General features: G+C 41.3%; 1 protein-coding gene across 1 annotated transcript; it reads left to right on the forward strand.

The window, feature by feature from the left end:
- Nucleotides 1-1,996: 1,996 nt before the first annotated feature.
- LOC124606964 lies at nucleotides 1,997-78,208 on the forward strand. Its single transcript, XM_047139105.1, has 9 exons — nucleotides 1,997-2,378; nucleotides 2,478-2,712; nucleotides 13,110-13,340; nucleotides 40,194-40,288; nucleotides 40,372-40,441; nucleotides 40,588-40,749; nucleotides 50,240-51,580; nucleotides 74,324-74,550; nucleotides 76,838-78,208. The coding sequence occupies exons 1-9, from the start codon at nucleotides 2,371-2,373 to the stop codon at nucleotides 77,004-77,006; spliced, it is 2,538 nt and encodes an 845-aa protein (XP_046995061.1). The 5' UTR covers nucleotides 1,997-2,370; the 3' UTR covers nucleotides 77,007-78,208.
- The last annotated feature ends 65,971 nt before the right edge of the window (nucleotides 78,209-144,179 follow it).

A 144,179-nucleotide genomic window follows, 5' to 3' on the forward strand; every position in this document is an offset into this window, starting at 1 on the left:
GGCGTTCGATACAGTTCCCCACAGTCGTTTAATGAACAAAGTAAGAGCATATGGACTATCAGACCAAATGTGTGATTGGATTGAAGAGTTCCTAGATAACAGAACGCAGCATGTTATTCTCAATGGAGAGAAGTCTTCCGAAGTAAGAGTGACTTCAGGTATGCTGCAGGGGAGTGTCGTAGGACCGTTGCTATTCACAATATACATAAATGACCTTGTGGATGACATTGGAAGTTCACTGAGGCTTTTTGCGGATGATGCTGTGGTATATCGAGAGGTTGTAACAATGGAAAATTGTACTGAAATGCAGGAGGATCTGCAGTAAATTGACGCATGGTGCAGGCAATGGCAATTGAACCTCAATGTAAACAAGTGTAATGTGCTGCGAATACATAGAAAGAAAGATTCTTTATCATTTAGCTACAATATAGCAGGTCAGCAACTGGAAGCAGTTAATTCCATAAATTATCTGGGAGTACGCATTAGGAGTGATTTAAAATGGAATGATCATATAAAGTTGATGGTCGGTAAAGCATGTGCCAGAGTGAGATTCATTGTAAGAATCCTAAGGAAATGTAATCCGAAAACAAAGGAAGTAGGTTACAGTACACTTGTTCGCCCACTGCTTGAATACTGCTCAGCAGTGTGGGATCCGCACCAGGTAGGGTTGATAGAAGAGGTAGAGAAGATCTAATGGAGAGCAGCGCGCTTCGTTACAGGATCATTTAGTAATCGCGAAAGCATTACGGAGATGATAGATAAACTCCAGTGGAAGACTCTGCAAGAGAGAAGCTCAGTAGCTCGGTACGGGCTTTTGTTGAAGTTTCGAGAACATACCTTCACCCAGGAGTCAAGCAGTATATTGCTCCCTCCTACTTATATCTCGCGAAGAGACCATGAGGATAAAATCAGAGAGATTAGAGCCCACACAGAGGCATACCGACAATCCTTATTTCCACGAACAATACGAGACTGCAATAGAAGGAGAACCGATAGAGGTACTCAAGGTACCCTCCGCCACACACCGTCAGGTGGCTTGCGGAGTATGGATGTAGATAGATCGATGCATGTTGAATGGCCTTTGGAAAATATCTGCTATTTTGGAATATTTGTCAACTGCATTTTAGGTGTAGTTGACAAAATTAAAAGTAGCAGTCTCGTTGACTGGTTGGCTCGGGGAAGGGGACCAAAAAACGAGGTCATCGTTCCCATCGGATTGGGGAAGAAAGTCGACCATGCCCTTTCAAAGGGAAAATCAGAATGATTCCGGCATTTGCCTGAAGCGATTTAGGGAAATCGCAGAAACCCTGAATCAGGATGGCCCGACACGGGTTTGAACCGTTGTCCACCCAAACGCGAGTCCAATGTCCTAACCACTACCCCACATCGCTCGGTAGTCTCTGTGGAACACTGCTCTCTAAACACATCCTGGCTTTTAATATATTATTCTGATTGAAAAATTTTTTTAGCCAAGCTCAAAAGAGATGTATAATAATTTTTAGAAAGCCAGGTAGCAATGCTATAGGTCTATAAAATTTAACATGTAAATCAAAATGTTACCAACAACATAGGAAAGTCTTGTGGCAGAAAATAATAAATGTATACACAAAGTGAATGGCAATTCACTTATGAAAGAATGGAAATGAAGTTACTGGTAACGATTTGTCGGATGTTCCTAGATTCGTCCCCTAAAGGTAGGTTCGTTGATAAACGAACATGCGAAAAATTTGCTCCAATATGCAGTAGAGAAAGTCTAAAGATTATGTAACAATGTAGTCCATGGAACAGGTGTTGCAAATTAAATTCTTGCGTAGTCAAATATTTCTTGAAAAAAACCCCAAAGCATCTATGTGACAACTATTATAATGAAACAGGTTAAGTAATACTTCAGCAGGCTATTCACTGGACAACAAATACGAAATTGGAGGGAATTTAAGATAATTTACGCACATCTCTGACGCAATGAACAAAGATTATATTTAATAGTCGGAGTTTGTGACAGCTAGTGCTAGAAAGCTTGATCATGCGTGTTTTGATGAATTTGAGCACTGTCAAGTTTGGAAATACACACCCTTTTCGGGATGACTTGGCTACTGCCATGTAATTTCTGGAATGCATGAACACCTGCATGCAGTCATCCAGTAGAAAAAAGAAAGAAGAAAATATGGGCTGAATAATTGACCGCTTACATAACACAATGTGTTCCAAAAGCTGTGCGCAACGCACCCGCCCCGAGCACAGCAAAACAGTTTGGAACTGAAGTTTTAGCCAGTGTAAAGAAATATACTCTGTAAGCCGTAGGAACGAGTGCCGGACATTTACGAGCCAGTGTCACCCACTAGATCACATGAAAGAGTTGTAACTTTAAAAATGGCTAAGTAAGAACCAGATGTGTAAATACAGTTACAGAATGGGACTCGGTCTATGTGTTTCAATATTTTATTGGTACTCATTTTACGTGATTTATTTATTTTCAGGGAATTGTTTATTATGTTTGTGTATGACACACAGAAGTGTCAGAAGGAGGAGGATGATCCACAAGAAGCTGTTGTTTATTTTCATCCTGCCTGGGTAACTGAGCAGCAGAAAATGGTATTGTGTGGGCAGCTTATGGGGGCAACACAGTTCTTCAGGTCGTCTTTTAGCTGTCCCAATATCTTGTGTCTGAACAGTGGGAAATTCCTCGTATGGCAGTGTGGAAGATTTATCCTTGTGAGTTTATATTGTTATCAATTGTTTATTATATGAATAATTATAAAATCACAATTAGACACTGTCCATCATTAAACCAGTCTTTCAATGAGACAACCTGTTCAGGGGCATTTGCTGTGTCATGGAGTGTGTATTTTTAATGTTTCAGTATTAAATGCAACATGATATTATGTTTGTATGACATTTGAATTCTACTAAATGTCTAAGATGCCGCTTTCTCAGTCCATGTATAAGATAGTACCATCTAAAAATATTTTAATGTGATTAGAGAGCTGTGAGCTACAATATACTGAAATATGAAATTAATTGAATACAGAAGTATAGCTGTTGGGCAAAGTGGTGGGAAGCTTTGGGTCGGTGGTTCAGAACTTTAAAACTGCGCTAATTTGTGTAAGAGATTGCTTACATAACAAATCTGTAACATCATCTGGACTCTTGTTGTAAAGTGCGGGATTGGTTTTGAATTGGGGTAATGTGGAATTACGTAATGAGGGGAAGTATAATTGACTGTAGGTGAACATTTGAGGAAGTGACACTGGAATGATGATAAATCTGATTTAGCAGACATCTGAACCATGGCACTGCAAGAAAAACCTTACAAAAGTCAAAGAATTTATTTTAGGAAAAAATCTGGTAATATGCCATACCGCATATCCCTATGAACTATTACTTTATAGATCTGTAAATAAGATTATACTAATTAATCACAGAGAGGCACGATGAGAGCAGTAACTCATATCGTAGACTGTGTGTGTTTTAAATCCTTTCCCATCAATATTTCAGTGATCTCCCAAGTATAAATGAAGGTGGTTATTTCATTTATATTAATTTTCATCTGAAAGCTAAATATAATTCATGACTAGATTCTGTACAAGATCATATTTTCAATTGAATAATCTTCCACAAAGATGCCTGTCTGAAGCACTGAGCATTGTTTCAACACAGGCTGTGTGAGTAGTGAAATTAAGCTTTTCATTTTAAGCAACCCACAGCAGACCTGTATCATATTGGTAAGTACACCTATTACTGCTTGATAAGCATATAGGAGGGACATTGTTAGTGTTCTTACAAATGTAATGGCTTACGTGATGGAAGCTGTGAGATTTACCAATAATGTAAAGAAGTTCTCCATGAAATACTATCCCACACATCTCTGCTGATCATGTTTTCCAAGTTTCATTGCTAAATAATTTTTGTCATTTTATAGTATGTACAACTTTCTTTGTTTTTGATCTATGTTCAACAGATACAGGCCTAGTACTCTTTCTTTGTGGTTAATATGACCTGCAGAGCTAGTCATCTTAAACAATGGGAAATTCATTGTTCTGTACTTTCTGCAACAGCTCAGTTAACACGTGTAATATCTTAGAGTGTTTCATATGAAGATAAATGAAATCAGGAAAACGCTAGTCACAACGTATTGTGTGATTTTTGTAGTGACATGAAAACTGAACATTTGTAGATACTTCCTCGTGCCTGATGATGAAGTGCAGCTCCTCTGTCACAATATATTCTGAAATTTTGCTATAATTATTTCCTGCTTATTTCATTAGACCCATGTCTCACTCTCTTGCTACCCCACCCCCTCCCCCCTGCTCCCAATGCCCCCTCCCATCTCCCCTGCCCAACACAAAACACACACTTTTATGTTGTCAGTTGAGGTATCTACATCTACATGGATACTCTGCAAATCACATTTAAGTGCCTGGCAGAGGGTTCATTGAACCACATACACAATTCTCTATTATTCCAATCCCGGATAGCGCGTGGAAACAATGAACACATACATCTTTCCGTACGAGCTCTGATTTCCCTTATTTTATCATGGTGATCATTCCTTCTGATGTATGTCGGTGTCAACAAAATATTTTCGCATTGGGAGGAGAAAGTTGGTGATTTGAATTTTGTGAGAAGACTCCGTCAACAAAAAATGCCTTTTTTAAAATGATTTCCAGCCCAAATCCTGTATCATTTCTGTGACACTCTCTCCCATATTTCGTGCTAATACAAAACGTGCTCCCTTTCTTTGAACTTTTTCAATGTACTCTTCAGTCCTATCTGGTAAGGATCTCACACCGCGCAGCAGTATTCTAAAAGAGGATGGGCAAGCGTAGTGTAGGCAGTCTCCTTAGTAGGTCTGTTACATTTTCTAAGTGTCCTGCCAATAAAACGCAGCCTTTGGTTACCCTTCCCCACAACATTTTCTGTGTGTTCTTTCCAATTTAAGTTGTTCGTAATTGTAATTCCTAGGTAAAAGTGACAAAGTGGTTAAGACTCTGGACTCAGTCAGTAGGAATGGGGTTTAAATAGCCAACAGTTCCTTCTGATTTACGTTTTCCTAGTTTCTTGTGCTGATCAGGGCCATACTGAGGCCATGGTGAGATAGGCCCCTGCCAAGGGCACACTCATGGAGTGTGGAGTGGGTGCAAAACCTGACCAGTTAAAAACAAGAAAAAAAATTGTGCTTTAAAAATTAACCAGGTAAGCACCAAAGTTCTCATCCCCTTGTGTTCCTACACTCGTGCTCATAAATTAAGGATAATTGCAGAATGTGGTGCTACACAATGTGACACTACACAAAACTGGTGCTAATAGCATACGCACATAGGGAACACATACGACACAGATCTGTAAGTCCACAGTATTGGTGGTAAGATGAGAAAACCGTCCCGAAACACATGTGCTACAAAACACCACTGTTTCCTGCACATGTACCTTGACATCAATATGGGATATGATCACCACGCACACGTACACAGGCCGCACAATGGGTTGGCATATTCTGGATCAGGTGGTCAAGCAGCTGCTGGGGTATAACCTCCCATTCTTGCACCAGTGCCTGTCAGAGCTCCTGAAGTGCCGTGGGGGTTTGAAGACATGCAGCGATATGTCGACCAAGAGGTAATTTTATTTATTTATTTATTGTTCCGTGGGACCAAATTAAGGAGAAGTCTCCATGTTCATGGAACCAGCCGATACATGAAATTATAACACGATAGTAGAAACAGATAAAATGAAATATAAAAAAACATATTCAGGCGACAAGTCGTAAGTTTAAATAAAGAAAATCAACAATGTAACACTGGAATTTGCTTAATTTTTTAGCTCTTCCAGGAGCTCCTCGACAGAATAGAAGCAGTGAGCCATGAGGAAACTCTTCAGTTTAGACTTAAAAGAGTTTGGGCTACTGCTAAGATTTTTGAGTTCTTGTGGTAGCTTATTGAAAATGGATACAGCAGAACTTTCTGCACAAGAGTCAAGGAAGTGCATTCCACATGCAGATTGGATTTCTGCATAGTATTAACTGAGTGAAAGCTGCTAATGACAGTGGCACATAAAGTGCCCTCTGCCACACACCATTAGGTGGCTTGCGGAGTATAAATGTAGATGTAGATGCAAGAGCATCCCAGACGTGCTCGATGGGGCTTAGGTCTGGAGAACAGGTAGGCCACTCCAGTCACCTGATATCTTCTGTTTCAAGGTACTCCTTCGCGATGGCAGCTCGGTGGGGCTGTGCGTTATCATCCATTAGTAGGAAGGTGGGACCCACTGTACCCCTGAAAAGGTGGACATACTGGTGAAAAATGATGTCCTGATACACCTAACCTGTTACAGTTCCTCTGTCAAAGACATGCAGGGGTTATGTGCACCAATCATGATCCCACCCCACACCATCAAACCACGACCTCCATACAGGTTCCTTTCAAGGACATTAAGGGGTTGGTATCTGGTTCCTGGTTCATGCCAGATGAAAACCCAGCGAGAATCACTGTTCAGACTATACCTAGATTCGTCCGTGAACATAACCTGGGACCACTGTTCCAATGACCATGTACTGTGTTTTTGACACCAGGCTTTATGGGCTGTCCTGTGACCAGGGGTCAGTGGAATGCGCCTTGCAGGTCTCCGGGTGAGTAAACCATGTCTGTTCAGTTGTCTGTAGACTGTGTATCTGGAAACAACGGTTTCAGTGGCTGCGGTAAGGTCCCGAGCAACGCTACCTCCAGTACTCCGTGGCCTTCTGCGGGCACTGATGGTGAGATTTCAAACTTCTTGTGGTGTTGTACACTGTGGACGTCCCGTACTGTAGCGCCTGGACACGTTTCCTGTCTGCCGGAATCGTTGCCATAATCTTGAGGTCACACTTTGTGGCACACGGAGGGCCCGTGCTACGACCTGCTGTGTTTGAACAGCCTCCAGTCGCCCTAGTATTCTACCCCTCATTATGTTATCAATATGTGTTCTTTGAGCCATTTTCAACACACTCTCACCATTAGCGCGTCTGAAAATGTCTGCACACTTACTCGCTGCACCATACTCTGACATGCACCAACACACCTCTGTGTATGTGGACTGCTGCCAGCACCACCGTGCGACGACCGCAGGTCAAATACACCACATGGTCATACCCTGAGGTGAATTAAACCCGCGCCCAACAGAGTGATGTTTCGTGTATCAGCATTATCCTTAATTTATGAGCATGGGTGTATCTTCTGCTTGTGAGAAGAACCCTTTCCCGTGACCCCGGATTGTAGAGAGACTTTGCTGTCACACTGCCATTTCATCCAAATAGTGTCATAAAGAAATGACTGCTACCGAATAGGTGTCATGTGGGTTGTGTGTCATCAGTGTGCTTGATTTATACTGATGCCGCCTACACTGCTAGCTCTTGTTTAACACTAGAATTTTTGCTCCTTCTTTGCTCCAGTAATGTAGGACCTCAAAGGTTGGCCAGCAGGTGCTGAAGCAAACTTGTTGTTTAACAGTCTAAGGCTTCTGACTTTTCCCTTTCTCTGCCAGCTGACGGCTAGAGTGAAACAACTGAAGCTAGACGGCTTCAACATATTTGACAGAATAGTAAATAAAATGGGAAACAGATCTCACATATAACACACTATTTGATCTCACTTTTAATTTCCTGACGTGGTCATCTTAAATGATAGCTCTGTATCTAATTTTGAAATACGTGCTGCAACGCTGGCGCCAAATATAACAGAAATATTTATTCAGCTGAGCTAGTTAATGAAACAGTGGCTTTCAGACTCCAGTAGAAGAGCTGATGATGAGCACTGCCACGGCTTCTCATTTGGTTACTTTGAAGTTTATTTTTATTTTATTTTTTTTAATTTGTGGGTTGTGATTGCTTTTTCAGAGGGTGAAAAAGTTTTGATGTTGTTTATGCCAGTTCCAGTGACTGCAGCATTTTGTCAGTGCAGTTTTAGCAAATCAAAGATGATAAAAAAAATGCTATGTAAGGCCGTGTACAGGTGTAGCAGACTGTCAGATTCAGCTGTCTTGTTGGTCGAGTACGGCACTGCTTCTAAATTTGATTTCAGTGAAATAATCAATGAGTTTGCTTTGCTCAAAGCTAGGAAATGGAAAGTAAAATTATAATAAAAAACACAATTTTTGGAATGGGATGTGTTCTCAACATTCAGTTGTAGCCCATTTTCTTTAACAATGGATTAATGATTTACGAACTGTTAATAATTAATGAGAAGCATATAAAATTTGTTCTTTATTATATATCATACTAGAATGAATGTGGAGTAGCTGCTATAAACTGTAAGACATAGATTTTGTTTTAGTCTTAGTTTTTTGGAAAGTTTGCAATATGTAATTTATTTACTATAATGTTACATTTAATTTATTGTGTGCAATGTTTTTCATCTATGTAGGTCATTTGGTAACAGTTTTCAAAAACACTTCATTTTTATTAAACTGACCTTGCAGATGACAAAATTTCCTAGATCTTGGTATGTGTCTGCTGCTGGTATTCTTTCAACAAGGTGTGATTAATTTCCTCTTCCATGTGTAACAAGTCTTAGCAAGTGTTCCAGTCTTAATATTGACAGGATTTCTAAAATCTTTTCTTCCTTTCTTATCTTTATCTGCAGTGTCATTCCAAGTTGAGATTTGTGACATGACATATGTAGCCCAATAAATATTCTAATAAACTGAACCATCTAATCTCCGGGAATACTGGGTCATTCCAAAACAAATTGTATTAATGCATTCCTCCTCCTCCTCCTCCTCCTCATCATCATCATCATCATCATCATCATCATCATCATCATCTTATTCTTCCTGTTATCCATCCTTTCCTCAATTCATATGTTGCCTGAAAAATATTTGATTTCATCATTTGGCGTTTTGTTTTTCAGTTCTATTTTCTTGAAGAGTAACTGCCTCACAAGGAGAACATGTTAATTATAGGTCATTTTTCTAACTACAGATGTTCAGCCCCAAAATATTTGCTGTTCCAAAACATATTGTATTTAAGGACAAATCTTGGAATATTTTGTATACGGTATAGGCACTATGAAATCACTGCAATGCATCTGAACTCTTTTTAAATCAAAGAATCCACTATGTGTCAAGTATACGTTTAATTCATTTAGCTGCTACATTACTCAATTTTCCTGGCATAATTTAGGCCTGTAAATTGTCCTCTTCTGGCTTACAGTAGGCTTTATGTACAGTGATACAAATGACTGGATGTTTGTATTATAGTCTGTATACATAAGTTGTTCTTGCCCATATTTCTTATCATAAGATATCCTGCATGTGGTATGTTTTATGGGAGTGAATCAGTGTCTGTGTATGTGCGGTTGGATATGGGTGTGTGTGCGAGTGTATACCTGTCCTTTTTTCCCCCTAAGGTAAGTCTTTCCGCTCCCAGGATTGGAATGACTCCTTACCCTCTCCCTTAAAACCCACATTCTTTCGTCTTTCCCTCTCCTTCCCTCTTTCCTGATGAAGCAACCATTGGTTGCGAAAGCTTGGATTTTGTGTGTATGTTTGTGTTTGTTTGTGTGTCTATCGACCTGCCAGCGCTTTCGTTTGGTAAGTCACATCATCTTTGTTTATATATATATTACACAAATCAGTTGGTTTTACTGAGAAATTCATCAATGGAGTAGAAGGAGTTGGCCACCAATAAATCCTTTAGGCTTCTCTTAAGCTGAATTTCATTGGTTGTTAAGCTTTTTATGGCTGCTGGCAAGTTATTGAAAATGTGTGTTCCTGAATAATGCACACCTTTTTGTACAAGACTAAGTGACTTTAAATCCTTGTGAAGATTATTCTTATTTCTAGTATTGATTCCATGAATTGAGCTGTTGGTTTGAAAAAGTGATATATTTTTAATGACAAATTTCATTAAGGAATAAATATATTGGGAAGCAGTAGTTAGTATCCCTAGTTCCCTAAAGTCTTCTGCAGGATGTTCTTGAGTTCACACCACATATAACTCTTACTGCACGTTTTTGTGCCCGGAAAACTTTAGCTTGGCTTGATGAATTACCCCAAAAAATAATCCCATATGATATTATGGAATGAAAGTAAGCATAGTATGCCAGCTTTTTCATTATTATATCCCCTATGTCTGACAAAATTCGCATTGCAAACCGCGATTTGTTAAGATGCTTCAGCAGTTCTGTGGTGTGCTCCTCCCAGTTGAATTTATTATCAAGCTGTAATCCCAAGAATTTAACACTGTCCACTTCTTCTATCTTCTTGTCATCGTATGTTAGACATATACTCATGGGACAGCCCTTACAAGTTCTGAACTGCATGTAGTGTGTTTTTTCAAAGTTTAGTGACAAAGAATTGGCTAGGAACCAGTGATTAATGTCCACAAATATTTTATTAGCTGATCTTTCTAAGACTACGCTTGATTTGCTATTTATTGCAATGTTTGTATCATCGGCAAACAAAATGAACTTGGCATCTGGTAATGTTACTGATGAAAGGTCATTGATATACGCAAGAAAAAGTAAGGGCCCCAAAATGGAACCTTGTGGGACCCCACATGTAATTAGTTCCCAGTTGGATGGTGCCTGATAGCTTGATACATGTCTCTTTCCTAATAACACCCTTTGTTTCCTGCCAGAGATATAAAGTTTGAACCATTTTGCAGCATTTCCTGTTACACTATAATACTCTAATTTACTTAAAAGGATATTGTGATTTACACAGTCAAATGCCTTTGACAGATCACAAAATATACCAGTTGCCTGCATTTTTTTGTCTAATGAATTAGGCACATTTTCACTGTAAGTGTAGATAGCCTTCTCAATATCAGAACCTTTTAGAAATCCAAACTGTGACTTTGACAGTATGTTATTTGAGATAAGATGGTTATAAAGCCGACTGTACATTACTTTTTCGAAAATTTTTGAGAATGCTGGCAACAGTAAAATTGGACGGAAATTTGATGCTATTTCTTTATCTCCCTTCTTAACTTCAGCATATTTCAGCCATTCAGGAAATATTCCACTGATAAATGACTGGTTACACAGATAGCTTAATATGTTACTTAGCTCAGAATCACATTCTTTAATTAACTTTGTTGATATTTCATCATACCCACTAGATGTTTTTGATTTTAAAGATTTTATGATGGACATTATTTCTGTTGGGGGTAGTGAGGGTCAAATTCATACTATGGAAGTTGATTGAAATTGCTGGTCTGAGGTATTCCATAGCAGCATCTACCGAACCTGACAACCCCATGTTTTTGGTGACAGTTATAAAATGTTTATTAAAAAGTTCTGCAACACTATACACATCTGTCACCAATGTATCATTTACTCTTAATGCTATTTGTTCCTCTTCATGTCTGGTTCTACCGGTCTCCTCATTCACTGTATCCCATATTGTCTTTATTTTGTTATCTGATATGACTATCTTTTTCTTGTAATATATTTGCTTTGACATCCATATTACAGTCTTTAATATTTTGCAGTATTTCTTGTAATGTGCTATAGCATCAACATCGGAACTGTTTCGGATTGACAGATACAGTTTTCTTTTTGTTTTACAAGATACCCCTATTCCTCGAGTAATCCATGGCTTTTTCTGTAGACTTTGCCCTAACCTTTGTAAGTTTTGGGGGGAAACAGTGTTCGAATAAGGTAAGCACTTTATTAGCAAAAGTGTTATATTTTTCATTCATGCCATGAACACTGTAAACATCAGTCCAGTGAATGTCTCTGAAGAGTATCCTAAAATAATCAATTTTTGGCTTATTGATTACCCTCTTGAGCTCAGATTTAACAGATTTTATATCCTGTTCAGTATTAACATTTAACAGATGGAACTGCATGTCATGGTCTGAGAGGCCATTGACTATTGGTTTTGTTATATAATTTTGTTCATTGGACTTTTCTATAAAGATATTATCAATGGCTGTTTGTGAGCAAGTGGCTACCCTAGTGGGGAACTTTACAGTGGGAATTAAGTTGAATGATAGTGTTACTAACACAGATAAGTTCTTATTGGGAGAGTCTTTAAGGAAATCTACATTGAAATCACCAGCAACCACTATTTCTTTGTTTTTGGTTGTTAAATGGGCCAGTACAGCTTCAAGGTGGTTTACAAACAGACTAAAGTTACCTGCAGGTGCTCGATATACACTTAATATTATCAAGGATTTTTTGTGAAATTCTAATTCTGTTGCACATGCTTCCATATGCTGTTCTAGGCAAAATTTATGAATGTCTATGTTCTTAAATTTATGACAGTTCCTAATGAATGTGGCAACTCCTCCTTTCTCCATTTCTGATCTACAAAAGTGAGATGCTAACCTAAAGGCATTTTGTTCAAAGCTCGTGCCCACAAGCAGTGCCTGTAGTGTTACTTTCAGGCTAGTGGTGTTCAAATTGCCGCTTGAGATTTGGTACAACATCTTTAGGTATTAAGTCTGTAGTCTTAGGTCAGATGGAGTGCTTGACACAGCACGCCACAGTAACTGTCCAAGATCACAGGAGGGTTTAAATGATGACGACAATGGACAATAATCATAAAGTACACGCACAGTGTTCAGAACAGCCACAGCTAGAAGAAAACACTACAGTCGCATCTTTTGGTTGGCATGTACTACAAACTCAGCGCCTGACACGGCACCTGTCACGGTGCGAGACACAGGCACAGCACCTAGCACGACATAGGCATAAATACCGGACTCGTTCCATTCTGGAATCAGTATCAGACAGCACCTGAAGAAGACTACAAGTCACACAGTTGAAATATCATGCAAGAAAGATGCGAATGACCGGCAGAAACCTGATTGTTCAGTATGGGAGTTCTAATGTCTGTCTCAATATGGCTTGGAAAAAGCTACTTGAATGACTTGACTACTGTCCACAATGATCACATTATACATAATTAACTGATGATTGAATAAAATTGTACTAATTCTGGAAGACATTTATTTTGCATATTAACAGTCTGTACTTTCCTTCATAAGCAACACAATAACTGATACATTTCCCTTCGCAAGAAAAAATCTTCGAGAAGTTAATTGAATTTTAATATATTTGTGTAATAATTTTGAAGAAATTCTGCTAGCCCATAATTTATTGTGTATTTCATATTTCAATTATTTTTAACAGACAGTGGGCACGGACCAGAACATTGATGAATGGATACTTAAATACAGATCTAAAGTACTACTTGATCTTCTTCGATTTTATCATAATGATTTTGAGACCATACATTCATCTGCTGGCCCAGATGGAAGCAAATTTGCAGAGAAATTGCAGCAGATTTTTGAAATATATGTGCCTATAGTGCAGCATTCTGGCAATATTTTTGCAAACATGCCATCCGTTCGTCTGCCAAAGGTTTGTACTAATGAGTTATAAGAATACTGGAAATTGTTAAAACATATCAGAAGAGATCAATATTGTATTTTTATTTTTAGAGTAGGTATAGTCTTTATATTAACAAAGTGCAATAATGCAGGGTGGGCCAAAAGTGACTACCCATTGTAACACATTGAAAACATTTAGTCAGTCTTGTTTGTTACTGATAATTATAGATACAGACACCAGATGGTACTCTTATTAAACCAGACATTCCTGACATTGTTGATTCTAACCTGTTCTGATGATTTCTAATGAAGACAGAGTTTTTGCTTTAAAAATGTGATAGCATGGTGCTTACAATGTAATAATAAATGAGTGGAATAATAATTCGACACTATTCCATCTGGAAGGAAGGGTGCCTACAATTTATGGAAACATTTTGAGCAACGTGCAAATGCAGCCGATTGCTACGGGTCAGGTAGGCTATTAATAAGTGATGAAACTAAGCTTAAAGTTCTAAAAGTGCTTATCCAGAGCCATAAGAAGTAGGTTATTTATCAACTTTTGCGTAGAGAATTTTACAGAATGTCAGATTCAAATATTAAACTTTCTGGCCTCTGCTGCCAGAGACCGTGGTTTTGTGTGTGTGTGTGTGTGTGTGTGTGTGTGTGTGTGTGTGTGTGTGTGTGTGTAATGCCTCTTTGGTCAAAGGCTTACTTGTTTGACAGTCTATTTTGTTATGCCCATCTCCACTAAATGGTGAGTAGCAGCTATCCTTTTCAATATTATTGTCAAATTCAAACTACATAACTTGTTCAAACATGGGATATTGGAATACAGTCCTATTCCTAAGCATCAGTTTTGTGAAACGATATTAAATGAATTCAGAGAAGATGATAATGAGTCATTTTCTAAGGTAATTTGGAGTGATGAGACAACTTTCAAATTATCAGGCCATTTCAATACATACAGCTTTACCTATTGGTATAAAGAGAACCATATAATTGTTTTTGAGAGCCAGTTGAATCCATGTGGTGTTACATTAGGGATGGTATCTCTTGTCCTGGGCTAATTAGGATGTGGTTGTTTGATGGAACAGTAACTGAAGAACTATCTGGAAGTGTTGGCAACCTATGTCATTCCAGGACTACAAATAAACTACAGTAACTTCAATTCACCTCAATTTCAACGTGATGGTGCCCCACCGTGTTATGCAATAGTTATTGCAAAACTGTGTTGACAAGGTGTTTGGTGGGAAAGTTATTGAGCAGCAAGGCCAATAGAAATGCTGCCTAGATCACCAATGGATTTCTACTTTTGGGGTTATGTTAAAGATAAAGTGTACACTACAAAATCAAAGTGAAGGACTTGAAAGAAGCTTTTGAAGATACTGAATTTAATAAACAACTTTATAAAAAAGTATGCCTAAGCATTCTACACCTACAGCTATACTCTACAAACCACGGTAATGTGCATTGCAGAGGGTACGTCCCATTGTACTACATGCTGGGTTTTCTTCCCACTCCATTCATATACGGAGTGCAAGGAGAATGATTGCTTGAATAGCTCTGTGCCTGCTGTAATTATTCCAATCTTATCCCCATGATCCCTAGAGGCATGTGGTATATTCCTAGAGTCATCATTCAAAGACAGGTCTTGGAACTTTGTTAGTAGACTTTCTCGGGATAGTTTACGTCTATCTGAAAGAGTCCGCCAGTTCAGTTTCTTCATTATCTCTGTGAGACTCCCCATGGATCAAACAAACCTGTGAGCACTCCCACTGCCCTTCTCACTGGTTACACCAATGATTTGTAAGCCACCTTTTCACTTGTGGTGTCGAGGTCTAGAATAGACCCACAGCCTTTCCTTGACTGTCGTAAGAGGCGACTAATAGGAGTCTTTTTATTTGGTCACATTCTTACCTTGATATTTTGATTATTCTTTGGACTTCTGAAGGTTTTCCCTCTTTTTGCTTTTTTAATGCTTTTCCCTCACCTTTTTTTACTTTTTAAATTCTGGTCCCCATTTTGGGTTTGACAACCCCTTTCCAAATTTTACAGAAGACTGGGCCATTTGGAAACAATACCTTAGAGGTGCATTAACTCTCCACAGTGTGGTGTTATCTTTTGCAGCCACCAATCAAGTGGATCTACTCTGCACCCAAAATCCAGCACAGGAGCCAGTCTGTCTTGGTGGGGGTGTTATGTACCCACTCAGTGGTAGCCCCGTGACTATGCAGGGATTTGACTGCTGACACCTGAGCTGTAACCTCCCCATGTTGGCCAAGGAGTAGGTGCCTATCAACTTTGGGGTATTGACAAACTGGGCTATGTCTACTGTGACGGGTGACCTTTGCCTTGGCGGGATGGCATCCACAGGTGAGCCTCTGATGGGAGTGAGTCACATCAGGGCGGATGATTTGCAATGAATCTTAACATTGGCTGTGTCAACACAGCTGCCTCAACAGTCAGGAACAGTGATTTTGCTGCAGAAGTTTATAATCATATGGCATTTCCATCTTTAACCGTGCCTCAAGACGAGAGCCAGATAAGGAGTGATGGAAGTCGACAGTTTGCTGAGTTCTTGGTTTATTCCTGAACTTATGGTGGATCCTTTGCTCTACAACAAAGCCACTGTTTTTCATTGAGAATATTGAAGATCGCTTTGGGGAGGTTGCAGCAATAGAAAAGATGAGAAATGGATCTGTGCTGACCAAACATCGCATGCCAAATGATCACGGGCATTTCAGATCTGTGTAAAGATAGGAGATATACCAGTCACAATTTTTCCTCAAAACAATCTCAGTAGAATTCAAGATGTTATCTTCCATCGGGACCTAATGCTACAAACTGATGAAGAGCTGCATACTGATCTGGCGCAGTGTGGAGTCCATTTTGTTCGCTGCTTCCACAAGGGACCTAAAAATACTAATGGACTCTGGAGCTATCAGCCTGGCCTTTGACGGCAACATTTTGCCAGAGAAAGTTAAGGTCATGGTTTATAGGTGTGATGTCACGTCTTATTTTCCTCCTCCGAAGAGATGTTTCAGATGCCAGAGGTTAGGACACATGCCATCCCACTGTTCTAATGAGGCTATCCTCCGGGCATATAGATGGGCATCCCATGAGGGCAGCTGTTGTGACCAACCCCCTCAGTGTGTCAACTGCAGCCTCCTCATTTACCACAATGCTCATTGTTTAAGAGGGAGAAGCAAATTCAGGAGAATAAAACCCATGACCACCTGTCTTGTCAAGATGCAAAGAATAAGTTTGAAAGACTTTACCTGACTGATAAGGTATCAAATTTTGTGACTGTTGTGTCACAGTCTGTACCTCACGTAATGACGAGGTCTTGCACGACACCTCCTGGCCCTGGTCACATTCCAGGGCCTGCCCCACAGTTGGGGGAGAGAATGTCTGATCTCACACCCCATACCCCTGCACCCCTGCACCCCTGCAATACTGGTGGTTGACACACTATCGGTGTGGCCAGAGATGCCTAGTCAGGGCAAGGACATCTGTCAAGGTCCCCTCTCTTGAGACAAGGACTAGCAGCCACTGACTGTGGGCCAGTGAAAAGTATGGTCCTCTTCACTCCTAGAAATTGAAGTCTCACATGGATAAGAAGGACAAGCAGAAAGATAAACTGCTTTCTAAGATTTCAGATGTTCCGCTCCCCACCCCTGTGAAGGTCAAATGTGCATCTTGACAAGATATTACACAACCAGGTGAACTGCAGCCTTGTAGCAAAGTATTCACACCCACCTTTTCCATTCACCACTTTCTCAGACCTGACTCCAGTGCTCCGTCAATGGAACTATAATGGCTGCTATCACCATCTGACCAAACTCCGCCATTTACTGGTTACTTACTCTGTAATTTGCATAGTACTTCAGGAAACACTGTTTACAGCAACACATCTTCCTGCTCTGAAAAACTAAAAATCCTACTGTACCAATCGCTTAAAGTTGAGAAAACATTGAGTGGCGCTTGTACCCTCATATGCCCTGATATTTTCTCTGAGTAGGTGCCCCTTACCACAGAGCTAGAGGCTGTGGTCATTAATGTCTGTCAGTTCGGATGAAATCTGTAATGTCTATTTATCCCCAGATGGACATTTCCATTATCACGAACTGTTAGAGTGAGTGGAACAGCTACCTTTCCCTTCCTGTTTCTGGGGATTTTAATGCTCATAATACTCTGTAGGGCGGTGATACTACATCTCTCAGAGGCTGGGTACCTCCTTTCAGACCTGGACAACTGCCTACTCAATGCTGGAAGTACAATACATTTCAGTGCAGCCCACGGAAAATAGTCAACTATTTAACTCACAGCTTGCAGCCTGAGTATCTTACCCCTGATTCAGTGGTGTGTCCACCATAATATGTGTGACAGCGACCATTTTCCTTTCATTTTCTCTCTCTCCACTCACAGACATCTGGAATGTGCTCCACGTTGGCTGCTTCAGAAAGCTGACTGGCAGGCTATCTGTTCTACAGCCACTTTTTTGCAGCCAGTCATGTGATGGATATCAACAAAGTGGTACTACTGCAGCTAAGATACCCTACTCCTCTGGCTCATTCTGATGACCACCAGTGCCATGGTGATCTGAAGATATAGCTATAAGGGAATGCCGCAGGGCACTTCATTGGCACAAGTGCCAACCTGGCACTTCAGTGGTACAAGCGCAAACCCTGTATGGATAAATTAATAGGATTCAAGGGACTCCAGGTGAAAGCATAGTTTTTAATAAAGAAAATGAAGCAGGAGTGTTGGGAGCAGTATGTGTCACCTATGCAATCACCCACCCCATCACCTTGCCAGTGGTAACATCTGCACTGATCCCGTGTCAGTGGTAACATCTGCACTGATCCCGTGGTACTTGCCAAATGTTTTGCAGCACACATCACTGAAGTGTATGAAGGGGAGTTGCACAGTGCTTTGGCAGAGTGTTGAGATGTGTGCCCTGGAGCTGACAAAATCCACAACCAAATGCTGAACCATCTTCATACCAACAGCAGGAAACATATCCTTGGGCTTTATCATCATATTTGACTGGAAGGAGAATTTCCTCTTAACTGCAGGAAGTTTTATTATTCCTGTCCTGAAACTGGGAAAGGACCTACATATTTTAACTACTAGCCAATGTCTCTGACAAATGGACTGTGTAAGCTACTTCAACGTATAGTCAGCCACCGTCTTTGTTGGCGCCTTGTAGCTGGAGGGCATATATCATGATTCCAAAGTGGCTTTCGGGCTTTCCAGTCCACCACAGATCATTGAGTTCATCTGGAATCTGCAGTGCGCAATGCTTTTCTGCACTGCCAACATCTGTTTGCTGTGTTTTTTGACCTGCAGAAGGCATATGATACCACCTGGTGACATCACATACTAGCTACACTGCATAAGTGGGGTTTCTGGGGCAGTTTACCCATTTTTATCCAGAATTCCCTATCTCTGACATTTTCGGCTCCAGATAGGTTCAACTGTCAGCAGCCAATATATAAAGGAACTGGAGTCGCTCAGGGATCAGTTCTGAGTGTAATGCTCTTTGTTATCATCAATGTATCATAAATTCAGTGGCCCCCACAGTCTCTCCGCCACTGTACATGGATGATCTTTGCCTGTACTATTCCTCTGCATCATTGTGCACTGCTGAGTGCCAGCTTTAGGGGGCTGTCTGGAGAGTCAATGAGTGGTTGCTGAAATGCGACTGTCAATTTTCCCATGGAGAATCATGAGTCATGCATTTTTTTCTACTCCAGACTGTTCACCCACACCCAGAAATTTATCTTGGTGTCCAGTTACTTGAAATCATTAACACTCTTCAATTCTTAAGTATTTTATTTGACCAGAAGCTAACTTCGCTGCCGCATGTCTGCTGGCTCAAGGCTTCTTGCATGAAGAAGCTGAATGCTCTCTGTTTTCTTAGTCACTCCTCATGGGGTATGGACCACATAAGAGGGGGGACCCAAAAGTAACCGGAATTGTAACGCTGCACATCGTGTACTTGTAGTAGCAGGTTGCGCCGCCAGAGGGTTGTAGTAGGAGCTCTGCTGAGTCATTCTGCCACGCAGCGTCACCCAACAGTGAGAAGTGTGGTTTCTTTGGCAGTTCTTTGAGTGTGTGTACAGTACAGATGTGGCACAAGGAAATGGCTAGTTCTTACGAACAATGTGCTGCAGTGAAGTTTTGTTTCTTGCTCGGCAAGAACACAGCAGAAACTGTTGCGATGATTCAGACAGCCTACAAAGACCATGCTCTTAGTAAAGCGCAAGTGTACGAATGGTTTTCTTGGTTTAAAAAGGGAGAAATGGTGGTTAAAGATCAGCCCTGTTCCGGTCGACCTTCAACTGCTCAAAGCGAAGACAACGTCGACAAAAACCGTGATCTTATCAGTGAAGATCAACGCAGGACAATCGACCAACTCGAGAACTTGTCTGGTTGTCCTGGAGCTCAATTCAGCGCATCTTGACCATCGATTTGGGGATGCGAAGAGTGGCAGCAAAATTCGTGCCGAAGTTTCGTACCGGAGATCAAAAGGATCATCGTGTTCAAGCCTGTTTCAAAATGAAGGACGTGTTCAAAGATGATCCACATTTTTTCAACAAAATCATTACAGGTGATGAGTCATGGTGCTCTGGGTACGATCCAGAAAGTAAACAGTCATCACAATGGAAGTCACCTGACTCACCTCGAGCAAAACAAGCTCGACAAGTGAAATCGAATGTGAAAACGATGTTGATCTGTTTTTTTGACATCAAAGGGATCATACACTTTGAATTTGTCCCTGAAAACCAGACAGTAAACCAACAATTCTATTTGGAGGTTATGAAACAGCTTCGCGTAAGTTTGGCGTGAAAACGTCCGGCTTTGTGGGATTCTGGTGTGTGGTTCCTGCATCACAACAATGCTCCTGCACACACGGCTCTCAGCGTTTGCCAGTTTTTGGCCTCAACAAACACAACTACCTTGACCCAAGCGCCATTTTCGCTGGATTTAGCACCCTCGGACTTCTTCCTATTCCCGAGGATGAAAAGAGACTTGAGAGGGAAGCGTTTTGCGGATGTGGAAGACGTAAAATGCAATGTCATGAAAGTGCTAGCAGGTATCAAAGAGGACGAATTTAAAAGGTGCTTCGAACACTGGAATGAACATTTGGACAAGTGTATTAATGCTAATGGAGAGTACTTCGAAGGAGATTAAGGTTGTATTTGAAAACAATAAAGTATATGCTTTCTAGAAAGAAGTAGCCTGCTGGACCCTGTTCACCACACTGGCATGCACTTGGCAATGGGGTCCTTCTGTACAAGCCCTGCTGACAGCCTCCTGGCGGAAGCCGGTGTCCCGCCACTACTGTTAGACGACAGCAGCTTCTGGCAAGTTACGCAATCTCTTTCAGTTACCTACTCCCCATGTCATTCAACACTGTTCTGTATGCAAATAATAATAATAATAATAATAATAATGTAAGCAATTGCATTTCATATCCCTACAATGTGTTGCACCCAGGTATTTTCATGAGTTGGCCAATTCCGACAGTGACTCACTGATATTGTAGTAATAAGTCACCTGATGTAATTTATCAATAGTGATGAAAAACACTTTGAGAAGGAATGTTATAAATAATCCTGTAGCTGTAGTAAAGTGTTCAATTATAGACTTCATTAAAGTGTTCAGTTACTTCCAAATTCCAATTTTTTGTTTTGTTATCAATTAGGTTGTTACGGGTAGTGACTTTTGGACCACCCTGCTTTTTAGTTTTTTTTTGGTCGGAATGAAGAAGGACATTTATTGAAAGCTCTCTGGATGAATGAATAAATTATAAAACTGTTGTTTGTGTGTCTGTGTGTTGCTCAGTGCCGTAGGTGTACTATGAGTGGTTATCGTCACATTTTCCATTGTTTGTATTTTGTATTCCATCTTGGACTTTCTAGTATTGTAGAGATAAAGACAACAGCAAGATTTTTTTGTCACTGGAACCAGTATAATAATGGGTAATTGTAGGTGGAAAATTAGCATGCATTCAAGGGACGGGTCAGTGATAAGATGAAGTGCTTAGTCATGGGGAAACACACAAAAAGTAGAAAAAAAAGAAGTGACTATATGCTAAACTATTAGGATCTTCTTCAGAGCTTGAAGGCTGTATTTTAGTAGACACTTAGATTTTTGTTTTAGAATAGATGTGTCATCCCCTGATCTGTTAAAGTTTCATGGTTTAATAGTCAGTTCATAGATGGCTGCATATTGGTTACTTCAACGGCAATGTAAAGTAGTTGGCTTTATTTAATTTATTAGCTAATGACTCATAAATAGTAAAAGAAAATGCATTTCAAAACATATCATATTGATTCTACACCCTGTGTGACATGTCACTAAGTAGTGTATCAACCAAAAGGAAAAGTGAAACAGTTTCACTATTTGAAACCCAAGAAAATTAATTATTTGTAACTGATTTATATTCATCTCACTGGGCCCAACTTTTTTGAGAATAAATACAACACAAACATGGGCTTCCTAACCATTGCAGTACCCCTTCCTTATCTGTGCTGTATTTCGGCACACTATTACTTTTCTCTGACGTAGTATGTAGAAGGAATTCCTTGTTGACAACCTGGCATTTTTATGCAACTGGTTGTGGTTGGGCTGCTTTGATTTTGCAGACCTTTTTCCCTCATTAATTTTGATTAACTCACATTTTCCTCCTGCTTCAGGATTTGGCCACCATTCTTTCAAAATTTTACAATTGTGTCTGCCATACGTGGAAGGTTGCCAAGAATGGTGGATATACCTCCCACCGAGTAATTGACTCATAATCACCTTTTGTGTATGTGGATAGAGTTAGGTCCCTGAAACCTAACACGGCAGCCAGTCGATTGTGTGAAGTTTCCTAGGAGCTGCACGTTCTTTGTCGCCTGACAGTGCAAGAAATGCTCTGTTTGTGACAGAGTTGAAAACTCCCTGTGTGTGCTAAGGAGGATGTACTTGTCAGTTTCTGGGGCATTGGGATTCTGGGCAACAGTTACTGTGCAGGACAGCCATTGCTATAGTGGGGTGGCTCCTACGGGGAGAGCCATTGGTCAGAGCAGGTGGCAGAGTAACAGATGATTCACAGTGAGGAAGATCAAATTTTCTCATGCTGATGGCTGCAAGACCCCAGCAGTCTCACTGGAGAGAATATATTGTTTCAATGTAGAAAGATACACTATGTGATCATAAGTAACCAGACACACCCAAAAACATGTGTTTTTTTATTAGGTGCATTGTGCTGCCACGTACTGCCAGGCAGTGACCTCAGTAGTCATTAGATATCATGAGAGAGCAGAATGGGGTGCGCCGCGGAACTCATGGACTTTGAACATGGTCAGGTGATTGGGTGTCACTTTTGTCATGCATCTGTATGCAAGATTTCCACACTCCTAAACATCCCGAGGTCCACTGTTTCCCATGTGATAGTGATGTGGAAACGTGAAGGGACACATACAGCACAAAAGCATACAGGTGACCTCCTCTGTTGACTGACAGAGACTGCCGACAGTTGAAGAGGGTCATAATGCGCAGTAGCCAGACATCTATCCAGACCATCACATAGGAATTCCGGACTACGTCAGGATCTACTGCAAGTAGTATCACAGTTAGGGGGGAAGTGAGAAAACTTTACTTCATGGTCGAGTGGCTGCTCATAAGCCACACATCATGCCAGTAAATGCCAAATGGCACATCACTTGGTGTAAGGAGCGTAAACATTGGATGATTGAACAGTGGAAAAATGTTGTGTGGAGTGACAAATCACAGTACACAATGTGGTGATCCAATGTCAGGGTGTGGGTATGGCGAATGCCCGGTGAATGTCATCTGCCAGAGTGTGTAGTGCCAACAGTAAAATTCGTAGGTGGTGGTATTATGGTGTGGTTGTGTTTTTCATGGAGGGGGCTTGCATCCCTTGTTGTTTTGTGTGGCACTATCACAGCACCGGTGTACATTGGTGTTTTGAGCACCTTCTTGCTTCCCACTGTTGAAGAGGAATTTGGGTAGGGCAATTACATCTTTCAATATGTTCGAGCACCTGTTCATAATGCATGGCCTGTGGTGGTGTGGTTACACAACAATAACATCAGTGTAATGGACTGGCCTGTACAGAATCCTAACCTGAATCCTATAGAACACCTTTGGGATGTTTTGGAACGCTGGCTTCGTGCCAGTCCTCACCAACTGACATCGATACCTCTCCTCAGTGCAGCAGTCCATGAAGAATGGGCTGCCATTCCCCAAGAAACCTTCCAGCACCTGACTGAACAGATGCCTGCAAGAGTGGAAGATGTCATCAAGGATAAGGATGGATCAACACCATATTGAATTACGGATTTACCAATGGAGGGCCCCCCAAACTTGTAAGTCATTTTCAGCCAGGTGTCTGGATACTTTTGATCACATAGTGTATGATCCCAAATCTTTCCCTTCTCTGGTCTTGTTATACGAGGATAGCAGATTCAAAAAGAATTTAGAGAAAGCTCCTCTCAGTATCTGGACTGTGCTCAAACTGAAGATATATTTTTTGGACCACAAGATCATTTTTTTCTTTCCATATTGAATGAAATTCTGGGGAAGGAGTATCTATTAACAAAATGTGAAGCAGCTCCGTCCTGATAAATATTGTAACCATACTCAGTGACAGTTCTGTGAGAAGTGTGGTGAGATTCCCATCATCATCATCATCATCACTCATGAGAAGAGCCTCAATATAGTCCAGGAGCTTGTTGTTCATTGTGACTGCGCCTAGCAGACATATGAAGAACTGTGTACAAACTTGGAACAGCTGTGTCTCCGTTGTGTCTACCATAGACAACGGGCACCAAAAGATAACAGTATACTCACTTGTACATATATTTTGGTTGTCAAAGGGGACATATTACCAGAAAAGGTAAAGTTAATGGTTTAATGTTGCAATGAAAAGCCATACCTTCTTCCCCACATGCTATTTTAAATTATTTGTATTTTGGGCAAAAGTTGTCACACTGCACAAATGTCCTCCATCTGTGGAAACTGTGGACAGATGGTGCATGATGATACTTTGTGCAACCAATTCTCAATATATATCAACCGCCGAGGACAATATTCCCCTCAGTCTTTTAATTGTCTTGTTTCGGAGCAGGAATGAAGATACCAGAGTAAAAACTGTTGACTGTGTTTCATGTTTTGAAATGAGGAAAAACTGTGAATGCTTACACCCAACTGAAATGACAGTAAACTGTGCAAATACGATGACTAAGTCCTAGTTATACTGAGGGTGATCACATCTACATTTCTGCCAGTGTTGGGCCCTGATGGCTGTGTGAATATGTCTGAGCGAGGTGGCGCAGTGGTTAGAACACTGGACTCGCATTTGGGAGGAATGCGGTTCAAACCCATGTCTAGCCATCCTGATTTAGGTTTTCCATGTAATCCCTAAATCTCTTCAGGCAAATGCCGGGATGGCTCCTTTGAAAGGGCACATCTGACTTCCTTCGCCCATTCTTCCCTAATCCAATGTGAGCGATGACCTCGCTGTTTGATTGCTTTGCCTGAATCAATCAACCAACCAACCTCATGAGTGTGGCAATATGCTCTCTCTTCCCACTATATCTGTATCAGGGCCCTGAATTCCTGTTGGAAAATTGTCTCACACAAATAGCACACCCAAGCAGAGTGTTACCTTCCTCTACCAAACCATTCAGTGCTACTCCACAAGGGAATGTTGATGATGTACTATGGGATACAACTACCACTAGACTAACAGCAGCAGACATAACAATGTCCCTTTTCTCAGGAAAGCCTCATCAGAAACCAGTCTGATGCTGGACACAGAAAATTTCCTAGGCAATCATACATCATTGGCTGACACTCCCCACCGACATAATTATCATCTGTCATTGGGAATCTTATTGGTTTAAAGGGCCCTGTCCTTGGGCACACAATGCAGTAAAACTCTAGAAAACGCTCTGTATGGAAATAAGATGTCACTATCATAGGTGTCTATGCTTCTTTTTTCCAGGTGTGGGCCAAGCTGTGTTGTATATATGGCTACCAGCTAGCAATCAGTGTTCCTGTTATCCTTTTAGACGGGCAGTTTTCATACTGACCTTCCTGTTGTATTGGAACTCTTGGTGGAAACTTCATTCAATAATCTGTGTTTGTCAACTACTCCTCCACCCTCCAGCTGCATGAAAGATGGATCAAGGATTACACTACACTACATCTGGAACCATATAATGTTCCTTTCACTGAATGGAAACTCCTTAGCAATCCTATCCTTGGCCATGACATGGTCCCAGGACCTAACAGAATCTACAATCAAATATTGCAACACCTATCTGTGGTTTACTGACATCATGTTCTTGTGATCTCTTATCGTTTCTGGAGTGAGGGTGAGTTCCCAGCCCAGTAAATCATGATTGTCCCACTCTTGAAACTGGGTAAAACCTCATCTGAGATGGAGCGCTTTGGACTTATCAGCCTCACAATTATTCTATGGAAATCGGTCAAATGAATAGTGAACTGACAGCTGTGTTGGTTTCTTGAGCCGAAGGTTCTTTTGTCCAACTCCTAGTGTTAATTTCGTGATGGTCATCAACATCTCATTTCTATCTTCTTTAACTTTAGAAGGCTTGTGACACCTCTTGGACTTACCACATGTTTACTTCACTGTGTGAATGGCGTTTCAGAACTCACCATCTGAGTTTTATCCACGATTTTCCATTTTTTCAGTTGTTTCACATTCAATTCTAGCATCCTTCATACACAAGAGAAAGGAGCTATGGGGCTTATGGTCTCACTGTTCCTATACGCTGACTTTTGTATTTACTGCAGTTGTTCAGTCACGACTGTTGCTGAACACCAGCTACAAGCTGCCATAATGAAACTTCAGCTGTGGGCTCTCACCCATGACTTCTAGTATTCGATTGGCAAAATGTGTGTTACACCCTGTGCACCATTCTGGGGTCAGACTTCCAGTTGGCCTTTTAGACAGACTCCTGGGATTACTCCTCTACATATAAGGCACTGCAAGTTGTTACTGAATTAAGCAATACATGTTTGCAATTGTCCTGAACACCTGAATCACCATATCCTTTTCCCCAGCAGTGGCATTCTTTGCCTAGAAAGACAACCCAGGTTTGCTGCTGCAGCAGCAGTTCATATGGAATGCAGAATGAAATTTTCACTCTCCATCAGAGTGTGCGCTGATATGAAACTTCCTGGTAGATTAAAACTGTGTCCTGGACTGAGAATCGAACTTGAGACCTTTACCTTTCACAGTAAGTGTTCTACCAACTGAGCTACCCAAGAACAACTCACGACCCGTCTTCACAGCTTTGGAAGGTAGGAGATGAGGTACTGGCAGAATTGAAGCTGTGAGGATGGGTCATGAGTCATGCTTGGATAACTCAGTTGATAGAGCACTTGCCCGCGAAAGGCAAAGGTCCCAAGTTTAAGTCTTGGTCTGGCACACAGTTTTAATCTGCCAGGAAGCTTCATGTAGAATCTCTTTGCTCTGACTTCCACTTTCCTCTGTTGAGCTTGATGTTTCTTCCACTCAGATCTTGACATATTTCTTGCTCCGAAAGACACCTATACCGCTACAAACAATCTACAAGCAATGGAAGATTCCCCTATTGTAAAGGAAGTTTTCCTTCACTCTTCCCAAAGGGAACATCTGTTTTGTCATATTTGTATTGGCTACATCTATGTGATTCATGGTCAGATCTACAGATGGGAGGACCCACTCCAGTTGGCTGCAAACACTGAAGATTGGCCACTACTTGCTTCTGCTGTTTGTCTGAGTGGTGGTTCTGGTATTAGTTTTTACCTGAGAGAGTTTTCTATTTATCCACACCTGATGCTTGTCATTGTGGTTTCACAACATCTTTTTACCATTCTGTGACATGTGTGTGCACACTCACATATTCGTGCGCCCCCTCCCTCCCCCCTGCACCCCCCCCCCCCTCCCACACACACACGGTGCACTTCCAGCACCTCACTGCAATTTATTACCTATTTATGATAAAGTAGAGATTTTGTTCTGTATGAGATAATTTTGAATTTTAGTGAAAGTTAAGTTCACAAAGTAGAGGCAGTTTAGCTTTGGCAAACATAGCCAAGATTGTCTTGATATCAGCTCCATGCTGAGATGAGGTTTTTGCATACTAAAAGTTGAAGTTAACAGTTGCTATTTACTCTCGCAAGTGCCATAAGTGACATTTGTTTTGGTGCATGGTATTTGAAAGAGATATTAAGTGCAAATAACACATTTGAAGTGATAACTGTTTTGAAGTGAAACTGGTCACCACTAGCTTGGAGGTATCGTCACCCTCTCACATTGCTTATTGCAAGCTAGTGCTCTTGTTAATCGGTCTGTCATGCTTTGTCAGCTGAGCTGAGAGAGCAACACAATGCCTTTAGCTCCACATCAAGTGTTGCCAGCTGCCCAGCTGTCACTGGCAACTGCTGGTGACTCAGTCGACACTGTTGTGGAACATGTCAGCAGTGCTCCATTGTGGTGTATCTTACAAAAAGCTGTTTTGCAGGTGTTCTCAATAGTGAAATCTGTATGATATCCTGATTCAAACTCGCAGCTTGTACTGTAACATCTCAGAGCTTCACTGTTAAATTAGGGGTTGGCTGTCGCACGGCATTAGTAGTTGATGGAAGCTCCCATCACCTCACCTCTGTATATTGTTTGAGATGTGGATGTCCAGCTTTCTACCCTGTAGGGTTCCATACTTGCTCTGTAACTCAGACACTGGGGTAAATTACATGGGCTTTGCTGGCAGCAGCCACCGTTAGTCCAAATAGCATAACTGTAATATCAGAGATGATAAGAAACAAGACACCACCCCCAGGGGGCTCGCCACTCTTTGGTGGGTTTGTGCTTGGCTACCCTGCGCCCCAGCCTTAGCAGGATCTTTTCCCTTCCGTACTGCATGTCTATCCTCTTGCTATCCCTTTTCCCCACCCTTGGGGTGTTAATGGTTAATAGGAATGTTCTGCATTGTCCGTCGCTGACATAAGAACAGTCTCACCACTGTTTTTCATTCCATTTTGCTTTCTTTGTTTTCCTCCTCCTCTTGTTCCTCCGCTTCGGCGTTTGAGGTTCCTCTTTTTTTTTTTTCTTCCTCCCTGTGCACTACTGACGGCCGGCCCATGAGTCTGATGCGTAACAGATGACTGGGTAACATGTAATTCCGAGCCCTGGGCTGAAAGATAGGGTTTGCACATACCCCCGGTACAGGCCAGACCCAGGGCTGGATGATTGCCAGAGCTGCTACCTTCCCAAATTGCCAGTTGGTCCCTCTGTCAGGTGTTCAGCGAAGTGTGACCTAAGGTGTGAACAATCACCTAAGGTGGGTGTGCCCCCTTGTGAAGGGAGCCCTCAGTTGGCAGGAGTGCATGATTGGAGACACTGGCAATCATGGGGGATTTTCTCACATTGAGCCAATCATCTTCACAATCAGCGTCTACGAAATGTAAACTGAATGAGGCTAACGATTCTAAGACCCTTCCAGCTGCGCCACGGTTCCTCATGGTTGCTTGTACTGAAGGCAGTCAATCCTTTGCAGTGGTAAAATCTGTTTATTATTCAGAAAGGTGTTGATGCAGTTTCCAGCCCTGTGAAATCCTGCTCTCGTTTATGGAATGGCACTTTGCTTTTGGAGACTATTTCTGATTCTCAAGCACAACAACTGCGTATCCCATCACTTCTCTACAGCTATCCTCTTCGTGTCGAGGCCCATAGAACTCTGAATTCTTCCTGTGGTGTTGTTTACACTAGGCTGCTTGAAGGTCTCATCGAGGCCGAAATCCAATCATACCTCTCTGATTACGGTGCCATTGCGTCCGTCGGGTGATGAGAAAGGTAGATTCCTCCTTAGTACCTCACTTTTGATAGAGTAGTGCTTCCCTCCAAGATCAAAGCCGGCTATGAAATTATCACAGTCTGACCTTATATTCCAAACCCGATGCACTGCTACAAGTGTCATCGTTTCAACCACACAAGTATGTCTTGTCAGCACCCACCCGAATGTGTAACCTGTGGTAGGGATGCGCACAAGGGCGATTTACCGCCTCCTCCTCCCCACTGTATCAACTGGAACGGTGGCCATGCCACCTCCTCTCAGGATTGTCCCTTGCATCTTGATGAGCGGGTTGTCCAGGAGATCTGGGTAAAGGAAAAAGTGCCTTACCCAGTCACTCGCAAGTTACTGTCTAGTTGCAAACACCACATTCTCTCATCTGGCACTTATAGTTCTGTTCTTACTACCTCTCGCTCCATGAAGAACATGGCCATCCAAGCATGCAACCTCAAATTCAGCTCTAAAGTTGTGAAATTGCCCAGTGTCGAGGTAGCATCACCATCCCCTCATCCAGCTGAGCAACAAGCCATCAAACTTTCACCTCAAGGGCGAAGCCACCAGCTACACAACCAGTAGGCTGAAAAGGAGAGTAGTACTCCCGTGAAGACTTCCTACGTCCCTCGAGCCAACCGAGTCTTCTTCTGCTAAATGGAAAGGCTTGAAGAAGTTCAACAAAGACAAGATCCTCTTTGACAGTGTTGCCATGTGATACCTTAGTCTGGCCGGCCTCCGTGTCGCTGGTGTGCACCATCAACTGTTTTTCTGTGTTGGACTCCACAGACACAGCCCAAACCAGCCAATGCTTCTGTGGACCTCGTGGAGGAGGATCCTGCTTTTGTGCCCTGTAGCAGCAAGTTTTTGCAGGCTGCCACTTGGCAGCCGCCGAGGTATTATCCTTTCATTTCTTCCCCATCATGACTCTCCTCCAATGAAACATTTGCAGCCTTTGGTCCCACAAAGAGGATTTACGACTGCTTTTAGCATCACAAAGTCCCTTGTATTCTGCCTTCAGAAAACAAAATTGTGTCCTCATGAATGCTTTGAGCTTTCACATTTATTCCCAGTTAATTTGGCCTTCCCCCTGAGGTCGGCATTCCTCCTCATGGGGGCATCATGCTGGTCATATGGGATGACATTCATAATCACCCCACCTCCGTGACTACCAATCTTCAAGCTGTTACAGTTCACCTTTTCCTCCCCCACCTGACTTTTTCCTTCTGTGCCATTTATGTCCCACTGTCATTCAGTGTCACCAGGGCAGACTTCTCTCAGCTTATTGGGCAGCTGTCTCCCCCATTTTTGCTACTCGGTGACTTTAATGTGCATAATCCCCTTTGGGGTTCTCCCAGGACCTGTCAGAGAGGTGCCCTCTTGGCTGACCTTTTTAACCAACTTAACCTCTTCTGCCTTAATACTGGAGCACCCACTTTCTGTTCTGACTCCTCGCACATCTATTCACTTTTGGACCTATCCTTCTGCACTGCCCAGTTTGCCCATCGTCTTGAGTGGTCCGTTCTTCCTGACACCTACTCAAGTGACCATTTCCTATGTGCTGTCCGTTTTCTGAATCCTACCCCACCTGCATGCACACCCAAATGACAGCTTACTAAGGCTGACTGGCAGCTTTACTCCTCCCTGGTGACATTCGAAGAACAATATTTCTCCAGTTGTGATGGCCAGGTGGAATATCTCACAAACATTATCCTTACTGCTGCAGTGTGTTCCATTCCTCGCACTTCCTCTTTAGTGTGCCGTGTCCCAGGCCCTTGGTAGACTGAGGCATGCCACAATGCAATTCAGGCGTGGAGGCAGGCGCTCTGCATATTTAACTGTCATCCTATGATGGAAAACTGCATTCATTATAAACAGACGTGTGCAAAGTGTCGTCGCGTTCTTCGGCATAGCAAAAAACCTAGCTGGATTTCGTTCACTAGTTCTTTTAACAGTTCCACCCCTCCCGCTGTTGTGTGGGCCAACCTCCAACAGCTGTCCAGGACCGAGATCTATTTGTCAATTTCTGGTCTGACAGTAGTAGATGATGTCATCGTGGATCCTATTACTATCTCCAACAGCTTGGACCGCTATTTTGTGGAAATTTCGAGCTTTTCCCACTATCACCGTGCCTTCTTCCAGCAGAAACATGCAGAGTAGTCTCAGGTGATACCCTTCTCTTCTCAGAATCGTGAGTGCTACAATGCCGCCTTTACTATGAGGGAGCTAAATCATGCTCTCAATCCATAGCGATCCTCCACCGCAGGGCCAGACGCTTTCCACATTCAGATGTTGCAACATCTTTCTCTTGCGGGCAAGCACTTTCTGTTAATACGTACAACTGCATCTGGGCAGTGGACACGTTTCCCGTACGTTGGCATGAAGTTGCCGTCATACCCATACCTAAGCCTAAAAAGGACAAAAACCTTCTTTCTTGCTACTGCCCCATCTATATCACCAGCTATGTTTGCAAGGTGATGGAACTTATGATTCATGCCTGGCTGGTGTGGTGGCTTGAGTCTTGCAATTTACTAATGACTGCACAGTGTGGCTTTCAAGTGCGTCGTTCTGCAGTTGACCATCTCGTCACTCTGTCCACCCATGTCATGAACGGTTTTCTGTGGAAATCCCAGATTGTGGCCGTGTTTTTCGATTTGGAGAAGGTCTACGACACCTGTTGGAGAACTGGTATCCTCCGTACACTTTTCATGTGGGTCTTCCATGGCTGCTTGCCCCGTTTCCTTCAGAAATTTTTAAAAGCTGACTTTTCAGTGTGCATGTGGGTTCTGCCTTGTTCGACACCTTCATCCAGGAAACCGGTGTGCCTCAGGGTTCCGTCCTGAGCTTTGTCCTCTTTGCTGTCATCTGTCTCCTGCCGTGCATCTCCGGCTCCCCTTTTGTTGACGATTTTGCCATCTATTGGAGTTCTCCACAGACCTGTTTCACTGAGCAGCATCTTCAGTGATGTCTTGATCGTCTTTACTCCTGGAGCGTCAACAATGGCTTTCGTTTTTCCACTGATAAAACCATCTGAATGAATTTCCGGTGGTGCAATTGGTTTCTTGTACCATCCTTACATCTTGGGTCTATTGCTCTTCTGTTCATTGAAACTATGAAATTCCTGGGGCTCATGCTCGGTAGACGACACTCTTGGTCCTCCCATGTCTCTTAACCTGGCAGCCCGCTGTACATGGTCTGTCAGTGTCCTACGTGTCCTCAGGGGTACTTCCTGGGGTGTTGATTGAACCACTCTCCTCCATTTGTACCAGTCCCTTGTCCATTCCATGGGTGCTTTGTTTAAGGATCTGCATGTGCGTCCCTATTATGCCGTCTCAACACTATCCACCATCATGGCATCTGTTTGGCCACTGGTGTCTTTTTCACTAGCCTGATTGAGAGTCTGTATGCTGAAGCTGCTGAACTACCACTGCCCTATCACCGTGACTCTCCCCTCAACAGGTATGCATGCTGCCTGTCTGCCATTCATGGCCACCCATCCTATGCCTCTTTCTTCGATGATTCCTTTGAGCAGCAGTAGGGTGTGTGTCCCTCTTCTCTGTTACCTCCTGGAGTCCGCTTTCGGCACTTTGCCAGCGGCTTAACTTCACACTACCTGCAGCTTTCCCAGTGGGTGTGAACCCTTCACCACCTTGGTTTCATGAAGTGGCATATGTTAACCTTGGCTGTCATTCGCTTCTTAAGGACACTACTCCGGGCTCGCTCTATCACCTTCGGTTTCACGACCTTCGCATGGAACTTCACAATAGTAACTTTGCATACACTGATGGCTCTCGGACTGACTGTGGTGTCTGGTGTGCCTTCGTCATTGGCGCCAACATTTTTCGATATCGGCTTCTGGCACACTGCTCAGTATTTACAGTCGAGCTCTACGCTCTGTATGTGGCCACAGAGTACCTGCAGAGACACAGACTATTCAATTGTTTCCTCTGCTCAGACACTCTCAGCACCCTTCAAAGTCTAAGTGTGTTGTACACCAGCCATCCATTAGTGCAACAGGTCCAGGAAAACTGTCACTTGCTCACTCCTGTTGGAGCCAGTGTGATGTTTTGTGGGTTCCTGGTCATGTCGGGCTGCCAGGAAACGAGGCTGCTGACACTGCTGCCAAGGCTGCAGTCCTTGTACCTCAGCCCACTAATTCCTATATTCCCTCCAATGATCTCTTTGTTGCCGTCTGTCAGAAGGTGGCATCACCATTGGTCTTCCCTTTATGGGAGTAAGCTCCACATTATTCGGGAGGACGACGGTTCAATCCCGCGTCCGGCCATCCTGATTTAGGTTTTCCGTGATTTCCCTAAATCACTCCAGGCAAATGCTGGGATGGTTCCTCTGAAAGGGCACGGCCGACTTCCTTCCCAATCCTTCCCTAATCCGATGAGACCGATGACCACGCTGTCTGGTCTCCTTCCCCGAAACCAACCAATCCACATTATTAAGCCTCTCCCAGCGGCTTGGACAACCTCCTCTCTTGGCCGTCCCGCTGAGAGGAGGTCACTTTAACTAGTTTGCAGATTGGGCACTGCCTTTTTACCCATTGTCATTTGTTAAGTGGTGCTTCCCCCTCCCCCCTCCCCCCCTTGTGCACATTGCGCCCAAGTTTTAACTTTCCGCCACTTCCTGACGGAATGCTCATTTTTTAACCATTTACATTCCTGCTTTGGTTTGCCATCTGAGTTATTGGCCGTTTTAGCAAATGACATGAGGGCTGTTGACCAGTTTTTACTTTGTACCTGTTGTAGCAATATGACGAAGGCCATGTAATTTTTAATTCTGGACCTCCATTTCGGTGTGGTGTCTTTTGTAGCTGTTTCTCCGCGTCCCTGTTTGTAGCTGTCTTCTCTTACATCAGTTGTGATTGATGTATCTTTTTTTTTATACTCCTCTCCGTCTTTGTGTTCTGTACTCTTGACTTGCGTGCGTATGACCCCAGTTGTTTTTGCGCCCTTAAACAAAACAAACAAACAATCAGGAGACCACTGAGTAGCAAACCAGGTGTTAATAAGAGAACTAATTCAGGTAGCGTAGCTGATCAGGATGCAATTTAGAGCACTTCAACTACAGAGAAAATTGCAGCCGTCGATGAGATACTGAGTGACCTTCAGATTGAATGAAACTAACAAGATTGTTGATAACAATCACAGTGAGAGTCAGAAACAAAACCTGGGCCTTCACATTGACATAAGTAACATTTGAAAAACAGAATAGTGTCACGTCACATGTAGAAAATGAGTACCTATGCTGCGAGTTGGCTGTAGTGAGTGCACTGGAAGGACAAGACTGAAGACTAGAGGTAGAAATAAAGAAAATGAAGCAGGAATATATACAACTTAGAAACCAAGTGAGACCACCCCCCACTTTCTTTATGGAGATAGTTGTGGCAGGCACTGCGAGCAAGCCAGAAAATAAGGTAGAACCTAGGATAGGAGTAGTGAGCATAGCAAACAAATGTTCTGTTTTTCAAAGTAAACAATAATCAAGATATGTATGCTGTTAGGGAAACCTTGATGAAGACACTCAATCCTAGACAATACAAAATTAGGGTAAAGACCATCAGATCCACAGCCATCATGGCAACAGTAGAAAAAGTGTCACAGATTGACCACAAAAAGATATAGGGAAAACTGCACTCTGATAAAGGACATTAGGTGTGAAGAGTCAGAAAAGAGATGGCCGTGCTTGGCAATGTATCAAGTGCTGATAACATTTTCTGATGAAAACTTTCTTGCCAAATTGTATAAAATCATCTTAAGTGATGATCTAGATAAAGAGGAATTCACGAGATGGGTCAAGTTATGATTCAGAACAGGAGAAAGGGGTAAAAGGTTCCAAACAATATAACTGAAGAGAGCCCTCAAGTTCGCTACCTTCTACCCCTGAAGGACCAAGTATACATCGACTTAAGGAGCTGCAAATCCAAGATTTTGTGTGTGTTCAACAGTGCTGTAATTTTTAAGACCTAGACCTTGCAGAAAATAAATGTAGAGAATGGGAAGTAACTTGTGCCAAGTGTGGCAAACCAGATCCCAGACAGTCAGATTGCAGGATGTCTGAAAGTGTAGGGTGCACACTGTGCAAAAGGTGAATAAGGAACTGCGATAAGTTAGGTGGACTGGGAGAGTGTGTCATACAGACAACTATGTGATAGAGAGATTGCATCACTGTATATGGCCATGCACATGTTCACTTACATGGTACAAGAGAATGACAGTGAGCATGTTGATTGCATCATAAACTTCAGTTCCAACACAATGAGTAAGTAGTACAGATCACTCTCTACCAGGATATGTGCCTGGCACTACACAGTTGCCCAGGCCGAAGTCAACGTGCAAACATGCTCTCTGCCTCATACACTGTTGACTGAAATATGTACCATATACTTTGGTATGATAGACTACTGAGAGAAGATTGTAATGCAGGTCCTAATGGACTACAACATAGCTAGGCAACTGAAGCATGGACTACACCAACACACATTTACACAAATAGTGTTTGCTTTACGCATTGAGGAATTAGAGTATAAAGTCATAAACAGGGAATGTACTAGTCGTAATCGAATGTGCCAGTGTACTGTAGGGAAATCACACACACACACACACACACACACACAGTGCACAACCAAGTGCATTCTTTGCTAGAACATCAGAGTCACCAGCAGACTAACACCAAACAGACCCCTCTGTTGGAGATGTATCACTGAAATCGAACAATAGAATCTTTGGGTTGGGATATCATCAATGAAAGGAAAAGATAGATTGCTACATACTGAAAGATGACGTGTTACGCTGCAGACAGGCACAATTAAAAGGCTTTAGATTTTGGCCACAGCCTTCATCAGAAAAAGAAGAGAAAGAGAAACACACACCATTCATTCACACAACCAAGCACACCTCATGCACACATGACCACCAACTGTGGCACTTCCAGAGCTGTCAGAGTTGGGGTCATATGTGTGTGAGGTCTGCTTACCTGTGTGAGTGAATGGTGTATATTTCTCTTTCTTTTTCACTTTGACCAAAAGTGTAAGTGACTTTCAATTGTGCCCGTCTGCGACTTAACATTTCGTCTTTACGGGAAGCAGGAGTCTACCTTTTCCTTACATTGTAGACATATCACTGAGATAGTTCAGACCAAATCTAAGACCAGACACACATATGAACACACAAACCATTAACACAACACAAGCCGGGTGACCAGGAGGAGTAGGCAGACTGCAAAAATAATGACAGATGCAATAGAGTAAAAGGAATATGATGTGACAAAAAGAAGTTGATACATCAAGCCAGTGCACTTTGTATCAAGGGACTACATACTCACAGCAAAAACCATATGCAGCACATCACATTTCATAACAGAACAATGACTGTATCGGCAACGATAAACAGCAACCAACAAAACATGGGATAGGCAACAACTTGACAATGATGACCACACACAAACAGATGCATCTAGTCAGCTGCAACAGATCACAGACAACACAACACACAAAACCAGACATCTGCTAAACACAAAGAAGAAACTGATCACAAACCACAAACTGCAGAAAAAGAGTAAGATGTTCACAAAATCCAACAAAACTGCTTCTGTGACTTTGGACCCCTAGAGGAGAACTTGTGCATTTACAGATTGCAACAGCAAGATATCTTTGAAACCTCACAGTGTTTCATAACTTGCAAAATGAACTCGAAAAGGAGCACAGTATGTTTTTCCTGTAGTGAACAATCAGACCAAAAGATCTTACAGGTTGAAACTCTCCCAACAGATCCCCATGAACTCATAGGGAGAGTATATATGTGAAGATTGCAAGTGTTCGATCTGGACCAAATGGACAGTGTGTCTGCAAGAGCACATGGCATGCAGTCTTTGTCCTGACCAGGAACAGTCATGAAATGCTCTTATTTCACCAATCATCCCTGGAGCTGTTCCAACTAAACACTGTGCAGAGCACTGTCATAAATGTGGAGTTGCAAAAGGCCCTGGATGAGTTGTGTGGATGTGGTATGCTCCTAGGAGCCATACACAAGGAATGAACATCTGATTCGTCTCGCAAACCATGCGATAGTGATCACAGGGGGTACCAGTCCAGAAGTTGTGGTCACATTAGTCAACAGGCAGTGGACTGTGACAAAGATGTGACAACTATGCTTTGACCAGGTAATTCTGGAGAAATATGTAAAGGGAATGACATGTAGGTAGTCTCATCAATTTATGTGCAATTCTCTGATGAAGCCCATCCTCACGAAGAATGGATAGAGAGAACTGCACAACATGAACAACGTAAAAAGTTAATTATCACTGCAGATATGAACACCTGTTCAACATTATGGCACTCATCATGGACAGATAGCCAGGGATGCTGCATTAATGACAAGATAAACATGACCAACCTATATATAGTTAACAGGGAGGTCAGCCCTACACGTACAGCAACAGAGCAGAAGCAAAATCAAACACTGACTTTACAGTAGCGAATAAAAAATCTAATAGGCTCATTGTATCATGGGAAGTATGCAACACGGCTACACACAGCAATCATAATGTCATAATCACAAACTTGGCTGCAAGTGTGACACAAAAACACACACAACACACAGTTTCTATTTAGTAAAGCAGACTACCAGAAATTATATCAGTTTGTAGTGACATACAACCTTTTATAGATTGAAGGCAGCATTGACTATGAGATTCATAGACTGACAAAAGTCTTGCAAGAGGTAAAGATAAAACAGTCCCAAAGTAACAGATAAGAATTAAAGGAAAACAACCAGGTCAAATGTACTTAAGCAGACTCAAAAGGAATTTGAGAAATGAACACAAATACTACCAGAGGGCAGTAACTGCTACACTAGAGACAGATTATATCTAAGTGCAAGGAAACCAATCTTTGAACATTTATTGACTGTTTGGCAGTTCTCCATTGAGAAACATGTGTTACAAATATAAGAAACTGAGTGTTGTGAAGAAGTAATTAAATTATTGGAGTCATATCTAGAAGGATGGGGAGCAAATTCCTAATTGGTTTTTTAAATTTAGATTTTCAGCACAAACATAAATTGCAAAGACAATTAGTAATGAACTTTCAGATCTAGTGCTTCTTCTTTTGGAAGGCCAAGACAATGCCTAAGAAATGATATACTGTAGTGAAGAGTAGGAAAAGTGCCTTAGATTTCTTGCCAAAAGGGACATTTATTGTAATGTGCATGCACCATGATATGTTTGCCTTTTATACCTGTTTTGAGGTTCTGGGCGCTACAGTCTGGAACCGAGCGACCGCTACGGTCGCGGGTTCGAATCCTGCCTCTGGGCATGGATGTGTGTGATGTCATTAGGTTAGTTAGGTTTAATTAGTTCTATGTTCTAGGCGACTGATGACCTCAGAAGTTAAGTCTCATAGTGCTCAGAGCCTGTTTTGAGTCAAAAGTTCTGACATGTTGCCCACTCTTGCTTGGCTTCATGTTTCTATTATTTTTTAAATTAAATTTTTGCTTATGTTGCCATAAATTTCCCCTTGTATGAGGGTTGTTTTTTAAGTAAGGGCTGTTTTTATTTTTTTAAAAAAGATACAAATACTTTTGTAAAAAAACTTTTATTTTCTGATTCTATACACTTTTACCTATTTTTCTACATAGTTGCCTTGTTTATTAAAGCAATTGTCATACCGTACAACTAAGTTTTTAATTCCCTCTTCAAAGAATTCGGCCACTTTCACTTCATTGTCGTTATTGAAGCACTGCCTGCCAAGATGGTGTTTCAGGCACCGAAAAAGGTGAAAATCGCTAGGAGCAAGGTCGGGGCTGTGTGGTGCATGGTCCAAATCTTCCCAGCCACAAGAATCAATCAAATCCCGAGTCTTTTGAGAGGTGTGAGGCCTAGCGTTATCGTGCAGGAGCAAAACTCCTTTTGTCAGCATGCCGCGCCTTTTGTTTTGAATTGCTCTGCGGAGCTTCTTTAGAGTTGCACAGTAGGCATCTGAGTTGATTATCGTTCCTCGTGGCATAAAGTCCACTAGCAAAACACTGCGCTGGTCCCAGAACACAGTTGCCATAATCTTGCGCTTTGACAGCGTCTGTTTGGCTTTGACCTTGACGGGTGAGGTTGTGTGTCGCCATTCCATCGATTGTCGCTTGCTTTCGGGAGTGATATGGGATACCCATGTTTCATCTCCAGTGACAATTTGACTCAACATGTCATCCCCTTCTTCCTCGTAACGAATCAAAAAGTCAAATGAAGTGGCAAATCTCTTCCGTTTGTGGTCCTCTGTGAGGAGTCTGGGTACCCACCGAGAACACAGTTTCTTAAAGTTTAGGTTTTCAAACACAATTTTGTACAAAACCGATCTTGAAACTTGTGGAAATTCCAAAGAAAGAGTGGAAATTGTGAATCTTCTGTCCTCACGAATCTTTGTTTTGACTGCAGCCACCAAATCATCAGTGATCACAGAGGGCCGGCCTGAGCGTTCTTCGTCATGGACGTTTTGACGGCCATTTTTAAACTCTCTAACCCATTGTTGCATTTTACCTTCACTCATTGCATTCAAGCCATAAACTTCTGTTAACTGACGATGAATTTCTGCAGCTGATAGGCTTCTCGCGGTCAAAAAACGTATCTCTGACCGTATCTCACACGCGGCGGGCAATTCAATAATCGTAAACATTATAAAGTAGCACAGCGATGCGTACACATCAGCTACAGAGCTGCAGCTTGCATCAGTGTGAACGGGAAGGATGCCGGCAAGTGGCGCGGTGGCTTGTTGCAGCATCCGCGCGAACTACGGGACTATATGCGCGAGCGGCCCTTACTTAAAAAACAACCCTCGTAGATATTCTGTAGTTGGAGTCAGCAAGTGTACCTTTTGTGCCACTGTTTGCCTTGCTCCAGTTTCAGTAACTTTTGTAATATATCTCATAATCATTGATATTACTTTTCTGGGTGAAGATTATATGGTCTTTTTTGTCATTGTTGAGAGCACCTGGTAAATTTTTAATAAATGTTTTCAGAGTGCCAGCAGTATTTTCTTAGAAGCAATACAAATCCTTCATTCTTGTCAAGAGAAGAAAGGTGTGTTGAGTGGAACAATTCTACATCAGAATAGGTAAATTCAAAAGTTAAACAATTTATGAGATCTCCTTCTGGCTCTTCTTGTTTCATAAACACAAATTTTGTCTGTCTTTGTAGGATTGTTGCAACACAGCTGAGCCCAGATCTCACAAGAACAATTATCTACACTGATCCATATAGAATTAGAGTAAGTACTAAAAGCACACCTGTTTAAATTATTAATTTTATTTCATTATTTTATACTAGAAAATTAATTTTGACATGTGGTTCTTAACACAGCTGACCAGTGGGACTATTTAAGATAGCTCAATCTCTCTGGTCTTTCTGTTTCAGTCACCAGCTGAACACCTTGAAACACATTTCCACCTCCCAATAGGTGTGCAGCTGTTAAAAGTGTATGTCGATGGAAATGAATATAGTAAAATGTTAACAAATTTGAATACTATTGGAACATCTGTTAAGAATATTTCTATACAAAAATTACAACAACCAAAGGTAAAAGGATGATATTAACCAATGTACTTATCATAATTAGGACCTATCCTTGCTTTATGATAGGGTTGATATTATCAGTATGGTTCATGGAGAGGGAAACAAATTACATCACAGCTCAGTACACTGAAACAAAAAAACAGTCTGCCCTTATTGCAGATGCTTTATATTTATAAAAATAAACAAAATTCGCAATCTGGACTGGTTGTTTTTTGTGATACCAGGCTGCTGTCATTCTGAGTTAAAGAACTGACTATATTGATTTGGTCTTCTTTGTTTACTTTCATTAATTCATTCATAATTGTTTCAAAGACTACATTATGGAGCAGAACACCTAGGGTGTAAAACAATTTGGGGTATAAGTGAACCGATAAATAGTTGCTATAATAAAATTAACACTAACTAGTGATTATCAGATTTGTCACATGAAGGCATTAAATGAGCATCTCAGCAATTAGCAAGAAAGATCCAAACTGAAGGAGACTGTCACACTATAACTTATAACAGTCAATTGATTTTTATCTCCTGGTGCTTTTTTTAACATGTAATCATTTTCATGGGTACGCTAATAAATTTCAAAGGATCATGATTACAGTGGTGTCATTGTCTAGTGCACTACTAAAGGTATTCGTATATTCTGTATGTAGATCATCAGATAATTTATTGAGGTAGTAGCTGTAAGAATGCTTTTAATTAACTTTGAATTTTGCAGGCATAACCAATCTTGGGTATTACATTTATGCTCAACTTGTAAAGAGAGTTTTGCATCAGGATATAGACTTCCACTCCTAGCCACAGGCTACATACATAGTCAGTGACGAATAAAGATTCTTGTGTAGTGGTGTGGTTGTTTGTGTCACATTTTCCAATAAACTGATTGTTGTTATCAACCAAAAATATCACTAAAGGTCATGTGTACTATAAAATGAGTGCAGTACTTCCAAGATCTTTGGAGAATTTTCTGTTAAATACTAATGATCTGTTTCACAACAAATCTTACTACTTGCTCTTGTAGAAAAAATACGTCATCTTAAGCAGCATTGTCTCAGAAAATAATCGTCTAATGATCCAGAGATTGTAAATTTTATAAGATAGTATTTTTGTCTGCAGGCTAGAATAGTGATAGCGTGAGGCTTGCTGAACTTGCTTGATCGTCTATCAGCGTGTTGGTTCCCTAACAGGTCAGCACCATGGATTTCAACACATTTTATACACAGGGCTTCAGTTAAACATGTGACTTGTGATTATTAATGTATATACCTGGTACATTCATGCTTGTGAGATACAAAATCTGTGTAACTATTTTTGTCATGTTAGGAGAAAAATCTTGATAGTATAAAATAGGGTGGTGTAGTCCTCAAGAGATTACTGGGAGAAAATAAACTAAAACATTTGGCAAGTACGAGGTTAGTTCAGTCCAAGAGTGCTCTCCTTGGAGGTGGTTCCTTTCCTTCTTTCTACTTGAGAATTGGCCCATTCAGCCAGTCTGTATTGCCATAGTTCTGAAAAACTGAAGAACCAAGGTGTAAACAGAGGAACCATCATGGAGGCATTGTTTATCATAATAACTGCTAATTTTTTCAGAGAATATAGCAATGACATAAACAGAAAAAGAGAACTTCTGTTGCCCCCATGTGACACTGTCATGTTAGATGAGTATATATACAGGAAAATGGAGATGGTACCTTATATGTAAATCAGTTTTCACAGATGTCATTTTGCAGTCTAAAATTTTGTACAGGATGAGTTTGAACTCCACTGGCAAAATTTGAGAGGTTGTTTAAGGATATTTTCGGAGTATTTTGATATAAGAGTTAGTTTTATTTGGTGGCTCATGTCAACATAATTACGATTTTTCCCTGTTTAGTTTGTTCCCAACTATCTTTGTTTCTATGAAAATACTTTCATAGAAGGGAAAAAACCTGTACTAAGCAATCACTAAAGTGAAAGTATCAAACGCAAAACACAAAATAATGCTATGATCCTCAGATGCAAAAACACTGCAATATGATTGCCAGCTCTGTGCAAACAGCTCAGCACATTGTTGTCATGCCTCTCCCAGTGTATTCAGAGAACTCATACACAGGGTTCACAATGACTGACTTTTGATCAGTAAAGCTACCCGTATTGTTGCATATCAATGCTACTGCACAACTCTCGCTGCCAGAAAAAACAAACCTGAAAATGAAAACAACTGAGCAGCACTGATTGCAAGCTTTAGGCATAAGAATAAAGCAGGCATAATTGTTTTCAGGCAAGACACACTGTGGACATTGTTGACATTTGTACTGTTGTGCAGATGTTTTCAGTGCAAAACAGATACAAAGATAAGTGCTGGTAAAAAAATGAAATGAAATGAAAGTTCTCTGCAATGAGCCACTGGAGTCAGTGGAACAGTTATTCCTGATAATACTCAGACAATATTAACGAATAACCTTCAAAATTTTGTTTTGGAGTTCAGGTTCACTGGTTTACTATTGCATCTCATCATTCTTCATATCTTCTCTTACATAGGTACATTACAGTCTTGAAGCTGCCATTACATAACATCCTTATAATGTGATATAGTTAATAATATGTGCATCAATTCGTTCTGTTAAGAAACTGATCAGTGGAGTAGGGAAAGCTGTCCGCCATAAATTTTTTAGGCCCTCCTGAAGCTAGACATTGTTAGCTAAACTTTTTATAGCTGTTGGAAAACTGTAGAAAATATCTTCATTGATGAAGGGCACCTTTATGAACCAAAGTGAGTGACCTTAAGCCACATTCCTTGTATTGTTTCTATGAATTGAACTGTTTGTTTAAAAAGAGAAGTATATTACTTATGACAGTTTTCATTAAGGTGTTAACTGAATAGCGACAATGAAAGGTGGATGTACTGTATTACGGGCTGTACTAGAATTCAGTGTTTAAACCAAGTATCAGTGTGTCAAAGTATTTGGTACCCTTTTTGTGCAGAATTTTCTCATCAGGAAAGAGGGAAGGAGAGGGAAAGACGAAAGGATGTGGGTTTTAAGGGAGAGGGTAAGGAGTCATTCCAATCACAGGAGCGGAAAGACTTACCTTAGGGGGGAAAAAAGGACAGGTATACACTAGCACACACACACACACATATCCATCCGCACACACACAGCCACAAGCAGACACTTGTAAAGGCAAAGAGTTTGGTTAGAGATGTCAATCGAGGCGGAAGTACAGAGGCAAAGATGTTGTTGAAAGACAGGTGAGGTATGAGTGGCGGCAAATTGAAATTAGCGGAGATTGAGGCCTGGCGGATAACGAGAAGAGAGGATATACTGAAGGGCAAGTTCCCATCTCCAGAGTTCTGACAGGTTGGTGTTAGTGGGAAGTATCCAGATAACCCGGACGGTGTAACACCGTGCCAAGATGTGCTGGCCGGCACCAAGGCATGTTTAGCCACAGGGAGATCCTCATTACCAACAAACACTGTCTGCCTGTGTCCATTCATGCGAATGGACAGTTTGTTGCTGGTCATTCCCACATAGCAAGCTTCACAGTGTAGGCAGGTCCGTTGGTAAATCATGTGGGTGCTTTCACACGTGGCTCTGCCTTTGATCGTGTACACCTTCCGGGTTACAGGACTGGAGTAGGTGGTGGTGGGAGGGTGCATGGGACAGTTTTTACATCGGGGGCGGTTACAAGGGTAGGAGCCAGAGGGTAGGGAAGGTGGTTTGTGGATTTCATAGGGATGAACTAAGAGGTTACGAAGGTTAGGTGGACGGCGGAAAGACACTCTTGGTGGAGTGGGGAGGATTTCAAAAAGGATGGATCTCATTACAGGGCAGGATTTGAGGAAGTCGTATCCCTGCTGGAGAGCCACATTCAGAATCTGATCCAGTCCCGGAAAGTATCCTGTCACAAGTGGGGCACTTTTGGGGTTCTTCTGTGGGAGGTTCTGGGTCTGAGGAGATGAGGAAGTGGTTCTGGTTATTTGCTTCTGTACCAGGTCGGGAGGGTAGTTGCAGGATGCGAAAGCTGCTTTCAGGTTGTTGGTGTAATGGTTCAGGGATTCCGGACTGGAGCAGATTCGTTTGTCACTACATTGACTGATTCTTTGAAATATGCATCTAATGCAGACAAAATTTCTTCAAAGGACAGAGCTGCTACGTCGCGTCGGGGAAATAATTTCACTATCACACGGTACGTCTGGACGCCGACAGCGGAAAGGAGAAAAGGCTGCCGCTCATGACCTTGAATTCTGTAGGCGGCGAGATGGAATCCAAATTGGCGGGACCACTCCGTCCAGCTTTCCAGTGGCGCATCAAAAGGACGAAAAGGTGGTGCAACTGGGTGTTGTGGCTGCGGGAGCGGTGGAGCGACGGCCGCCGCATCGTTTTGCATTGCACGTTGATCCTGGACGAGCTGTCCAAGGGCATCCAGTAGGGCCTGCGTCTGCAGATTCTGTAAGCGATAAAATTCGGACAGTACATCTGGAGATTGTGGCGAAGCCATGACACAAGTAAAGCAGTCTGTATAGTTAGGAACGCGAATTGGCTCGTCGCCAAACTGTTGTGACTTGGCAAGACAGCCAAGCCACTATGAGAGGAAGCTGAAGGCACGCGTTTAAGCTCATGCAGGCTGGCGTGAGGTCTGGAACAGTTAAAGGAATAGAGACTAGCAAAAAAGGTACGTAGCTTCTGGAATACTTAACTTTAATCCATAATTGGTGAACATTGGTCTGACGGTACATGCATCACAAGATAAATAGCAAATGATAATGGCGCCTTGCTAGGTCATAGCAAATGACGTAGCTGAAGGCTATGCTAACTATCGTCTTGGCAAATGAGAGCGTAATTTGTCAGTGAACCATCGCTAGCAAAGTCGGCTGTACAACTGGGGCGAGTGCTAGGAAGTCTCTCTAGACCTGCCGTGTGGCGCGCTCGGTCTGCAATCACTGATAGTGGCGACACGCGGGTCCGACGTATACTAACGGACCGCGGCCGACTTAAAGGCTACCACCTAGCAAGTGAGGTGTCTGGCGGTGACACCACATATACGACTTCCTCAAATCCTGCCCTGAAATGAGATCCATCCTTCATGAAATCCTCCCCACTCCACCAAGAGTGTCTTTCCGCCGTCCACCTAACCTTCGTAACCTCTTAGTTCATCCCTATGAAATCCACAAACCACCTTCCCTACCCTCTGGCTCCTACCCTTGTAACCGCCCCCGATGTAAAAACTGTCCCATGCACCCTCCCACCACCACCTACTCCAGTCCTGTAACCCGGAAGGTGTACACGATCAAAGGCAGAGCCACGTGTGAAAGCACCCACGTGATCTACCAACTGACCTGCCTACACTGTGATGCATTCTATGTGGGAATGACCAGCAACAAACTGTCCATCCGCATGAATGAACACAGGCAGACAGTGTTTGTTGGTAATGAGGATCACCCTGTGGCTAAACATGCCTTGGTGCACGGCCAGCACATCTTGGCACAGAGTTACACCGTCCGGGTTATCTGGATACTTCCCACTAACACCAACCTGTCAGAACTCCGGAGATGGGAACTTGCCCTTCAGTATATCCTCTCTTCTCGTTATCCGCCAGGCCTCAATCTCCGCTAATTTCAATTTGCCGCTGCTCATACCTCACCTGTCTTTCAACAACATCTTTGCCTCTGTACTTCCGCCTTGACTGACATCTCTACCCAAACTCTTTGCCTTTACAAATGTCTGCTTGTGTCTGTGTATGTGCGGATGGATATGTGTGTGTGTGCGAGTGTATACCTGTCCTTTTTTCCTTTTTTCCCCCTAAGGTAAGTCTTTCCGCTCCTGGGATTGGACTGACTCCTTACCCTCTCTCTTAAAACCCACATCCTTTTGTCTTTCGCTCTCCTTCCCTCTTTCCTGATGAGGCAACAGTTTGTTGCGAAAGCTTGAATTTCGTGTGTGTGTTTGTGTTTGTTTGTGTGTGTGTCTATCGACCTGCCAGCACTTTCATTCGGTAAGTCAAATCATCTGTGTTAGGGAAACATTCCACGTGGGAAAAATATATCTAAAAACACAGATGATATGACGTACCGAACGAAAGTGCTAGCAGGTCGATAGACACACAAACAAACACAAACACACACATGAAATTCAAGCTTTCGCAACAAACTGTTGCCTCATCAGGAAAGAGGGAAGGAGAGGGAAAGACGAAAGGATGTGGGTTTTAAGGGAGAGGGTAAGGAGGCATTCCAATCCCGGGAGCGGAAAGACTTACCTTAGGGGGAAAAAAAGACGGGTATACACTCGCACACACACATATATCCACCCACACATATACAGACACAAGCAGACATATTTAAAGACAAAGAGTTTGCGCGGAGATGTCAGTCAAGGCAGAAGTACAGAGGCAAAGATGATGTTGAATGACAGGTGAGGTATGAGTGGCGGCAACTTGAAATTAGCGGAGATTGAGGCCTGGTGGATAACGGGAAGAGAGGATATATTGAAGAGCAAGTTCCCATCTCCGGAGTTCGGATAGGTTGGTGTTAGTGGGAAGTATCCAGATAACCCGGACGGTGTAACACTGTGCCAAGATGTGCTGGCCGTGCACCAAGGCATGTTTAGCCACAGGGTGATCCTCATTACCAACAAACACTGTCTGCCTGTGTCCATTCATGCGAATGGACAGTTTGTTGCTGGTCATTCCCACATAGAATGCGTCACAGTGTAGGCAGGTCAGTTGGTAGGTCACGTGGGTGCTTTCACATGTGGCTCTGCCTTTGATCGTGTACACCTTCCGGGTTACAGGACTGGAGTAGGTGGTGGTGGGAGGGTGCATGGTACAGGTTTTACATCGGGGGCGGTTACAAGGGTAGGAGCCAGAGGGTAGGGAAGGTTGTTTGTGGATTTCGTAGGGATGAACTAAGAGGTTACGAAGGTTAGGTGGACAGCAGAAAGACACTCTTGGTGGAGTGGGGAGGATTTCATGAAGGATGGATCTCATTTCAGGGCAGGATTTGAGGAAGTCATATCCCTGGTGGAGAGCCACATTCAGAATCTGATCCAGTCCCGGAAAGTATCCTGTCACAAGTGGGGCACTTTTGTGGTTCTTCTGTGGGAGGTTCTGGGTTTGAGAGGATGAGGAAGTGGCTCTGGTTATTTGCTCCTGTACCAGGTCGGGAGAGTAGTTGCGGGATGCGAAAGCTGTTGTCAGGTTGTTGGTGTAATGCTTCAAGGATTCCGGACTGGAGCAGATTCGTTTGCCACGAAGACCTAGGCTGTAGGGAAGGGACCGTTTGATGTGGAATGGGTGGCAGCTGTCGTAATGGAGGTACTGTTGCTTGTTGGTGGGTTTGATGTGGACGGATGTGTGAAGCTGGCCATTGGACAGGTGGAGGTCAACATCAAGGAAAGTGGCATGGGATTTGGAGTAGGACCAGGTGCATCTGATGGGACCAAAGGAGTTGAGGTTGGAGAGGAAATTCTGGAGTTCTTCTTCACTGAGAGTCCAGATCATGAAGATGTCATCAATAAATCTGTACCAAACTTTGGGTTGGCAGGCCTGGGTAACCAAGAAGGCTTCCTCTAAGCGACCCATGAATAGGTTGGCGTACGAAGGGGCCATCCTGGTACCCATGGCTGTTCCCTTTAATTGTTGGTATGTCTGGCCTTCAAAAGTGAAGAAGTTGTGGGTCAGGATGAAGCTGGCTAAGGTAATGAGGAAAGAGGTTTTAGGTAGGGTGGCAGGTGATCGGCGTGAAAGGAAGTGCTCCATCGCAGCGAGGCCCTGGACGTGCGGGATATTTGTGTATAAGGAAGTGCACAAAAACCTCTTTCAACATCATCTTTGCCTCTGTACTTCTGCCTTGACTGACATCTCTGCCCAAACTCTTTGTCATTAAATATGTCTGCTTGTGTCTGTATATGTGTGGATGGATATATGTGTGTGTGTGTGTGTGTGTGTGTGTGTGTGTGTGTGTGTGTGTGTGTGTGCGAGTGTATACCCATCCTTTTTTCCCCCTAAGGTAAGTCTTTCCGCTCCCGGGATTGGAATGCCTCCTTACCCTCTCCCTTAAAACCCACATCCTTTCGTCTTTCCCTCTCCTTCCCTCTTTCCTGATGAGGCAACAGTTTGTTGCGAAAGCTTGAATTTTGTGTGTATGTTTGTGTTTGTTTGTGTGTCTGTCGATCTGCCAGCACTTTCATTTGGTGAGTCACATCATCTTTGTTTTTAGATATATTTTTCCTACGTGGAATGTTTCCCTCTATTATAACCATATATATATATACTCTGCTTTTTGTTAATTCATGCTGTATGTTTGAAATCAAATACCAGAATATTTATCAGGAATGTGAACAAAACAGTTTTTGTTTAGTGAGTAATAATATTGCTTTTGTATATGCAGCGGGTCCTTCCTGAATCTCACAGCATAGCGATATGTTGCTGTAAAGAATAGAGGACCTTAAATTTGAAGATATTTGTAAAGGTATATCCATTATGCTTATTAGTCAAACACAATTGGCTTGCAGCTTACTTTCTGGAGCAAATGTTTATTACCACAGTAAATTATTAATCATAATAGAGTGAAAATAGGTAAAACATGTCAATCTTTTCAGATAAATACTTAATATGGTAAGTAACATGGTAAGAAAAGTTCTGGTAGAATGCAAATAATTTAGGAGTAAACAAGACCACTCACTGAATAGTAGAAGTGTTGAGTTGTTGACATCCACATGAAAACTAATAAAAACTTGATGGCTTTCGAAAAAATCCTTTAACAAGATAGAGCACATAACATAAACATACATACATGTGTGGTGTCTTCCCCCACCCACAACCCCTGCCATCGGGGTCCTTCCCCCCCCCCCCCCCCCCCCCCCCTCCCAGTACATCCTTCTCTCCTGTAATCATCCTGATCTCAGTCTCTGATAAACCATTGCATCCACACCATCCTCCCAACAGTCCCACTCTTCTTCGTCCTTTCACCCCCTCCCAATCCAGACCTTCATGTCACGTCATTGTGCATCGCTCAACCCAGTAGTACCAGTATCCGTAAGTCACAATACTATCCCTTACACCTGCTGCCTCTTCTTCCTACATTCCTATTCTGCACACTAGCTGCTTTCCTTGATATAGCCCTTTTCAGAGTTGCTATACAGTTTTTAACTGTAAATACTTGAAGTTACTAATGAACAAAGTGTGTGAGGAAGTTTCGTTAGATTACAAGAGAAGTCATATGTCCTGTAATAAGTTTGTTAGTTGTGTATAAAGACAATATTTTTGCACACATTTTTATAGTAAAAATACATTGCTCAGATGAAGCATAAAAAATTGAGATCAAAGCATATATTTAGCATACATTTAGCATCTCCTTGTTTTTACTGTGAATGAAAAAGGGAGCGAAGTAACTAAAACTGCAAGTAACTGTATTTGGTACACTCTAATTTTTTTTTTCTGGACTACTAACGTAGATGTACTAGAAGAATGTGTGTATGATATTTTACCACACGTTCCACTTCTACTGTAGTTTTTGTTTTAGGTCTCCAGTGGAAAACCACAGACAACAAAGGAACAGTTGTCGTCTATGAAGAGAGATACTTCAAGAATATTTACAGTGCCAGAAGAAAAAGAAGATGGAGAACATGTTGAAACTACTACTAGTTTCAATGGCTTAAATGGAGAAAATGCATCACTAAACAATGACGTGCCTGACAAACCTTCATATAGTATTGCCGCAACACCATTAAAAGAACTGAATGTTGGTAAGGTGTTGCATGCAAAGGTCATGTCAATATGTCGTGGCTCAAATAATACAGTGAATGATGATGAGTCCAAAAGTGAAAAAGTTCCTTCTTTCCTTAAAAGAAACAATGAGATGATACTTAAACAAAAGACCCTGAAAAATTCCAAGTCAATCAACAATTTTTTGTCAAATTACTGTGAAACTGAAGGTCACAGCCTCAGCTTAAATGATATTAATAAAAACACAAAGATCACAAGTAAGAGAGTTCCATTAAGGTGCTACAGTTTTGGTCTTCCACGAGTTACTCGGAAATTGTGCCATGAGGAAGACATTTCTCCAGAAGAAAAATTATCTCCAGGGAAACATTTTTTTAATACAATTACAGATCCTCTGTTTCCTGTTTTTCGTTGGGATGGTGTACCAATATCACATTCCCTATTTGATGAATATGTTTCGCGCCATTATGAGCTTTTAGATATGGAGAGAACACAAGAAAATACTGCTGCAAGTAATATGAAACTTGTGTCCCATGAGGATGAAATTAGTGTACCTGATGTTAGCCATTCTTCAAATGTAACAACCGAAAACCATGCCAACTCCAGCAGTTTGCAGTCTGCTCCAACTGGTCAAATTGCAAGTGCGTCAGATAATGGTGCTTCATTGTCCAAACAGGAAATGTACAGACGTTCTCTTAGCTTACCTTTAAAAACAATTAACATGAGTGAAGATTGTGGAGACAGTGATCGACAGAGATCTGTTTCATGCTGTGAAGGTGACGTTGACTCTCCAGTGCTACCAAAATATACTGGTCCATTGCAACTCACCCCTCTTCTGTCTAAATTGAGTTTGTTAGCTCATGATGAAAAGTCAGGTGGCATCAGTGAAAAAGATAAAAGCTTTAATGAACTTTCAGATTTAAAATTTTCAAAAATTCATGAAGAATCCATTTTTCCCGCCAACACAGAGAATAGAAAGTGCACAGAGAAATCTGGTAATACCATAAAAGTGGAGGAGGAAGTCCACCAATCAGCATTACCAAAAGAAGCCTGTTTATATGTATACAGGCAGCAGCATATGACCATGGCACTTGTGTTAGAACTTTCTGCAGCTCAGGATCCTGAGATTATTCATTCACTGGTAAGTTCTAACTGCAAATGCAGAGTTTCATGGAAATGACAAGTGTTTATTTAACTAGCCAGTACTGTATTTAAACTTCATATTATAGAGAAAAGAGGAAACAAGGAAATTTCCAAAATGATCTTCCCACTCCGTAACAGAATGCACGCTGTTGTGAAACATTCTGATAGTTAAAAACTGTGCTCCACACATGACCTCATATTCAGATCTTTCAGTTTCATGAACAGTGCGTTTACTGAATGGGTTACTCAGGACAGCCTTCCAGAGTTTGGAAAGTATGAGAGAGGTAATGTCAGATTGACGTCCTGAGCTGTATTCAACAGGTATATGGATAGCTAATTTGTAAGACCATAGTTTACAATAGACAATTATTTACCTGTGAACTGCATCTTTTGATGTCATTTTCATTTTCTGGTTAATTTTAAAGTAGTAGATGTTCACCTAACACTGCAAAAACTTGCCTATGTCTTGGCAATCAGAACGTAGACCAAGTTCTATTTGGTTTTGTTTGTATGATGCAGTCATGATCAATATGTTAACTAAAATGTCCTTTGGGAAAAAACGTATATATATTGATGGATGTGTTAAGATAAGTTGCAGACAATATGTTACATGTGAAGTGTCACTACATAACATTGCACTGTATCTTACTGCCAGTGTGTAAACCAGTCTCCTGCGATCTCAAGATCAGTTCATATAGACTGTTTTTACTCTTTTGCAGATTAAGAATAATTGTCTCGCACAGAAAATTTCCTCTCTATGAACTTTGTATTTGTTAGTGCTGATGAGATAGTACTGCTGAAAATGGAGACTAAATTTTAAAATATGTAATGACTTTTACATGATGGTTTCATAGACTTGAGAATATTCATTAGGAATTTGATCATGGTTTTCTTAAGGACTGGTTATTCGGTGCTTCAGACAGATGATTTGATTTGACTTGATTTTTTTTTTTTTTATTGGTCCAGTTTTATCATACAGCACAAATTGTACAATTGATATTGGACAGGTCAAAGATGAGTTACAATAATACATAGTCTTAGCAAAATTGTAGGCAAATTAAAAATAGGTACCTATTACAATTAATTTCAGAAATTCTCTGACAGAATAGAAACAGTGCTTTATTAGAAATGCCTTTAGTTTAGCTTTAAATATCGGATGAGAAGCATTTTTTATTTCCTCTGGTATCTTATTGTGTAGTATTACACCAATGTTAATTATGCTCCTCTGATATGTGCTTGTTCTGTGATATTTTTGATGTATATTTGATTTCCCTCTGGTACTACAGTTGTGTACATTTTTTTTTTTTTTTTTTTTTTTTCCTGTAGCAATTTGCCTATTTTCAGGAGGTAGTCCCTAGAGAACAAGATAGTTGCATAAATGAATAAACTTGGAACATTAGAACACAAAGCTCAGTAAAATGGGATTTACTGGACTCCATCTTTTTAAGGCCACAAATTATTCTTAGAGCTCTTTTTTGCATTCTAATAACCTTTACACTGTGAGTTGAGTAGCCCCAGAAAATAATCCCATATCAGACTAGTGAGTGGAACTGTGCATAGTATGCCTACAGTACTGTTGTTTTGCTTGTTGTAGCCTTTCAAATTCTTAGGCCATAGTACACAGATGATAGTTTTCTAGGTAAGTTACTTATATGTGTGTCCCACTTTAAGTCTTGCTGAACCCATAGACCCAAAAATTTTGTGACGCTTACATTTTCTAGGGGATCATTTTTAATTGTGCTTGAATAGGCATTTGATTAGTTGGAGCAATTAAATGAAAATAAACACACACAGTTTTTTCAGTATTTATAATGAGCTTGTTTTTTGTGAGCCACTCAGAAAGTCTTTCCATAGAACTTTCTGCTGTGGACTGCAAAGTTTCTGGACTGGATCCAGTGAGCAATATGCTGGTGTCATCGGCAAACAGGATAGTTTTTGTGGGACTCATATATTGAACTAAGTCGTCCACATAAATCAAGAAGAGTAGTGGACCTAAGATTGAGCCCTGCTGTACACCATATTTTATTGGTAATTTGCTAGAAAGAAAGGAGTTGTTTCATGTTTTATTCATTTTGTTGAATTCATACTGAGGTGATACTTTCTGCCTGCAGTTTTTTAGGTATGAACACAACCAGCTATGTGCTACACCTCTTACTCCTTGTCTTTCTAATTTTTCGAACATAATGTTATGGTCCAGGACATCAAAGGCTTTTGATGGATCTAGAAAAATACCTGCAGCTAATTTATGTTGATCAAGGGATTTTAAAATGCAGTCTAAGAATTTGAAAATTGCTGTCTGATTTAGACTTTCTAAAACCATGTTGTAGTACTGTAAGAGGTGCATATTTATTTATGAAACTTAAAAGCCTGTCATAGAAGAGTTTTTCTAGAATTTTTGAGAAGGAACTTAACTGTGACATGGGTCAGTAGTTTGATATTTTTTCAGAAGAACCTTTTTTTAGCAGTGGTGAAACTTTTGCTATTTTAAAAATATCTGGAAATACACCAGTTTTTAAAGAGAGGTTGGAAATTTTTGCCAAGGGGTTTGCTGTGTGGTGAGCATATGCTTTTAATTTGAAATCAGGTACTTCATCAAGACCACTTGACATTTTATTGCTAAATGATTTAATTTTACTTGTAATTTCATTGGGGTTTGTTTCATAAACGTACATAGAAGCAGTCAAGATCACTGACTTGCTGGAGAAACTTGGGGCTGGTTCTTGACAGTGTACTTGAATGAGGTCTTCAGCTAGTGAAGTGAAGTATTCATTGAATTTTTCCACAACTGAATTTGGGTCTGTGACTTTTGAGCCTTCTAGTGTTATGAAACATTCTTTTTCTTTGGAGCTGAACTACAAATTTCTTTCTTTATAACTCTCAACGTGGATTTCATTTTGTTAGATGAGTTTCTTATCAAATTGTCATTCCACATAATTTTTGCCTCTTTGACTACTCTACCATAGATTCTTTTGTAGGCTTTTGAATAATCTGCGAATTCTTGGGTTACTCTATATTTCTTACAACAGTACTGCAGAAATCTGTTTCTCTCACTGGGAATTTTTATTCCTTTAATTATCCATTGCTTATTATTGTTAGGTTTACTGTTTTTACTACTTTTGGAAATGCTTCATTAAAATAGTGAAGACAGATGCTCCAAAAACTCATGTACATGCTATCAACATTGTTCTGAGTGGCAATGCTTTCCCAGTTTTCATTCACCAGTAAGAGATTAAAAATTCTAATGTTATCTTCAGAAAAGGTTCTTTTTTCGACTACTTTTTTGGAACTACTACTACTTGTTGGCATTTCTATACACAGCAGCTGTGCCTCATGATCACTGTAACCCATGCTCAGTACTCTGCTTGCCAAACTAAGTTGTTTCTGAGATGAATATTTGGTCAATAATGGAATTTGTGCATTCTATTAATCTTGTTGGGCAGTGTATTGTGGGGATCATATTGAATGTATTGGTCATATTTATCAAAGCATCTCTGGTGCTGCTGTCTTTTGAAAACTCAATATTGAAATCCCCACAAAGCACTATCTTCATATTTAGTGTACTGATCCTGTTCAACAGAACCTCTAGTTTATTCATGAAGACTGGCAGGTTTCCAATTGGTGCTCTATATATGTTAATAACTATGAAATTAAGCTCTGGCAGTTTAGTAAAGGAAAGTTCAAAGTCTTTTTCAATTGGGTCAATATAACTTTTACTGACACCACAGAACTTTATTTGTTCTTTCACAAAGATAGCAGTCACTGTGTTTGGAAAACTCTCGGCTAAAATGACATGCTAATCTATATTCTGAGATTGAGGTTGATTTTACTTCGTCATTTCGTAGCCAATGTTCAGTAATGCAAATTATGTCTCCGTTTAGTGCATACTGGAGTAGTGCTTCCAACATGGAAATTTTATTTGTGAGTGACTGAACGTTATGGTGTAGTATAGCAAAATCTGGGTATTTAGTAACTTTAGTTGAAATGGTTTCTGATTCTTTATCTAATGGCATTTCTAATACAGCACTTACCCAAAAAAATTTTCGGTATCTTTCTTGTGTGTGGCTTCTGTTTGCTGGTGGCAATCAGCAGGTGAGTTAACTTCTGGAGCTTGTATAAGTTTTGCTTCATCCACATCTGTCCTCTTCGGTTTAAACCATTTCATAATTTTCGTTTGGCTGACAACTTGATTGTTTGTTTCTCACCTAATTGGTTTAAACCACTTGGTAATTTGTGTTTGGCCGATGGCACAGCTTGTAACTCGTCTAAAGCACTTATTAATCTCCTTTTGTTTGTCACTTATACTTTTTTCTTCGCTCTTCTTTGAGATGCGAGTACATATTTTTTTGGCTAGTAATTTCTTTCCTGGCATATTTAAATGAAGTCCATGGACTGTATGGAACCTTTGCTCCAATCTGTTTATATCTACAATATTGACATTCTTAAAGTTAGTGCATATTTCAGTGATATACTTGTTTGCAACATTAATTTTGCGGTTCACGCATTACCAGGGTGGTAAATCATGACGATGTGGGATGTTCACAATGAATACATTTGCGTGGATTAAATTATTTAAACATTTCCTCATTTCTGTAATAATCTTGTATGTCTCATTTCTATAGACATCGTTTGATCCTCCTATTAACACAGCAAAATCGTCTTTATTCAAACTAGCTACGTCAGTTGATGTTGTTAGGTCCGTTATTTCACTCAATGGAGCCCCTGGCTGTATGAAACCAGATGCCTTCAAACTACATGTTCTCATCAACACTGCAGAAATTTCACGGTCATGGCTATCACCTAACACACAGATTGTTTTGTGTTTCACACTTTTTGTAAAGATTTAGGTTCTTCAATGTTCTTCAGTTTGCAGTTTCGCAGGAGATGCGTTCTTTAACGTAGTTACCTTTGTTGCATTGAAGTCTGTGGTAGTGTAGGTGTGCGCACTTATGTTTGGAGTTTCTAAAATCTCTCCTGATGCAGTATTTTCACGTTTGACCTACTTACAATGAGCAACGGTTTGCCTACTTTGTTTTCCAACTTTTCAACCCTTTCAAATGTGTTCACTGAATCCACAGCAGAAACCACTTCAAAAGAGTTTTTTTACACTAAATGTTCACTGTCTTTCAGATCTTTCACCTTCTGAGTACAACTTCATTCAGTCATTATCTTCCATCTTCCCGAGACCGAGTCTTCTTTCTTCATTAACGTCTCACGTTTTTCAGATTGTAGTTTACTTATTTCCACCTTTTAAGCGTCGATTGTAAACTGTAGACTGGATATCCTTTTGTTCAGCTTCAGTATTTCATTCTTACAACTTGCACACCTTTTCCTTTTACTACCGAAATTTACATTTTTTCGTGGAGACACATGATACACTTTCGACTTGGCCGCCATCTTTAAAACTGAAGTGCTACCTTTAGCAGCATAGAGATGGAGAAACAGTTTTGGAAAAAATCATGGCTAGAGAGGGTTCAAAGCGGTGGTTTTGGTGTATTCCAACACAGAAAAAAAAATCTTTCATAAATCAAAACTTCTTTAGGGGAGGCAAATTTAATTGCTGTGCACCTCTGGTTCTTGAGCTATTTTCTTATTACATTCGACAGTGATTAGTTGTATTCTAAAAAAGACTGCATTTCCATAGTTAATAAGGTGTGTGATTGTCACTTTGGCATATTTGTTGAAGATGGGGACTAGAGGAACACATGTGACTCCTTAAGCTTTCCTGGCAGATATGTTGTAAATAGTCTTCATGGGTTTGCCACTGGATCACGTTGTGCAAATTCCACAATATTTCCTCTGAGTCAACATTTTGGAAACATAAACATGAGTCCTCCATGTATCTAAATTTGTGGAACTCAGTTTCATCCACAACGTAAGTGTAGCCTCGCAAGAATTAGTTGTGGTTCTGTCTAATTTTGGGAATGGATTTTATCTGGCAGAACTCTGATGTTTTTGCTTTGGTACCTTAAATGGCAGTCAATATTTCTGTATCACAGAATATTTAATGTTATGTAGTGTGACAGTTTGATTGCTCTCTAGATGTGATCCAACTTAAGATTCTTGTTCCTAGTACTATCATATGTCTGATTATTTGCTTTGGAATGCGTGGTTAGCAAGAATGTTTTGGTTATGAATAATACACTGAAATAAAACAAACACAGAAATCAGCTTTGTCCATAATATGTTTAAGTTGTATGAAAACTGAAATTTACATAAGCTTTAGGGAGAAATAATGCAGGTGCCTGCCACCTCCCCTGAATGCACCTACAAGGTACACACTGGCATGATCCTTACAAATCCTCTTCCATTCTGTTCGTCCCTGTCCCCACCAAACACCCATGCTTGCATGCATATGTACATCGCCCAAAAACTAAGCAATTTATTGCCCTTTCTGTGTGCCTGTCGCAGCATAGCACTACTTGTATGTGGCAAATAGAGCTCTGATTTCATAAATGTATTACTGATTAAAAGTTTGGTTTTCAGAATACTTGGAGCTTTTAGCAAAAATTTCAATAGTCCAGTGATAGAAACATGATACAAATAAAACATTGTCTGAAAGACCATTACAACCAATAATCTACATCTACATACATATTCCGCAAGCTAACATATATGTGTATTGAAGGGTATCCTGTACCACTACTAAACATTTCCTTTTCTGTTCCACTCGCAGAGTGAGGGAGAAACGACTGTCTATATGCCTCTTTAAAAGTCTTAATCTCTCTAATCATACCTTCATGGCCTTGTGCAAAATGTACGTTGGCAGTAGTAGAATTTCTATACAGTGAGCCTCAGATGCCGGTTTTCTAAATTTTCTCAATACTGCTCTTTAATAACACTTGTCAGTTGTTCGAACCGACCAGTAACAAATCTAGCAGCTAACCTCTGAATTGCTTCAATATCTTGCTTTAATCCGACCTGGTGTGGATCACAAAAACTCGAAAGGTACTCAGCAGTGGGTCGCACTAGTGTCGTGTTCATAGTCTCCTCTTTTTTTAGAGCTGGCTGCCATTCATCACACCAACTAGAAAATTTGTGTAAGCGTCTTGTATCCTCCTACAATCATTGAACAATAGCACCTTTCCATTCAACACAGCATCATCAGCGAACAGCAGTCCTATCACATTTCCTTGGTGCTCTCCTGAGGATACCATTGTCTTTGATGGCCACTTGCCATTGAGGACAATATATTGGGTTCTGTTACTTAAGAAGTCTTCAAGCCATTTATGTACCTGGGTATAATTAATTTAATTGTATTTTCGCACTACTAAAGCAGTTATAATCTTAATTTCAAGTCCAGTGTACCCAAAAGCTATATACAGAATTCTATAATTGTAAAAGCTTTTTCAGTTAGACCATATAATGGTAAGAGAGAAATTTCAGAACCAAATTTTAAACTGCAAAACTTTTCTAGGTGCAGCTATGGACTCTGTGTATAATTTATTGATTAAGAACTGCAGATTAATACCGAATAAATTAAAGAAGATGTGAATAAATTGAAAAACCCAGAGGTTGAAACCTCCTGGCAGATTAAAACTGTGTGCCCGACCGAGACTCAAACTCGGGACCTTTGCCTTTTGCGGGCAAGTGCTCTACCATCTGAGCTACTGAAGCACGACTCACGCCCGGTACTCACAGCTTTACTTCTGCCAGTATCTCGTCTCCTACCTTCCAAACTTTACAGAAGCTCTCTTGCGAACCTTGCAGAACTAGCACTCCTGAAAGAAAGGATACTGCGGAGACATGGCTTAGCCACAGCTTGGAGGATGTTTCCAGAATGAGATTTTCACTCTGCAAGGTTCGGAGGAGAGCTTCTGTAAAGTTTTGAAGGTAGGAGACGAGATACTGGCAGAAGTAAAGTTGTGAGTACCGGGCGTGAGTCGTGCTTCGGTAGCTCAGATGGTAGAGCACTTGCCCGCGAAAGGCAAAGGTCCCGAGTTCGAGTCTCGGTCGGGCACACAGTTTTAATCTGCCAAGAAGTTTCATATCAGCGCACACTCTGCTGCAGAGTGAAAATCTCATTCTGGAAACCCAGAGGTTGTTGAGTGTTTGAAAGTGAGCTTTGGGCAATAACTGACAGAAACAGAGGAAAAGGATACAATATAAGAGTGGTAGCTTTGAGAGATTGTATGGTGAAGGCAGCCAAGGATTAAATAAGCCGAAAGTCAAGGCCCAGAAGAAATCCTTGAATAATCCAGGATACATTTAACTCGACAAAAAGGGAAAATATGAAAGTGAAGGAGGTGGAAGGGGGTAGATCATCTAAAAAAGTGTTACTGACAGAAAAAAAAAATGCCAAACCAGGAAAGGCTAGAGGAGAAATGTAAGAGGGCTTTGATGCTTGCATGACTGTATATGAGATGGGGAAAAAGATACTGCAAGAAGAATTTGACAAAATTTGAAAAAGTTGAAACCAGTCACTTAGAATGGATGACATTCCCATGGAATTATTGAGATACTTGGTAGAGTGAGCTGTAACATAACAGTCCCACTTTGTATACAAGGTATATGAGACAGAGAAAAATACCCTCAGACATCAAGATAAAGAAAATCATTCCAGTTTCATAAAAGGCAGGTGTGAATATGAATCTCTGAGACACTGCACATCGGGCATATAAACTACGCCCGATACCTGAAAAACATATTACTTCCAAGCAGAAGCAAAACAGTCAAGCTGTGAGAAATGCAAAACTCGGGCATGCCCATACAATAACTGACAACAGAAATGGACCACTGCCCTATGGAAAAACCTGTGTAGTCTTGGCATAGGCAAAGTAAAAGCTGCAACTGATCCTACAGTTCCAACCGATGAACTGAACTGGTGCTTCACATTACTTACAACCACAGTTGAACCACAAACAAAACAGACTCATTGATTACTTCATGGGAGTAAGTGACTGCAGCTCCGAAACATTCTATCTAAGGCATGTTACTCGCAGTACCATCAGAAAGCCATCATATGTATCAGATCAGCATCTACTGGACATTATGACATCACAGTCCAAATGATGAAGTGTATTAATGACCCACCACTGCCCAATATAACACATTATTGTCAACCAGTCTTTAACCACAAGTGTTTGGAAACAGGGACTAGTTAATCCATGACTTAAAAGGGACATTGCCTCAGTACCCTCTGATTACTTACCTATTTGCATGCTTCCTGCACTGTCCAAGGCATTAGGACATATTGTCCATCACCAACTAACAAATGACTTAACTACAATCAACCTACTAGGCTAGACTAATGTTAATCAGCATCTGTGAACATTGCGGCATATTACCTGCCTTAATAAAGGTAACAGATGAGCTGAATCTTGCTGCAGATGCACGAGAGGCAACTATCATATGCTTCTTAGACTTCAGCAAAACCTTTGACACTGTTGAGTATTCGGGAGGACGACGGTTCAATCCTGCGTCCGGCCATCCTGATTTAGGTTTTCCGTGATTTCCCTAAATCGCTCCAGGCAAATGCCGGGATGGTTCCTTTCAAAGGGCACGGCCGACTTCCTTCCCCATCCTTCCCTAATCCGATGAGACTGATGACCTTGCTGTCTGGTCTCCTTCCCCGCAACAACCCCCCCCCCCCCCCCCCCCAACTGTTGAGTATGATATTTTACTTGCCAAACTGAGCAGCTTAAATTTCTTGCCAAGTGCAGTGGAAGAGTTTTGTTCATACCTGTTGTTTCACCAGCAGTGTACCACATCCGGAACCATAAAATCACAGTGAAGGTGGGTAGTATTAGGCATCCCTCAGGGCCCAATGTTAGGTCCTATAATCTTTTCATTGTGTATAAATGATATTTCATTAGTTTTGTCCCCCTGCAAATACTACATGTATGCTGATGACTTCCAGCTGTACCCGAGAGCAAAACCTTACCTGAAGACAGCTATCAAGAATCTCATTACTGACCCGGGTGCACTATCAAAATAGGTGGAGCGCATATAGAGTTAAAGCTCAGCCCATCCAAAACCCAAGCAGTACTTAATGGTAATTCTGGGCTCATTAGCCCAAAATATCAGGAATGCCTACAATCTTTAACTGTAAATGGGAAAAATATCAACTTCTCTCCTTCAGCAAAGAGTCTAGGAATAATTATAGAAGAAAATCTAAATTGGACTGAGCACATAACTGCAATGAACAAGAAGGCGTCAGCATCTCTCTATGCCCTACAGAAATACAAAAAAAATCTCTATCTGGACCTGAATAAGAAATGTGTACAAACAGTTATCCTTCCAATTATTGATTAGAGTGATGTTATTCTGGAAGGCCATTCTCAGGAAAGCTTGTGGTACCTGGAACTGGTGTGAATGCTTGTGTTCATTATACCTGTGATGTTCAACTCTGTGATCATATTTCACCATATTATGCACAAATGTCCTGGCTGTATGCAGGCAATTGATGCAAAGATTTCCGTACTCTGTCTTATTTACTGGCTTATTAATGAAAACTGTCCCTCATATCTCTCATAAATCTTAAATGTCTTGTCTGAACAATGTGACAGAAACACGTACTCCTATCAGAACAAAATTCTTTGTGTCCCACTCCACACATTGTTCAGCTTCTTTCTCGAAATGCATCTCAGTAGCAGGAACCTGACTCTGAAATAACATCCTACATTATATTATACAACTGAGTAACATCATCATCTTCAGAAGATAATTAATGACATATCTGCTAAAGCAACATTAAGGATTACCATTATTCCTGTGTGCACTTGTTACCCTTTTACATCCTTCTTTCCAACTTTCCTTATTTCCCAGCATTCGTAACCATTGCAGTCTCCTTGAATTTCCTTTCCCCAGAACTCGCCATACCAAAAAAATCTATTTTGTACACACATAAATTATTCTTCTGTCTGCCGCTATCGTTATTGTCATCATTATTCTTATTCTTCTTGTTCTTTTTCGTATTGTTATCATCATCATCATCACTATTAGTGGCAGCAGCTGCAATAGTACAAGTACTGCCAGTATTAACTTTATTACACCGAAGAGCCAAAGAAACTGGTATACCTGCCTAATATCGCATAGGATCCCCATGAGCACACACATGTGCCACAACACAATGTGGCATGGACTCTACTGATGTCTGAAGTAGTGCTGGAGGGAATTGACATCATGAGTCCTGCAGGGCTGTTCATAAATCCGTAAGAGTACAAGGAGGTGGAGATCTTTACTTAACAACATGTTGCAAGGCATCCCAGATATGCTCAGTAATGTTCTTGGTGGCCAGCGGAAGTGTTTAAACTCAAAAGAATGTTACTGGAGCCACTCTGTAGCAATTATGGTCTTGTGGGGTGTTGCATTGTCCTGCTGGAATTGCCAAAGTCAGTCGGAATGCACAATGGACGTGAATGGATGCAGGTGGATGCTTATGTACATGTCACCTGTCAGTGTCATATGTAGACATATCAGGGGTACCATATCAGTCCAACTGCATGTGCCTCACACCATTACAGAGCCTCCACCAGTTTGAACAGTTCCCTGCTGACATGCAGGGTCCATGGATTCATGAGGTTGTCTCCATACCTGTACATGTCTAGCCATTCGATACAATTTGGAACGAGACTCGTCTGAGCAGGCAACATATTTACAGTCATCAACAGTCCAGTGTCAGTGTTGACGGGCCCAGGCGAGGCATAAAGCGTTTGTTGTGTGGTCATCAAGGGTACATAAGTGGGCCTTCGGCTCTGAAAACCCATATCGATGATGTTTCATTGAATGGCTCGCATGCTGACACTTGTTGATGGCCCAGCATTGAAATCTGCAGCAATTTGCGGAAGATTGCACTGCTGTCATGTTGAACGATTCTCTTCAGTTGTTGTTGGTCCCATTCTTGCAGGATCTTTTTCCGGCCGCAGCGATGTCAGAGATTTGATGTTTCAGCTGATTTCTGATATTCACGATACACTCCTGAAATGGTCATATGGAAAATCCCCGTTTCAGTGCTACCTCGAAGGTGCTGTGCCCCATTGCTCGTGCACTGACTATAACACCACGTTCAGACTCACTTAAATCTTGATAACCTGCCATTGTAGCAGCAGTAACCAATCTAAGAACTGTGCTGGACACTTGTTGACTTGTTGTCTTATATAGGCATTGCTGACCACAGTGCCATATTCTGCCTGTTTACATATATCTGTATTTTGAATATGAATATGCATGCGTATACCAGTTTCTTTGGTGCTTCAGTGTATTGCATAGGCAGTATAATTTACTCACACTGCCACTTGACACTCAGATCATGTAATAACATTTGTCACATTAAAATTGATATTTCTTAGGTAATTATGGTGTAAAAATGGTACTGTATGTGTGAAACCATGGTTCGATGTAAGACTTAAATAAATAAAATAAGTAAAAATACTACTGAACCATCAGTTTAATAAGTCACGGTTGCTAGAATGATAAAAATTATTGACAAAAGACTAGCAAGATTGGTAGAAGCCAACCTAGGGGAAGAGCAGTTTGGTTTGCAGAGAAATGTAGAAACATTCAAGGCAATGCTGTCCTTACAACTTACTGTAGAAGATGGACTGAAAAGGATATAACTAACTTTTTAGCATTTGTAGATTTAGGGAAAGCTGTTGACAGTGTTTATTGGAATACATTATTTGATATACCAAAGGCAGCTGAGATACAATAAAGAGAGTGGAATGTTGTCTACAGCTTGTACAGAAACCAGATTGCAGTTATATGAGTCAAAGGATCTCAGAGGGAGGCAGTAGTTGTACAGTGACCCACGACCCAACAGTAAACAAAACCCGAGGAGAAATTTCGAAAGGAAATTAATGTTAAGTGAGAAAAAGATTTGCCATTGACATTATAGTTCTGTCAGAGATGGCAAAGGACTTTGAAGATCAGCTGAATGGAATGGACAGTGTCTTGAAAAGAGGTTATAAGATGAATATCAACAAAAGTAAAACAAGAATAATGGTATGTAGTCAAATCATTTCAGGCCGTGTTAAGGGAATTGGTTGAAGAAATGGAACACTAAAACTAGTAATTGAGATTTGTTATTTGGACACCAAAATAGCTCATCATGAGTTAAGTAGAGAGTATATAAGATTCAAACTAATAATAACACAAAAAGTGTTCCTGAAAAAAGAAATTATGTTAGGAGCCTTTTGCTGAAGGTATTTGTCTGGAGTGTACTCTTGTATGGATGTAAAATGTGAATAATAAACAGTTCAGACAAGCAGAGAAAATAAACTGCTGAAAAGTGGTGAACAGAAGAATATTGATGGTTAAATGGATAGATTGTATAACTAATGAAGAGGTACTGAATTTAATTGGAGATGAAAGAAATGTATTGCATAACTAGACTTTGGTTGATAGGATACATCCTGAGGCAGCAAGGAACCACAAATATGGTAATAGTGGGATGGTTTTTTTGTGTATATGTGTGTTTGGGGGGGGGGGGGGGGGGGGGGGGGTTGTAATTCTACAGCTACAGGAAGACCAAGGCTTGACTACAGTAAGTGGGTTACATTGATATAAGTTGCTGTAGTTATTTAGAGAAAGAGAGATTTTCACAGGATAGACTAGCATGGAGGCAACATCAAACCAGTTTTCAAACTGAAGACCACAGTAATGACACCAAAGGAAAGCAATTTGTTAGGACTGGTCAGACAAAGATATTACCAAGAAAACTGCTAGAGACTTTAATAAAGCTTGTGACAAGAGTGTTGTTAATAATAAATAGTAGAAAAAGTAACATTAATATTGTTTCACTGTGAAAGAATTGTGGACAGTTTGACAGACCCTAAGGTTCATGGACTTTCGATCAGTATTATGAAGCTTTTCATGATGCCAATTGCAGAAAGATTTTCTGGAAGCCTGGTATGGATGACTCCTGAGTGCGATATAATGGGGAATGTTTTAGCGTTGACTAGCTTTCACTTAAATACCATATGAGTATGCAGAGGGTGAGCATGATAGAACTTGACATGCAGTGGTTCTGAAGTCCATCAGTTTTCACTTGTTGCTTGTTCCTTACATACGAGTGACCAAGTCAAGCAACTGGTAGTCTCAGTCTGCTTATTGTGGAAATAAGTTGGAGCAATTCTGTTCTCCGTAATTTTTGTGTCTATGTAGAATCATTCTGTGTGTGCAGGACTTTTGAGTAATGCATCCTATATTTTGACATGGAGGCCCCTAAGACACAATACAAATTGCAGAGATGTGTCTTCAAACAGGTAATATTTCCAAAACTTTATGGCAAGGCTGGAAAAGAACATACATTAAAGGAATTTGAGATATTTTTCTCACTTTGGTAGGACTGACAGAAATGGTGAAGTCTGGCTTTTATTTCTTTTTTATTTGATTTTTCTTCAGCTTTCCATTAATTCCAATTTCTGATCTCATTCCCTGGTATTTGTTGTTGTGGTCTTCAGTCCAAAGATTGGTTTGATACAGCTCTCCTTGCCACTCTATCCTGTTCAAGCCTCTTAATCTCCAAGTGACTACTACAACCTACATCCTTCTGAATCTGGTTACTGTATTCATCTCTCGGTCTCCCTCTAAGATTTACCCCCCCCCCCCCCCCACACACACACTAAATTGGTGATCCCTTGATACCTCACTCAGAATGTCCTACCAACTGATCCCTTGTTATAGGTAGGCTGTGTCACAAATTTCTCTTTTCCCCAATTTCATTCGGTACCTCATTTGTTACGTGATCTACACATCTAATCTTCGGCATTATTTTGTAGCTTCACATCTCAAAAGCTTCTATTCTCTTCTTGTCTAAACTATTTATTTGGCCATGTTTCACTTCCATACATGGCTACACTCCATACAAATACTTCCAGAAAGGACTTCCTGACACTTAAATCTATTCTCAATATTAACAAATTTCTCTTTTTCAGAAATGCTTTTCTAGCCACTGCCAGTCTACATTTTATATCCTCCTTACTTCGACCATTATCAGTTATTTTGCTTCCCAAATAGCAAAAGTCATTTACTACTTTAAGTGTCTCATTTCCTAATCTACTCCCGTCAGCATCACCTGGTTTAATTCGACTACATTCCATTATCGTCATTTTGCTTTTATTGATGTTCATCTTGTATCCTCCTTTCAAGACACTGTCCATTCCATTCAACTGCTCTTCCAAGTCCTTTGCTATCTCTGGCAGAATTACAGCGTCATTGGCAAACCACAAAGTTTTCATTTATTATTTGTGGACTTTAATTCCTACACCAAATTTTTCTTTTGTTTCTTTTACTTCTTGCTCAGTATACAGATTGAATAACATTGGGGGTAGCCTACAACCCTGTCTCCCGCCCTTCTAAACACTGCTTCCCTCTCATACCCCTCGACTCCTATAACTGTCATTTGGATTTTGTACAAATTATAAATAGCCTTTCACTCCCTGTATTTTACCCCTGCCACCTTTAGAATTTGAATGGGATTATTCCAGTCAACATTGTCAAAAGCTTTCTATAAGTCTACAAATGCTATAAACATAAGTTTATCTTTCTTAACCTATATTCTATGAGAAGTCATAGGGTCAGTATTGCTTCACATGTTCCTACATTTCTCCAGAATCTAAACTGATCTTCCCCGAGGTTGGCTTCTGCCAGTTTTTCCATTCTTCTGTTAAGGAATCGTGTTAGCATTTTGCAGCTGTGATTTATTAAACGGACAGTTTGGTAATTTTCAAGCCTGTGAGCACCTGCTTTCTTTGTAACTGAAATTATTGTATTCTTCTTGAAGTGTGCAGGTATTTCACCTGTCTCATACATCTTGCTCACCAGGTGGAAGAATTTTGTCATGTTTGGCTCTCCCAAGGCTATCAGAAGCTCTGACAGAATGTTGTCTACTACCGGGGCCTTGTTTCAAATGAAGTCTTTCAGTTCTTTGTCAAATTCTCCATGCAGTATCATATCTCCTTTCTCATCTTCATCTATGTTCTCTTCCATTTCCATAATATTGCCCTCAAGTACATCTCCCTTATACAAACCCTCTATACACTCCTTCCACCTTTCGGCTTTCCCTTCTTTGCTTAGGACTGGTTTTCCATCTGAGCTCTTGGTATTCGTAAAGGTGTTTCTCTTTTGTGTGGAGATCTCTTCAGTTTTCCTGTATGCAGTATCTATCTTATCCCTAGTGATATATGCTTCTACATCTGGTACTTATATACATCATAGCCTTTAATCCACAGAGCTCGAACACTGGCAGACAAGGAGAGCCTCGCTGAAGAATTACAGCACCTATGAATAGTGTTCTGAAGAATCAGTGCTCAGATTGGCATATTTAGTGGGTGTTGCATTTAGAACCAACATTTGAGACAAAACTTGAAACTAAGAAACAGAAGAGTGAAGAATCACTTACTTGCCTTATACTGGCCCAGTACCCGGAAAGGATCAGTAGATTCCCATGGAAACGTTGCAGCCATTGTGTTTCAGCCCCATCAACATAGACCAAGCAAGGTAGCTCAGAGGGTAACACACTGGACTCAAGAGTTCAGATCTCCAGCCATCCAGATTTTGATTTTCCACGGTGTCCCTAAATTGATTATGGCAATCCCAGGATGGTTCCCTTGAAAGGGTAAGGCTGATTTTTCCTCATCGTTCCTTTATCTGGGCTTGTACCCCATCTCCAATGACCTCATTGTTAGCGAGATGCTAAACTCTTAATCTTCCTTTCTTCCCATCAATAAAAATAAGTCTTTGTAATGTTGAAAGTGATCTAGGTCTCCAGAAACCAAGTGTGTACCACATTCCATGCGAATGTGGCGTGTTGTATTTTGATCAGACTATTAGGACAGTTGAACAAAAATGCAAGGAGCATCGGTGACATACCTGACTTGAACTGGACCATCTGTCACTGAACACTGTCTTGAATATTATAAAAGATGACAGAAAATTTAATAAACTGAGATAGAGGTTTCAGTTTAAGAAACCACTCAATTTATTAATCTTGCCAGCCACCTTGTCATCAGAGCATCAGAGAGCATAGTGAGCATCAGGAGTCCATCTCTGCCATCAGTAGCAGTATGACACCAACAAAACTTCACAGTCAAGATGGAGTTCAAGCATTGAATATGAGTAATAACACAGCTCACAGCTTCTTAACATGATGCTTATGTTGGATGTTTGAAATAGTGTGCATTAAAATGAGAAATGGACCAAACACTGAAAAGCACACAGTTAATCAATCATGCAATAATAATAATAAAAAATAAAAAAATAAGAAGAAACCTCGAGAAATCACATTATTATTATTATTATTATTATTATTATTATTAAAAAGGAGGAGGAGGATTATTCACAATGGATTTCTTTGGATGCAGTATATCTTCTACAATGGGCAGTCAAATGAAACCAAGAGAGGTTGGGAAAAGTAAGAAACTGTTCATTATTTCAAAAGTAATTGCCATAGGTGTTAATACATTTATCCTGCTGAGAGGCAAGATGATCAGTGCCTTTGTGGAAAAATGTTTGCAGTTGCCTGTGGAACCATGATTGGACCCATCTTCATCTGAAGCAGATTGAAAACTGCAAATGTCTTTCTTTAGGACTCCAAAATTGCAGGAATTGCGTGGAGAGAGGTTGGAATGGTACGGAGTATGTGTGAAGGCTTCTCAGCAAAACTTCAGCTGCAAACTCAAAACAATACAAATGCCACCTCTGGAAAAGTTGTGATAACCTTTTTCTTTGAATGCAAGGGCCTGCTGTTCATTGACTATCTGGAACATGGCATCACAATTAATGCACAGTGGTATGTGGTGGCTTTGTAAAAACAGAGGTGCCCCATCAAGTCTAAACACCAAGGAATGTTGTTGGATGACATCATTCTATTGCAGAGTTGCCTGCCCACAAGTTGCCAAGACTGTTTAGAGTATGCTTCGGAAGTTTTGCTGGGAAGCCCTTACACATCTTCCATAAGTCCCAACCTCCCTCCATGCAATTTCCATAATTTTGGAGCCCTGGAGAAAGACACTGGTTGCTGATTTGCTTTGGATGAAGATTAAGTTTATTAGAATGAAAACAAAATTTCAATTCTCCTTCTTCATAGCCTAATTACACAACACAAGTAATAGTTCACCATTACGTCTCTGTCGTGGGTAGGCGTGCACTGACTGTGCTCTTTGATGATGATTCTGCCACTGCCTGCCAGTGAGGCCTGCACTTGCAGTGGCCGTGTTAGCCAATGTCGCTGCTGTGATTTGTGATGTAGGCCACCCGTTATGCATTGCTTTTATGCTGGAGGGCTGTCAGACCCACACAACATCCTCCCATAGAAGAGATATTGTGACACATCTTGACATGCCAGAAGGTGGTGGTGCCACTGTCGGCATCCTGGGCAAATGGAGGATCAGGGGAGTGCCATCAACGTCCATAGGAGCATGCACCTGGCCCATGAAAAGACTGATGCCCCCAGCTCCTGTGGCCTGTGAGTCCTGTGGTCATAGTCGTGATCGATGTTCCTGGGCCTTGATGGGACAAACTCTGGAACAGAAAATTGTGGGGATTATTCTGTCTGGATACTCGAGTTTTGAAAGTGTGGATTAACTTCTCTGCCAGTCCATTTTAAGCAGTGTTAAATGGTGCTTTACGTGCCAAAGCTATGCTGTTCTCCACACAAAAACTGCAAAACTCTGTGCTGATGTGCACTGAGGACCGTGCCCCCCCCCCCCCCCCCCCCCCCACACACACACACACACACACACACTCAATGGTTTCTGGCAGCCGTTGAATTGAGAACATGTGAGACAAGGCCTGGATGATTATTATTGATGATGTTGACTGCATCCATGTAATGTATGGGAAACTGTGGTCGACATTTATGACGACCAACCGAGTGTAGTGTAGGAAGAGCCCTGCAAAATCTATATGAATGCAGAACCATAGAGATGTCACATCAGGCCAATGAAAGTGCGGATGAGCCAGTACTGCCTTCTTGCTTTGATATGTCGTGTATGCCACAACCACGTGTTCGATATCGTTGTCAGTTCCCCTCCAGATGATGTGTTGGTGAGCCAACCATTTTGTGATGACCATACCACAATGGCTTTTCTGAAGTAATGTCATGACACAGTGTTGTAGTGTTTGTGGAATGACCACTCTGGTGGGGCCATTATCTCCAGGGAACAAGAGGGTGTCTTTGACAGAGGACAGCTCATATCAACAATACCAACAGGCCTGAATGTCCCAACGTTCAGGAGTCTTGCAGTCCAGTGACAAACTGTTCTTCACTAATCGCATTACTTCATGGGGGTCTGTGTCCTCTGGTGACCGACATACGATGACTGCAGCATCAAGGCAAGCCGGTCACTGCTGCTTCAGCTTCAGCATCATATAAAAGCAGGGTTCAGGAGCCATATCAATCTGAGGGTCTTATCCCAAGGGTAGACACGATGGGATGTTTGCAGTGGCGTGTTGCATTGTGGACCGATGCTAGATTCCATAGTGGTACCCAAAGAAGAAAATGCCCATCTCTGCAGGCAGTTGTTGCTCCTGGTCTGTGTATTAGCATGATCCGTTAACAGGATGAATCTCCATCCATACACATAATTCTGAAAGTTTTTCAACACAGATATGATTTGATTGTAATTTTGCTGCAGTTGTATTGATGTCTTGGAAACAAATGCAGTCAGGTGGTCAACTTCGTGAGAAAGACCTGAACCCAAGCACAGTCAGACGCATCTGTCACCAGTATCAGGCACATGGAAGGATTGTACACCATGAGACACGTTGAGCGAATTGATCCTGTTTGTGCTCTTGAAAAGTGTTGTCACAAACAGAGGACCATTACTACTTAAAATTCCTGCAAAGGAGCTTATGTAGTGGTTTGGCAATAGCTGCCACATGGGGAATGGATTTTCTGCAGTAGTTCATTTGACCTAACACTGATTTGAGTTGTGCTGAAAACATATGCCAGATACTTCACCTGCAACATTTTTCCTTATTACATTTCAAATTAGCCCATTGGGGCACACCAAACAAGAATTTGAAATTATGTGTGAGATCCTGCGCATTTTTACCAGTGACAGTTATTTTCTCCAAATAATTTGCTGTCCCTAAAATGTTCCATGTGAGTTGTTCCAAATAGTGATGGAATTTGTCTGATGCGCTGATGGTACCAAAGGGTGGACAATTAATTGAAAAAGACCAAATAGAATATTGATGACCAAGATGTCTTTGGAGGCTTCATCCAGTGGAAGCTGCAAGTAAGTATCCTGTAGTTCCATTTTTGCAAAAACTTCACCTCCAGCAAGGCACACCATGATATCCTTCACTTTAATAATAGGGTATGTGTTAATGATGAACTGGGCATTGACAGTTGCCTTAAAATCTTCACCAATCGTGAACGATCTACTTGGTTTCCTAACGATCGCTATAGGTGTGGCCCACTGACTGTAGTAGGAGTCAGAATTCCTCCTTCCTGCAAGCATTGCAGCTAAAGATGAAGCTTGTTGTGCAAAGCAAACAGAACATTCTATGCTTTAAGAAAACCTATGTTCACTGAAGGACAAAGATAAGTGCACTTCAAAATTGGTGACACTGGTTGATGGATGTGAGAAAACCCAGGCATATTTTGCACAAAATTTATGCGGGTAGAAGCTCGAGACAAACAGTTTAATGCGATTGATTGAACTGTGGACTTCCAAACCAAGGGCATTGAGTACATTCAATCGCAAAATGTTCATGGACCAGCTGATGTGTCGACCACAAAGATGTCGGCTGTCAGGGAGGCTGTTGGTACTGAACTTGACTGACTGCTCAACTGACACTTTACTTCGATGGTGTCATTACTACAGCTTTACAGGTGCATGGAAAAAGGTTTAGAAGAGGGGAACCTAGGTGGCAATACATTTCTCATAACAGCTTGTTCCTTGATCTGCAGTACCAGGAAAACTGTTTGCACTAAGGATATGAACAATGGAAATGGCAATCCCTCGAATGGCCTTGCAACTGCGCTACCCACTCCCTATATGACTGTCCATTTTGTGTACAACAGCTAAAAAACTTGCTGTGGGCAGCTGCCGAGTTCACTTGAGAGCCAAAGTAGTCCAACAAACAGGATTCTGAATGTTCATAATGCAAAGCAAGAGACTTGACGTCAGAATTGAGCTGTTGCAACAGATGATAAACTTCTGCTGCTGCTTAGGAGGGGGGGGGGGGGGGGGGGGGAAGAAACCACACTGCTGGGCATCATCTGATATCCCATGAGTGATGATGTGCTGTTCAAGGTGGGCTGCGCCTTCACCTGGGCACAGTGAAAACTCTATCCAGGATCCCTTTACCAACAAGTTGATGTGAGACAACCGTTTGGAGATTCCTGGTGGCAAGCTTGTGATGGCAAGCTTGGAAAGCACATAAAGAAACAACGTCTACATGTGGCATAATATAAATATGCAAAGTGAGTCCACAGAAAACCTCATTCCATATTGAAGCAGCTCATACCAGTTTTAGCACAGAGAAACCAAAGCCCAGGTGGACAATGCAAAATAAATTTATTAGACTGAACATAAAACTTCAGCTCTCCTTCTTTGGAGCATAACTAGCCAACCTAGGTAATTGTTCACAATTAAGTTTCTGTCTTTCAAATGAGAGAAAAAGAAATGTTAAGTCCTGAGGACTACCCTCTACAAAAAATATGAATAACAATTATTAGAATCAACGTGTGGTTCACAAAGAATGTCCAAGCATACAACACTTGTGTTGGGCCAAATACCAAAGTCCAGGAGGTCCACACTGAGAGGTCTCAGTGTAGCTTGAGGGTGAGGGTTGGGTTGGGTTGTTTGGGGGGAAGAGACTAAACTGCGAGGTTATCGGTCTCATCGGATTAGGGAAGGATGAGGAAGGAAGTCGGCCGTGCCCTTTCAAAGGAACCATCCCGACATTTGCCTGGAGCAATTTAGGGAAATCACGGAAAACCTAAATCAGGATGGCCAGACGTGGGATTTAACCGACGTCCTCTCGAATGCAAGTCCATTGTGGCTTGAGGGTGATTGCTGGGTGCTCCACATCACACTGGAAGCATAAGATTTGTGGTTGGTAGGCTGATAAGGGCCGACAGGTTGTGGAATGACTCTAGGAAAGCTTCAGACTGAGGAACTGCAGCAGTGGTTTGTGTAATTGTGCAGAGAACACATCTATCGAGAATGGTGAGTACTAGTTTAAATAGTACTGAAGTGCCAGAACACAGTGACTCTGGTTTTTGAGCACATGAATCTGCATAAGCGATTAGAGCTATGCCAACTGTGCCCTTTGGTAGTGATACCGCAACCACCTGCCAGTGAGGCATGCCCTCAGAATTGCAGTGGGATGTTAGCCAATGTAGCCCCTGTGACTTGTGGCATAGGCCACCTGTGATCCAGTGCTGCAGTACTGGAGGTCTGTGAGCCATGACATAGCAATAACGATCAAGATGGGCTGCACTAGCAATTTATATGGATATTCCAACTGCATTCATAAACTGCAATCGACGTCTCACTTACATACGTAATTTTACTCGTTCTTATGACTGTTGTAGTGACATTCTTGCTACAATGCTATTATGACATGTTTATGATGTTGTTGTATTATTAGGAAATAAGGTACAGCACAGTGCTGGCATGAATTTTGAAGAGCTGTTTTGTGTTTCTTTTGATTCAACTTTTTTAGATGAAAAGTGTATTAGTGTATGCTGAACATATTTTCAGACATGTACAGTCTCCGTTTACAACATGCTTTATAATGTATCTGCAAAAATTATAAATATTATTTTGCCTTTTCTTCCTGTCAGTGGCAAACCAGTGTCAATGGCTTAAACCATCTGGAGGCTCGTCTGAAACACTGTCTGGAATACTTCCCTCACACAGAAGTTTCAGAACAGTATAGTTTCCTCTGTTTGGACCCTAACTGGGATATGCTGCATAGAGGAGGGCCATGGGGACCATCAGAACTTGATACAGTGAGCTGCCTACATGAAAGCTTTATTCATTCACCAAATCTTACTGAAATTGTTGTAAGGTAAATGTATAGTTTTAAAAAAATTTAGTTATGAATTGTCCAAGTAACAGCATCTTCACTAACCTGAGGATCAACATGCAGAATTAAGATACTTGTTAACTGAAGTACATGTTTTACGTGAGAACTTGTCTGAATAACACAGTATATACAATAATTTTATTATATATCTGTTAACCAGTTTCAGCCAGTGTAAGTAATTTTCAGATCCAAAACATCTTTGCAGCAAGTGGTGTGCATTTTCAATTCTGAGGGTGGTCTATACTGGCTGAAATCTGTTTTCAAAAATATCAAAATTTTTTTCCAGATCAGCGACACTTTTTTCATTGACATCCTCTGCTTGGTTCATTGCATGGCAATAAAGATGTAAAAAGAAATAAGTATTGAACTGTAACATTGATCTTCCCACAAGAGTGTTGCAACTAGCAAATCATCCACATACAATGTTACTTGATCCAGCAACTCCGGCCCCTTGGCCATGTCCAGGAAATATGTTCTCATACAAGACATTTATTTTACAGTGCACGAAAGAATGCAATAGATATAGAAGTATGTAAACAAGAATTTATAAGGTGAGGGCAATGAGAGGTGTTCAAGCTGGAGATGATAATTTTCAGAATGAATTAAGGAAGTAAAAGTAGTTGTACTGGGAAGAGCTTTATTTCTGAACATCCAAGATATTTTACCATGTACTGATTGAGGTGGTATAGTAGTTGAGACATTAGAGTCACATTCAGGAGGAGCAAAGTTCAATCCATGTCCGCCTATTCAGGTTTAGGGTTTCTGTGGTTTATCTGAACTGACTACAGTGAATAGTGGGATGATGGCTTTGAGCTGAATCATTGTGATTTCCTCCCCCCTTTCCCTTTTGGATAGTATGCTAATGAAGTTACCCTTGACAGCATATTTAACTCTTCTTACCTTTCATTATACCAATTCTTTTGGTAATGCCAGAGTATAGAATGAGTTCTCTTCCACATTTCTTTAAATGACAGTTTTTATATCAACTTTCTAATGTCTTACTCAAGTCACAATAATGGATATAAACAAAAATAGTGTTGCTGTTATTATAAAGAGAATCCTTGTTCATAATTTCATGTAATTTTAATATGCAAGTTTCTCAGTGTGGATCATCTTTCAAGTGTATAAAAATTTAAAGGTGCTATTTGTTGAAAATTTTTATTAATTAACACAGAGTTAGACATTTACATGTGAAGAGAATAATATTATTCCTGGCAGTTTTAGCTTAACTAAAATAATGTTCATGGTAGACAGTGCATTTTTTTAAATTTACACGTTGTATTGTGGAATAAGGTGCGCAGATAAACATTAAACAGGTACAGGTCTCCCATTGTAGCTATGACACCTAACTATTAATGGTGAGAACAAACACAGCTTGCCTGCAAAATGCTAAGGATCTTAGTGCATGGAACTGAATTATATGTGAAATTATGCTACATGAAATAATGCGTGAAGTGCTGTTGTTAGCACAGTTCTTTTTCTTTGAAGTCACTTTTTTTTCATGTTGCCAGTGATATATTGTCACTACACCTTCTTGATTTAGTGATGAAATAAGTGAAGTATTATTAATATGTTTGTAAAATTGTCTTGGTACTGTGTTCACTCTCATTCCACTACCTATTCTCTCAACCAACATTTGATCTTAAATACTATTCTTCCATGTTTTTGTTGTTTTTATTTCTGGCAAGGAAGCTAATTTACTCATTAAATTCCTACTTGTTGCTCTCTGGTGAAGGATTCTATCCCACCAAATGATTTCGTATTAAACTTCCTGGCAGATTAAAATTGTGTGCCCGACCGAGACTCGAACTCGGGACCTTTGCCTTTTGCGGGCAAGTGCTCTACCATCTGAACTACCGAAGCACGACTCACGCCCGGTCGTGAGTCGTGCTTCAGTAGCTCAGATGGTAGAGCACTTGCCCGCGAAAGGCAAAGGTCCCGAGTTCGAGTCTCGGTCGGGCACACAGTTTTAATCTGCCAGTAAGTTTCATATCAGCGCACACTCCGCTGCAGAGTGAAATTCTCATTCTGGATTTCGTATTGTTATATCAGTGTGGCGGCTTCTCTGACACAGGTGGTTTCAGCCTTATGCCCATGTTTTCCTTCCAAAGAGAACTTCTGATTCCAGTAGCTTGAGATCCTGACATTTTGCTTTTTGTTGTCAGCAGTTTGAAACATTTTGAAAACCGTAATTACTTTCTGACTATTGGAATTTTATGATTTTGGACTGTCTCTAATACAGTTTCAAATATAATTGTTTTAATTCCAGGTGTGAAGATAGGACAGTTTATGGTTATCAGTGTGGAAATACAGAAGTATTCTATCAACAGAGTACTGGCGATACAGCTGGTTTACCCACACCATCTGACCTAATGGGAACTGTTTCATTGAAAGCTAGACGCAGATTGGAACGTGATCATGGAATAGTGCTACTGTAATGCTTTATTGTTGTGCAATTGTGTAGAAGTTAAACTTCTCATGCCTGTCCAGAAATGTGATATAATTGTAAAGGCTTTATGGAAAGATTTTCTATTTATGCCTAAGTTTTATTTGCATTTATAAAATGTAAATATTTTATTTATATGACATATTTGCTGCAGATTGTAAAAAGAAAAGCAGTCTGTTCAGTCAATGTGATGTTTTATTGTGTCTTTGCAAAATTTTAAAACATTTGCTTCATAAAGAGATTTTAAAATAAAATCATTCCATTAGTCTTTAATTTGTTAAAATGTGTAACAAGATACTTAATAATGAAGCAATTGTTTTGAAAAATAGCGTGAATGGAAGGAAGTAACATGGTGAATTTAGTTTTTATTCTCAAGTTTGATTAACATTAAAACAATTTCAATCAAATCCTCGTTGTAGTATTGGGTGCCACACAATGCCACTGTCATAAGAGATTAGTATTTATACTCTGTAATGTGATTATGTTATTACTTATTGTTTTGTTAATCATATTTAATTTTTATAATTATTAGCATATTTTAACAGCTTAACTCAAATTATTTGAAGCACACACTTACTAGTCAGTGTCCTTAAATGTAATGAATGAAAACTTTATGCTAACAGACTTTTGTAATTAGCCTACAGTACAAATATTTTAGTTTTAAGCCATCATTTTGCTTGATGTCCCAACTGTTTGTATATGATACGTGTGTTTGTAACCATTAACAAGTGAGGAGACAGAGATAAAAAACATGCTGGCCCATTGTACTGTGCTTGACAGACCTTCCAGGTGGCAAACAAATTTGAATTATAGGAAAAAGGAATACAGTTATTATAGAAGTTGCTGTAGGTATTTACATTCCAGGTAATGTGTATCTTATAAACAACCATGTTTAGCAATTGTGTGTTTTGAACGAACCCTATAGTGAATGAAGAATGGGTTGATAAAATGTTAAATAATAATGGGGATTCAAAGGGCTCTCCCCGATTGCAAGGGGTAGAAGAGAATTTAACAGAATAAAATGCATCTGATCTGCAGTGGATACACACTAGAGTGGTGTTTAAGGTATTAGCCCCTACTTTTCACTGAAAGATGGCACTTCTGCTCACAGTAGCCATCTGTGACGGGATTTATCAGTATTGTTCATGAGCCAGAAAGAAAACAAATAAAAAGCCACAAATAATCTAAAAGTGACTTCTCTTATTTCTTTTGTAAACTGTTTTTCTGCATTTTTGTTTTATATATAACTTGCAGTTGGAATAATGCAAGACAATTAGCTGCTCACAGTAGTCAGTATTTGGCGTTTGAATCATCTCCACTGAAGAGAGGATTTACCCAAGCTATTTTCTGTAATATCTTTCTTCCTAGAGATACTAGTCTAACAAGGTATGAGGAATGCTGCTGAGAAGCTCGGGGGGTAGGAGGGAAGTTTTGAGGTATGTGATGAGTGGATAACTTCATAATAGCATTGCCTGCAAAAGCCAAGGTCCAGGTTTGAGTCATAGTATGACACACAGTTTTAAAATGTAAGGAAGTCCCACCTGCTATTTTGTTTGTATTTGGAAAATCAATAATTGCTCCTACTCTTTGAAATGAGAGAATTTTTTGTGTACTTTCTCAGGGGAATATTCCACTATCTTTCTTCTCAATCAAACACAGACTGAGAAAATTTGTTCCTATTTAAGTCTGGAGATAGTACATCTGTTTTGATATTTGTGACATTCAAAGCAGATTTGTGAGAGATTACTAGTATAATTATTCGTCAGTGGTCAGTTGGCGAACAAATTTATGATATTGAACTTTCAGTGGTCTGAAAGTCAATGTCATAAAAGTAGACATTCAATATACCTGTAGGATGTACATTCATGCAACTCAAATAGGGTGGAACCCTATTGAAGATACTGTCTCCAGGCTTGGAATGGATTGGCTGAAATTTGTGGTGGTTGAAATCTACCTTGAATATGCTCAATGGAACTGTAAGCAGATGTGTGAGGGTGTTTTGGAGGAACTATCCCAACAAAAAAGTACCTGAACACACTCACGTACAGCAAGTATTGTCTACTCTCACGGGTGATGTTTACTCTGCAGAGAAGCCTACTTGGCTCATCTGTAACAGGACCAAGTACCCTGTACAAGGGAAGCAGAATATGGGTAGAACCCATAGATCAACAACTACCACAAACAGGTATGGAGTGCTATCATAAACTGGCAGTTAACCTGAACTGCTGTGTACAGTTGTATCATTGGAAAACCATCTACATACTACATGATATCAAAGGAAGTGTGTACAGAAAGGGATCTGTTAGTCGTCAGTAGTTCACACTTAATGGCAAATGATGGTACCCCCTGAAAAATGGCACCAAAGTATTGAAAGGAAAACTACTATGCACATTCAGTATTTATGTAGTGTTGCTGCCTCTGGATAGTGAGATCCCAGGTTTGAATCATGGCCAGGTTGGGGATTTTCTCTGCCCAGGGACTGGGTTTTTTGCTGTCATCATCATCATCATTTGTGACAGTGTCTATATTGGACTGTGGAAAAAAAAATGGGACTGTGTAAAAATTGGGACTTCGTATGGGCGCTGATGACTGCATAGTTGAGCGCCCACAAACCTATCATCATTAGTATGTATGCTAAGGGAACTTATTTAATAGGTTGAAGAGGCCATCCACAGCAACTGAAGGCACATAGTGCAACCACATGCATATTACTGCATATTTTGGAACAAATTTTTGTCACGTGTCTTCTGAGGTCATATTTGGTTCCTTTCAGAGAAGGTGATGTTTTGCTTGTCAAGCTGTGGTGAAGTTCACAATCTTAACTTTGTTTTCAGAAATGACTGTGATTGTGGACCACAACCGGTAGTTTTGTGCTGAGCCGAAGGTCTGAACAGAGATTTTGGAGATTCTTTGACAACTGAAGCTATCAACTACTAGATTTGTGCCACAGGATTAATGGGTGCAGGGTCCCCATAAATATGTCAGAGGCAGCTGACTATGTGGGGAATGTATACAGGGACTTTTAGAATAGATAAATTTCCATCCAGCCAGAATAAATGTTGCGTGGTGGGCTCCAAAAAGTATTCTTATCAGATCTCAATAAATGCTTCAAAATATGCAATAATGTCAAGTTATCAGTGATAAATTATACAAGCATGTGCAGAAAAGTGCCCAAGTTCAAAACAATAGTAGTGAGAGTTCTGTGGGGAAAGTATGTTTACTGGAAAGACAAATTCAATGAGGTTTGAGGCAGTGTATTTATACCAGTAGACAAGAATCTTTAATCGGTTGAGATATACAAAGGTAACTCAATTATTATTGGTATTTTATTTAAAAAAATTATTCATTGAAACATAAAAGGCAAATACAGTTTATTTTTCTACGTAGTTTCCCCCTTTAGAAATACATTTTTCGCAGTGAAAAGGAAGGTTTCTGTATCCCAGCATTGTCAAATGAAGCCGGCTGTGTCAGGAGCCAGTTGTGCATGAATCCTTCCATGCTCTCATCGTCTTCAAATCAGTACCCTCCTCTAGCTTCTTTAAGTGGCCGAAACAAATGAAAACCGCAGAATGATAGGTAAAGTTTGTAGGAAGGATGATCAAGTGAGTCCACTGCATTTCTTCAAGTTTTGATACCATTAGAGATGCCATGTTGGGTGTGGCATTTTCGTGTCTTTTGCAGCAATGAGCAGCCCTTATCTGTTTCAGCAGCTCACAGTAGTAAAAACCATTAATTGACATCACTGATGCAAAAAATCATTGAGAAAAATGCCTGACCTATCAAAGAAAACACTTGAACGAGGCTTGCTAGCCAATAGTCAAGTCTTGGCTTTCACTGGGGCTGTGTCGCTGTTCCTCTGTCACTCCTTATTGGCTTGTTTGGACTCAAGAGTGTATTGGTGGGCCCATGTTTCACTGAAGATCATAATCTGACTCAAAAATGCATCACCCTCTTTTGCATACCTTGCTGTAAGCCTCTGACAGACCGCCTCAACTTCTGATCTGCAGTCAATAGGTGAGGGTCCCAACTGGCACAATCTAAAGGGAACTTTGTCATTTGTGATGATTGCTTGGCAGCTCCCATAACTTATTCTGAACTGTTCTTGGTAGCCCTGCGCCTGCTATATGGATGTCTTAGTCACAGCTCTTGTACAAGATAAGTAATTTAAGTAGTAATAAACTCTTTTTAACACTTTAAACTAATGTATTACGTTAATTATAGTGCTCTTCAAGCGTACCATTAAAGGTTTTTGTCTTACTCGCGTATTTTCACAGTAATCACGTAAAGTTCGTTTTGTTTACATATCGCGGCCAGGCCGAACTCTTGAGCTTTCAGATTAAACTTCATACCGCAATTTTAAGTGCATTTACTGATAGTTTAGTGTGCTAAATACGTTTGCTGCCCCTTTATATCTGTAGAGTATCGTCATCTCTTAAGTAATTTCCAGTAAAAAAACTTCTGAACCACTGTTTACATAGTCGCGAGTAGGCCTAATTTTTCGTACACGTATTTTCATTGTTTTCCGGTAACTTAATTGTCTTTCTGTCACTAAAATCGATTTGTACCATGAGTGTGAAGTGCCTGACGTGCCGTAGAATCGTTAGCTCTGGGGTCTGGTGTGATGGATGTAGTAACTTTTTTCATTGGGGCGATTGTAATGGCGTGGGAATTGGGAAAATGAGCGAGACTCATCAGTGGTTCTGTAGGCTATGCAGTAGAGATATAAAGATTGTGGAACAGGAGGGGAAAATTGCTGCCCTTCAGGCCGAGTTAGATGAGGCTAGGCGAGAACTGGGCAGGTTAAGGGGGGAGAAGGGTAAACAGGGGTGGGAAGTAGCAACAGGCATAAGGAACAGGCCAAGAAATTCTTCTGACAGCTTTGTTATTAATGTACAAAATAGGTTTGACCTGTTGCCTCAGTCAGAAACTGATGAGCCTCTCACAGAAGTAGATGCAGACAGGGCTCAACAAGCTTTCAGCAGCAAATTGAATAAGACTGTAGGGAAGTCTGCAAAGAGAAAGAAAGTCTTGTTGCTAGGTAGTTCGCATGCTAGGGGTGTGGGCCAACTTCTGCAGGATGAATTAGTGTCAGAATACCAGGTCACAAGTTTTTTCAAACCTAGTGCTGGACTGGGCCAGGTTACAGAGGATTTAGGTTCACTATGTAGAGGCTTTACTAAGGAAGATACCGTGTTTATTGTGGGTGGGCCGGGCAACAGTATTGACAGAGATCCGGGGTACAGCATAGAGTGTGACCTGGCAAAGATTGCGTCAACATCTAGTCATACCAGTGTTGGGTTTGTGTCGTTTCTGGAGCGCCATGACCGACCTCATTTGAGCTCTTCTGTCAGGAGAGTTAATTTGGAGTTTAAACGGGTACTTGGATCTGGTGCAGGGTCACACATCGGTGTGGTTCCTGTTGATTCACTCTGTAGGTGGGACTATACTAGACATGGCCTACACCTCAACAAGAAAGGGAAGGGTAAACTGGCTGGGCTGATAGCAGGAAATTTAAAGGGGGGAGGAACTACATCTCATGGTGGAAACTCTTTTTTAGTGTAAGATCAGTGTCCAGTGGGAAACTCAGCCAGACAAGTACTAAAGATATTAAAAAAGTTCAGATACTCACAAAAGTAAAGTGAAAACTAATGTTAGTATATTTCATCAAAATATTGGGGGATTGAAGAATAAAATTGATGAGCTTCTGCTTTGTTTAGAAGATATAGAGATAATATGATGATAGGAGGAGTTGCCATATATGTCAAAAGCTTCCACAGTGTAAAAATTTTTGTGTAGAGCAACATATGGAAGCATGTGCCACTGAACTTAATCTAAATGATGGCACTTTCATAGTTGTAATGGTGTATAGGTCCCCTTCAGGGAATTTCCAGCTATTTCTAGAAAACTTGGATACTTTGTTGTGCTATCTGTCAGACAGGGGGAAGCAAATTATCATTTGTGGGGATTTCAATGTTGATTCCCTGAAAGAGTGTAATAGGAAGAATGACCTTGTAGTATTACTCAGTTCTTTCAATTTGAGCTCCGTCATTGATGACAAAGAACAGCAGTACATTGATAGATAATTTTTTTATAGACCAAGATAAGTTTAAGGACGTAAATGCTTATCCTGTTGAGAATGGTCTTTCAGATCATGGTGCACAGCTAGTTACATTATATGACATAGCTCCATGCAGTATATCAAATCAGACTTTCAAAGCAGTGCATTCAATTAACAATGTAAATATTGCAAACTTTAGGGAAAGCCTACAGCAGCTAGACAGGAACTCGATGCAAACTTGAAATATAACTTATTTCACGATACATTTTTAAGTGTATTTGAAAACTGTTTTCCCAAGAAAATAGTTAAACATAATTCCAAGAAAACATATAAAAAACCTTGGCTAACCAAAGAAATAAGAATATCTTGCAACCGTAAAAGAGAACTGTATCTAACAGCAAGAGGGAGTACTGACCCCGAAATTCTTCAATATTATAAAAACTATTGTGCAGTACTAAGAAAAGTTATTAAAAAGTGCAGAAGCATGTGTATCATGTCTGAGATCAGTAACTCTGATAATAAAATTAAAGCAATTTGGAATATTATTGATAGGGAAACAGGGCAACCAAGAGCACAGGAAGACTTTAATGCCATAAAACTGAATGACAAGAGTACTAACAAACAATCAGAATTGAAAATATTTTCAATAAACATTTTTTAAATGTTGTGGAGAAAATAGAATCTAGATCTTCACTAGAAGAGGCAAGGCTACTAATAGAAGAGGCCATACCTGTGCAGTTTGAAACAACTGTAATTCCACCAACCTCTCCCTCTGAAATCAGTAAAATAATAAACTCGCTGAAAAGTAAAAGCTCTTATGGAATTGATGGCATTTCCAGCACGGTACTTAAAGCTTGTTGCCCACAGATAAGTAGGATTCTCAGCCACGTATGTAATAGCTCTTTGGAGCAGGATGTTTTCCCCGATAGACTGAAATATGCCATTGTAAAACCATTGCATAAAAAGAGGGATACGTCGGATGTCAACAACTACAGCCCAATCTCTCTTCTGACAGCTCTATCAAAAATTTTTGAGAAAGTAGTGTATTCAAGAGTAGCCTCCCATATTTGTAAAAATAAAGTACTAACAAAATGTCAGTTTGGTTTTCAGAAAGTATTTTCAACAGAAAATGCTATATACGCTTTTACTGATCATATATTAAATGCTCTGAATAACCGGACATCACCCATTGGTATTTTTTGTGATCTCTCAAAGGCTTTTGATTGTGTAAATCATGGAATTCTTTCGGTTAAGCTGGATCATTATGGTTTGAGGGGGTCAGTGCACAAATGGTTTAATTCATACTTAACTGGAAGAAAGCAGAAAGTTGAAATAAGTGGTTCATGTAATGTTAAAACAACAGCTGATTCCTCAAACTGGGGGGCTATCAAGTACGGGGTCCCACAGGGTTCGGTCTTACGTCCTTTACTGTTCTTGATATACATTAATGACTTACCATTCCACATTGATGAAGATGCAAAGTTAGTTCTTTTTGCTGATGATACAATTATAGTAATAACATCCAAAAACCAAGAACTAAATGATGTAATTGTAAATGATGTTTTTCACAAAATTATTAAGTGGTTCTCAGCAAATGGACACTCTTTAAATTTTGATAAAACACAGTATATACAGTTCTGTACAGTAAATGGCACAACTCCAGTAATAAATATAGCCTTTGAACAGAAGTCTGTAGCTAAGGTAGAATTTTCAAAATTTTTAGGTGTGTCCATTGATGAGAGGCTAAACTGGAAGCAACACATTGATGGTCTGCTGAAATGTCCGAGTTCAGCTACGTATGCTATTAGGGTTATTGCAAGTTTTGGTGATAAGAATCTCAGTAAATTAGCTTACTATGCGTACTTTCATTCACTGCTTTCGTATGGCATCATATTCTGGGGTAATTCATCATTGCTCAAAAACGTGTAATCAGAATAATTGCTGGAGCCCACCCACAGTCATCCTGCAGACATCTATTTAAGGATCTAGGGATCCTCACAGTAACCTCACAGTATATATATTCACTTATGAAATTTGTTGTTAATAATCCAACCCAGTTCAAAAGTAATAGCAGTGTGCATAGATATAACACCAGGAGAAAGGATGATCTTCACTATGCAGGGTTAAATCTGACTTTGGCACAGAAAGGGGTCAATTATGCTGCCACAAAAGTCTTTGGTCACCTACCAAACAGCATCAAAAGCCTGACAGATAGCCAACTAACATTTAAAAATAAATTAAAAGAATTTCTAGATAACAACTCCTTCTACTTATTGGCTGAATTTTTAGATATAAATTAAGGGAAAAACAACAACAACAACTTAAACATTAGTATCAAGCATTATTTTGTGTAATGTGATATCTTGTACAGACATCTTTTATTAACCGGACACGTTCCACATCATAACAAAGTGTCGTATTCATGATCTATGGAACAAGTATTAATCTAATCTAATCTGGATACACACATCTGTTGACTTCGAGAATGTCTTTAAGCACACGATTGTTTCAATCTGTAATATTGGTACAAGGACACTGAGAATGTTCCTGATTTTCCACTTGTTGTTGTCATTCCTTGAACTCTTAATGCCAGGCAAACACGTAATTCCTTGATAGTTTTTTTTCCATGAACTGTGTAGTCAGTCTCTGAAAAATTCCCATCCCTTGAATTCCTTCACGAGCAAGAAATTTTATAATTAAGGCGTGCATCTGTTGCTTTGACATTGTGAGCACTACTGATGAATTGATTGGAAGCTGGAACAGCGATTTCTCCCCACTCCTAATGACCCCTTCCAAGCTTATTAGAAGCATGGATCCAGTCCTACTGACCACAGATGCTCAGGAACCAAAATCCCATTTATATTTGATTTACCCTCATAGTTGTCTATATGTGAAATGGTTTGTGCCTGGGTAACAATTATAATTGGGATAAATGCTATAGCAGGGTCATTCTACTTGCCACCACTCAGCTCCAGAAATAAATGAGAATTTCAGAGAAAACCTCTATGCCCTAGAACAATTGTTTTCAAGTCATACTATAACAGTTGTAGATTTGAATCACCTCACAACTGAGTGGTAAATTTACAACTCCACAACAAGCAGATAATAGAGAACCTCCTGTGAAACTATTATAAAAGCATTCTCTGAAAATTACTTACAACCAATCGTTATGCCTCGTAACAATTATGGAAAGTTATTATACTTGTTGACAAAAAGATCCAACCCTTTTAACAATGATCATATTGAGATTGGGGTCCATTTGTAGCAGCAAAAAGGCACCAAGGAGCACCCCTTGCCCCTGGATGGAATGGAATGTCTGCAAGTAGTATTATCCAAGTGAAAGTGTGCAAAAGTTATCTTAACATTAGCCCAGTATTCACATAGTGAGATGTGGGAAACTGCATCCAGTTTGACTGACACACCAAACCTCATTGTTAATCCACCCAGCAGATTCAATCCATGGTTGACTTACCTCAATGTCCAGGAAGTGGTACTGTAACCCACATGACTATCTGGGCCAGTAAGCAGAAAATTTTGTACATTCAGTAAAAAAGATAATGAGTAACTTATCTCATTTCTTATCAGCACCTAGAATCATTTTATTAAGGCCCAGTGAACATATACAGGAATTATGACTCAAGCTGAAATAGATAGCTGGTCAAGCTCTAAAAAGAATACATACCTAGCAGAATAATTACAGGGACAGAGAACACTTTGTATATAAAGAGTACCAGGAAGCTATTTAAGAAATAGCAGCTACTGTACAATAGCTGCAAAACAATACTAAGAGAACACTTTGTATATAAAAAGTACCAGGAAGCTATTTAAGAAATAGCAGCTACTGTACAATAGCTGCAAAACAATACTAAAATCCACTCATAGGCAGATATTATTTGTAACACTCATGACTACTAAAATGGTAATGTGTGATGTTTGCTGTAGCTCTCGTAGCAAAATGTTATCACAGGACCTATTCCAAAACGTCAAGTAAATTCACTCATGTGTAATCGTGCCAAGACAACAACTGAAGTAGGAAATTGCAAAACAAAATCCAAAATATTCAATTTTGTCTCAAATGTTCCTTCTGAAAGGAAAACAGTGGTATATAGTCATTAAATAGCCTTGTCACTGCTAAGATGAGTAAAACAGTGATCGGTATTAGTGGTACTTAAAAGCAGCTTAAGTTACAAAAACTCAGTAAGGACCCAGGGCCCACTATCAACTTCTGCACAGGAATTGAGTGAACTAGCTCCTCTTTTGTCCATAATTTACGCCGTACCTTGAGCAGCGATGTGTTATCTGAAATTCAAAAAGAGTACAGCTTACATCTATATATGAAAAAGAATTCACAAATCATGCCCAGAATTATAGTCCTATATCACTCACATCTGTTTGTAGTAGACACTTAGAAAATCTGAGTTGAAACATGATGACTCACTTGAAACATCAAACTTTGCAATTAGCATTGATTCCAAAAACATAACTTGTACAAAACTCAACTCACGTTCTTCATAATGTCAGTGCCACGATTTAGTACTAGATAGACACCTTCTAAAGTAAATATATTTCTACGATGTATAATGAGATGTATGACGGGATCAAAAGTTTCCTGAAAGCAATATGCAACAGGGGTATCGATTTATAAAAAAATATTGGGGGGCCCCAGACTGGGGGTATAGCCCTGGTAAATTTTCTAAATTTTAGACGCAAAATAGTGAGTTTTTAAGTTTTTTAAGCATTTTAGAGTCATATGATCAACATTAGAAGCCTGAAAACTGGACTCTCGATAACTCAACACTCTGGGAAACTTGACAAGCCTGACACATTTTTTGGCTTTGAAAAAGAAACAAAACATAAACACGCACGGTATATTCATAAAAAATTTATTTACAGTAATAATCATGCTTATATAGCTTGGAAAAGACTGAAATTATATTTAAATAAATCCTAAACTATCATTAAAAGAATAAAACATAAAATATTGCTGTCGCACAGTAATAGCACTTTGTAGTCAACTAGCTAATTTAAGCTTGCTTCGAATAAGACACAAGGTTCATTAAATAAAAACAATATCTCAAAGTTAATGCTTTAATACAGTATGCTTAATACTTTCAGTAAAAAACTATGTAAATAGCAGGTTTTAATTGGGTCTTACACCCTAAAAATATTTAGTTATTTGAAAATAACTAATACAGTACTATAGTAATACAGTTCTAAACTAGTACTAATATTTTGAAAATGAAAATTTAACATTATGTATGTATTTAATTCTCTATTTCATAAAGATTTTTAATATTGCTCTAAATGCCATTATTAGGGCTAGTGTGTCTTTAGAAAGGTGCAAATGTTGACTGTCTGACTGGATTACTGAATACGAAGTTGTTGATGACTGCTCGGATATCCAATTCATCCAAAACATCTTGGTGAGCATGAAGAACAGCCAAGTTGTTCAATCGCTGTTGTCCCATTGTTGATCGGAGATAAGATTTCAGATGTCTAAGGGCACTAAATGACCGTTCTATTGTTGCTGTCGTGATTGGAACTACTTGGAGAAGCTTAATGCACTTCACTGCGTCACATAACATTTCTCCAACTGCCGGCTCATGTGTAATGTACTTTCTTACATCAAGCGTGTTTTTTAACACCAGTTGTTTTTTATTAGTGATATCAGCTAACATATTCAACTGTAAGCACAGTCTCTCAATGTCTAGGTCATTTTTGAAAAACTCAGTTGATTTTTCCAAATTTGTTTCACCTCTGTTTACTAAAAGCAAGCATTCTTGTTCAACTGCAATGGCCTGTGTGAGTCCAATTGAAGCAAATAGCTCAGTAATGCAAGGTTGCACCATTTCACAAACTTCAATGTAAATGGCTTTGTAGTATACCTTTGGGTTTTAAAAGTGTGTGGTGAGCTGGCTTCGTTGTTTTCATACTTCTTTGGTATACTTCGATTCCGAGGAAGCGAAGAATCGTCAACTTGTGAAGGTTTTTCTTTTAAACACAATTCCCAAAAGTGTTCAAAACTATCATGCCTTCCAATCAATATACAAATCAAGTCCTCATATATTTTTTTCCAGATCAGCAACACTTTTTTCATTGACATCCTCTGCTTGGTTCATTGCATGGCAATAAAGTTGTAAAAAGAAATAAGTCTTGAACTGTAACATTGATCTTCCCACAAGATTGTTGCAACTAGCAAATCATCCACATACAATGTTACTTGATCCAGCAATTCCGGCCCCTTGGCCATGTCCAGGGCATAGATAAACTCTCCATCACTGACACTAAGGTGGAAGGGCAAATCCCTAAATTAGTAAGACCTGCCAGCAAACATGAAAGCAGTATGCTTTCTAGATTCTTCTGCTAACTCCACTTGCCAGCATGAGTAGCACAAGTCAAGTGATGACAAGTACTGTACCCAATAAAATTCCTTGTTCCTCTAAACTCTCAGGTCGAGTCCTCTCTGGAACAATAATCTTGTTGATTGTCCTTGCATCCAGGACAACTTGCACCCCTCCATCTCCTTTGCCTCCGTCTAAGAGAGAGCTGCTTATGGGAAGAAAGATGGTTCGATGATGCACCACTGAATCATTTGACAGCCTTGCACTTAGACCATGGGGCAGAGTAATTTGCATGTGCAGAGGTCTTATGGGGGCATACGTCCATCCGGTATTCGTATCATTTTATGATGCCAGGCCTTTTGGAAAAGACCAGAACATATCTCTCCAAAAGTAAACGTTAATCTTGTCTTTGTTCATCTGGCAAAGACATTGCTTCCATGGACTTTTTGTGAATGGCGATAAGAGTTTACATCTTACTGCTGGCTATCCCATTCATCTGGTGCGAGGCTATGGTATCTAGGGTCGTCTTAACCCATAGCAACCTTCTTAGTTTTATTTAGTTCTATGGTTTCTTCGCCGCTAGTGCTGGCTATCACGCTCGTTACTTCGGATTTAATCAGATTACGTATCATTTTGTCTTTTTCTCTCAACCAGTCGTAGAATTCTTTATTTACAGTCCCAGTTTGCTCAGCTATTTTAGCCGTAGCAGCTGGATCTGATTCAGACAGAAACTATTTACTACCTGTGCTAATTGTGCAACAGACTCTTCCATCTTCTTTTGTGCCCTTTGCACTGATGCTATAGTCCCTTCAATGGTTTTCTGTGCCGTTTGTAGAGCACTGGCCAGGAATTTAGTGATCTTTTGCATTACTGAGACTTCTTTCATAATACTTTTGAAACTAGTATTCAGTTTTGCTGCTAATGCTTCACTGTGATTTCTTTCTCTTGGAGCTTGCATTTTATCGTATTCTCTTTCTTATGCCACCTGCATTTCATCGTGTTGCCTGTCATGTTCTGTGATTCGCTTAATGGGCATTTTATCACATTCTCTTTACCTAGCAGCTTGTGATTTCTTGTTTTCTCTTTCTTTTGCAGCTGTGCTTCATTGTGTTCAGCAAGAGCACAATTCTGCGTAATAAAGCAGCAAAAGGGTCTGCAGCAGGTGCAGGGTTCTGTTTGACACCCTCTGCAGATTGAGACTGCTCAGTTATACAAACTGCTGTATGATCTGGCTCAGTTTCAATTGCTACCGAGTCCTGTTAAGAAACCGTGGTCAGTGAAGTTGAGTCATAAGCTCTATGCATCAAGAAAGTGCAGCCAAATTACCAAAGCTATGGATGAATACACTACAGCAAAACTGACCAAAGCACTCTTGCACCTCTTGCCAGGAATTTTTCACAAACATCAATTCAGCTGTTGAATATTGTGCATCCTACAGCGAAAAGGTGCAAGTTTTAACTATTATTCCCAAGATATTTTCAAAGAAAACAGTTTTGAACCACATTCCATCAGTATCAAAAGTACATGGTAGACAAATCAAGAAATGTAATGTCTGTAAAAGGAGTCTTTGGAAGACACATCCCTATTATGGTCATCCTGTAGAAGCAGCTCAAGTTCAAATAGTGCAGTCATTTTATCTGGAAGATATATGGGACTGTTCTCACCAGAGTGCCAACAAAAAAGACACACTACTGTAACAGTTGAAAGTCAAAAAGTTGTGAAAGTGACAAGGTAGATGACTCGCAGTATTAGAGAAATTTTTGCAGTTTATGAGAACAACTATACAACTTCACATATTGGAAGATCAAAATTTTATGCACTACGACCTAAGTGGGTAGTTCCACACCCACCTACAGATGTCTGTTCATGTGTGTACTGTCCGAATTTTGGACTTTGTGTAGTAACTTTGAAGGACTTGGTGGAGCACATGACATATGACACCTTGGTTGGGCATGTGAAGTCATTAGTAGTCTGTGACGTAAAGCAGGAGACTTGTTTGTTTCAAGAATGTAGTGACTGCCCTGGAAAGAGAGGACTGTCTTTTCAGCCATTTGGCCTGGAAGACATAGCAGTTAACTCTGCAGAAATTACATATGCAACATGGGAGGAAAATAAACTAATTAAGAAAACTGCTGCCTTTAAAGTTTCATTGATGAACTTGGTACTTGGTCAGTGAGAGCAGCAACACCAGCATCTGAAGAAATTGCAAAAACAACACATTGCAGAAGTGAAAGGGTGTGCACAGGCTGAAGAACTGTGTTTAGTGCTGCACAGTGATTTTTCTGCGAACTGGTCTGTAATTCTCCCACAGGAAGTACAAGGGTATCATTGGAGTAATAACCAGGTTTCAATTTTCAAAACAAGGCCACAAGTGTTGCAGTTATAAGTGATGACACAGGACATGACTCAGCACATGCTTTGCTAGCAATGCGTAAAATTCTTCAACTGCAAACAGGGGCAGAGAAGATCATCTTTATTGCTGATGGTGCTCCTAGTCATTTTAAAAATCATTACCAGCTGGTAGTCGCTTGTGCCAACTGACTGGGTATACAGTGCTACTAGTCATGGGAAGGGGCCTTGTGATGGTGTAGGAGGCCTGCTGAAGCACCACGCTACAAAACATGATCTTTCCAGACCAAATACACCTGCGATTCAGGATGCTGTGGATATTATGAGAATCATGAAATCTTACACATCCACAGTCCTCATTCTTTTATCCAAAGAGGAAAATGAAGAATTCCATGATCAGAAAAAAGAAGAATTGTCCAAACAAACTACTCCTGTGAAAGGAATTCAGAAGAGACATTTTTGGAGTCAAAGTGATGGACGAATTCATACTGCACGCACTTTAAAGAACAAGAAAGAAGAAATTTCATTCATTCGGCCAACGCCTCAGAAACAGCAGCATAATATTCAGATACACAACCTGAGAAGGGGGATGATTGTGACGTGTGTGAACAACTGTGACTCGTGGATTGCAGAGATTATAGACACCAGTTATGTGTTAAACGAAATTGTAGTGAACTTTATGGTACCACATGGACCAGCTGCTGGATATAGGTTTCCAGCTGAAGGGCAGCAACAATGCCATGATTTTTCACTTCAAAGGAAGATACTGAAGCAGTGGAACACATTTTTAGTTCATTAACTGGCTAATTTCAGTACAAAACAAGAGTCCACAGAAGTTGTATAAATTGAAACCTTTAAGTCTTTGGGCCTTTCATAAACATTTTGGAACCATTTTAAATACTTGAAAAATGAATCGCTTACTCATCTTCCAAAACTAAAATTATGTTAAATACGGCTAGGTTTTGATTTTTATGAGCCTGTTATGTGATAATGTGGTAATAAAGCATGTTTTAATTATGGCAAAAATTTCAGTTGTTTTCAAAACCTGTTCAGCTTAAAAGTGGAAGCTCTCCTTTTCAGGGAATGTAGAACTATATGGTACTAATCAACAGAAAAAATCAAAATTTTTTGAACTGGCATTTTTGAAAAAAAAAAAAAAATTCCATAAATTACTAAAAAAGTTAAGAACACTATAGTAGAAGAACTTGACAAATAAGTCCAAATTGAGGATTTCTTTGTAATCATAAAGCAGTTATCTTTCAAATAATAAAAAAAACCAACAAAATATCTAGAACTGTTCCAAACACAGCATTTTAAAATTTTTTCCAAAATTCACATCTTCAAAATGGTATGCGCCTTGTCATCTTTGGAGGGCTGTATCTCAGAACAGAAAATAGATGTTCCTTACTCAGTCCTTGATTTTAACATAAATGTTATATTCAGTAACATCTGAGACTAAGAAGGTAAGATTTTGTCCTAGCCTGCCTGAATTTATATGGACTATGCCTAAAGCAGGTGCAACTGTGGGCTTAGTTATATCTATTAATGGTTAATCAGTGTTGCCTGCAGTGTGAGTTTGGTTCTGAGTGTGCCATGGGAAGTCAAGTGACACATGCCATGGTAACAGGCCTTAGGCATTCCATGTTGGTTTCTTATTACTTGATAAGGATCAGCAGATACACTATGTAGTCAAAGGTATCCAGACACCCCCAAAAACATATGTTTTTCTTATTAGGTGCACTGTGCTGCCACCTACTGCCAGGTACTCCATATCAGCGACCTCAGTAGTCATTAGACATAATTGAGAGAGTGGAATGGGGTACTCTGTGGAACTCACAGACTTCGAACGTGGTCAGTTAATTGGGTGTCGCTTGTGTCATACATCTGTAGGGAGATTTCCACACTCCTAAACATCCCTAGGTCCACTGCTTCCAATGTCATAGTGAAATGGAAATGTGAAGGACATCTACAGCATGATTGACAGAGACTGTCGACAGTTGAAGAGAGTTGTAATGTGTAATAGACAGACATCTATCCAGACCATCACACAGGAATTCCAAACTGCATCAGGATCCGCTGCAAGTACTATGATAGTTAAGCGGGAGGTGCGAAAACTTGGATTTCATGGTCGACCGGCTGTTCATAAGCCACTCATCACACCGGTAAATGCCAAATGGCACCTCACTTGGTATAAGGCGACAAATTCAAACAGCTGGTAATGATTTTTAAAATGACTAGGAGCACCATCAGAAATAAAGATCATCTTCTCTGCCCCTGTTTGCAATTGAAGAATTTTGCGCACTGCTAGCAAAGCATGTGCTGAGTCATGTCCTGTGTCATCACTTATAACTGCAACACTTGTGGTCTTGTTTTGAAAATATGTCACTTCTGCAAAAATTGAAACCTGGTTATTACTCCAATGATACCCTTGTACTTCCTGTGGGAGAATTACAGACCACTTCTCAGAAAAATCACTGTGAAGCACTAAACACAGTTCTTCAGCCTGTGCACACCCTTTCACTTCTGCAATGTGTTGTTTTTGTAATTTCTTCAGATGCTGGTGTTGCTGCTCTCACTGACCAAGTACCAAGTTCATCAATGAAATTTTAAAGGCAGCAGTTTTCTTAATTAGTTTATTTTCCTCCCATGTCGCATATGTAATTTCTGCAGAGTTATCTCCTATGTCTTCCAGTCCAAGTGGCTGTAGGGACAGGGCAGTCACCACATTCTTGAAACAAACAAGTCTCCTGCTTTACGTCACACACTACTAATGACTTCATACGCCCAACCAAGGTGTCATATGTCATGTGCTCCACCAAGTTCTTCAAAGTTACCACACAAAGTTCAAAATTCGCACAGTACACACATGATAGTCATAATAGGTCATAATGCATAAAATTTTGATCTTCCAATATGTGAAGTTGTATAGTTGTTCTTATAAATTGCAGAAGTTTCTCTAATACTGTGACTCGTGTACCTCTTCACTTTCACAACTTTTTGACCTTCAGCTGTAACAGTTATAGTGTCTTTTTTGTTGGCACTCTGGTGAGAACAGTCCCATTTATCTTCCAGATAAAATGACTGCACTATTTGAACTTGAGCTGCTTCTACAGGATGACCATAATAGGGATCTGGTCTTCCAAAGACTCCTTTTACACACATTACATTTCTTGATTTGTCTACCATGTACTTTGATATTGATGGAACAATGTTCAAAATTGTTTGAAAATGTCTCTGGAATAATAGTTAAAACGTGCACCTTTTCACTGTAGGATGCACAATATTCAACAGCTGAATTGATGTTTGTGAGAAATTCCTGGCAAGAGGTGCAAGAATGCTTTGGTTCATTTTCTTCTGAAGATGGAATTTATGTTTAGAAGAGTGTGGTCAGTTTTGCTGTAGTGTGTTCATCCATAGCTTTGGTAATTTGTCTGTACTTTCTTGATGCATAGAGCTTATGACTCAACTTCATTGACCACAGTTTCTTAACAAGACTAATAGCTACCAATGTAGTTGACTGATTCAGGGTATTTAATTCTTCCTCTATTGATGCAAAATCTGCATCATCTGTACCACGGGAGGCTTCTCCTTGTTCAGATACTATCATTGTTGTTATTCTGTCAAAACATTTAGAACACAACACGTCATCACCAGAAACATCTTCACTTTTAAACAGAGTCTTCAAATGAGAACACTTATTCCCAACCTGAACAAAGTCTGATTTTTTGTTTGTCTTGTATATCACTCTTTTGCAGATAGTCAACACACTTCACTCATCTGTGGCCCCAGTCAGAAGACATTTCAAATAGTCCTTTTCACAAAACACACTGTATCAACTGATCTCATGAAAAGACAGAACTCACGAGATGGACTCAGATTTCTTAGAACCCTCTTCAGTAATATTTCACCTGGCTCAATCCCAATGTTCTCTTAGGGCCACCAGAGTAATGGTCACAGGGAAAAGGTCACTAATACTCCAGAGATTAGATAATGGAGAATTGAGAGAGTAGGCAAAGGTAAATGACACAGGCATTGTCCCGATAGCCTCATGGCAGGCTGAATTAGAAGTCTGGCTAAGCCACAGTAAAGTCACATCCCAGCGGGTTGGAGTCATGGTATGGTAAATACTAAGTGCAGCCTTAAGGTTCCTATTAATCCATTCTGCAAAAGACAGGTTAGGATAATATGGTGTGGTGGTGATGTGTTTAATCCCATGGTTAAAGCAAAAAATTCTTAAAGAACCTAGAACCAAGAGCAGGATTATTATCACGCACAAGAGATTTCGGAGGACCAAACCAAGAGAAGACTAGACAACTGGTTGATAGTGTTCTTGGCTGTAACACTGTGAGTAGGGAGCAACCACATGAAGCACTAAAATGCATCAACTACTAAGACGTAACGATTACCTCTCCTCCTACAAGGCAGAGGACCTATATAATCCATGTTGAGGCTATCTAGCAGATAGAGTTCCCTCTGAGGCTGAAGAAGACTTTTATGGGCACCCAAAACAGGCTTGGCGTGTTTGCAGTGATCACACCTCACCACAAATTGATGAGTAATGTGATACATATATGGCCACACAAATCCCACATGGACCCGGTTCAGAGTTTTATAAAGTCCAAGATGGCTGTCGACAGCAGAATCATGAAAATAGTGCAGCACCATGGGTACCAAATCACCAGATAGGCAGACCCTCATCTCCTGCCGGGCTCCCACCCTTTTACATAAAATGCCCTTACTCAGGAAGTACTCTGCACTCCGCTCTCCTGCCTCAAGGTGCTGGTGAATGGGTCCCCATATGGGATCTTCTCCATGCTTAGCCTTCAGATTACCAAAGAGCCCAGGTGCCTCAGTTAGGATGTTATTCACTCCAAGAACCACCTGAGATTTCTCCTCACTTTCCCCAACTCTTCTGTGAGCATCTGGCTAAGAGCATCAGCAAAGTGGAAGGCAGATATCCGGACTGCCCAATGGGCTATCTGAACGGTCTTGTGAGGTCTGGCTAACACCCAACTCAGGGCTTGATTGTCCATCTCAAGAAGAAACTGTTGGTGTGGCATTCCAAATAAAAAATAAACTTCTCAAGAGTGAGCATGAGCAAGACCGCCAAAGACTCACATTTATAGATGGAATAATTAGCCTCGGCCAAAGTAGGCTGATGAGACGCTACAGGACGCCTTTCATCTTGTGTTCTTGAAGAGTAACGGTAGCAGTTCCTTCATGAGAAGCATCAGTCTGCACAATGAAAGTCTCATTAAAGTTAGGTACTGCTAAAACCAGAGGATTGGAGATAGCTGTTTTAATTGCTTCAAAGGCATGCTGCCGCTCTTCCCCTCAAACAAACGGGTGATGCTTCTTAAACAGCTCACTAAGTGGCAAAATTAGCAATGAACTTACAAAAGAAATTCGTCATGCCAATAAACCTGGCGATGCCCTTCTTATCTTTGGGGGGAGGACATTGCCTGAGAGCCTTAGTACGCTCTTGATCAATTCTAACACCATCGGCAGAAACCACATGTCCCAAAAATGAAATACAAGGCTGACACGGGCTAATCTTATTTGGCTTGACCATAAGACCAGCCCTTCACAGTCTAAAAAAAACCTGATCAAGATTCTCAAGATGGTCAGAGAAAGATTTGCTAAAAATAACCAAGTCACCTAGATAATTATGAACACAGTTATACTTATGATCTCCCAGAACATTATCCAACAGACGGGAAAGAACAGCTGCACCAGTGCAAGGCTGATAGGATCTCAATTGAACTCAAATAAGTTCCAATTGGTACAGAACATTGTAGCCACCTTCAAGTCCTAAGCCAGCAGAGTTTGATTGTATGCCTAATTTAAGTCCAAAATGGGTAAGAAGTGCACTCCCGAAAACCAAGTGAAACAATTTTGAAGGTCGAGCAAGGGAACTGATTCCAGGATGACTTTCTTGTTCAGTGCCCTGTAATCAATGACAGCTTGAAAATTGCCACCCTGCCCTTTAGGCACAAGCAAGACCAGGAAGGCATAAAGAAAGGTAGGACAACGAATAACACCGTCCTCCAACAAACAGTCGATTTTAACCTGCAGGATTTTAATCTTAGGAGAAAGTCTGAAGGGTGCCTGGTGCACAGGAATTCTATCCAGAAGATGGATATCATACTGGATAAAGGTCGTGACACCCAGCCTGTCCAATACAACATCAGGATAATGATTCAACCATTCCCTCGTAGACTTACACCGCAGATCAACTAAGTGACTAAGACCGATGTTGCCCTCACAGCTGTGTGCAGTATGCACCCCACTGCCCTTACGGCAGACACAGAAACCAAAACAGTCTCCAGGTGAGAACTGAAAGTGGAAGGTACTGCCAGGATAATCAAGTACTAACCCATGCAACTCTTGGCCATCCGCAAGTCTACATCTTTGTGGGACCAGCCTCGGAACCGAAAATCGATATAAATGTCGATACTCCAGTTTCCAGCTCTGATCAATGAGAGAAACTGAACTGCCTGAATCAAGCAGGGCACATATGGGTTTATTGCCATTGCATGTACAAATATAAGGGAGGGAGTGGGTGGCCAATGGGCCAATAGCCATACAATTAACTGGCCAGTTCCTACAATGAGCCACCCACTTTTCTTTAAATGTCAACTATTAGGACGGGAAGCTCATTGCTTCAAACCCTGGTGAACGAAATGGCCATCAGTGCTCAGTGAAAACAACATTGGATCTTGGATATTTGCTTCTGTTTATACGCGGACTCACTCACACTGTCCTGACCATCCCTCATAGCAACGCACTGTTTGTCAGAAAATGCAAGAGTTTCTGCTGTATCTACAAGATCTTGCAACTGTCTCCATGAGGAAGGGTTATTCGCAAACGTAAAATGTGAATGGTCTTAGGGCCGCATCTGCTCAATAATGTGATCAATGCTCTGTGCTTCTGGGATGCGCAAGTCTAATGCGTCGACAGTGGTACATACCCAGTCAAAATATTGTCCCAAGGTTTCGTGCTGCGCCTGCACTTTCCAATAATATGCTTGCTCTAAATGAACACGCATACATGCTGACAGTTTTTGATTAAACACACATTGCCTAAGCTGCCCTAACAACCCAAGTTCCTGCAAGACTTCCGCCCAAAGTATACTTAACCTGCCTTTAGTTACTGGTTAAAGTAAGGCTAGCAAAATGGGGTGACAAACCTGAAAGGCATTCACATGAACCTGAAGGCATACAAACAGCCACTCACAGAATCCAAGAATAGTTCCTTAATATCCTTAATAAGCAACAATATCGCGTTAGGCAAATGAGAAAATTGATCAGCTAAACTATCCAGTGCCAACTGTTCACTTAATAAAGGATGTATCTAGGCCTCATCAGGTTCAGGACCCAGGCGAATCTGCAATGAGCGCAGTTTATCACATAATTTCTGATGAAGGTGGTTATCCAACCCCATCAGATTGATGATTGTTATATCAGCTAAATAATTACTGTAATGTGCCAAATGTCCTGAACACGGTACACCTGATGCTGGGTAGGTTGAGACAGTTCTAAAAATTCTACAGATTGTGTTACTTACTGAACTGCTCTTGCGACACCAAGAGCAGCAAAAGTTCCAGATAGAAGGTAATTCATGTTTGTACTGTGGCACAGAGACAGGTGGCAAAATTAGTCACTTCTCCTTTGGCAGATAATCCTCTGATCTGGAGTTCATATACCAGATGTTCCTTGTGTAAATGAGCAATGCTGGGAATGGCGTGTGCTTAACCACGACCATGGTAACAGCAAAACACGACAGAATTAGTATAGATGAATATATATACAAGGTCACAATCAATAGCACAAAAATAAACACCACAAGCTATGTATGATGGATGTATCTGCCCCCCCCCTCCCCACCCCCACCCCCCTTATTAAGGAAACGAAGGCTCTGCTACCATTTGTTACACGCATTTTCATCTTAGCATTACACAGAAAGCAGTAGGGCCATAATATCAAACATACACAGCTTGTGTTAAACAATTTTATTTACCTTACACAATTTAATACAACAAGACAGCTTGGAGTTTAATAACCTCACCACCGTTACAATATGACTTTTCTCAAACCCCTATGAACATTTACTTAACCAATGTTGTTGTGGTCTTCAGTCCAGAGACTGGTTTGATGCAGCTCTCCATGCTACTCTATCCTGTGCAAGCTTCTTCATCTCCTAATACCTACTGCAACCTACATCCTTCTGAATCTGTTTAGTGTATTCATCTCTTGGTCTCCCTCTATGATTTTTACCCTCCGTACTGCCCTCCAATACTAAATTGGTGATCCCTTGATACCTAGAATATGTCCTACCAACCGATCCCTTCTTCTAGTCAAGGTGTGCCACAAATTTCTCTTCTCCCCAATTCTATTCAATACCTCCTCATTAGTTATGTGATCTACCCATCTAATCTTCAGCATTCTTCTGTAGCACCTCATTTTGAAAGCTTCTATTCTCATCTTTTCTAAACTATTTATCGTCCACATTTCACTTCCATACATGGCTACACACCATACAAATACTTTCAGAAAAGACTTCCTGACACTTAAATCTATACTCGATGTTAACAAATTTCTCTTCTTCAGAAACACTTTCCTTGCCATTGCCAGTCTACATTTTATATCCTCTCTACTTCGACCTCCATCAGTTATTTTGCTGCCCAAAGAGCAAAACTCATTTACTACTTTAAGCGTCTCATTTCCTAATCTAATACCCTCAGCATCACCCGATTTAATTCGACTACATTCCATTATCCTCATTTTGCTTTTGTTGATGTTCATCTTATATCCTCCTTGCAAGACACTGTCCATTTCGTTCAGCTGCTCTTCCAGGTCCTTTGCTGTCTCTGATAGAATTACAATGTCATCGGCGGGCCTCAAAGTTTTTATTTCTTCTCCATGGATTTTAATTCCTACTCCAAATTTTTCTTTCATTTCCTCTACTGCTTGCTCAATATACAGATTGAATAACATTGGGGATAGGCTACAAGCCTGTCTCACTCCCTTCCCAACCACTGCTTCCCTTTCATGCCCCTTGACTCTTATAACTGCCATCTGGTTTCTGTACAAATTGTAAATAGCCTTTCACTCCCTGTATTTTACCCCTGCCACCTTCAGAATTTTAAAGAGAGTATTCCAGTCAACATTGTCAAAAGCTTTCTCTAAGTCTGCAAATGCTAGAAATGTAGGTTTGCCTTTCCTTAATCTATTATCTAAGAAAAGTCGTAGGGTCAGTATTGCCTCAAGTGTTCCAATATTTCTACGGAATCCAAACTGATCTTCCTCGAGGTCGGCTTCTACCAGTTTTTCCATTCGTCTGTAAGGATTTCGTGTTAGTATTTTGCAGCCGTGACTTATTAAACTGATAGTTTGGTAATTTTCACATCTGTCAACACCTGCTTTCTTTGGGATTGGAATTATTATATTCTTCTTGAAGTCTGAGGGTATTTCGCCTGTCTCATACATCTTGCTCACCAGATGGTAGAGTTTTGTCAGGGCTGCCTCTCCCAAGGCTATCAATAGTTCTTTTCGAATGTTGTCTACTCCCAGGGCCTTGTTTTGACTTAGGTCTTTCAATGCTCTGTCAAAGTCTTCACGCAGTATCATATCTCCCATTTCATCTTCATCTACATTCTCTTCCATTTCCATAATATTGTCCTCAAGAACATTGCCCTTGTATAGACCCTTTATGTACTCCTTCCACCTTTCTTCCATCTGAGCTCTTGATATTAATACAAGTGGTTCTTTTTTCTCCAAAGGTCTCTTTAATTTTCCTGTAGCCAGTATCCCATCTTACCCCTAGTAATATACGCCTCTGCATCCTTACATTAGTCCACTAGCCATCCCTGCTTAGCCATTTTGCACTTCCTGTCAATCTCATTTTTGAGGTGTTTGTATTCCTTTTTGCCTGCTTCATTTACTGCATTTTTGTATTTTCTCCTTTCATCAATTAAATTCGGTATCTCTTCTGTTACCCTAAGATTTCTATTAGCCCTCATCTTTTTACCTACTTGATCCTATGCTGTCTTCACTATTTTGTCCCTCAAAGCTACCCATTCTTCTTCTACTGTATTTCTTTCCCCCATTCTTGTCAATCATTCCCTAATGCTCCCCCTGAAACTCTCTACAACCTCTGGTTCTGTCAGTTTATCCAGGTCCCATCTCCTTAAATTCCCACCTTTTTGCAGTTTCTTCAGTTTTAATCTACAGTTCATAACCAATAGAATGTGGTCAGAGTCCACATCTACCCATGGAAATGTCTTACAGTTTAAAACCTGGTTCCTAAATCTCTGTCTTACCATTATATAATCTATGTGAAACCTTTCAGCATATCCAGGTTTCTTCCATGTATACAACCTTCTATTATGATTCTTGAACCAAGTGTTAGCTATGATTAAGTTATGCTCTGTGCAAAATTCTACCAGGCGCCTTCCTCTTTCATTCCTTACCCCCATTCCATATTCACCTACTACGTTTCCTTCTGTTTCTTTTCCTGCTATCGAATTCCAGTCACCCATCACTATTAAATTTTCATCTCCCTTCACTATCTGAATAATTTCTTTTATCTCATCATACATTTCATCAATCTCTTCATCGTCTGCGGAGCTGGTTAGCATATAAACTTATACTACTGTGGTAGGTGTGGGCTTCGTATTTATCTTGGCCATAATAATCACTATGCTGTTTGTAGTAGCTTACCCACATTCCTATTTTTTTTATTCATTATTAAACCTACTCTTACATTACCCTTATTTGTTTTTGTATTTATAACCTTGTATTCACCTGACTAGAAGTCTTGTTCCTCCTGCCACCAAACTTAACTAATTCCCACTCTATCTAACTTTAACCTATCCATTTTCCTTTTTAAGTTTTCTAACCTACCTGCCCGATTAAGGGATCTGACATTCCATGCTCCGACCCGTAGAACGCCAGTTTTCTTTCTCCTGCTAACAACGTCCTCCTGAGTAGTCCCCGCCCAGAGATCCAAATGGGGGACTATTTTACCTCCAGAATATTTTACCCAAGAGGACACCATCATCATTTAACCATACAGTAAAGCTGCATACCCTCAGGAAAAATTATGGCTGTACTTTCCCCTTGCTTTCAGCTGTTCGCAGTACCAGCACAGCAAGGTCATTTTGGTTAGTATTACAAGGCCAGATGAGTCAATCATCCAGACCGTTGCCCCTGCAACTATTGAAAAGGCTGCTGCCCCTCTTCAGGAAGCACATGTTTGTCTGGCCTCTGAACAGACACCCCTCCGCTGTGGTTGCACCTATGGTACAGCTATCTGTATCGCTGAGGCACGCAAGCCTCCCCACCAACGGCAAGGTCCATGGTTCATGGGGGGGTGGGGGGTGACTTTACCAATGTATAAAGCATTAATTAAAGTTGCTCCTGGCACAAAAATTTAATAAAACCAAAACTTGGCAAACTCAAAACTGGCAAGACTAGGCTATACAATGACTTCCATTTGCAATATTATTTCATACCAAAGGAATAAAGTAAATAAATATTACAAAACCCAAGGAATAAAAAGGTCGCTTCTAAAATCTTAACGCTACCTGCTGAAGGCAGCCAGTGCCCAAACTTCTGACTACAGAATAATCAAGTAGGTGCTAGTACAGATAAACACCAATTAAAATAACAAACAAATAATAAAAGAGATCCTTTACCTCTAAAGATTGCTTGGTAAGATAAACACATAAAACCCCTTGCTTTATAAAAATTTAATCCTTTATAACTCACACACAAGGTACAAATAACAACATCCTGTATGATAAAAAAAGGACAATTAACCAAGTGGACCCTTAATGAATCTGATTGGGCACCAATGACATAGTGCCACTTAACATTACAAGTTCAAAGTTGTACATCAACCCCAAAGTACATTGGCAGAGGAATGGGGCACCAAGCTTAGTGATCTGATGGAGTCAGAGATGCAATATAAAGATGTACTGAGGAAGAGGGCCTCCACATGAAACCAGTCAAACAATCGCAGTTCTGTTGGCAACAAGCCCCGATGCCATGCCCCACCGTAGAAGACGAAATGCAGTGTACACCACGTAACTGAAAAATAAATCAACTACAACAGCACACTTGCATTTCCACATTCATACTACACAAAACATAAAACACTAACATTTAAAACAGGAAAGCTAGCTTGAAAAAAAAGTTTTCACTCAGCAACTTAAACATTCATTTAAACACCATAATGACACATGATAGTAACAGCTTAGTTTATTTTAAGGACAAGGACAAGCAGAATTATATTTTCATGAAACATGATGTGTTCTGATGAGACAGCATCATCTTCTGTTACTCATTATAAACGTGTAGATACTTGTATTTAAAAGGCACGGTTAGGACCTCCATAAACATACAATCACTAAATAGTGAGCAGCTCACCAGCCTTCCATACATATATCTACTGATCATTTATCAAGTAGTAAGAAACCAAGATGGAATGCCTATGGCCCATTATCATGACGTGTGTGACTTAACTTGCCATGGCACACTTGGGACCAAACTCACAGACTGCAGACAACATTGATTAACCATTAATAGATATAACTAAGCACACAGTTGCACCTGCTTTAATCAAACCATATGAGCAGGTGAACAGTTAATCCAGGTGATGCTCTGGCAAGCTGTTCATTTTATTGTTCACTGCATGGTGAGCACAAAACCAAACACCATGCATCCTGCCAGAACCCAACTTTGCCCCCATCTCCGGCTGTAGCATACCACTCATAACATGTGCAATGAGCATGCACATCAAGTAAGGGCCAACCTCCCGACTCTGTAGTTGACCAACAGACCACACACCACCCCTGCTGGACCCACAATGAACAACTGACTCAAGGCTGGCCAAAGGAAAATCGAAAGCAAAGATGACCCTAGTGGGACAGAAGTACTGGAGCCAGTCGCGCAACATGTTATCCAAGCCACAATGTTTGCTGACAATATTATATTTTCAAATAAATTATCTTTTTCTGGACATGTTTCTTCAACTGCTGCAATCATGCAATCCTTTATTAATTCACTGTCAAGTTTTCATATTTATCTATTGAGTGAGCCACGCAGAAACTAGCACGAATTGCTGTATTACTGCATTTCTCTACTCTCTGCAAGACTTCAGTGCTACCCATTCAGCATTATCAGAGGTAGTTATAAAGTAGTCATAATAATATGCAGCAGGTGCATTGGTTATTACCACGGTACGCAGTACGCACATCGCCTATTACCACAGTATGCAACATGTGCATAGGCTACTACCATGACAGTGAAATGACCAGGACACTTGCTCATAAGTGCCGACAGAAATTGCAGAGTGGAGTCCACTGCCACTCTAAAACTACATCATGTTAGTATGCACTACAAAAATAATCTGTCAAAGTTTTCTTGAGCCATGACAATGGTGTCTTCGGATTACAAAGAGGCAATCACTACTGCCACTGTGCGGCGAGGAATGCTTCGGTGGGAGGATGTCTCGCAGTGCTGACACCAATGCACTTTGTGCTACATTCTCATCACTTGATGTGATGTTAATGACACATGGAAGTAACCAGATTTCTTGAAAATGGATTACAACTACTTTCAAGAGTGGTATATGTAACAATGAATATGAAATGAAATTAAGGCCACAGCTCGAGGTCAAACAACAAGCTGTTCACTGCGTAGTGACTACTACAGTGCCATTCATTGTCACACCATAAAGATTGGCAGCAGTGGTAAGCACCACAAAAACTTCTGTACTGTACCAAGGAGTTCCAAGCAGTACTAGCAGGGTATCAGGCCTCAAGAAAACTTAGATTATAGCTAGGTCTCAGCTCTTGGGACTTACTGGAAGATGCAGTGTAACCCTTAGGCTCAAATATTTAGAAGCCCCTGTTTACAACATCAATTTAAGAAGGGAGAGGCATGAAGAGCTTCTGCAGTTTCACAAGAAATGGAGAAAAATTAATTGCTTTTATGATATAACATACAGGCTACTGTAATTTGGTAGCAGATGATTCTCCCACATAATCAGCCATTGCCAAGGGAAAAACTCATATATGTTTGGAGTTTTCGGAACAAGGATGATTAAGATCACCTGAGATACTAGGCCTGAATAATTTGCTAGTAATTCGTTTTTCTCCCCTGAAGTGTTTGACACTATGTTAAAATTGTGCGGACTCTGTCAGCTTGCCATCGCAGCATTTATGCCATTTAATAACTAACAGTTACTTGTGAAGGAAGACATATATCAGTGTCACTGCCACTTCAAAATCTCTTTTGTACTTTTAGCTATATTTTACTCGCAGTGATATACATTCTAAAACATAGTGCTCAGTAAGTTGCATGCTATTAAACTTTTTCAATATAAGATTTGCAAATCAAGTGCACATGCTTGACAGATAGTGTTTTTCCACAAGGACTGTAACAAATTATGAAAAGAAGCTAAGATTTCATGCTACCACCTGTGAAAGAAGTCATATTTTTTTTAACTGTATACTTTCTTCAAAATCGAGTGAGAAACATTTTTGAACTAAAAAATTACACAAATGAAAAGGGATTTTCGTTCCTCACAAGGAAAATAAAGCTTTTGATGAAAAAAAGTTTATAAAACAATGTGGTGTAGTTTTGTACGAAATATGTTACTAGTGGGACTGCATAAGTAATGAACGGTATATGGGATGTAGTAGACAAATCCTTACTTTATCTCAAGAACAGAATTACATCGTCAGGGGCTCAACACATACTAAACCATCACAGATATTATTGTTCACTCTACTGCACAGGGCAGTTATGTTTATTTTGTCAGTCAGAGATCATGTATAGTCACTATGGCACCAAAGAGCCCCCTTCCCCCGTAGTGCAGAGTGCAGGAGAAGGGAAAACGTTACAAGGAAGTGAAGTGTCGGCGTCGATCTGTGGTGGTCAATGGCCACAGTGATGCCAGAAATCTCATATTCTTTGGCAGGAGGCCATAGGGCAGGTCCGTATTGGGAAGTAGTCTGTACCAGTGCACTGTTGTCAGTAGCAGCCTTGGCTGTCAGCGTTGAGGGTGGGGTGGCCAGTGGTATAGTTCTATTGTCGGCTGTTGCTGGGACAGCTGTACCATAAACCAGGACAGTTATGAGGGAGCCCTCGGTAGTGAGTCGGGATGTCAATTACACTGTGTTCAGGTGTCAGCTGGTATAGGCAAGGAGTGGTGGTAACGGTGTGAAATCATGCTGATCCTTGATCTCCTGTCTTCGAATTGCACGAAGATGAACAGATTTTTGTAAATGAGTGTCACAAATATATCCTCAGGGAGAAAGTTGGAAAGGTTGAGCTGCATTGTGAAAGGGGTGAAAGATGGTTGGTTGAGTGGAGGGCTAGACGGCAGCTGTGGAGTCAGTTTTGCGATGGCCCAAGGTGACTTCAGTCTGTTAACTGACACTGTTGATCATTTGCCCCGAACATGATGTTGAATTTGTGGTGGGAGCAGTTACGTTATGAGGGTCTGCCTACAGCGGGTGCATGGCCAGTCACAAAGTGTCAATGCGTAGCATCACATGTGAGCAGCTGGATGGGTCCTTATGGAAGAAGACACATGGCATTGCATGATGTGATGGGGGGTATAAGCAGGTTCTGTATGTGGCATATGATGTGGGGGATGAGCTCTGGTACGTCATGATCAGAGGTGGATGTAGCCTATCTGACGAAATCAGTGGGAAGAGAGAATGTCTCGCTGCACAGGATCTCGGCTAAGGATGCACCAAGGTCTTCCTTATGGGTGGTGCAGATAGCAAGCAGTACCAAGGGAAGGGCTTCTGTCCATGGTTCAGGATAACAAATTAGCACCACTTTTAAAATGTGGTGCAATCTTTCAACAAGACTGTTTGACTGCACTGGCACGAGAATGGTTGCAGCCACAAAGATGACACAGTCCATTGAATACAGAGTACTGAGATTTTCTGCCCTGGTCAGTAGCGAGCAACACAGGGCAACTAAATTGTGTAATCTACATGTTGACGAAAATATTGTTGATATGATTCTTGAGTTTCTCCCGGCGTATTAGATAATCAAAATATCCACGGGTGTGCTGCCGGACTATAGTATCCAACGGGCACAATATTTCGGCGATCATACATATCGCCATCATCAGGTGAACTGATGGACTGAACTCCTGTGAACGTGCCGGCACGGAGATCCGTACGCTATGGCTGCTCAGAGGGAACTGGATTCGGTCGCGGCGGCGGCCGATTTAAATACCCTGCGCCGGCGGCGCGCTCCCTCCGCTGTCCGCACCCCGCACCACGGTCGCGCGGTGGAACAGATTGCGACGGCGTCTAAGATGATGTCGGTGTGATGGCTCTGTCCGCCGTGGTCGTCACAACTATACGTTTGCTCGATTTACTTTTGATTAACCCAATCGTTGGTTCCCAAGCCTTGCTAAGATCATAGCCACAGTCACGGTTTATGAGGTCGTCAATGGTGCGAATTTCGATGGGCTCTCTAACAACACTGTCCCAGTATCTCGACGTCTGTATCAGAATCCTCGTGCGGTCATACTCCATGTCATGATTTTCCGACAAACAATGTTCAGCGACCGCCGACTTGCTCGGATACATCAGTCGAGTGAGTCTCTGGTGTTCACGGCATCGATCCTCGACGGTACGCATCGTCTGACCAATATACGACTTGCCACATTGACATGGAATCTGGTACACGCCGGCCTTCCTCAAACCGAGGTCATCTTTGGCGCTCCCCACCAGTGCACGAGTTTTATTTGGAGGACAAAACACAGTTCCAACCCGGTGTTTCTTCAGAATGTGGGCGATTTTCCCTGAGAGTGCGCCTGTGTGTGGAATAAATGCAGTGCCTACCTCCTCCCTCGTGACTTCATCCATCTCAACAGGTTGTGCTGCAGTGGTTGGGCGGAGAGCACGTTGAATCTGCCACTCTGAGTACCCATTTTTTCGAAATACAGTTCTCAGATGTTCCAATTCCTGGGGTAGACTCTCTGCATCAGAGATAGTGCGCGCCCTATGTACTAGAGTTTTAAGTAACCCATTCCTCTGTGAAGGGTGGTGGCAGCTGTCTGCGTGCAAATACAGATCAGTGTGCGTTGTCTTCCGATACACCCCATGCCGTCAGCCCTTCTCTTGAGCAAGACGTCAAGGAAAGGTAATGTACCCTCCGTTTCAGTCTCCATAGTGAATTTGATGTTGGGGTGTATGGAGTTTAGATGTGTAAGGAAGTCAAGGAGTTTATCCATACCATGTGGCCAGATGACAAACGTGTCACCCACGTAACAGAAAAAGCAAGTAGGTTTCCATACGGATGACGACAGGGCCTCCTCCTCGAAGTTCTCCATGTACAAATTCGCTACCACCGGTGAGAGTGGGCTACCCATGGCGACTCCCTCCGTTTGTTCGTAGTATTCTCCATTAAAAAGAAAATATGTGAAAGTCAAGACATGCCTAAAAAGTTCAGTGGTCTTCTCGTCAAAGTTCTGACTAATCAATTCTAGTGACTCTCGCAGGGGTACCCTCGTAAACCGGCTGACAAAGGCAATGCTAAAATTGTTGCCTCCCATAAGGACTACACTGATAAGATGCAGAGCCTGCTAAATGACGATTCCTACCGGAAGATCAGCGTTGACGCTACAAAGAAGGTGGAGAACAAGACGAGGGCGCTTCTCAAGCACGCAGATTTGCTGGAGGGTGATGCTAAGAAATTGTTACCCCAAGGTCCGGTACCGTCTAGACTATATGGACTCCCAAAGGTTCACAAAGAGGGGGTACCATTACGCCCCATTGTCAGCAACATCAGGGCACCTGCATATTTGTTGGCCAAATACCTGACGGGAATATTAAGTCCTTATCACATGCCCTCATCACATCTGTAATTCCATGGCTTTTGTTAAACGCCTTGATAGCTTCAGGTTGGAAGAGTCAGATATCATGGTGAGTTTCGACGTCGTTTCCTTGTTTACGAGGGTACCGCTGCGAGAGTCACTAGAATTGATTAGTCAGAACTTTGATGAGAAGACCACTTAACTTTTTAGGCATATCTTGACTTCCACATATTTTCTTTTTAATGGAGAATACTACGAACAAACGGAGGGAGTCGCCATGGGTAGCCCACTCTCACCGGTGGTAGCGAATTTGTACATGGAGAACTTCGAGGAGGAAGCCCTGTCGTCATCCGTATGGAAACCTACTTGCTTTTTCCGTTACGTGGATGACACGTTTGTCATCTGGCCACATGGTATGGATAAACTCCTTGACTTCCTTACACATCTAAACTCCATACACCCCAACATCAAATTCACTATGGAGACTGAAACGGAGGGTAAATTACCTTTCCTTGACGTCTTGCTCAAGAGAAGGGCTGACGGCATGGGGTGTATCGGAAGACAACGCACACTGATCTGTATTTGCACGCAGACAGCTGCCACCACCCTTCACAGAGGAATGGGGTACTTAAAACTCTGGTACATAGGGTGCGCACTATCTCTGATGCAGAGAGTCTACCCCAGGAATTGGAACATCTGAGAACTGTATTTCGAAAAAATGGGTACTCAGAGTGGCAGATTCAACGTGCTCTCCACCCAACCACTGCAGCACAACCTGTTGAGATGGATGAAGTCACGAGGGAGGAGGTAGGCACTGCATTTATTCCATACACAGGCGTACTCTCGGGGAAAATCGCCCACATTCTGAAGAAACACCGGGTCGGAACTGTGTTTTGTCCTCCAAATAAAACTCGTGCACTGGTGGGGAGCACCAAAGATGACCTCGGTTTGAGGAAGGCCGCCGTGTACCAGATTCCGTGTCAATGTGGCAAGTCGTATATTGGTCAGACGATACGTACCGTCGAGGATCGATGCCGTGAACACCAGAGGCACACTCGACTGATGTATCCGAGCAAGTCGGCGGTCGCTGAACATTGTTTGTCAGAAAATCACGCCATGGAGTATGACCGCACGAGGATTCTGGTACAGGCGTCGAGATACTGGGACAGAGGTGTTAGGGAGGCCATCAAAATTCGCACCAATGACGACCTCATAAACCGTGACTGTGGCTATGATCTTAGCAAGGCTTGGGAACCAGCGATTGGGTTAATCAAAAGTAAATCGAGCAAACATATAGTTGTGACGACCATGTCGGACAGAGCCATCACACCGACGTCATCTCAGACGCCGTCGCAATCTGTTCCACCCCGCGACCGTCGCACGGACGGCGGAGGGAGCGCACCACGGGCGGAGGGTATTTAAATCAGCCGCCGCCGCGACCGAACCCAGTTCCCTCTGAGCAGCCATAGCGTACGGATCTCCGTGCCGGCACGTTCACAGGAGTTCAGTCCGTCAGTTCACCTGATGATGGCGACATGTATGATCACCGAAATATTGTGCCCGTTGGACACTATAGACCGGCAGCACACCCGTGGATATTTTGACATTGTTGATAGTTTTGGCGGATGTATCAGCAGTAGGTGTGGCCTCGAACCACTGTGATATAATAGTGATATAATGTAATGCTGTCCATCTGAGACTGGAAGTGGTTATATTATGCCCATGTGCACGTGTTGGAACCTCCCCTTGGGGAATGGGAATTTGCCAATGGGGGACTGAGCATGGTGGTCTGTTTTCCTCTTTTGGTATGGGATGCATGCTATGGTTCATGTGGCACAGTCTTTCCGCATATGGGGCCACACAAAATGTTCTGTCACCAAAAGTACAGAAGGCAATGCCCCGGAATGTGTATGTTTGTGGATGAGATTGAAAAGTTTTTTTATAAAAAGGTTTTGGGACAACTGGTCAGACCCAGTCACAAGACACATTGCACCAAACTGGTTTGGTGAAGCCAGGGAAGTATGTTGCTCAAGTTTGTGGCTTGTGCGGGTCACGAAGGAGGTTCTGTAAGTCTTGAGCCAAGTCTGGCACCTCAGCAATCTGGTCATAATTGAGCTGGACAGAGGAAGAGATGATGTACCTCAAATAGTCCATGACAATGTTGTCAAAGCCTTTGATGTAGCACATGTCAGTCATGAACTGTGAAATGAAACTGAGGTATCAAAAATGTCAGGGGGACGGGTCCTCAGATGGGTTGTGTAACACGTCAGCCAGGGAATGGTGATTTGCATAAACAGTAAGGGAGCTGCCCTTTATCTCTTGTCAGAAGTAGCAGACAGCCTTTTAGATGGTAAGTAGCTCACGGTCAAAGGTTGAACACTTATGCTGTGCATCTGAACATTTACAAGACAAAAACTGCAGAGGGTAGGGAATGCAGGCTGTCTCCTGCTGTAACATGGCACCAATAGTGAGGTCACTTGTGTCTGTTGTTATAGTAGGTTGGGTTTCGGGATATGAATGAGCCAGTGTAGTCGTGTGCAGTAAGCCATTCTTGATTTCATCAAAGACTGAGCACTTGAGGCAGTATTTTCACACAGTTCTTCCTATGCAGGGCTTTGGTCAGAGGAAGGAGAGTCTCAGCCGTGTGCAGGCTGTCTCCTGTAGAAATTTATGACACCTAAAAATCTGTGTAGCTCTTCATAGCTGCAGGGAGGTGGAAAGAGTTGTTGGTCCTCTTCAGTGTCGGGCAGATGCCTGAGACATCTACACGGTGGTGGATGAATGTCAGGTGTGCTTCCCACAACTTATATTTGTCTTCATTAATGACGACCCCACAGGCAGCTAGTCTGTCAAAGACTTGTTCTAAGTGAGCCTTATGCTCTTCCGCAGATGTTGAGAATATAACGTCATCATCTATGTAGGCGTAACAAAATGGGAGACTGAACAAAACTTTGTCAATAAAACGTTGCCACATTTGTGCAATGTTTTTTAATCTATAAGGCATATACAAAATCTCAAAGAGTCTGAAAGGTGTAGTGATTGCTGTCTTTGGTATGTCTTCTTCCACCATGTGAAACTGGACATACACTCTTTTACAGTCAATAACTCTTAATATTTTGGCATCAGCTAACAACTGAATGAAGTCCTGTAACTTAGGGACTGGATAATTGTCTATAACAGTTCGGTCACTGAGCCACCTGTAGTCGCCACACAGGCACCACGATTTGTCATTCTTTAAAATGAGCTTTAAAGTTGACGCCCAGGGGCTGTCCGATGGATGGACGATGCCTGCCTCCATTAGTTTGTCCATGGCGGCCTTTGCCACTCTCAGTATGTGGGGAGGGAGGCGTGAAGGTCTATATTGGACAGGAGGGCTGGGTGTAGTTTCATACAATGAACAGTACCATCATAAGTAGCTCAAACTGCATGTGGCCTGGTAGTACGGTGCACATCTGTGGCCGGGAAAATGCCATGTTGTAGAGCCAGGTCACTGGGTAGAGCAGTGGGTACACTGTCAGAACCATGCAATGAAGTTGGATGCAGCACTTCACTAACCTGTTCAGATTCCTTGCAGATAGGCTCTGGAAGTATTTTAGTCTCCTGCAAAGAGGGAGACATGCAGAATGGCTGTTGAGAATGTCAGAGAACAGCAAGGTTGTGATTGGGAGTGTGAAGCGATGCTGTAGTGTCAGCAATGGGCTGCCAAAGATTTGTGTTTTTGCACCTTGTGATGTCATTTGCTGTGCGTGGCAAAGAATAATTGGATATCAGAGAGCAAAGTTTGCCGAAGACCACTAAACACTTTAGGAGGAAGTCCAGTGGTGTATTTCTGTGTGATGAAGTGGTGGAAGGTGGACAAAATGTTCCAGGAGAACTTCGCTGATAACTACAGTGACTGAGGTGGTGCTGGCAACTGCAATGACAGAGTCATTTGTGGTATGTAACTGATGCCATGATGATTAGAGAGTAGTTGGCACTAGAGCTGGTGGTAGGGTGCTGACGTCAGCACCTGTGTCGATGAGGAAGTGGGTTTGGATCAGACAGTCATAAACATATAAGCATGAGCCAACAGAAGGGCAATGTGAGGCGGTGGAATTGTGCAGGTGTGGTTAATTAAGACCTCTTGTGGTTGTAGAGTGACCTCATGCACCTACAGCAGGCCTCTGTGCTCATGTGGGTAAGCACAAGGCACTCTGGAGTTGCTAGCCTCCTGTCCGAATCTGCTGTGGAACCAACAGTATCGCTTGGCCATTGAAGGGTTGGAGATGGACAGCACTGTATCATTCAGTGATTGTTGTCTTTTGGCACTGTGAAGGTTGCGTGGCCTGGCAGTGTGCGGGGGGGGGGGGGGGGGGGGCAGACTGGATCTGCCAGAGTTGGTTGACCACCACAGACGTGTCGCGGCTGTATGGAGTAGAGGCAATGATGGCGGCCAGCGGCGAGTGGTAGAGCTCGGGCCAGCTCGACAGTAGTCGGCGATTACCCTTGGTCACCTCATAGCTGACCAGGGCGATGGCCTTGCTGACATCAGAGTAGCTGTTGATGAGAGTATGATGATGCGCCAGGCATGAATTTGGTCTGCAAGGCAAAGTCTGGCATTGAAGGGATCATCCTCATGTGACAGCACTTCGGTCTGGATGTGTGTGGGAAGTTTCAATAGCCACTGTGTCAGGCGTCAGTGCAGAATCAATCTGCGTCCTTAGGTGTCGCCAGAGTGAGGATGGTGGGTTGTCTCAAGAGCGTGTCTTCGTGGATGACTATGTATAGTTGTTGTTCAAGGGTATGTGAGAGGTGCTGGTGCAGCAATGCTGTAGTCATCTCATACTTGTTGTGATTGGTTGCTGCCAGGAATAGGTCGCTGATTATGTCCGCGTCATTGCCAAGATGGCTGAGTAAGGTCATAGATCTTGTGTCCTCATCGACAATCCTGTGGGTGGACATCAAGCACTCACGCTGAGTGAACCATACTGCTGAAAAGTCGCTGCAGAATGGGGACAGTCTAAAAAGAGACCAGATGGTGTGGAGACTGTCCATGGGCTGTACATGTGGGGCCAACCATAGCATGGCATTGACCAAAGCAGCCAGCATGGAGCAACAAAGCATGTACAATGATGATTCTGCATCTCTTGGAAATGCCTGTCTGGCAGCATTGCGAAAGCGTGTGACCTGGATGGCATGGGCGTCATGTTGTATGGAGCATAGACCTTGGGCAACCTACCATACTGATGAGGCGGTCGTGAAATCATGGTGTTGTGTGGCTCAAAAACTGACATGGCAGGTACAGGATGTATAATGCTCAGTTAATTGAATGGTCATGGCCTGTCTCCATTAGTGTGTACAAGAGGTCAAAAGTGTGTGGCGCGACTGTTGCGGATATGACATCAGGCAGGGGTTGGCGCATTGTAGATGGAGCCTGAAGTGGTGAATGCTGCAAAAGTTCAGGCCTGCAAGGCATGTTAGCACTGTACACAGAATGCATCTGAGAGGCGTGAGACCTCAGGTGTGTGGTGGTGGTTAGCTTAAACACAGTATATGGCATGGGAGGAGTGACTGCAACAATTATGACATCACTGTTGAATGCATGGGGATCACTTTTGAGCAGAAGGAATGGTGCAGAAATAGTTGCAACATGAGACTCAGACAACGTGGCGGGATTGGCCATCATAATTTGCTGTCCGCACATCAAAGCGATAGGTGAGATAACGGCATGATTATTTGACAGAGTCCATTGCTGATGCATTGGAAAGGTGCCATTAGGAGTGTCTGTATAGCATTATGGTTGGAGAATACCATTTGAAAAGTCACTGGAAAGGAGCAGGAACAAAGGAAAAACCAGGAGCACATGAGGTAATAGTTGCAGGATAAACAGGGCACCATTGTTCATTACTCCACTCAGCATTGTTTCTGTCTAAATCTCACTCTGAAGTTCCTCTAGTCCATGTCAAGTGTTAATTGTAAATCGTCACACAGAATCTTCATATCACAACATGGCACTGTTCATGAAATACCCTCAGTGACTTCGCTGATGTCATGAAGGGATGTGGCGAACAATGACAGCATTGTTGAGTGTCCAACCGGTATGGTAGATTTGCACAACACCATGACGTGGCAAGTTAGATGGGGTCACCAATGTAAGATGTGCAGTACCAGTGGGAATGCATACGTAATAAATGGTACATGGAATGTGGTAGACAGATCCTTACTTCATTTGCTGGAGAGAATTACATCAGTGTCTTAGACTGGTCAGAGGCTTGACGCATACTAAACCATCACAGATATTATTATTCACTCTATTACACAGGACAATGATGTTTGTTTTGTCTTGTGACAGCCAGAGCGAGAACACCAGCAGCAGCGAGTACTGTTTGTATAAAGCGTTTATTTTGCATTTTGTTTACGACCTTCCACTAAGGAAGGGATTCTATTTGTGTTTATCTGCTCTGCATAGTAACTAACAGTTCTTGATAAAACTTTACGTAGTTTTCGTGTTAGATTTCTTAGTGTTTTCTTGATCGTTTAGAACAGAAAGCGCCCTAAAACCGTCTTTTGTTTGTTTCGCGGCCGTTAGCCACTAGTCACTTGGTGAATCAGCAGTTGTCTTGTGACAGCCAGAGCGAGAACACCAGCAGCAGCGAGTACTGTTTGTATAAAGCGTTTTTGTACTTATTTGCTGCGCTTAGCTTTTAAATAGTTTTTCTGGGAAAACCTAGCGTAGTTTTCGCGTCTCGTATTTCAGTGAGTGTTTCTTGATTATCAGAGTAGCTCATCAGAAGATTATCTTGGGAATTTGTCACCGTATAGAGTAGGGTAAACATAGTCATGTGTAGGGACTGTGGTTGTTGTGAGCGGACGCAAGGAGAATTGGCCACTCTTCGGGGGCAGGTGGAGGCTTTGTCTGTTAGGCTCATCGAGCTCGAGGCGCAGGCGTTGGCTCGTAGTGGCGTTGGGGCAACTGTGGTGAGACCTATGCCTACTTCGGTGGCCTTGGAATCACATGGAACCCCTGATGTCGCTGCGTCTTCCGGCAGTGAGCATCTTACCGGTCAGCCATCACTCCAGGGTGAATGGCGGACAGTGGTGGGCTCGCGCGTGCCTGGCCGAAAGGCGAAGGTGGGATCTGGCCGCGTGGCAGCTGCCTTACCCCTTTCCAACAGGTACGGGGTGCTTCCTAGTGGTGATGACATCGTTTCCGAGCCACCACAGGATGCCTCGCCTGTTGGGCCAGTGGCCGATTCTCCGGCAAGGTCCCGACAGTCACAGAGGGCGGGCCTATTAGTTATAGGGAGCTCCAACGTTAGGCGGGTTATGGAGCCCCTCAGGAAAATAGCGGGTAGGTCGGGGAAGAATGCCAGTGTGCACTCGGTGTGCTTGCCGGGGGGTCTCGTCCGTAATGTGGAGGAGGCCCTTCCGGCAGCTATTGAACGCACTGGGTGTGACCGGCTGCAGATAGTAGCACATGTCGGAACGAATGACGCCTGCCGCTTGGGTTCTGAGGCCATCCTTGGTTCCTTCCGGCGGCTGGCTGATTTGGTGAAGACAACCAGCATCGCACGCGGAGTGCAAGCTGAGCTTAATATCTGCAGCATAGTGCCCAGAGTCGATCGCGGTCCTCTGGTTTGGAGCCGTGTGGAGGGTCTAAACCAGAGGCTCAGACGACTCTGCGACTATAATGGTTGCAAATTCATCGACCTCCGTTATTGGTTGGAGAACTGTAGGGCCCCCCTAGACAGGTCAGGCGTGCACTACACACCGGAAGCAGCTACTAGGGTAGCAGAGTACGTGTGGCGTGCACACGGGGGTTTTTTAGGTTAGAGGGACCCCCCCTTGGGCGAAACGATAAAATACCTGACGGCTTACCAGAGAGGACATTATCATCGTTGATAAAGAACGTCCGTCCTCAGAGACCAAAAACAGGAAAAGTTAACGTAATATTGGTAAACTGCAGGAGTATCCAGGGCAAGGTTCCTGAATTAGTATCTCTTATTGAAGGAAATAGTGCGCATATAGTATTAGGAACGGAAAGTTGGTTAAAACCGGAAGTGAACAGTAACGAAATCCTAGACACAGAATGGAATATATACCGCAAGGATAGGATAAACGCCAATGGTGGAGGAGTATTTATAGCAGTAAAGAATTCAATAATATCCAGTGAAGTTATTAGCGAATGCGAATGTGAAATAATCTGGGTTAAGTTAAGTATCAAAGGTGGGTCAGATATGATAGTCGGATGCTTCTATAGACCACCTGCATCAGCAACCGTAGTAGTTGAGCGCCTCAGAGAGAACCTGCAGAACGTCGTGAAGAAGTTTCGTGATCATACTATTGTAATAGGGGGAGACTTCAATCTACCAGGTATAGAATGGGATAGTCACACAATCAGAACTGGTGCCAGGGACAGAGACTCTTGTGACATTATCCTGACTGCCTTGTCCGAGAATTACTTCGAGCAGATAGTTAGAGAACCAACTCGTGAAGCTAACGTTTTAGACCTCATAGCAACAAATAGACCGGAACTTTTCGACTCCGTGAATGTAGAAGAGGGTATCAGTGATCATAAGTCAGTGGTTGCATCAATGACTACAAGTGTAATAAGAAATGCCAAGAAAGGAAGGAAAATATATTTGCTTAACAAGAGTGATAGGGCACAAATCGCAGAATATCTGAGTGACCACCATCAAACGTTCATTTCTGAGGAAGAGGATGTGGAACAAAAATGGAAAAAATTCAGAAACATCGTCCAGTACGCCTTAGATAAGTTCGTACCGACTAAGGTCCAAAGCGAGGGGAAAGATCCACCGTGGTATAACAATCATGTACGAAAGGTACTACGGAAACAAAGAAAGCTTCATCATAGGTTTAAGAGTAGTCGAATCATAGCTGATAAGGAAAAGCTGAATGAAGCGAAAAAGAGCGTAAAGAGAGCAATGAGAGAAGCATTCAACGAATTCGAACATAAAACATTGGCAAACAATCTAAACAAGAACCCTAAAAAGTTTTGGTCATATGTAAAATCGGTAAGCGGATCTAAATCCCCTATTCAGTCACTCGTTGACCACGATGGCACCGAAACAGAGGACGACTGAAGAAAGGCAGAAATACTGAATTCAGTGTTCCGAAACTGTTTCACTGCGGAAAATCGTAACACGGTCCCTGACTTCAGCCGTCGCACGGACGCCAAAATGGAAAATATTGAAATAAACGATATCGGAATTGAAAAACAACTGCTATCACTTAGTAGCGGAAAAGCATCCGGACCAGACGAGATACCCTTAAGATTCTACAGTGATTATGCTAAAGAACTTGCCCCCTTTCTATCAGCAATTTATCGTAGATCGCTGGAAGAACGTAAAGTACCTAGCGACTGGAAGAAAGCGCAGGTCGTTCCCATTTTCAAGAAGGGTCATAAATCAGATGCGAATAATTATAGGCCTATTTCGCTTACGTCAATCTGTCGTAGAGTAATGGAACATGTTTTGTGTTCTCGTATTATGACGTTCTTAGATAATACAAATCTCCTTCATCATAACCAACATGGATTCCGCAAACAGAGATCATGTGAAACTCAGCTCGCCCTATTTGCCCAAGAAATTCACAGTGCCGTAGACACTGGCGAGCAGATTGATGCCGTATTCCTGGACTTCAGGAAGGCATTTGATACGGTTCCGCACTTACGTTTAGTGAAAAAAATACGAGCTTACGGAATATCGGACCAGGTTTGTGATTGGATTCAGGATTTCCTAGAAGAAAGAACACAACATGTCATTCTTAACGGTTCAAAATCTGCAGATGTAGAGGTAATTTTGGGAGTACCGCAGGGAAGCGTGATAGGACCTTTATTGTTTACAATATACATAAATGACTTAGTTGACAACATCGGTAGCTCCGTGAGGCTATTTGCAGATGACACGGTTGTCTACAAGAAAGTAGCAACATCAGAAGACTCGTACGTACTCCAGGAGGACCTGCAGAGGATTAATGCATGGTGCGACAGCTGGCAGCTTTCCCTAAACGTAGATAAATGTAATATAATGCGCATACATAGGGGCAGAAATCCATTCCAGTACGATTATGCCATAGGTGGTAAATCATTGGAAGTGGTAACGACCGTAAAATACTTAGGAGTTACTATCCGGAGCGATCTGAAGTGGAATGATCACATAAAACAAATAGTGGGAAAAGCAGGCGCCAGGTTGAGATTCATAGGAAGAATTCTAAGAAAATGTGACTCATCGACGAAAGAAGTAGCTTACAAAACGCTTGTTCGTCCGATTCTTGAGTATTGCTCATCAGTATGGGACCCTTACCAGGTTGGATTAATAGAAGAGATAGACATGATCCAGCGAAAAGCAGCGCGATTCGTCATGGGGACATTTAGTCAGCGCGAGAGCGTTACGGAGATGCTGAACAAGCTCCAGTGGCGGACACTTCAAGAAAGGCGTTACGCAATACGGAGAGGTTTATTATCGAAATTACGAGAGAGCACATTCCGGGAAGAGATGGGCAACATATTACTACCGCCCACATATATCTCGCGTAATGATCACAACGAAAAGATCCGAGAAATTAGAGCAAATACGGAGATTTACAAGCAGTCGTTCTTCCCACGCACAATTCGTGAATGGAACAGGGAAGGGGGGATCAGATAGTGGTACAATAAGTACCCTCCGCCACACACCGTAAGGTGGCTCGCGGAGTATAGATGTAGATGTAGATGTAGATATAATCACCATGTCACCAAAATTTTATATACCTCCAAGTATTTTAGCGTCATCACTGAGGGAAAAATTTGTATAAGTTTGGAGTTACCTGAAAATGAATGATTAAAATCACAAGATACTAGGCCTGCATTGTTTGATAGTAATTTGTTTGTCTCCCCAGAAGTATTTGACACTACCAGTATGCTAAAAGTGTGCAGATTTCATTGACTCGCGATCCCCCTTTCCTAGAGAGGACAGTCAGGCCATTCAAGCATTGAGCATGAGTGAAGTTGAATGCATAGCATGCAAAGTGACTAGACTGAAGTTTCACGCAACTTCATGAACTCAGCAATTAAAGCAAGCACAAAGGCCAGATGCAGACCTCTATTCCACGTGTTGCTTGTCCAGCTATGCAATACCTTTTCTCAAATCGTCCATAAGCAACAAGTCCATTTAGGATCCATGTGAAGCATCTGCTGGAGTCACTTGGTATGGGGAAAGTTCAAACCCAAATCCAAAGCTGGAACTGGCTGCCATCCTAGTTACTGCAGAGGCCCAGAAAAATTTTAGATATAATGTGGGAAAGGAGAGGCTGCATTCCTATATCTGTTTTTAATACCACATTTTATGCCAGCTATACAGAGGTACAAAGAGGGGCACTCCATTGGTTGCTCTGTTGTTTTCCATGATGGAATCCTCAAGATCTGATTGCCTCCACAGTTTACTGTGTTTGTTGCACAATTATACATGATCTTGAGGGCAGTGGAGCAGATGAGATATGTTCCAGCTGGCAAATTCCTCATCTGTTCAGAATCCCTGAGTGCCCTTCACTCATTACAACACTTGTACCTAATGGGTAAAATAATCCAGGGTGCATTTCTTCACCTACAAAGGCTGGAGAGGGAGATCTCTTTCTGCTTAGTGCCAGGGAGCAGGAGTGCTGAGGGAAACAAAATGATGGATGCAGCAGCCAAGGAAGACTGTTACAATACTCTGGTTATTTGGTGTGCCATCCCCCTACATACTATCACTTTGCTGTTGAGGTACAGTGTCATGTGTCGGTGGAAACAGGAGTGGCTGGAACTGATCGACAATAAGCTACGTCTGGTAAAATCAACAACTTGGCCATGATGTACCTCCTTTAAGCCATGCAGGCAGGATGAAGTACTTCTTAGTCATCTTTGCATAGAACACAGCACTATGATGCATGGCTTCCTGGTCCAGTGAGAGGAACCTCCAATGTGTGATGCTTGTGGCACAGACCACAGTGTACCACATTTTAGTAGACTGTTCAAATGGTTCAAATGGCTCTAAGCACTATGGGACTTAACGTCTGAGGTCATCAGTCCCCTTTAGTAGACTGTACTTCTACTTACTGTGAAGATGACATGCTAAGCTAGAGACAGGCACAATTAATAAAAGACACTTACACATAAGCTTTTGGCCACAGCCTTCATTGGAAAAAGAGAAACACACACTATACATTCACACAAGCAAGTATGCCTCACACATGCATGACTACCAACTCCACCAGCTCAGAATGCCCAGTTTTAAAGCTATCTTATAGGATATGAATTGTTGTGATTGCCAAACCGACAGACCATATAACAGATGATTTTTGTCTGACAAAAAATACACTGCATGACAAAAAAAAGTGAAGCACCTAAAAGGAAAGGAGGAATTTAAATGAGACATCATGGTTGAGAGGGTACATGATGTTATTTCAGTGATTAAAAAATTGAGTCAAATGTATGAAGGGTTTGTCAGTATGAGACCACTTATCAGAGCAAATGTCGTACCCCATCTGACCTTGATGCAATCACTGATGTGGTTGGGAAAGATGTCACAAAGCCATTGTACCCTCCACTGAGTCAAGTTGTTTCACAATTACTGTTTTCATCCTTTCGTGTGCCATGGGGGACATATTTCCCACTAAAAGTATTTCTGTACAGTGTTTAAGGGAATATGTGTTACCACTTCTGTACACTCTGGCATGTAGTGGCAGTCTGTTGCACCAGCTATAGTTTCTGTGTAATATAGCCTTCATAACGGTTTAATATAGCCTTCAGGACTGTGGAAAATATATATCGCAACAAACAATGGTGTTTTAAAGCTTATTGGGAAGTATAGTTACCACCAAAGTAGTTTCTGGAAGGGGCTTGCGAAGTATTCTTATCACAAAATCAATCTGTCATTAGAGGTCCTTGGGAAGCATACATACCACCAACCTAGGTGTATCCCAAAGATTTTGGGAAGATGTCTTACTACCAATGTTTGCACCTGTCATCTTGTGGTAGTACACTGCACCAACAGTGCAACAATCAGTTTCTGTTTTTTGTGGGATCAGTACTGTTGTTCAAAAATAGGACAGTAATAAAATTTCCTCCACTAAGATGCTACAAAAAATGCACCCGTGAAAGGGTTAACTGGCCCTTGATATCCTGGATACTGTCACTGAGATGGATTCGTCATCCGAGCTGGTTCCCCATATCTTCTTTTGGAAACAGATCTGGGGTTTTTGTTGGTCACAGGAGTACCTCATCATCTCACAGACATGCATGCCACTTGTGGACAAGCATTGTCCTATTGAAAAATGGCACTAAGGTTTTGTAACATGAGAGGTAACACATAAGGACATAGTATGCCCATTATGTAATGTTGTGCTCTCATAATTCTCTCAATCATGCCAGCCTGATCTGGACTCATACCTGATGGCTCCCCATACCATAATGCTAGGAGTAGTACCACTGTGTGTCTGCAAAACGTTAGAAGAAAGGAATCTCTTCCCACGTCACCACCATACTCACCAACAATGGTTATGCGGCATAGAGCAGAACAGCAATTCCAGCAGTTTAGCTTGGAACTTATTCCATATATCACCTTTTGTTTAATGGAACACATTTGCAATTCCATATACTGCATCACTTAATTTTCATCGTACACCCTCCACAGTCTCACAAAACATAGCTTTGTTAAAAGCCAACTGATCCTGACATTCAGTAATTTTACATTTTCAGTGCTACTGTATTACAGTAAGATCATTCGTCAACTACTGTACTAAGTCACGACTATCCCTGCACTCCTGCACACTTTAGTAAGAGAGAATGAGTCAACGAGTTGTAAGCTACTGCAGCACCACTGTTCTCAGATTTGTCATGATTGTGGAACTACAGCTGGAAGGAAGGAAGGAAGGAAAGAAGGAAGCAAGGAAGGAAGGAAAGAAGGAAGGTGGTATAGCACTGATATAACTGTGGTGCCTTGACCTGTAAAGTACGCAACCTGCTACATTAGAGCCAGACTCACTCCATTTCTGATCTCTAACAAGTATGTGGTTTGTCTGCATACGTCATAGTGATAACTCAACATCTGACACTGCTCACACTCCTTACTTACTCTATCAGGCCTGGTAACACCACTAAACATGAACAACACTGGTGCACCCTGGTGACTGTACTAACTGTCACAGAGAATTGCAACTTTTATAGTTTTCTGACCTTCCAGTGATGTATATGTGCATCTGACAATATCTGCCGGGGGCTTCACCTTTTTTAGGCAGTGTATGAGGAAACAGTTTGCAAACAAGGAAAATTGTTCAGTTTCCTAAATTACTGTCTGTTACAATGCCTGCATGTCACAGTGAAGACTTGCCGATACTAGGGCCTGGTGAGAATGTGAAGTGAGTGAAGGCAAATATAGTGCAAATTAACAGAAGACAGAGAAGGAGATATGCGTGCCGACCCAAAATTTCAAAGCCACTGTGAATCAAATGAGGCACACTTTTTTATCAAAGGAATCTTAATGATCTGATTTGTGATTTAAATTTGTTGAAGCAACAAGCAGAAATTTTAGCTAGGCAGTTAATAGAATGGACTCTTGTTCTTTGCTAAATGAAAGTGAGTGTTTGTCATAACCACACTGCTGTTTTGTTCTGAATATTTTTTGTAATGATATTGATTTCATTGTTAAGACTGTTGGCTATGAACCACAGCAACCCCCAACTTGGTGGTATCCACCAAATATCTCGTCCTCCACCTTCAAGTCCTGCTGTAGTGATCCCTTACTAGAAATCCAGCATATCATCCAAACCCTACTTAAATTCCTGACCCACCCCAGACCACTTGCCCCATGTCCATTTCCTCCTCACCTCAACTACCCTCTACCTATCTATCTTCTACATGGTTAACTCAAGACTACATAGTTCACAAAATCCATAGGCCTAGAAACTGCAGTATGAAGATGGGCATTCCCCTTGCAACACACTATTCACAGTCCCAGAATCCTATTAACCTCAACCTCCACTAGCCCCTGGGAAAAAGGAAAAAAATCCCACTCCACTCCTTTACTTCACTGCGATTCGTATTGTGGCATCTCTTCTCTCAAGTTTCAGAGCTTTTACGTAATGCTTATGGTTTTTTAGTTATGTGTAAGTAATAATAGTAATTTTCAAGCACAGTGGCTAAGATTATGTAAGTACATGATGAGAATGTTATTTCACAATTTATCTATAAGTGACGAAACAATGTAGACTCTTTCATTAGCATTTGTATTCTCATTCACATCACATTCCTTTGCTGATTTGATTCTGATTGCTGTTAATGTGAATGAGTGTTGAAAACATAATTTTAAAGCAAAGTGTTATTCAAAGTCGTGTGTATTATTTAAGCAATCCCAGTCACAAATTAATTCAAAAATATTGTGAGATAAGTGCCATATGTTAAAGACATGGTTTTTGTGGGAGAGTTTAGAGTCAGCTTCACCTACATTTAACAATTCTGTATATCTGAAAAAGCAGTCTGCAGTTTTTGACATTACATTAAAGAAGTTTGATGATTTTCCTGATAGGCGACACGGTGAAACATTTTCAGTGATCTTATTCAAATCCCACAAGCTAAAATCACAGGGAACTTTGGCTTGGAGTGGACCTGTTTTATTAAGGATGTTTGCTAACATAAATGATGAAATATTACAATGTTTTTATGTTACTAGCATTTCATACAAAAGAAAATTTTCTTGACAACAATTTATGACCCAAACATATAGCATGATTGCATTCCAGCATTGTGTAGGAACATTCAATGCCTGCCCAAGAGCAGGCACACCAGTGCCACATTTCTATCACATTTCATTCCTGCCTCTCCTATCAGCAGTCTGTCTCCCTTCCCTACTACCTTACTCCTCTCACCCATTCCATTCAACATATTTACTCAGACCAGTTGAACTGCAGCACTGGGGCAATGTGACCATGCATGTGCACATGCACAGCACTGTATGAAAGCTCATCAATGTTTTTAGTCTTGTTTGAGTGCTTGTTGACTGCTCAACTATATAGTGAGGGGTTACCCCCAAAATATAACCATGCAGCAATATCAGTGTACAGCCCAGGCATGGTGAGAAGTATTATGTGGTACATTACACCGTAGAATTTTTGAGGGCATGGCAATGATATTATTGAGAACTTTGAATCCAGCAATAATACTAACATGTTAAGGCTCTATATCGTAATGTAATGGGGGCCACTATTTTTAACTGGATTTCCTCTGGCAGTAGTAGTCACATGCCCAACTGCTATATGTCAGTTAGTGATGTCAGTATTCTCACTGGTGTGCAAAGTTGTGTACAGAGGGAACTCAGTCAATGGCTTTAGGCCAGAGGCTTGACCAACTATTTCTGCATCCACACCTTGTTACAAGGAGTTTGGCAAAATAAATAACAATGTAGAACTTAGAATGCCAACTGCTTCTACCACTTGATAATTGAAGAACTTCAAGACCTGAAAACAGGATAGTGAAGTTAGAAGAGGAGTTAAATAAGATGAAATGGAATAGTGGGGTATCAAAAGTATGGCAAAAACATGGATAGTTTATTACACAGTAATGGATTGAGATGGAAATTAAATGTAGACTTTATTGTAAAAAATAACATTAGAAGTAATATTACAGGCATCGAAGGAATCTTAGATAAAGTCGAGAGTTATTTAGAAAATAAACAAAACATGTTACATGGAAATCATCTACAGTTATCCACCAAAGTGGTCACATTCTTATGATGAGGCAGGTCTCTTCAAAGAATACAAGATGGTAATGGGTATATTAAGGAAAAAAGGCCTAAAACTAACAAATAATACCATGCAATGTAATTTTTGATGTCTGCATAATTTTGATTGTTTCTGAAGTACTTTCGTGCTAATTTCAGATCTGTTTTAGGTTTTTCTTCTACTGCGTATTTTATTTTCACAAATGAAGTAAACACATTTTTCATTTAAACTGCAGGTCAACAAGAGGAATTTTGTTGCAAGTAAGGGAAGGGCCACACTTGTCAGAAAGTTGAAATAAGTGGTTCATGTAATGTTAAAACAACAGCTGATTCCTCAAACTGGGGGGCTATCAAGTACGGGGTCCCACAGGGTTCGGTCTTACGTCCTTTGCTGTTCTTGATATACATTAACGACTTACCATTCCACATTGATGAAGATGCAAAGTTAGTTCTTTTTGCTGATGATACAATTATAGTAATAACATCCAAAAACCAAGAACTAAGTGATGTAATTGTAAATGATGTTTTTCACAAAATTATTAAGTGGTTCTCAGCCAATGGACTCTCTTTAAATTTTGATAAAACACAGTATATACAGTTCTGTACAGTAAACAGCACAACTCCAGTAATAAATACAGACTTTGAACAGAAGTCTGTAGCTAAGGTAGAATTTTCAAAATTTTTAGGTGTGTCCATTGATGAGAGGCTAAACTGGAAGCAACACATTGATGGTCTGCTGAAACGTCTGAGTTCAGCTGCGTATGCTATAAGGGTTATTGCAAATTTTGGTGATAAGAATCTCAGTAAATTAGCTTACTATGTGTACTTTCATTCACTGCTTTCGTACGGCATCATATTCTGGGGTAATTCATCATTGAGTAGAAAAGTATTCATTGCTCAAAAACGTGTAATCAGAATAATTGCTGGAGCCCACCCACTGTCATCCTGCAGACATCTATTTAAGGATCTAGGGATCCTCACAGTAACCTCACAGTATATATATTCACTTATGAAATTTGTTGTTAATAATCCAGCCCAGTTCAAAAGTAATAGCAGTGTGCATAGATATAACACCAGGAGAAAGGATGATCTTCACTATGCAGGGTTAAATCTGACTTTGGCACAGAAAGGGGTAAATTATGCTGCCACAAAAGTCTTTGGTCACCTACCAAACAGCATCAAAAGCCTGACAGACAGCCAACTAACATTTAAAAATAAATTAAAAGAATTTCTAGATAACAACTCCTTCTACTTATTGGCTGAATTTTTAGATATAAATTAAGGGAAAAACAACAACAACAACTTAAACATTAGTGTCATGCAATATTTTGTGTAATGTAATATCTTGTACAGACATCTTTTATTAACCTGACATGGTCCACATCATTACGAAGTGTCGTATTTATGATCTATGGAACAAGTATTAATCTAATCTAATCTACTCTAATCACACCCATCTCTCTGTTAGGTAGGAAAATTTAGTTGATTGTTGACATCCTGAAGTGTCATGAGGTTATAGTTTTTCAGTTTCTTAGGAATGAGTTCCTGCAAGTGTTTAAATAAGTGAAACAGATGCTGTTACATTTGTGATAATTACTAAGCAAAGACAGGACATTAATAGTTTCATGGAAAAGCCACATACAACACATGGTACTCATACATTCAGTACACCATGAGAAGATCCTGAAAACCTCGAATCTGTATTGAAATATGTAAACCATGAGAAACATTCTTGAACAATATGCAAGAATTTAAAAGTAACTGGCATATTAAGTGGTCAATAATCCGGCTACACAAAAATGCCCTGTTTCATTTGTGGATGAGACAGCTGGGCCAAAGACAAGCATTGGAAAGTTAGTAACTAATTATTTTCTCATCTCAATCACACATTTTTTACAGTATGACTAGTTTCAAACAAAGATGATCATCTTATGATCTATTTTGATGTGTGAGAAACCTGTCTTGTCAATTCAGGAACTCAACAGAATACTTTACAGTAGTCTCATAGTGAGTTACTGTATAGACATGATGGGTTGTTTACACAAGTGCATAATCTGAAGATGATCAGTGTTGACTAAAATTAATCATGCTATTAAATAAAATATGCAACTAAGATGGAAAAATAAATTATTTTTTAAAATTTAAGTTTCAACACAGTTGGCTGAATTCTCTCGCAACGTATATGTTGGTCATAGTATAGTAGAAATCCTTTAAAGTGTTTATTAACAGTTCTGTCAACAGTTGTAGTTGGTAACGGGCATGTGTGGATTGTGACGTTCATCCTGCTGACATTTATAGAGTATGTGTTGTCTTTTCACTTTATTATTAACATCAAGCACTGTCAGTGCAGCCTCAGTGGACCAGGCTTGAGAATGAACCTGTAAGGGTTCGAAAATGGTCATCTCATAAATTAGTGCAACTGTTGAAAGGACCATAAATAAATGCTTTAAGGAATTTAACCCTTCAGTGGGCGTGGCTTTCATACTTCCATGAGTGGGTGCATTGCGGCTTTTGTACCGCAATTAGTTTTACATTTTTAACCTAAGGAAAAATAATCATCCCATCAGTAATAAATAGGTAAAATGCATCAATTTCTTTTTCCATGATTTCAGCACTTGCTTTTGGACCTGGCAAAATTTTTAGGATGTTCTTGGCCTTGGTTTTAGGAGAAGAAGTAAGCAGTTTACTTATCCAAATAGTTTCTTTATCTTTTCCTACATAAAATCGGTAATCCTCTGTTTGTTGTCTCCCCTCTTCAACCAGGTGGTCATCTGTTTCCTCTGTTAATTGTTCAGAGTCACTGCTGTGGTTTTCTTCTTCAATAACTTCCTCTTTCAACTCAGATTCACATGAATCTAACAATTCTTGTAATTCTTCTTCTGACAATTCTTGCAGCACTTCCTCATAGTCTTCAAGATGTACAATTAGACGGTGCCTGTCAAATGCCTTCTTTTTCTCCATTTCCACGCTTTTATGAGACCTAATGAAACATGTTTTTGTAAAAGTAATATATTGTAGCAAATCAATATCCAAGACTGTAAAAAGTAATGAAAATTGCAGATGGAACTTTGATTCAATTTCAATATTCGTTATATACTAATATAAAAGAAAGATTGCCTTGAGGCGAAAGAAAAACACAAGTATAGAAAATACTTACATAACAAGGCATGTAGCAGCAAACACACTGCAAATGCAACACCCACATTTCAAACAACAATAGCACCCAAACTGCTGAAAGCATGAATAGTGCAAATGTCGTAAGTGGCGACATCCGTTGAGTACAACAAATACATATCTGGACATGGACGCAACTGTAATGATATCTGTGATACTAACAGAAAGTAAAATCTTGCGGCTATCTGCCGCAAGCGCACCCACTGAAGGGTTAAATAAAGTTGCTGTTCCCTGTCAATGAAATGTTGAAGCTGAAGAATAGTAGAAATGGTGGAGATCATACATTAGTAGGATATATTATTTGCATTTTTGTGCCATCAAATCATAAAGCAACTGTATAGGATGTGAGAGTCCCAAATCACTTTGATTTTTCAACTGATCATAGATCTGTAAGGTGCAGAGCAAAAATAGATACTAATCTAGAAACAGACTACCAGAAAGTTTACTGACATGTACATAACACAGCTGTTGGGCCAATATTATCCCTGTTTCTGAAGTTTATTGCATGGCTCCACACGATAATGTTGAAGCATACAAGACAAAATAATGTGTGGTATGATGTGTCTGGGTGTATTAAATGAAAATATATGTTGTATCTATAGTTGCTGAGTAGATTCCAGAACCAGCAGATTTTCATCGGACACCACTTTCCCTCATGAACCATGGACCTTGCCATTGGTGGGGAGGCTTGCGTGCCTCAGCGATACAGATAGCCGTACCGTAGGTGCAACCACAATGGAGGGGCATCTGTTGAGAGGCCAGACAAACGTATGGTTCCTGAAGAGGGGCAGCAGCCTTTTCAGTAGTTGCAAGGGCAACAGTCTGGATGATTGACTGATCTGGCCTTGTAACAATAACCAAAATGGCCTTGCTGTGCTGGTACTGCGAACGGCTGAAAGCAAGGGGAAACTACGGCCGTAATTTTCCCGAGGGCATGCAGCTTTACTGTATGATCAAATGATGATGGCGTCTTCTTGGGTAAAATATTCCGGAGGTAAAATAGTCCCCCATTCGGATCTCTGGGCGGGGACTACTCAAGAGGATGTCGTTATCAGGAGAAAGAAAACTGGCATTCTACGGATCGGATCGTGGAATGTCAGATCACTTAATCGGGCAGGTAGGTTAGAAAATTTAAAAAGGGAAATGTATAGGTTAAAGTTAGATATAGTGGGAATTAGTGAAGTTCGGTGGCAGGAGGAACAAGACTTCTGGTCAGGTGACTACAGGGTTATAAACACAAAATCATACAGGGGTAAAGCAGAAGTAAGTTTAATAATGAATAGGAAAATAGGAATGTGGGTAAGCTACTACAAACAGCATAGTGAACGCATTATTGTAGCCAAGATAGATACGAAGCCCACACCTACTACAGTAGTACAAGTTTATATGCCAACTAGCTCTGCAGATGATGAAGAAATTGAAGAAATGTATGATCAAATAAAAGAAATTATTCAGATAGTGAAGGGTGACAAAAATTTAATAGTCATGGGTGACTGGAATTCGGTAGTAGGAAAAGGGAGAGAAGGAAACGTAGTAGGTGAATATGGATTGGAGCTAAGAAATGAAAGAGGAAGCCGCCTGGTAGAATTTTGCACAGAGCACAACTTAATCATAGCTAACACTTGGTTTAAGAATCATGAAAGAAGATTGTATACATGGAAGAACCCTGGAGATACTAAAAGGTATCAGATAGATTATATAATGGTAAGACAGAGATTTAGGAACCAGGTTTTAAATTGTAAGACATTTCCAGGGGCAGATGTGGACTCTGGCCACAATCTATTGGTTATGACCTGTAGGTTAAAACTGAAGAAACTGCAAAATGGTGGAAACTTAAGGAGATGGGACCTGAATAAACTGAAAGAACCAGAGGTTGTACAGAGTTTCAGGGAGAGCATAAGGGAACAATTGACAGGAATGGGGGAAAGAAATACAGTAGAAGAAGAATGGGTAGCTTTGAGGGATGAAGTAGTGAAGGCAGCAGAGGATCAAGTAGGTAAAAAGACGAGGGCTAGTAGAAATCCTTGGGTAACAGAAGAAATATTGAATTTAATTGATGAAAGGATAAAATACAAAAATGCAGTAAATGAAGCAGGCAAAAAGGAATACAAACGTCTCAAAAATGAGATTGACAGGAAGTGAAAAATGGCTAAGCAGGGATGGTTAGAGGACAAATGTAAGGATGTAGAGGCTTATCTCACTAGGGGTAAGATAGATACTGCCTACAGGAAAATTAAAGAGACCTTTGGAGAAAAGAGAACCACATGTATGGATATCAAGAGCTCAGATGGAAACCCAGTTCTAAGCAAAGAAGGGAAAGCAGAAAGGTGGAAGGAGTATATAGAGGGTCTATACAAGGGCGATGTACTTGAGGACAATATTATGGAAATGGAAGAGGATGTAGATGAAGATGAAATGGGAGATACGATACTGCGTGAAGAGTTTGACAGAGCACTGAAAGACCTGAGTCGAAACAAGGCCCCCGGAGTAGACAATATTCCATTGGAACTACTGACGGCCTTGGAAGAGCCAATCCTGACAAAACTCTTACCATCTGGTGAGCAAGATGTATGAGACAGGCGAAATACCCTCAGACTTCAAGAAGAATATAGTAATTCCAATCCCAAAGAAAGCAAGTGTTGACAGATGTGAAAATTACAGAACAATCAGTTTAATAAGCCACAGCTGCAAAATACGAGGGTTATTCCAAAAGTAAGGTCCGATTCGCCGTAACTATTGAAATTTGGCGCCAATGACAAAACACGCATGCGCGCCGACTCCCGGCAAGCCTTGCGCGTCAAACGCCGCCATTCGCTTTGTTACTGTTGCTGAGTGTAGTTCACAGTGTCACTTTACAATGTTTAAGACAATTGATCAGCCCGCCGATTGTGAAGTAAGGGCAGTGATACGGTTTTTGTCTGCAAGAAACAATTCAGCGGCGGAAATCCATCGGCAGATTACTGAAGTGTACGGTCCTAACATAATGAGCGACAGTAAAGTGCGCAAGTGGGTGCGAGCTTTTAATGAAGGACGGGATAATGTGCACGATGAACCACGGTGTGGCCGACCATCAGTGATTTCAGACGATTTGGTCAATGCGGTTGACAAAAAAATTCGTGAAGATCGCCGATTCACTATTACAGACGTAGACATGCATTTTCCGAATGTGAGTAGAACAACTTTGTACAGAATTGTGTCTGAACATTTGAAGTTTCACAAATTGTGTGCCCGTTGGGTTCCCAGGCTGCTTACTGAGCCCCAACGAATGAAAAGAATGGCTTTTGCTCTTGATTTTTTGGAGCGATATCATAAGGAAGGTGACAGTCTTTTAGACAATGTTGTCACAGGGGATGAGACATGGGTTTCTCACATCACTCCAGAGTCTAAACGTCAGTCAATGCAATGGCGTCACACGTCATCGCCAGTCAAGGTCAAGGCAAAGCAGACAATCTCAACACGTAAGGTTATGGCGACTGTGTTCTGGGATAGACGTGGAGTATTGTTAGTCGACTTTATGGAGAGAGGAACAACGATTAATAAAGCCGCCTACTGCGCTACCCTGACTAAACTTCGACGTGCAATCCAGAATATACGACGTGGTCTTTTGTCGTCTGGAATCTTGTTGTTGCATGACAATGCCAGACCCCACACTGCAAATGAAACGCAAGCTCTGATCAAGAAATTTGGATGGGAACAGATGGACCATCCTCCTTACAGTCCGGACCTGGCGCCAAGTGATTTCCACCTGTTCCGTTACTTAAAGGAGTTTCTCGGTGGCAAGCGCTTCGACACAGATGATGAAGTGAAAGAAGCAGTTAAGGACTGGTTATCGTCACAGGCGGCCGATTTCTATAACATGGGCATTCAAAAGCTTGTTGAACGATGTGACAAATGTTTAAATAAGTATGGAAGTTATGTAGAAAAATAGATAAAGATGTAAGGAATGTAAATAAAACAATTGTTTTGAAAAAACATTTTAGTTTTGATTTTTTTTTTATAACCGGACCTTACTTTTGGAATAACCCTCGTACTAACACAAATTCTTTACAGACGAATGGAAAAACTAGTAGAAGCCGACCTCGGGGAAGATCAGTTTGGATTCCATAGAAATACTGGAACACGTGAGGCAATACTGACCTTAAGATTTATCTTAGAAGAAAGATTAACGAAAGGCAAACCTACATTTCTAGCATTTGTAGACTTAGAGAAAGCTTTTGACAATGTTGACTGGAATACCCTCTTTCAAATTCTAAAGGTGGCAGGGGTAAAACACAGGGAGCGAAAAGCTATTTACAATTTGTACAGAAACCAGATGGCAGTTATAAGAGTCGAGGGACATGAAAGGGAAGCAGTTGTTGGGAAGGGAGTAAGACAGGGTTGTAGCCTCTCCCCGATGTTATTCAATCTGTATATTGAGCAAGCAGTAAAGGAAACAAAAGAAAAATTCAGAGTAGGTATTAAAATCCATGGAGAAGAAATAAAAACCTTGAGGTTCGCCGATGACATTGTAATTCTGTCAGAGACAGCAAAGGACTTGGAAGAGCAGTTGAATGGAATGGATAGCGTCTTGAAAGGAGGATATAAGATGTACATCAACAAAAGCAAAACGAGGGTAATGGAATGTAGTCGAATTAAATCGGGTGATGCTGAGGGAATTAGATTAGGAAATGAGACACTTAAAGTAGTAAAGGAGTTTTGCTATTTGGGGAGCAAAATAACTGATGATGGTCGAAGTAGAGAGGATATAAAATGTAGACTGGCAATGGCAAGGAAAGCGTTTCTGAAGAAGAGAAATTTGTTAACATCGAGTATAGATTTAAGTGTCAGGAAGTCATTTCTGAAAGTATTTCTATGGAGTGTAGCCATGTATGGAAGTGAAACATGATGATAAATAGTTTGGACAAGAAGAGAATAGAAGCTTTCGAAATTTGGTGCTACAAAAGAATGCTGAAGATTAGATGAGTAGATCACATAACTAATGAAGAAGTATTGAATAGGATTGGGGAGAAGAGAAGTTTGTGGCACATGTTGACCAGAAGACAGGACATGTCCTGAGGCATCAAGGGATCACCAATTTAGTATTGGAGGGCAGAGTGGAGGGTAAAAATCGTAGAGGGAGACCAAGAGATGAATACACTAAGCAGATTCAGAAGGATGTAGGTTGCAGTAGGTACTGGGAGATGAAGAAGCTTGCACAGGATAGAGTAGCATGGAGAGCTGCATCAAAAACCAGTCTCAGGACTGAAGACCACAACAACAACAACCACTTTTGTACATTATAATTATAATAAGCTTGTACAATTAACAGCACAAAAACAAATACATGCTGTGGTGTTTAAAATGTATAGCAGAAGGTGAAAACTTCTTGGCCCAGCAGTGAAAGACTACAGTTTTTTAGTTAAAATATTCATTAATATTTCAGTTCTTAATTACGTCCTTCCAGGTGTTCTGCTAAGTTGTTGCTTCCATTTTGTGCAGAATATTTCAATGACTGGTCCAGACATCTTCTTCAGGTGCTGTGAGTTTTTCTGTTATGTGTACTCGCTGTCTGGACTCCAAACAGACTGTGAACTATTGTTGGCCTCACACCACTACATAAAGATTTCAGAAAACCTAGTAAACAGGGACAGAGGCTTCAATTAAACTAGGCTTTGGGTCTGACACTCAGTTTGTTAAGATCGTGCTGGCTGTCACTTCGCCATAGCCAAAAAATGTTGAGAGAATGTGCGGTTCACAGAATATCAGTGTGGGCTCTGAGAAACAAAAGAGTATCAAAGGGTGTAGTCGGTGTCAGGAATGGAACTCAGCGTTAATAACAGGAAGAGACCAAAAAAATTCACAGTCTGGTTGGAGATAAGGCAGCAAGTACATATAAGAGAAAAACTTGCAGAACCTGAACAAGACCACTGCTTTAGTGATCAAAATACTGTACATAAATGAAAACAATGACTCAGCAGACCACTCAGAAGCACGCCACTATTAATCATGCTGAGAAAACCACACTTCAATTTTTCAATGCTTGTTTGCTCTACATAAGAAGATAGCAATCCTTTGACCTACATGAATTTCAACTACAGCTGGTTGCATGTCAGTAATCAAGGCCAGAGCAGAGGAGTGGCGAGTATTGTTGACAAACACAACTACCATTCCCTTTACTCTTCCTCGTCAGGCCATCAGTGAAGGACATAATATTTTAGCACAGGGGCCTAAGTAAATTTAAAATGTGTTTCCTGTAACACAAGCACATGGGATGTTCTTGCATAAGGAGTTTCAGTTCCTCATGTGCCCTGAACCCACTGATGTTTGACTGAAGTATGGGAGCCATTTTATTGATGAAGTTTATCTTGATTGTGACTATTGGAGGCTTAATTGAGGATGGAAGGTACACCTCCTGTTCAAGCCACATATTATTTCCAGATTTCTCAGTTTTACAATTCTGTATCATGTCTGCAGATATCACAGAGCATTCAGTGAGTAAGCAGTACTGCAGAACACACACAGTTGGGAGTAAGATTTCAGTCCCCACGCTGGTTGAAGGAGCTGTTGGACCATATGGTCCTGCCAGTGGATGATAGTGTGAGGCACTGCAGCTAGATGTGAGAATGCCTGTTACATCAGCAGTGAGGTATGTAGGGAAAGCACTGCTATTCTGGCATGAAGCAAGTAATCTTGTTTAATAAATATTTGCTAATAAAAGTCACTTATTCCAGTACTGATATTAGGAGAAGCCTACAGGTCATAAGCACTTTCTCGCAACTATATTACAACACCAGAAATCAATCAAATTAATAAATAAATGGTGTTTAGGAAATAAATACATCATAGTAGCATACCTTTTGGATGTTATTTCAATTAATACAGCTTCCCCATTCATCACCTAGGATCACAGGAAGTGGAATTACAATTTACGGAAAATCCAACAGTGCTGATACTGCTTCTGTGAGGGACATTTACTTCGAGAGCTTCTTGGCAAAAAAGATAGAAAGATTCCTACAAGACAATTCACTAAGATAGTCCAAGGATGGGCTGTCTTAGTCTCCACAACATTTGGGTGGAAAAGCATGGCCAGTCATACTGTACACCTCTTATACCATGCTCTGCTGACTCACTGGCTAAACTGAGACATTTCTGGAGGTTCAGTACAAGTGGCGGTACTTGTCAGGGGCTAAATGATTGCCTCAGGCAAATTTCATATTTTGTTGTCTTCAATGTGTAATCATTGCAACCATCAGATTGAATGAGATCTGCAAAGTCTGACAGTTTAAAGCCTGTCCTACTCTGTGGTTGATGCTTCTCCTTTGGTTTGTTTGTCAGAGGAGACTTCGGAGAAATGTTTGTGGCTGTGACAGCCCTGGCCTGTTGCCGGAGTCTGCCTAGTGAAGTACTGGAGATCTACAACCAAGCTTTTCTGATGTTCTGGGGGAAGATATAGGCTTCGTAACAACACAACTGTGGCAACTGCACTTACAAATATGCATATTAGTTCTAACACTATTAACCTCTAGTTCCACGGAGGCATCAGATTTCTGAATATGCTCCATGACAGCTGAGACAAATGAAGTAGTGAAAGTGGAAGGCTGCATTGATTTACATATCTTTTTTTTTTTGCATCATCATATGAGACACGCAATGTAGCTTAAAGGTCTTGTATCTATGTTTCTTCAAAGTATACACTGCAGTATTTATATACTCTCTGACAGTTTGAAGGAGATAAACGTGAGCAGCCCTACTGTTGCAAATGTCCTCTCCCTCAAAGCTAATGTGGTATGCCTGGAAGGACATTTAAAAAAGCAAATTGTGTTGGGTATGTAGGGCCTCAAGTTTAGGCAGAATTGTGCTAATGAACTTAAGAATAATGGCATCTGATTTTACCAGTTAGCCATCTATCCTTTTTAATCACATTTTGCACATTGATCACACTTTCTTGAGTCCACTCATCTTCTGTTTCTTTGAGAATATCCTTAATATCGTTTCATGACACAACAACTTTCCTATAGTACAAGATATTGTGTAGCTGTGTTTCAGTGGCTGATTTTCCAAGGCATTTATCTGCCTGGAGGTTTGTTGGTTGTTGGGAACAAGATGCCTCACCAATAGTGTCCCATTTATCAATTACTCTATACATTTTAAGTTGCCAGCAAATCACTCTAAAACCTTTTTCTGTAGAAATGTCGATCTTTCTAAAAGTTGCCCCGTTTTCTGCTAACTATTAAAAACACATTCTGTCTGGTAGTATGTGATCTAATGTGTTCTGTTACTATAAACTGAAGAAATTGGAATGATGCCTGTTACAGGAGGACTGGCTACATAAGTTCGGCTACATGGACTGGGAATTGAAACCCACTAGTGGTACTCCAATGCTACTAGAAGTTGACTGGATAAAGTTAGATGGTTCCATGAGCAGCAAGGAACTAAGGGTCCATTCAGACAGAACCATGCTTGCCAGTGTAAGCTATGTACAACTGAGGTGTGATAGGTTCCACAGAGGTGACCCTAATGACTGTTCACTTCAACAGCAACATGCCTCATTGGTGCACAGCATACCTTGAGACTGAGGATTTTTGTACAAGTTTATACCACCCCTCATAATCTGAACAGTTAACTCAAGATCCTCACTCCCTGTGACACACAACATCCCACTGTCGCACTGCATCGAGGCTGCTGAAGGATGCCTAGAACTTACATTTTAGAGAGGTGAAGTGGAACTGGGGTGAAGGGCCACTTATGTGCACAGTCAAGTTCGGGTGGTGTGTCACAGCAAGGATGGAGGCCGGTGGCAGCTCAGATAGCAAACATTAAAAATCAAATATTTTAATAAAACTCATGCAGCTACATTTGCAGTGTCTTGATGTGGTGGCCATGCCCCCTCAGCACATGGTTAGGATGGTTCACGGTGCATGGCCCACTATCAGCCAATAGGCCATCACATGTGTGCCCAGGAATGCGATCAGAAGCTTGCTCAGTGGCGTGCTACGCATGGTACGGCTGCTGGTATACTTTCAGGGGATGAGAACCTCCAGTGTTGGATCTTGCTCCTTTGAGTGACGGGGTGCATGGTGAGAGACCACTCACATCAGTGCAGAAGGGTGAGCTGCTGTATTGCCCCTATCTCAATCTGATGCCCTAGAGGACAGGAGTCTGGCTGCTGCTAGGCTGAGCCTGCAGGTGGCTCACCAGCAGAAATAGACAAAGTCCATGAAGGAGGACTTGGTGCTAGAAGATAGTGGGGAGGTGGATGCCCAATATCATGGTGACATTCTCACCGTAGTAGGTGCTGCTGGACAGCTGATACCACTGCTAAAATTGACCATTACCTAAGTGTATTAGGAACTCATGTAATGTGCTGATGCACTACATCCACCCATGTTTGGAGCAATAAATCTGTGACCAAGCAATGCAGAAATTGTTTGGAATGTCCTGCAAGAGCCCCATATTAACGCTGCATTGGCAGGATTGGGGTGCCTAATCTGTGTCACTTTGTAATGCATAAACAGCCCGGTTGTTACAAGTAGCATAAAGATACCTTAGTGCCCACAAGCTGTTTTGATTCCTTCAACTGTTACAGCTGAGCTGCTAGTGTCTGCAGAAACACCCAACAAACAGAGGACAGGTGGCACTCACCCCTCCCCAACTCAGAAATGCTAGGCACACCAAACCCATACCAGCCCATGATGGCTGAGCTTCCAGAGTTGCTCACCGTTTAGTATGACCCAGGGAGCATGTGTGGATTTTATCAAAAATATCACAGAAGCAGCTACCATTACCTCTTGACTCAAAATGATTTCCAACCATAACAGCAGGTGGGTGCCAAAGACGGCAAATAGAGATGATCCAATAACTACTTTGAATTCTTCTGTTTTCCTAAGCCCATTCAAAAGTCAGTGGCAGTGCACTGACATCAAGAAATTGTTTTTTCCCTCTTCTCCTTCTGCTTGCTTGTTATAAAAGACTTGCATATTATTTGCCAGTAATTATTTCACCATTTGAAAGGTAATTAATAGCAAGAATTCCTCTTGCATCCCAGAAAACTCCGTACACAATCTTTCCAGCGGACGAGAAGAGACTGCTTGTTTCATTGCACGCCATCAGCTTCCACCTAATACTCTGGTTGCTTAACTAGTGTTGCCCCATAAAATAGCAATCTTACATTGTCACACTGGTAATAAATGCCTCGATCAATAACATTAACTTATTTTTACCACCAGATGCAAGAATATACAGAAAAACAATGTACAAAATGTAGGAGCCAAAGGACCAGAAGATGGATCCAAACTGTTTGTGTACTGTATAACTTAATTTAAAGTTCAAATCAAACAATGGGAAATCCGTGGAGGAATATCAATAATGCAGGAAAAGAGAGAGTGCTACTTACTGTAAAGAAGACATGTGAAGTTGCAGACACTCACATAAAGCATAGTAGTGTACAGGTGGAGAGAAAAATGAATGCTGTCTGGTGGAGTGTGCAGGGACCAGTCTGCCAACAGGTGCAACATCAGGAGATTGTGGGGCAGGGAGGTGTGGGGGAAAAAAGAATAAAAAAGGAGAGGAGTGGGGAAAGGTGAGCAGATGCAGTGGCAGAGGGCTGCAAATCAACAGGATGGGAGACAAGAATGGGGAGGAGATGACAGGACAGAGGAGGTGGAAACTTTTGGGTGATGGGTGTGGAGACAGTATGTTACCATAGGTTGAGGCTGGGATAATTATGGGAGCGGAGAATGTGTTATAGAAAAATTCCTGTCTGCACAGTTAACAAAAGCTGGTGGTGGAGGGAAAGCTCCAGATGGCTTGGGTAGTGAAGCAGCCATTGAAATCAACTGTGTTTTGTTCAGCTGTGTATTGTGCCACAGGGTGGTCTACTTTGCTCTTGGTCACAGTTTTCAGGTGGCCGTTCGTCCTGGTGGAAAGCTGGTTGGTAGTCATATGAATAAAAAAACTGTGCAGTGATTGCAGCAGAGCTGGTAAACGACATGGCTGCTTTCACAGGTGGCCTGGCCTCTGATGAGGTAGGATAAACCTGTGACAGGACTCGAATAGGAGGTGCTGGGTGGATGGATTGGGCAGGTTTTGCACCTGGGTCTTCCACAGGGATGTGATCCTCGTGGCAAGTGGTTGGAATTGGGAGTGGCATAGAGATGGACTTGGATGTTGTGGGGGTTGAGTGGATGAGGGAACACCACTTTAGGAGGGGTGGGAAGTATCTCGGGTAGGATGTCCATTTCAGGCCCCCATAATAGGTAATTAAACTCCTGGCGAAGGATCTGATTCAGTTGTTCAAGTCCGGGGTGGTTCTGGGTGACAACGGGGACACTCCTTTGTGGTTGGTTTTTGGGGGGTGGTGAGAGGATTGGGGTTGTGAGGGGAAATGGCATGGGGATATGTTTGTGGATGCGGACTGGTGGATAGTGCCGCTCTGTGAAGGTCTTGGTGAGAACCGCAGCAGACGGAGCATGGGAGCTTTTGTCACTTCAGACACGCTGTCCCTGGGGTAGCCAGGCTACATGGGAGGGATTTTTGTTGTGAAAGAGTTGACAACTGTCAAAATGCAGGTACTGTTGGTGTTTCATGGGTTTAATGTGGACAGAGGTGTGCATGAAGCCATCAGAGAGGAGGAGGTCAACATCTAGGAAGGTGGCAGACTTGGTAGAGGAGGACCATGTCAAGTGGATGGGAGAGAAGGTGTTGAGGTTGTGAAGGAATGAAGATAGGGTGTTTTGTTCATGAGACCAAATCATGAAGATATCATCAATGAACCTGAACTAGCTCAGAGGTTTGGTATTTTGGGAGGCCAAGCAGGTCTCCTCTGGATGTCCCATAAAAAGGTTGGCTTCAGAGGATGCCATGTGAGTGCTCACAGCTGTGCCACAGATTTGTTTATATATCTTCACTTCAAATGAGAAGTACTTGTGGGTTAGGATGAAGTTAGTAAGGTGTAAGAGGAATGAGGCAATGGGTTTGGAATCTGAAGGATGTTGGGAAATGTAGCTTTTAATAGCGGTAAGATCATAGGCGTGAAGAATGTTAATGTATAGGGAGGTGGCGTCAACAGCAGTGAGTACAGATCCAGGAGGTAAAAGGATGGTGATGGAAGTGGTTTGTGTCTTTAATGTGGGAATCTAGATTACAGGCAACTAGTTGAAGGTTTTGGTCAATGACTGCCGAAAAGGAGTGAGGAGGGAAATGGATTCAGGGGAGATGTTCTGGGAGGGCCTAAGGCTTTAAGCAGGGATTGGAGTTTGTGTTGGACTTCTGGTATGGGATCATACTGGCAAAGTTTATAATTGGAGGAGTCAGACAATTGGTGGAGACCTACTGCCAGGTAGTCACTGAAATTCATAACAACAGTGGTGGAACTTTTGTCTGCAGGTACTAAGATTAGGTCAGGACTTGTTTTGAGGTTCTGTGCATGTGGTCTTTTTTCTACTAAAAGGTTGGTGTTCTGAAGAAGGGGCCTCAGGAAGGATGGTGAGGCTAAGTTGGAGGTAAGGAATTCCTGGAAGGTGACCAGTGGGTGGTTAGATGTGAGGGGGCAGGGGGATCATGGTTGGATGGTGGTACGAACTGGAAGAGGCAGGATTCAGGGTTGAATTTAGAGTGGATTTGGTTGGAGGGACTAGTGGCAAAGACATGCTTCCATTGCAGAGATCGGGGGGAGGAGGAGAGTAGGTCTTTGCCAGGTCTATGCTGCTGGACCTACCAAAGACCTGCTCTCCTCCTCCCGATCTATGCAATGGAAGCATGTCTTTGCCACAAGTCCCTCCAGCCAAAACCATCCTAATTTCAAAATTGAATGTTGCCTCTTCCACTTCATACCACCTCAACCCCCCCCCCCTCCCCCTCCCCCTCCCGCCCCTTCACCTGGCTATCTGGCAAAAGGCCTCCGCCAAAATTGACTCGTGCACCTATAAATTTTGCCAGAGTGATCCCATCCCACAAGTGCAACAAGAACTATAGTATCTGCTTAAAGCCTTAGACTCTTGCCAGAACATCTCCCCTGAATCCATTTCCCTCTTCATCCCTATGACACTCTGCACGCACTACCTTTCCCAACGTCCTTCAGACACCAAACCCACTACCTCTTTCATCATACACCTTACTAACTTTATCCTAATACACAAATACTTCTCATTTGAAGGGAAGATATAGAAATAAATCTGCGCCACAGCCTTGGGCACTCGCATAGCACCCTCGGAAGCCTACCTTTTTTGTGGGCCATCTAGAGGAGACCTCTCTAGCCTCCCAAAACACCAAAACCCTGGACTGGTTCAGGTTCATTGATGATATCTTCATGATCTTGACCCAGGGTCAAGACACCATAAATTTGTTCCTTCACAACCTCAACACCTTCTCTTCCATCCGCTTTACGTGGTCCTCCTCAACCCAGTGTGCCACCTTCCTAGATGTTGACCTCCTCCTCTCTGATGGCTCCATCTGCACCCCTGTCCACATTAAACCCACCAACCACCAACAGTTCGTGCATTTGGACAGCCGTCATCCCTTTTGCGACAAAAAATTCCTCCCATATAGCCTGGCTACCTGGGGACGGTGTAACTCCAGTGACAAACAATCCATTGCTCAGTATGCTGAGGGTCTCACCACGGCCTTCACAGACAGGTACTATCCATCAGACCTAGTCTGCAAACAAATCTCCCATGTCATTTCCCCTCAAAACCCCAATCTGCCAACCACCCCCAAAAATCAGTCACAAAGGGTTGGGTTGGGTTGTGTGGGGAAGGAGACCAGACAGTGAGGTCATCAGTCTCATCGGATTAGGGAAGGATGGAGAAGGAAGTCAGCTGTACCCTTTCAAAGGAACCATCCCGGCATTTACCTGGAGCGATTAAGGGAAATCACGGAAAACCTAAATCAGGATGGCAGGACGCGGGATTGAACCGTTGTCCTCCCGAATGCGAGTCCAATGTCTAACCACTGCACCACCTCTCTCGGTAGTCTCAAAGGAGTTTCTCCTTCATCACCCAGAACCATCCCAGACTCCAACAACTGAATCACATCTTTCGCCAGGGCTTTGATTACCTAGCATTGTGCCCTGAAATGAGGGACATCTACCCAAGATATTTCCCATCCATCCTAAAGTGGTATTCTGTCACCCACCCAACCTTCACAATATTCTAGTCCACCCCTATGCCACTCCCAATTACAACCTCTCCCCACATAGATCATATCCCTGTGGAAGACCTAGTTGCAAAACCTGCCCAATCCATCCACCCAGAACTTCCTATTCCAGTCCTGTCACAGGTTTATCCTACCTCATCAGAGGCCAGGCCACTTGTGAAAGCAGCCATGTCATCTACCAGCTCTGCTGCAATCACTGCACAGCTTTTTATGTTTGTATGACTACCAAAGAGCTTCCCACCAGGATGAACGGCCACCGAAGAACTGTGACCAAGAGCTAAGTAGACCACCCTGTGGCACAATATGCAGCTAAATAAAACACATTTGATTTCAATGGCTGCTTCACTACCTGAGCCATCTGGAGCCTTCCCTCTACCACCAGCTTTTGTGAACTGCGCAGATGGAGTTATCCTTACAATACATTCTGTACTCTTGTAATTATCCTGCTCTCAATCTACGGTAACGTACTGTCCCCACACACTCCACCCATCAGTTTCCACCCCCTCTGTTCTGTCTTCTCCTCCCCATAC

This window comes from Schistocerca americana, chromosome 1 (genome assembly GCF_021461395.2).
Source record: "Schistocerca americana isolate TAMUIC-IGC-003095 chromosome 1, iqSchAmer2.1, whole genome shotgun sequence".
NCBI lineage: Eukaryota > Metazoa > Arthropoda > Insecta > Orthoptera > Acrididae > Schistocerca > Schistocerca americana.

Bases quoted from the DNA above. Each gene is read 5' to 3' on its own strand.
- LOC124606964 (XM_047139105.1), top strand. The intron at 51,581-74,323 runs GTAAGTTCTAAC...TCTTCCTGTCAG, and splicing joins CTGAGATTATTCATTCACTG to TGGCAAACCAGTGTCAATGG. The intron at 74,551-76,837 runs GTAAATGTATAG...TTTTAATTCCAG, and splicing joins CTTACTGAAATTGTTGTAAG to GTGTGAAGATAGGACAGTTT.